This window comes from Podarcis bocagei (genome assembly GCF_964188305.1).
Source record: "Podarcis bocagei genome assembly, chromosome: 1".
Classification (NCBI taxonomy): domain Eukaryota; kingdom Metazoa; phylum Chordata; class Lepidosauria; order Squamata; family Lacertidae; genus Podarcis; species Podarcis bocagei.
In genome coordinates, this window is record NC_138125.1 from 117,474,318 (window position 1) to 117,618,496 (window position 144,179).

Below are 144,179 nucleotides of genomic sequence, written 5' to 3' on the forward strand. Positions count from 1 at the left end.
CTGTCCCTCCCATAACCCCCCACATGAGTTTGTTTTGATTGTATCTGTTGCTGTTTTAATGTTTCCACTTTAGTGACAAGCCACCTACTCCATCCACCTTTGCCATTTGTGACCTCATTCACAGGTCATTTGAGTAGCACATTTGCTTGTAGAGATGGCAACATTCCCTTTAGTGGCTTGTGGTCACCCATCCATCCATCCATCCATCCATCCATCCGGGCCTTTGCTGAGGAGGGCTGCACTGAGGAAGAATGGTGGGAGCCTCCCACTCCCCCTGATCCTGAATCTTCCCAGGAGCCAGAGGACAGTATAGATTTGGAACAGTGGTTTGCAGAGGGGCACAGTTCAGAAGGCAGAAGTTGGGAAATACTGGATGGTGAACAGCTAGGAGAAGAAACGGACACAGAGCAATGGATCCAAACTACAAGAAAGAAGATTCCACCTAAACATTAGGAAGAACTTCCTGACAGTAAGAGCTGTTCGACAGTGGAATTTGCTGCCAAGGAGTGTGGTGGAGTCTCTTTCTTTGGAGGTCTTTAAGCAGAGGCTTGACAACCATATGTCAGGAGTGCTCTGATGGTGTTTCCTGCTTGGCAGGGGGTTGGACTCGATGGCCCTTGTGGTCTCTTCCAACTCTATGATTCTATGATTCTATGAAACACTAGAAGAGAAAGAGCTAACAGATTCACAGTCTCTGGACAGCATTCACTCCCCTTCCCCAAAGACACAAACAGCTCAGAAAGTGTTAGAACAGAAAGCACAGAGGGTATAAGCTCAGGTTACAAGATGTAGGAGTGACATATATTAATAGGGACAAAGCAACGGAGTGAACCTTAACTGGGAGCACCGCCATTTCTAGGAGATGTGTCCTTTGTTCTCTTGCTGTGATTATTAAAGAGTCTAACTGGTAAGACATTCCTTCCATTTGATCTTATCATTCCTGGCCAGAGGGTAGGAAGCCAATTCCCTGAAGCCTGGCTCCTTCCTTCCCAGCCATTCCCTGGAAAGAACATTACACCGTCACATAATGGTTATTCCAAGGGTTCCAAATTTCATTTAGATAGTCTGCAGAATGTATGTGGAAGAGGGGAGATGGCATATCTATCGCTTTGAATGTTCATATTGAACATTCTTTTTTTCCTTGCGGCTGCTAAGCAAGTTGCTACCATCACTCCTGATCATGAAGAGTGTATGGTGGACAGTCCTTGTTCCAGAGGAGATGGTGGGAAGAAATCATTGCATTATAATGACAATCAAACTAGTAAGTAATCCCAACCATTTAATTTGCTGGCGGGACCACGGCTTGGATTCCGTGAGTAAATTCCATTCATATGTTGATGCCCAATTTGCTTGCTTATTCTGGGATGTTGAGCACAATGCATAAACGCATCATGTGTGGCAATTACCAGTAGACAGAACCAGAGCTTGCAAGCAAGGGCTATAATCTTATCTCCAGCTTTATGTGTTCTGGCTTAAGCCTAAAGCTGACAAGGCTACATTATTAGCAGCCAAATTTCTGTTCGTTCTAACAAGAATCTGTGCAAAACCAGTTTTCCGATTCTCATTCAGTGGGGCGCTGTTGGGCAGACCGAGCAAGACATGGGAATGTGCTCTTTCATGTTGTGCAATATGCCTCCTAAATTGTTTAAAAAACAAACAAACTGCAGCACTTGAGGATTAGATTTTTCTAAGCTACACAAATACAAATATAACTTCCTACCTCATTATTGCGGTTATTGCTTCGCTAATATCAAGGCTACATTGCATCCTAGATGTCAACAAATGGTAAATAATCCCATTCTAATAGCAAGAAGAGAAATCACGAGAAAAAGGGAAAGTTTGGAAAGTCCCCTTGTCTGGCTAAAAAAGAATGTGTGCTGTGAAATTTAGTCTCTTGAATCCATTTCATCACTAAAGGGGGAAAGCTATTAAGGTTAAGAAGTCAATATGAAATTCAGATTTTTTAAAGTACAGTGGTACCCCGCAAGACGAATGCCTCGCAAGACGGAAAACCCGCAAGACGAAAGGGTTTTCTGTTTTGGAGGCGCTTCGCAAGACGAATTTCCCTATGGGCTTGCATAGGGAAATGCTGGCGGTCGGGAGCAAAGACTTTCGCCCACAGCCGGCCTTCAGAAGAGGACCTCTTCTGAAGGCCGGCGGGGGGCAAAAGTCTTTGCTCCCCCCCCGCCTGCCTTCCCCCCGCCTGCCCCGGCGATCTTAAAATGCTGGCGGGCGGGAGCGAAGGGTTCGCTGCCGACCCCCAGCATTTTAAAATCTCCCCGTGTCCCGGGGAGATCTTAAAATGCTGGGGGTCGGGAGCGAAGCGCTGCCGACCCCCAGCATTTTAAAATCTCCCCCTGTCCCGGGGAGATTTTAAAATGCTGGGGGTCGGGAGCGTTCGCTGCCGACCCCCAGCATTTTAAAACGCTGTTCCGAAGCGGGGGCCGGGAACATCTGCCCCAGCCGCCCCACTTCGGAACGCTGTTCCGAAGGGGGGAGGGGGCGGGAACAGCTGCCCCATCCGCCCCACTTCGGAACGCTGTTCCGAAGGGGGGAGGGGGCGGGAACAGCTGCCCCATCCGCCCCACTTCGGAACGCTGTTCCGAAGGGGGAGGGGGGGCGGGAACAGCTGCCCCATCCGCCCCACTTCGGAACGCTGTTCCGAAGGGGGGAGGGGGGGCGGGAACAGCTGCCCCATCCGCCCCACTTCGGAACGCTGTTCCGAAGGGGGGAGGCGGGGCGGGAACAGCTGCCCCATCCGCCCCACTTCGGAACGCTGTTCCGAAGGGGGGAGGGGGGGCGGGAACAGCTGCCCCATCCGCCCCACTTCGGAACGCTGTTCCGAAGGGGGGAGGGGGGCGGGAACAGCTGCCCCATCCGCCCCACTTCGGAACGCTGTTCCGAAGGGGGGGGCGGGAACAGCTGCCCCATCCGCCCCACTTCGGAACGCTGTTCCGAAGTGGGGAGGGGGGGCGGGGACACCTGGCCCAGCCGCCCCACTTCGGAAAGCTGTTCCGAAGTGGGGCGGGGGGGCGGGGACACCTGCCCCAGCCGCCCCACTTCGGAAAGCTGTTCCGAAGTGGGGCGGGGGGCGGGAACACCTTCTGAAGGCGGGCAGGGGGCGAAAGTCTTTGTCCCCCCTGCCTGCCTTCCCAGGGGCTTTTAAATCGCCCCGGACAGCGGAGAAGTCCTCCGCTGTCCGGGGCGATTTTAAAATGCCGCCCGCCAGCATTTTAAGATCGCCCCGGACAGCGGAGAAGTCCTCCGCTGTCCCAGGGGTTTTTAAAATGCTGGGGGTGGGAAGAAAAGCCCTTGTCCCCCCCCCCAGCCTTCAGAAGAGGTCCGGGGACAGACTGTCCCTGGACCTGGTCTGAAGGCGGTTTCCCTAGGAACGCATTAATTGATTTTCAATGCATTCCTATGGGAAACCATGCATCGCAAGACGAAAAAACCGCAAGACGAAGAGACTTGCGGAACGAATTAATTTCGTCTTGCGAGGCACCACTGTATTATTTTGGAATAGACTCTAGATTCAAAATATTTCACTGGAATTAGTGGCATCGAGTCTGATATAATATTCTATTATATTTATTGATCTAAAAACGTGAATAAAGTTCAATAGCTGATAATGGGCCAGACACTGTGTGTTTCTCTGGATTTTGGACATGACTTCCTTCACAGAAATAACTTTAGGAAGTGTTTCCGCTGTCCCTATATCATGGCATAATGAAAACTGGATATAAATTTGACCTTTGGAAATTAAGGGCTGGGGTTCAAGTGGAGAGGGATTAGACTACAAAACTTTTTAATGTTCAGTTTTGTCTTTCAGGTCCTTTGTTTTTGTTCTGCCTTGGCAAAGAACGACCCCCCCCTTTATTGCCCCTTTTGAATTTCACTACCCCCCCCCACCTTCTCCCAAAATAGCTTTGCAGAGAAAGGATTTCTATTTAAAGCCCAAACGTGCAGAGCGTGTTCAAAGTCTTCTGCCAAAGAGCACACCGGGACAACAGCCAGAAACCTGAATCCAAAACCAGATTAGGCTGGTGGGTTTTTGCTCTTCATGTGAATGAGAGATTAGAAAGCCTGCAAAGAGACTTTGCTTAAAAGCTGAGAGAGGGGAGCGTGGGCTTCTGGTGCCAGGGAGTAATCTATATTGCAAGTTTCCTTTTAAATGTAGGATTAAAAGAACAACACAAAAGTAGATTGCTTCTAACAGCCTTCATCTTCCAAATGTGGGAACAAGATTGTTTAAAGAGCTGATCACTAAGGACGACTCCCATTATCCCTGACCACTGGCCAGGATGGCGGTGGGTGGTGGAAGTTGAAATCCAACATCCTTGGGAGGACATCCTTTTGAATACCCACAGGTGCTTGTAAGAATCCACAGATGAGCCCAGGAAAATGAAGACAGTGGGTCTAAGTGGCACGTGGTATTATTACTGCAACTGTGGTCTCAGACAAATACTTTGAGGAAAACTTGTGTCCAGCTTGTGGAGAGATAAGGGAACTGGTGTCCTAAGTAAAACCTAGGCCAGATCTGCATCAGGGTCCAGTTATGCTAAAACTGCTGGGGAAACATGAAGTGGACTTTTAAACAAACTGCGCTCATTTAGAGTCAAAGCTTTTTGTGCTGTTTTGTGGGGCTTTAATGTTTGTTCTATTATTTTATTGTGCGACACATACCCGCCAACATTTCTCTGATGAAAATAACATCTCATTTGATAATAATGATAATAATAATAATGATAATGATAATGATAATTTTATTATTTATACCCTGCCCATCTGACTGGGTTGCCCCAGCCACTCTGGGCAGCCTCGAACATATATAAAAAATATAATAATACCAGTGCTTTTTTTTCTAGAATAAGAGGTGCCAGAACTCACCATGAACACCTCCCTCATTTGCTTAGAATGGCAATGGCACCCACCTGAGAGGTGCCAGAACTCAGTTCCTGTGAGTTCCCCCTGAAAAAAGCCCTGAATAAAACATTAAACATTAAAAAACTTCCCTATACAGGTCTGCCTTCAGATGTTTGCTAAGGTTGTATAGTTATTTATCTCCTTGGCTCGAGGGTCACATAACTCCATACCCTTCAAAATTTCTCAGATGAACAAAGGGACGTCCTAAGGAAAAGTGGGACATTCAGGGATCAAATCAGAAATTGGGATGGCTTCTGTAAATCCGAGACTGTTCCTGGAAAACAGGGACACTTGGGGCGTCTGGAGTCTCAGTTTCTTACACAGATTGCCCTGAAGATATAAATTTTACAAATAACAGAAACAATTCTTGGACTTTGCATTCAGGCTTGGACTTCACATCCAATTCAGTCCTATCAACTCTGACTAGCAGTGTTTATTTTAGACAGGGACCTCCTCCAGTCCTACTTGGAAATGCTGGGGCTTTCTCCAGCAGTGGTTGATGGTGTTTCCTCAATAACATATCCCAACATCACTCTTTTTACTGCTCCCTGTATGAAATTTCTGTCTGGCAAGGAGAGGAGGAAGAAGAACAAGAAGCACTTGTAGTATTCAGAGAAGCTGGGCTGGCTGTCAGAACTGTCAGTTTGCTGACCTCCATTTTGTGTGGAAAAATGAACAAAAAAATAAATAGGGCAATGTATAGATTCTTTCCACCACGGACTTAGGACTAGACATCACATATATTAACTAGAAGCCAGGTACGAGTCTTGACATCACTTGAAGTGAGCTGCTCCAAGGATGAAATTGAAAATCTCTTACCTGAATCCTCACACATATTCCCTAAAAATTATTAATGGGAAACTATATTGGCGTTTATAGCAGAAGCCGTTTCATATTATAGTGTCAACATTTTGCAATTAAGTGCTCTGAATTATTAAAACATCTTATTACAGCGAATCACACCTCGGGTTTATGCCAGCTGCCCCTTTCTTTCTTTTTAATCAATGTGAATGAAATTAACTGCCTCTCCGTCAGTTTACATCATGGTGCTTAGCAAACCTGCACACCTCACCAAAGCCTGTTATGGCTGCCGTAAGTTGTCGAGTGTGTTGCCAGGTGCTTCAGTAGATAACTAGAAAGGGGGTATAACAGGTAGCTACCAATGGCCACTGTGTTAAGAGTGTCAGTGGGCTAATTCACAGTGAGTTGAAGTCAATGACCATCATTCAAGACGCCAGGAGACCGTCAACATCTTAAATAAAAAAATCACTCTTGGTTTAACTCAGCTGTTTAATTAATGCGTTTCTCTGGAAGGGTTCCCAGTTTAAGGCCGAGACTGACTTAAGTTTACAGTGCTCATGACAGTATATCTTTAGCAGGAACTAAGATCACCAAAAGAGTAATGTCATTTACCGGATGGCCATTTGTCCTAATCCGCAGGCCCCATTTGAATTATAAAATAATTATTGTTGTGATTAAATTATATTTGTATACTGCCCTATACCCACAGGTCTCAGGGCGGCCACAACATAAAAACACAAAATACATAAAATAAAAATGGAAACAACCCAATAAGTTAGTTATTCACCAAAAAATCAAAACAAGTACATAGTTAAAAACAAAACAGCGAAATGGTAACTCCCTCTTTCCAGACACATTTAAAAGGCTATAGGACTTGGGCATCTCCTCCTTTAACAACCAGGCCTGCCATCACATGAAAGAAATAATATCTGAATTGGAAGTCATTCACAGGGCTGCAATGCTTCCTGCAGTCGCGATCGCTCCCATAAATTTCTTCCGGGATTGGGGGAAAACTGTTGCAATCCCATCTATCAGCATGAGCAAGCACATCTGGTTCCCATAAGACCATGTACCAGCGGCTGAGTGTACAACTTGGCACATGTACTAATGAAATTTGGCTGCGGCACCAGACTTGTCCACTGGAACTAAATGCACAGATTAATTACTGAAAACGAAAAAATAGTTCCACCAGAAATTCAGTCCATTGATACCTGGTTTGAGAAAGCTGGATGCAATTCTTCAACTTTCTCATTTAGGCAGCATAAGCTGTCTTTCTCCCCTGCTCTTCTCTTATATATAGATAGGTGAATGTACGTGTGCATGCATCTGAAAAATGGTTTATATTTCTGCAATTTGAGATTGTAAGTAAAGGTTATTTCTATTGCTCTTGGTTTGCACACACACAAAAGCTAGAGTCCCTTGAGAAAGATCATGTGCGGTGATTTGTTCAGACATGAACAAATAAGATTATCTCAGGCTTTACAAATATGAAAATATCAAAGCAGGGGACAGCAGGCCTCAGTAAACAGAACTACACCCAGGAATGAAATGTTCTCTGGGGGTGTTTAGCCTTTGTCAAAGAAAAAGAAGAATATTCTTAAGCACAATTAAAAACTGTCCCAGGATTGTTGTTTCTAAGTCTTGGGGGTGGGTCGTTTTAAAGTTAGAAAATGCAATTAGTGTGAAAATAAATCTACACGCAACCACACGCACGCACACAAGATAGATATGGATGTTTCATATGGGTATTATTGCTTACCCTTATCCCCACTTTTCAGCTCTCATCTGATCGCTTTCTAATGGTTGTGGTTTTATCTAGGGCGGCAGAAGTCTCACAACTATATCTCTGAGGGATAGACTTATCTCTCTGGCTGACCAAAATGTGGTATAAAAAGAAAAATAACCTTACTTTGTAATGGGAACATATAGAAGAACATATATTCCAGCTGCAATCTTTCTGATTCATGTCAATTTTAATGAGCTTTCAAAACTTTTAAAAAATTAATAAATGTGCATCTAAACCCATATTCTGATGTAGCAGCTTATAAGAACTCAAAGCTATTGCTTATGCCTTGCTAATGTTACAAGCACCCCTCTGCATGCAAATCATCTCAGGTTCAGCCTCTGGCATCTTCATCGAGGACTCCACTCTGAACTTAGCTTAAATCAGGAATGGAGAACCTGTGACCCTCCAGATATTGTTGCTGTTGTTGTTAAATTAAATCTAATACTGATTTTCAGTTGTTACATTCAACCTAGTCATGGGCGTAGCCAAGGGGGGCAGGGAGGAGCAGCTGCTCCCCCTTAAATCAATAAAAATAAATAACAAAACATAGCTGAGGTTCTGCCCCCCTAACAAAAGTCCTGCCCCCTGCCAACAAAAATCCTGGCTACACCCATGAACCTAGTTGAAAGGAAACAATCCCAATTTTAGCATCACATCTAAAAAGCAATCATTCATTATACAGTGGTACCTCGCAAGACGAATGCCTCGCAAGACAAAAAACTCGCTAGACGAAAGGTTTTTCCGTTTTCGATTTGCCTCGCAAGACGAATTTCCCTATGGGCTTGTTTCGCAAGACGAAAACGTCTCGCGACTTTGTTTCCTTTGTCTAAAAACAAAGACATGTTTTGTTTATAAAGTTAATTTATTTTCCCTTAAATTTTTGAACTGCTCTTTACAGTATGTGCGACTTTAAAGAGCAGATAATAAACTGTTGTTGTACCAAATTTGGCTTTGTTTGGACTTTTTTTGACCATAGGAACGCATTAATTGATTTTCAATGCATTCCTATGGGATTTCGTGATTCGCAAGACGAAAAATTCGCTAGACGACAAAACTTGCGGAACGAATTAATTTCGTCTTGCAGGGCACCACTGTATGGCAAAACTGTGTGCTTAGAGTTGAATTTTCATTTTCATTTTTGCTGGGTTAATAGTCACCTAACCGTTGTTGTTGTTTGTTGTTGTTCCTCTTCTTCAGTAATTATTGTTGTTGTTTATTAAATGTGTTGTTGTTGTTTAGTCGTGTCTAACTCTTCGTGACCCCATGGACCAGAGCACATCAGGCACTCCTGTCTTCCACTGCCTCCCGCAGTTTGGTCAGACTCATGCTGGTAGCTTCAAGAACACTGTGCAACCATCTCGTCCTCTGTCGTCCTCTTCTCCTTCTGCCCTCAATCTTTCCCAACATCAGGGTCTTTTCCAGGGAGTCTTCTCTTCTCATGAGGTGGCCAAAGTACTGGAGCCTTAGCTTCAGGAGCTGTCCTTCCAGTGAGAACGCAGGGCTGATTTCCTTCAGAATGGATAGGTTTGATCTTCTTGCAGTCCATGGGACTCCCAAGAGTCTCCTCCTGCACCATAATTCAAAAGCATCAATTCTTCGGCGATCAGCCTTCTTTATGGTCCATCTCTCACTTCCATACATCACTACTGGGAAAACCATAGCTTTAACTATACGGCCCTTTGTCGGTAAGGTGATGTCTCTGCTTTTTAAGATGCTTTCTAGGTTTGTCATTGCTTTTCTCCCAAGAAGCAGGCGTCTTTTAATTTTGTGACTGTTGTCATCATCTGCAGTGATCGTGGAAGCCAAGAAAACAAAATCTCCCACTGCCTCCATTTCTTCCCCTTCTATTTGCCAGGAGGTGATGGGACCAGTGGCCATGATCTTCGTTTTTTTTAATTATTATTTTTATGTTGAGCTTCAGACCATATTTTGCGCTCTCCTCTTTCACCCTCAATAAAAGGTTCTTTAATTCCTCCTCACTTTCTGCCATCAAGGTTGTGTCATCTGCATATCTGAGGTAGTTGATATTTCTTCCGGCAGTCTTTTTTTTTTTTTAATCATATTTATTAAAATTTCCAATAATAACAGAATAGAAAGGATAAAAAAGATAAAGAAAAGAAATAAATAAAAAGACCCACTTTAAACCCTTATTTTCATAACCTTCTTTCTGGGACTCCCTCCTCCCCCTCCCGACTGTATTCCCCTTTCCCTAAGTTAGTTCCACAAGCTCTCATTCCCAATTCAAACCTAATATGTTGTACCTATTAGCCAATTTAAATTACAATATCCTTAACAAAAGAAAAAAAAAGAAAAAAATTCCCCCCCAAGATCTACCCCGTTTCCTTCCACGAATTCCCCCTTTCCCCCCAAAAAAACATGTTAAATCAAAATACCAAAGTTATATAGAAAGATAGAAGATAAAAGATAGAAGAAGATTCAAAAAGTTGGTTACATAGCCTTTGGATTCTAAAATTCCCCCTCCCTTCCCCGGTTTGGATTCCCCATGTCCATCAGTCTGTATGTTGTTGGCCTGGAGGTCTCAAGTCCACAGCCAAATTTTTCTCAGTCCATCTTGCCGGTTTTCTTTAAATTTGCTTATTTTGATGATGTTTAACTTCAAAAATCCAGTCTGGTAGAGGCCTTTAATTTTCCTTGGTCCTTGTTGCTCCTCCCATTGTTCTTTCCGTGACGTAGTTGGTCCTTTGCTCTTTTGTTTCTTACTTTCTCAGGTTTCTGTCTTGTTCAGCTGCAAAACCATTCTTATTCCGAAATCTAGTATCTCTACAGAGGTTTGTTATTCAGGAACAAAAACATACGTCCAATTCTTTCCTTGCTTCTATAGAAAAATTCTATTGTATTGTGAACACCTCTGTAGACAAAATAATATTTCAGTTTTGTTGCTTTCCCAGGAGATAAGACCTGTGCACATCCCGGAGTAGTTTTCCACATACGCCACTTGTAATGTCCCGAAACCCCTCTAGGGGGGTTGCAGCAACTTTGTGTCCTCTAATCCAAAAGTCAAGTTGTTGTTTCTTCCCCCCCCCGACATTTTGTATCCATATTTATGTCCAATTGTAACAAAATTAACCAGCAAAATACTTGTAACAAAATCCTCTTTATGTTCTCGAGATTTGACAGCTACTTTGACAGCTGTCAAATTCTCCGTCTCTCTCCGCCAGGTTCTCCGAATCGCCCTGGTTCCCAGGGGGGGGGGTTGCCTTTTCCCTCTCGCCCTCGACTTTTCTCCTCCAGCACAATTCTTATAATATCCCATCGTGGAATTGATCATTTTTGTCAGCAATAAACTTCTGAATCGATCTTGGTTTCCCAGTCCTTGTTTTAGCGTGTTTACAGTCGGGGGGGGGACTGACTTCCTTTTTAGATCCCCCCCGCTCGTGCCGAATCCGAAAAAAAATTCCTTTTTTTTCTCCTTTTATACCCGGTTACCCAATTACTCACGGGTTGTTGCTAAATGTCCGAATTTCCAATGGAAGAAGCCAGCGCTCTCCGACGAATGGCATGCGGCTGCACTCGGCAGGGGAAGCGATAGACTCACAGCACCACGCCGCTCCCCGGCACCCGATCCGTAGCCTTTAAAAAGGCTCCTTCACGAGTCGGGAGGGCGCTAACGGTACCAGCCGAGTCCCCATGTCCACGGGCTCCGTGCCCGTGGTTTTTAAGGGTCCCCGCGTCACCGGCGCGGTAGGACCCAGCCCCTGCCGAGCAGACTCCCTCCGGAGCTCGGAGGGAGTCCGCCATTCGGCGATGGCGCCAACCCGGAAGTCCTCTTCCGGCAGTCTTAATTCCGGCTTGGGATTCATCCAGCCCAGCCTTTCGCATGATGAATTCTGCATATTTGTTAAATAAGCTGGAAGACAATATACAGCCTTGTCGTACTCCTTTCCCAATTTTGAACCAATCAGTTGTTCCATATCCAGTTCTAACTGTAGCTTCTCGTCCCACATAGAGATTTCTCAGGAGACAGATGAGGTGATCAGGCACTCCCATTTCTTTAAGAACTTGTCATAGTTTGCTGTGGTTGACACAGTCAAATGCTTTTGCCTAGTCAATGAAGCAGAAGTAGATGTTTTTCTGGAACTCTCTAGCTTTCTCCAGCGCATGTTTGCAATTTGGTCTCTGGTTCCTCTGCCCCTTCGAAATCCAGCTTGCACTTCTGGGAGTTCTCGGTCCACATACTGCTTAAGCCTGCCTTGTAGAATTTAAAGCATAAATTAAATTAAATTAAATTAAATTAAATTAAATTATTAAATGTGTTAGTCACTTCATCTTGCCCAGGGCAACCCAAAGTGACTTACAAAAAACCAAAAACCTAGATACATTAAAACCAAGTAGGAAAAGAAATACATTAAAAATCATCCCACCCACAGACAGTTAAAGGCCACCACTAGTTAAAAGGTCAAAGGCCTGATTAAAGAGGGAAATTTTCCCCTGGCAACTAAAGATATGCAATGAAGGCATCAGGCAAGCATTCCACAAAAGGGGAGCCACTACAGAAAAGGCCCACTCTCGTGTTGCCACCCTCTGGACCTCTCATGGAAGAGGCACATGATGAAGGACCTCAGATGATGATTGCAGGATCTGGGTCAGTTCATATGGGAGGAGGCAACGTTTTACATGTCTAAACCAGCACTTTGAATTGGGCACTTTGAGTTGTGCCTTTAAAAATAAGATAAGAAATTTGTTGATGACACAATATGCTATAAGGAGACAAGGAACGATATGGGGAGAATTTTGCCTTTGTGTGCTTAAAATGTAATACTCTGCCTGCGTAAGCTTGAAAAGGTCAGGACTTGATTTAATAAATTCATCTTTCAAGAATATAACATTCCTTCTTTAAAGTTTAACGTTAGCACTTACTGGGGGAATGGATGCGTGGGGCATCGGTAATGAGCTCTTTAACATGCAGGTCACAAATCAGGACACACATCACAGAGCCAGAGAAGAAAGTCCTACCTCATGGCATTTGTGTGATCTCTTCTGTTTGGTGAATTGGATGGTTCTTAATGGAAAGTAACAACTATGGAGCCTAGTAATCTTTTACCCACAAACTGCAGTTCTCGGGATTCTTTAGGGAAGTCATGGCTATTAAAGTGGTATAGGAGTCCTTTGAATGTACAACCAATTTTGTGCTTTGTTGTACATTCCGCACAGTATGGAAGTTTAGTTATTTATTATTACATGTATATTTCCCCTGTCTTTCAAAGAGCTGAAGGTGATGGACACAATTCTTCCCCTTCTTGTTTTATCACCAAAACAACATTTCTCTGATGAAAATAGGGATTTCCTATTCCATTATTATAATAATTTTACTCTTTATACCCCACACATCTGACTGGGTTGCTCCAGTCACTCTGGGCGACTTCCAACATATATAAACACATAATAAAACATTAAACATCTGCCTTCAGATGTCTCCTAAATGTTGTATTGTTACTGTACTTATCTCCTTGGCTCAGGGGGTCGTATAATTCCATGCCCTCCAACGTTTCTCCAATGCAAATAGAGATGTCCTAAGGAACAGTGGAATATTCTGTAAATCTGGGACTGGAAAATAGAGACACTTGGAGGGTCTGTCAACCCTTTGAGGCAGGTTAGGCTAAATTGGGTCCTCCCTTAAAGAGGGCACGTATTGCGGTGAGACCTGGAAAACTGACACCCTGTGTTGTGGGTGGGTACGATTGGTCAGCCACAACACCCGATTGGTAGGTCCCTCGAAGCTGGGTGCAATCTGGCCAATGGGAGGCAGTCCAAACATGCATGTGACCCAGAGCTTCCTCTTTCAGCATGTGCATTCAGAACATCTGCCCACCTCTCCTTACTTTTAGGGCTTTGCACTTTACCTTGGTATGCTGTCGTGTGTCGTCTGTCATTGAGACAGAGGCACGGCAGGAATTTTCCCCATGGCTGATTGGCTGTTGCCATTTGGCTTTCGCCTGCCACGTAGCAAATCGTCACAACTTGTAAGGTTGCGGATAGGCTCTGGTTCAGGTGATAGGGATGGGAGAACGCTCTCGCCATCCCTATGTGAAGGGTATTCCGTTAAAGGAATCCAGGGACTCAATGGTTTGGTCAACCCCTGAGAGGGGGTTGTGCCCATGCCTGAGTCCAGGGGGGCATTTGGATGGCGGAGATAGCCTGTTCCCGACTTTCCGCTTATCCAGGTGTTCACCCTTGGCTGACCTATGCTGGTGCCCGGGGTCAGCGCTACCTGCATGGCAGGGAGCTAGTCAAACCAGAGCCTATGCAACCAGTCACTTTCTGTAATCAATAAAGTTGTGGCCGAAATTCTGCCAAAAACCAAACCAAAATTTGAGTCAGGTGTGAATTTATTTAGGGGGGAGGTTTCTGGGTCTGAACATGCAAAAGATAGTGACTGATCTAAGGTCAGCTTCATGCCTGATCTCCCACGTCCTAGTACAACACTAACCACTACACCCCATTGGTCTGTTAGGGTCCCAGCTATAACATGTCATGACCCCTCCCAACTTGCTCTGGTGCTCAGCTCCGACCCTGTACACTCAAGAGAAACCGACATACCTAGTGGAGGCGTTGCTAGCAATCTGTAAACGAAAAAACAGCTACACAGGCAAAAGAGGTTCCATCAGTCTGTAGTGCATGTAAGCAACTTGGCTTGTAAGGTTATCACTCTTCCCAAGGACACCGGATTAATTGGACAGAGTTGAAAAAGACAAATTAGCCAAAACAGACTTTCAGCCGGTGTGCCATCTCCAGATATATATTACACCCTGTTGTTTACTTATAACATTATTACTTTTGAAGCATCGATTCTTGGTTCCATACAGTGCCATTTTCATATCTGGGGGTCTCTTTGTTGCGCTGTTGCTTCAAGACAAGCAGCCAACTCCTGTGAGGCCCAGCCTTTTGAAAAGCTGTGGGGGAAAGGGGAATTTCTTTGCAGTTTTTAGACGCCTGTCATTTGGAGATGGTGATCTCAAAACGGTTTTGCTGAAATAAGTGTTGTCTGCATGGTTGATGATGTGTAGAAATAATAAATGTGCATCATCTGCTGTGGGGTTACCTGGAACAAGGGTCCTCTCTTAAAACAAAGGATCGCTGGCAATGCTGTAGAAATGCCTCTGACGTTTGGCTCCATATTCTTACGGCAAGGACTGTGTTACTGAGATGTGATCACTCAAAGCAGGCTGTGACTCTGCTCCTGAGTCTGCCAACATTTGTATTGCACAACAAACCTAGACTTTGTACCAATTGACATCTTCAGAAGGCTGTGAAAAATAAATGGAGTGGCTCACACAGCATGTTTTGTGGGTGGTGCCTTGTGCAGGGAATTTCTTGCCCTGCGGTTTGCTGATAAGGGAGTCATTTTAACCCATTGTTGCCAATTAGTTCCATTATCGTAGAATCATAAGATTGTTGAGTTGGAAGGGGACCCTAAAGATCTTCTAGTCCAATTCCCTGCAATACAGGAATAGGCAGCTGCCCCATGCAGGGATCAAACCTGCAACCTTGGTGTTACCCCAGCACCACTTTTTAACCAGCTGAGCTATCAGACAACAGCTACTGGTGAAATCTGCCATGCAAAGTCAATCCTTTTAGGGGCTGGGCTACTTTAAGAGCTGTCTCACAGGTAGACATATAGCAGGCAATTTTTTCTCCAGCACTCTGACTCTCCAGGTAGAGAAAAGCACCGCCTGTTTAATTTCTGCCTGTCATGCAGGTGTTCATGGTGAAGCAACCCCCGGCAGAGAAGGTGGCACCAGGGTACATCATTCTAGCCATGGCAATTCCGCAACTCACATTCTTGGCAGCCAGGGTAATCTGGCTGCAGCGAGCAGCAAAGTTGTTTGGCAAAACAATAACTCAGCTGCAGATAATGGCCAAAATCCAACGGAGCCATTTATCCTTGGACAAGGGAACGGTGTGCACAGCTGGAGCTTTCTTTGTCGCTTTTCATCATGCCGTTCCCGGCAACCTCTGCAATTGCCGACCACGTGGTTAGAATACATCTCATGGTGACATACTGTGCTAGTGATAAACTTGGGCATTGTTAGAACCATATAATCTGCCCTAACCATCCAGAAGAGTCTGTCATTGGAGTCTGCAATTTAGCCGATGTTAGGCTGCAATCCTATGGAAACTTAAGGTTCACACTGGAACATTCTTCTGAGTAAAGAGTCAGAGGGTTGTACGGTATGTAATTCAAAACAAGCAAGGTGGTATATTTTTACTCTGGAATAGCTTTTCATAGTGTACAAATGTGCAAGTTTCTGGGTTCTACAGAGCTCTGCATTGTTCTGCATTTTAAGCTATTCGACAGTGGAACGGTCTGCCTCGGGAGGTGGTGGACTCTCCTTCCTTGGAGGTTTTTAGGCAGAGGTTGGATCTCCAGAGATGGTTTTGGGAAAGTGTGACTGGTATTGCCACACTGGGCACCAACACAAGAGGGCACTGCAGGGTCCCTTACAACTCTACAATTCCATGAGATTTGTGTACTTAAGTTATGAACTTAATTCGTTCCAGAGGTCCTTTCTTAACCCGAAACCGTTCTTAACCTGAGGCGCGCTTTCGCTAATGGGGCCTTCCGCTTCTGCCACTGCGCCGCTGGCGCACAATTTCCATTCTCATCGTGAGGTAAAGTTCTTAACCGGAGGTACTACTTCCGGGTTAGCGGAGTTTGTAAACCGAAGTGTAACCCGAAGTTGAGGCACCACTGTAACTCAAAAGGTTCAGAGACTTAAAAGAGATCAGATTAGTGGTGGTGTTCTGGGGAAAAATGTTGCAGGCCAAATGATGGAAAGTGTGAATATTGGCTTTGGATCCCATTCTGCTACCACTGAGGCAATGCAATTGAATAGGCCACTGGATGGCCAGAGATGGTTTTTAAAGCAATAGAGAACATGAGTGTGCTTGCTCCCCCTTGTAAACATTTAGCCATGCAGAGAGAAGAACGAACACTCCTGAAATGCATTACTGCATGTAGTAATGTAACTGATATGATGCCTGTCAGGCACTGGAGAAATGTAAAATGTTGTTTCAGTAATGGAAAAGAGATGATGAAACAGTCCCTTTCCACTACGCACCTGCCTTTTCTGTGGATTTTGTCAATTGGGTTGTGTGAAATGTCACTACACGGCAACTGCGGGCCTCTGAAGAATTGTTTTTTTTCTGGTGAATTGTGGACCAAATTACTTCACTGATAGCACTAGAGATTTTTGTGTTTGGGCGGCATGTTGGCCTCGAGAGCCACTTACATTCTGAGATAAAAACGGGAGGAAAGAAAAAAGAAAAGAAAAGAAGAACAGCTTGTTGTAAAGAGGGCACTATTCTTCTTTTTAAGGAGCGCTAAATTCTGTAGTTTAAATTATTTCTTGCTTCAATAGAGAAGGAGAGGTGTGGGAGAAAACCTTTGCATTGCGTACTGTTTAGACAGGCTTGTTATTCTGGGTGTAGGGATCAAGCTTGATGTGTTGTGCTTCTTTAAATCAGGGCTAACCAAAGAGATGCCCTTCAGATATTGTTGGACTTCAACTGCCATCATCCCCCATCGTTCTGCCCGGACACTGAGGTCCAGCGCTGAGGGCCTTTTGGCAGTTCCCCTCACTGCAAGAAGCAAAGTTACAGGGAACCAGGCAGAGGGCCTTCTTAGTGGTGGTGCCTGCCCTGTGGAACACCCTCCCATCAGATGTCAAGGAAATAAACAACTACCTGACTTTTAGAAGACATCTGAAGGCAGCCCTGTTTAGGGAAGTTTTTAATGACTGATGTTTTAATGTATTTTTAATCTTTCTCTTTTTTTGGAAGCCGCCCAGAGTGGCTGGGGAAACCCAGTCAGATAGGCGGGGTATAAATAAATATTTCTATCGTAGAGTATGTTGTCGGTTTTTTTGGTTTTTTTAACTACTTTTAATTAGCTTATGTGTATGTCGCCTTGAGATTGTGGTTTAGAAGGCCATTAATAAATCTATTGAAGTATTAGCAGCATTAATAGTAATACTGCTTTTAATTTATTTTACTGTTTTAATATTTTAAAGGGTTAAAATGAATTGCGTACAGTCCTTTGCAGTCGTTTTGAGCCTCTTTGCATGCCTGGATTAGTCGATATGGTGGATTTTTAATAAATAAATTACCTACAAATAGACCACTCCCAAGAGGCATTGCGCTGACATGTAAATCTTTACTGAGGAATAAGGCCAGGGAGTACAAGTAGCCATAAAAGTTTAATGTCATAAAACATGATAGTGTGTCAGCACTGTGGAAAGATGCTCTGATAAAATATGTATAATGTGGGTGACAGCATATGCCTAAAGAAATGTTATGCTTTATTTGCGTTCTTTAAGGCTGGCTTGCATTTTCCAAGCCATCGGAGTGTCTAAACTGGCTGCCTTGGGTGAAAGTTAAGTTGCCACCAACAGAAAAAGTATGTATTGCCAGGAAAAGGTTGGGGTTTTTTTGCCATTCCTATCAAATCTTGAGCCCTCTGGTCCACATGGTTATGAGGAGGGAGAACTGAATGAGATTCTGATCCTGGGGGAAGGGCAGAGGTCAGAGATCTTGCTACACACTGATCAACCCTTCACTTTGCCTCTGTCATCACTACTTAGTGCTCACATTGGAAAATGGGATAAGGCCCATCATTCCTGACTATTGCTGACTGGGGGTGGTGGGAGGTGGAATCCAGCAACATCCGAAGGGTACCATATTGGCTACCCCAATATAATTGTTTCAGTTCCCTTGATTATTTTTCATTTTGAACCCTTGCTGCAGGGGTCCAGTTGCAGACATACTGTTGAGGGAGTAAGCCTAAATGGATGCAATAGGGCTTACTTTGAAGTAAAAATGCAGAAGATCGCTCCGTTAATCAGCTTCTCCATCTTTCATCCTTTTTTTTCTGCCCTACTTCGCTGAATGCCTCCTTGACCAAAGATAATAACTATCTACATGGGCATTTCATGTATTAGTGATTTCCCACAAAGGCTGAAAATGCAAGGAATGTTTCAAAAAGAAAAGAAAACCACTCTGGCCTGTTTCTCAGCTTTGAGATATAAAATTCTCAATAAAAACTCCCAAGCTACTTTAAATAATTTAAAAATAACTGGCACTATCATCATCAGGCAGCCAGAGTAGAATGTTTTTAAGCCAGCCTTCCTCGTGTGACTGAAGAAATGGCTGTGATCATTTTTAACCTTTCATCAGGATAATTGCCAAAGAATTAACAATGATAAAATGATTACAGAGTGTGAGGCGTTAGAGTGATTAGCATGAAAGTGCATGACACATTTGACTGAGATGTGACCTATATATCCTGCCTGCCGTGTGTCTGGCAAAGGCTGTGGCACTGAAGTCCAAAAGCACCTGCATGTTTTGGTGGTGCTATATTTCTTACAAATGTTTCCCATAACTCCTGACGTTCCCAACGGGTTGTTCAGCTTTTCTTCTCAAGTGTCTGTAAATCCTTTGAATATAGCACCGGGCTCATGATCCTTTCGAGCTGGGTTTATGAAGTGGTCCAGGACATTCCAGCAACAGGTAAAGGAAGGTAAACAGTAGTTAAGGAAGCTCCCTTTCCTTGCAGGGCCCAAGATGTTTTGCTGAATGAGGGAAAGGTCAAGATGAGACTTTCTTCCTCCTCCCACTTTCTACATACAGAAGTTAACTAGACTAGCAGTGAAATCTTCCTTTGGCCACGTTCTTAACATACTGCTTTGACAGACATGGCTTCCCTCAAATGATTGAGGGGACTGTGATTTTAAGGATGCTGAGAGTTGTTAGGAGATGCCCTCGTTTCCTCTCAAAGCTACAACTCCTCTGAGAAGAGGGATTGAATGCTAAATCACTCTCAAAACTCTAGCTCAGGCTTCCTCAACCTCGGCCCTCCAGATGTTTTTGGCCTACAACTCCTATGATCCCTAGCTAGCAGGACCAGTGGTCAGGGATGATGGGAATTGTAGTCTCGAAACATCTGGAGGGCCAAGGTTGAGGAAGCCTGCTCTAGCTCTTTGAGGGTGGTGCTGTAGGTTAAACCACAGAGCCTAGGACTTGCCGATCAGAAGGTCGGCGGTTTGAATCCCCGCGATGGGGTGAGCTCCCGTTGCTCGGTCCCTGCTCCTGCCAACCTAGCAGTTCGAAAGCACGTCAAAGTGCAAGTAGATAAATAGGTACCGCTCCAGTGGGAAGGTAAACGGCGTTTCTGTGCACTGCTCTGGTTCGCCAGAAGTGGCTTAGTCATGCTGGCCACATGACCCGGAAGCTGTACGCCAGCTCCCTCGGCCAATAAAGCGAGATGAGCGCCGCAACCCCAGAGTCAGCCACGACTGGACCTAATGGTCAGGGGTCCCTTTACCTTTACCAGTTCTCAGCATCTTTAACAAACTACAGTTACCAGTATTCTTTTGGAGAAGCCACAAGTGTTTAATAGTGCTTTAGAGGCATAGTGCAGCTGTGGCCCTTGACACTGGAGATGGGGCAGAGTTGTTCACTTCACCTGAGGACAGCAGGCTAGTTTATAGGCTGCAGCCAGGTCAGATTGCGTGGCACACAAAATGTTGTCCTCCATCATCTCATGTCCATCATCACCCTCCAGCCACTGCTACCTGAGTTGCCCCCTCTATGCCCAATGGCAGATGGGCTCTCTTTCTGGGACTGAGTGCAATTTTACGAGTTTGTGGATTATTAATAATAATATATAATAATAAAGGAAACTGTAGTCCTTTCATCGTGGGAATACCGAATATTTGGTTATGTGGACTGCTAATGTATCTGATGTCATATTTACTGTTGCCATATGTGCAAATAGCTTTTTCACATTCCTGGTTATTTAAGCAACTGAAAGTCATTAGTATGAGTGAATGTTTTTGGAACAGCTAATTAACAAGAACACTGTGATTCAATAGAATAAAAAACCCCCACGTATTAAAAAAAAGTGTTAGGCAAGTCATCCCTCTCCTCACAACGCCTCAGCAACGCAGATAGAAACTCCCTTAGCAAGCAAGGACATGTTACTCTTTATTATCTTTGAAAAGATGTTAATAGAACCTTAAAAAATGTCATTCATAAATAACAACTGCTAGGAAAATAATTGCATGAGGTCCCATTCCATTACTGATAAGCAGAATTTGTTTACCCTAGTTATAATGTAAGCATAATCATCAGGTTTTATTAGGTTTTCTAGCCTCTCTTTTGCATGGTCTAATTTCATTACTTCTAAGTACACGATTCAATATGTATTGAATTGAGTGGGTTTTGTTGTTTTTTACTTGAAAAATTAATGTATTAAAATAAGCTTGATAAAATCCAGATTCTAAGACAGACAAGTGTGTTCCGCACATATAATGTATTTGTCTACTTCTTGGACAAAATGTCTGTTGTTCTTTTTATATATTATTTACTTCTGGCTATATAACACCTCCCCTCAGCAAGAAAGGAAACAATTTGTTTTAAATAGCATAGAGGAGGCAAGGAAGCAAAATAAATAATAATAATGTGAAAGTTCGGCCATAATAGAAAAACTATCTGGGTGAATCTTTGAAACTCAAATTAAAATTAAGCAAAATGGAAGGCCCGGTGCTCATTTTAATCTTTTACGTGCTTAAACCACCATGATGCACCTTTCCCCTGTCATTTCCCTTGTGAAAAATGTCACGGCAACTCGCCATCCCATGATGAGATCTGGACTTACCTTATCAGAGAGCTAGAGAGAAGAAAGGATATAGGGAACCATAACTGAGTAGGTTATATATCTAAACATTTACCTTGTAAAACCAAAACAATTTGATGAGACAGAACTTCAAATATTGTACATGGCAGAATGAGAGACAGGATTATGTGTGTGAACCAAGAAAATATATGCCTCGCAAGATGAATTTCCCTATGGGCTTGTTTCGCAAGACGAAAACGTCTCGCGACTTTGTTTCCTTTGTCTAAAAACAAAGACATGTTTTGTTTATAAAGTTAATTTATTTTCCCTTCAGTTTTTGAACTGCTCTTTACAGTATGTGTGACTTTAAAGAGCAGTTAATAAACTGTTGTTGTACCAAATTTGGCTTTGTTTGGACTTTTTTTGACCATAGGAACGCATTAATTGATTTTCAATGCATTCCTATGGGATTTCGTGATTCGCAAGACGAAAAATTCACTAGGCGACAAAACTTGCGGAACGAATTAATTTCATCTTGCGGGGCACCACTGTATATATATATAGTGCATATACGGTGTGTGGGTGTGTGTGGGTGTGTAACTTAGGCAATAATTTTTACATGGTTAATCATTTAGGAAGTTCACCTGTAAGAATTATTGCAAAAATAATTTAAAAATTTTATCCCTTCAGAGTTTCCCAAGCCACTTAACATACTTCTCAATTATAATGATGAAATAATTCATTTCACAGGTAAATGAATAAAACATTTACTTCTTGGGTCCTTAACACCCCACATGTTCTGCAGGGTGAGCATTGCTCAATAGCAAAGCATCCAAAAATATACTTCTCTTTTGCCAGTCTCTTTTCTGATTAAAATAAAATGAAGCTAAACTGAGGAGCAAGGAACTTTTAAAACTGTCTGTGGCCTAATCCACAGAATGTCAAACTTTGGTTGGATCAGCTTCTGTATTAAAATAAAGGGGGGGGGGACACACGACATTTTCTTATAGAGCGACAAGCTTTGAGTTGTCACCACTAAAAATAGCTCACATTTCTCATCTTTATATTCAGTGTGTGGTCTATAGGAATGTCTGATTAGCATTAGCAAGTACCCAAAGACTTGGTCACTGCATGGAAAAATGAAAATCCAAGTCAGAAGGAAGTGATGGTTATATATAGCATATATTTAAGATCCATAACTAGATGTTCTAGAAAGTCCAGGTTTTTCTTTTAAAAAGAATGTAGCTGATTTTTTTCTGCTCAATTTTCTGCCCATGTCTTAATTATTGATTAGTATTCTGCCTTATTTTCACTCCCGTGACTGTGCGTTTTTCCCCTCCACCAGATTCCCCCCTGCTTTAATAATTTTTATATTTGTGGTTCTCCAAGTGTTTACTTAATTTAATACTAAGAACACGGACAGGCCTATTTTCTTAGTTAACTAACTGCATACTGCAGAATTTCTGTTTTATTATTAATAATGATGGTAGCACAGTATGATGTGCTGAATATCTTTTTGTTGCATACAGCGTCTCTGAATGATCGAATAACCATGGTGGTTTGTTTTCTTCTAGGGTGGCGTGCACGGGTCACATAGGCCCGTTTTTCTGCTGTGTGTGTGGTATGCAATGCTCTGGACTGGGCAAACTGGTTTGAGACTGGAGTGTAGCTGGTGGACAGGTAGGGCTCTTTCTGTTTGTTGAGCATTCATTCTGATTTGCTTGCACAAAGCTTATGCAGAGGTTTGATTATATCTGGTGTTTGCAGGAAGCTTTTGGGCATTTTCAGATGGCCAGTTTATTGAACGTTCATCCTGATTTACTTGCAGACAGATTAGACGGCATTGACTGTTTAGGGCTCATCCACACTTTGGTTTGTCCTGTGATTTCTAGGCTGAGAGATTTTTATTTTTCCCCCACTGCTCTCCCTGCGAAAACCCACTTTCCTAAAAAAAAACCCCAAAAACCCCCACACTTGTTCATATACTTATAATAGATAAGAGTAGCAAACTACCACTACTCCAGCTTTCAGTGACATGAAAACATGACAGTGAAGAGATGGCTGTATAACAGCTGAGAACGTCCTATGGGGGGGAAGGGGGGGATGAGATAATAGCCATACTTGTTTGCATAGAGAATTGCAAAAGCTCTGTTTTTCCCCTCAGGAATAAGTAATGGTTGATGCAAAAGCTGCCAATTGGTGTAAAAGCTTTATAACATCTCTAAAGCTGTTGTAGCAGTCATAATGCCTAGCTCATCATTTGGAACAGAACAGATTCTAGCCATTTTTTTTATTTGTGATTGACATAGGGACAAAGAAATGTGTTGTTCCATGCCTATTTTTTTATTATGGGACAGGGAGACAAATAATAATAATCATTCTATGTGCTAATGTGGTGAAAGGATTCACAAGAAAGGCTCCAGATACAATTCTGGCTCTAAGAAATATAAGGGAACTTTGTGTTCTGATCTGGCAGAGGGTGGGAGGGTCATATCTCTACTTAGCCATATGAGAAAGTCAATATATGTCAGTCTCAGTTTCCCATCTGTACAGTCAGTGGGAGTGATTTAAAACAAGAATGCTGTAAAGTCAAAACAAGATAAAGGGTGTTTTTTAAAAAAAATAAAATAAAATTGTACAAGCTAAAAGTGCTGTGTAAATGTTTAATAATGGACAAGATTCAAAACACCATGTAGGATCATGCAAGCTCAGTGGAATGTTGAACCATTTTCTCTTTGAACAGCTGAATCCATGCCATATCACACACTGCTGTCCTTCCTTTTAATAGTGCTCTGCTATGTCATATCAGATAGTGTATTGCTATTGAAGAAAAGCATTCAAAAACACTAGTTTCCACAATTCTTTTTGTGTGTGGCCTGAACACTCACAAACACTTTGAGAGGATAATCCTATGTACTTTATGTTTACATGAGGTTAATGGGGTTTACTCACAAGTTAATGCACACAGTATTTATTTTACTTCCTTATTGTAAGCCAGGCAACTCTTTGTTATGGAATGACATACATATGTTATAAATATATTGGACTCCCCCCTTCTCTCTGTGTATCTATCTATCTATAATTAGCATAAGTCATAGAACATGAATCATTAAATGCCTTGCCTTTTAATAAACCATAAAGAGCTTGAGTTTGATTAGAGACTCATCCATCAGATACTTGATGGTTATTTGCATCTTGAAAATGACAATAAAAGGATGAACGCTTGCTTTTTTTATTTGTGAACATATTTTAGGGTGGCTTTGATTTTATTGCAGTCATGCTCCTGTAAACATCAATCTAACCGGCGGGGAAGCTTTAAAACAGAGGAAGGTCTTACAGAATATCCTAAAGGTGATTAAACTGTGGATTAATCTAATCGCCTTTGGAAGTTAGTCCACAGAGCAATCCTTCTCAATGAGAATGATTTATCTTTGGCTCTCACAAGCTTTTTAAGCGTTCATGTCCTGAAGGTACGTAGCTCTCTTGACATATCATTGTTAAGGAGCTGGAACTGGTGCAGGTGAAAACTCAGAAGACAGGAAAGCTCATTTTAACAAAAGAAGCTACGAAGCAATGAATGTGGCGGAGGACAAGGCCTCCTCCAACTGTAGAACCAAACCCAAATCACCACAATGTTTTGAGGTCTGGGTTGCTTCACTTCAGACTTGGGGAATGTCTTGTGACAGAATGTTCATCAAGAAAACAAATTCCTGCAGATAATAAACTAGAATATGAAGAAGCTGTCTGTCTCCCTGACATGTTACATTTCTAAACATGGGACTAGATACTGTTTCGTATATGGACATGCTCAGTGCAATTCAGACACAGTTGAGAATAAGTCTACACAATGAGTAGGCTGTTAAATTATTTGCTCTAAAGGAGCACTGGGGGCACTGAGTTGAACACGAGTACGGTAACATTTTGCTGCATTGACAGGGAAGGAATATTTTCCTGACTGACTCTTTAGGGGCACTCCACATACAGTGGACGCTCGGGTTGCAAAAGTGATCCGTGAGGGATGCACGTTCGCAACCCGCAGCGGCACGTCTGTGCACGCACGGGTTGCAATTCAGCGCTTCTGCGCATGCACAAAGTGTGATTTATCGCTTCTGTGCATGTGCGACCACCGAAACCCGTTCCAGTACTTCTGGGTTTCAGCAGTTCGCAACCTGAAAAAAACGCAACCTGAAGCGTCTGTAACCCGAGGTATGACTGTATTATAAAGAAACTCCCCGCCTTGCCTGAGGCCACACCACCACGCATTGCTGTTATGTGGTGAATCAGCTGTGGTTGCCTGTTCTGTGGTGAAAAAGTCGTAAAGTTTCATAGGATGAAAACACTGGTGTGCTGCTGGGCAGAATCAGCATTACCATGTATTACTTTAACTGCTTCACTACACCTTTCTTGAAGGAGAAAATAAAAGAATAAACAGTTACCTGGTACTCAAAGGCTGTCAAAAGAAAACAGAAAGGGAACATGTAATAGGTGATAAATAAACCTGCCTAATACTACAAAGAGAGAAATTATGCCAAGAAAGAGCCTGATTCTTATGCAAAATAAGATAATCACTAAAGAGATTATTACTGAGGTAATCCACAAATGGCTGGAAACCAAATAAAATGTAAGGCTGAGCAGCCTGCACCTTCAGCCATTTACCTCACAGTGTGGTTATTGTGATAAAATGGTGGCAGAGAAGAGCCAAGTACACCACATTTGGATCTTTGGAATAGAAGAGGGATAGAAATGGCACACATGCATAAATTATTATTATTAAAATTAATTAGGCTTTTTGTCCCAAAGTGGCTAACAACAGCCAACAGTAAAACAAACCAAAATATTTCTAATTGTGCTTGAAAACAGGCTGAGAGCCAAAGAAGATTGAATAAAACTGGATTAGCATTTCAAAAATTGGGCTCTGGTCAAGTAGTCTGGCAGCAGCAGCATTTACATCAGGTGAAGTTTCTGAACACTTCCAAAGGCAGTCCAATGTAAAATGGTGTTGCAGAAATTTGGCCTGCTATGAGTCACACTAGCCACATATGCCCTTCTGAAGAAGGGACACAGCTATCTGGTCATTTATGAGCAAAGCTGGTTATTAAGGAGTACTTGCAACCTATGAACTTGATTCTTCAAGAAAAATACTACCCTGTCCAAAACATGGCACATCCTTCAATTGGCTTTCCTACTGACTAAAAGCACTTCATCAAGTTTTTGACCCTTGAACATGTGGAACCTACATTCCTCCTGCACAACTTTGTATCGGATAGCTCTTACAAACCAAGGTGCGTGACAACTTACATTTTCTGAAATAAATGCAAAAAAGGGGTCCAGAAATTCTAAACAAAAATCTAAATGAATTGCATTTGCGGCACTAACATCACTAGATTCAGCCGTTGGGATAACACATGGGTAGGCAAACTATGGTCTGGGGGCCGGATCTAGCCCATTCGCCTTCTGAATCAGTGTGTTTTTACATGAGTAGATTGTGTCCTTTTATTTAAAATGCATCTCTGGGTTATTTGTGGGGCATAGAAATTTGTTCATTTTCCCCCCTTCAGATTATAGTTTGGCCCCCCACAAGGTCTGAGGGACAGTGGACCAGCCCCCTGCTGAAAAAGTTTGCTGACCCCCGATACAGAATGCTCACGAACATTTCTGCTGCTCAAGGAACAAAGTTGCCGGAATGTTTGCAGTCTGTGAGAAAAGAGGAATTGTCAGTTTAGCAGTAACACTGGCCAGAGGGCCCAATAATAGCTTTGGAAGGGCACCTTGTATTTTAAATCTGACCTTAAAAAATATGAGGGGTCCAGGGCCCCAAAAGTTGATGGGCATTGTCAGGGCCAGATTTGTTTGATGAGGTCCTAAGCTACTGAAGGTAATGGGGCACTTTATATGTCCAGCTGTCCTTTGTCAACAACAAATTGTCACTGTTTTTTTTGTGCTGAATATATGCTACATGGTAATTTATAGACCTAATGGGTATTTTGAGCGATTTGCGCATAACAAAATATGTATTTTATCAAAGTAATTGAACTGAAATGCAATTAATTAGTTGTTTTTTATCTTATATTTGGGGAAATGTACATCCAGTTTTTTCCCCTTTAACTTTTTTGTGGGCCCCCAAGAGAGTGGAGCCCTAAGCTATAGCTTGTTTAGCTTATACAGTACGCAAATCCAGCACTGGCTGTATTGCCATTCAAACGCGGGGGGGGGGGCGCTTACCTGTCCCTCCCCAATGCCTTGTTCCAAGTTGGCACCTCTAACTTGAAATGCATCCCTGCTTTTCGTTGTAAACCGCTTTGAGCATGTTTTTTTAATTATTATTTTTTGTGCGGCAAAGCGGCATACCCAGAAAATGAACGGACGCGAAATCGCGCTTGGGAATGTGCAAATCGGTTAAAAACCAATACACGGCTGCTGGGGGGAACGAAGAGGCAGCCTCGGCCGCCCCTTTTTCAAACCCTCCGAGTGTCCCTATTTTCCAGGAACAGCTGGGGATTTACAAACGGCGATTTGATCCCTGAAGGTCCCCCTTTTCCTTAGGAGAAATGTCCCGGGAGGGTATGCCTCTCCCTTTCCCAGAGGGCTGGGTAAGTGGGTGGGGGCGGCAGCACGTTTTCTTCGCCCGTGCGAGCGAGCTTCTCCTCCGGGGAGGCTTGGCTGCTGCCTCGCTTTTCCTTCAGGGTGGGGCTTGTTATTGCGGTCTCTTGGCCGACCCTGCCTCACAGCAGCACCTCGCGAGAAGGCGGCGGCGTGTGCAAGGGAGAGAAATGCACCTCGCCGTTTTGCCTTGACCCCGCGCTTAGGTCCCTCTCCGGGAAGCGAGCGCGCGCCGCCGAGGGTAGGTGGGCGGGCTCGGCTGTCTTGGCACCAAGCAGCACCCCCACCCCTTTTGTCCGGCGGGGCAGCGCCGACAGGCCTGGGCAGAAGCAGCAGCAGTAGCGTGGCGGCGGCGGCGGCGGCCTCCTCTCTGGGCAATCCCGCCCCCTCCGCCTTTTCTCTGTTGTTTCGTCCCGCCTTTTTCCTCGCTCCAGCCCCGCGGCCGACCAGCTTTGCGCGCCCTAGCCGAGGCCCAGGTGAGTCCTTGCTCCGCCTGGCCAGGCGCTCCTCCTCGGCGGCGGCGGCGGCGAGAAGGGGCGGGGAAATTGAGCCGAGCAGGCCCGGCCTTGCGGCCTCGGCAGGCTTTTGTTTCTCCTTCCCCCCGCCTCGTGCGGGGCTGCTGCGGCTTCCCCTCCTCCCTGGAGCTGCGGAGGTAAAAGCGGTTCTTGGGGGTGGGGGGCTCGTGGGAAGGGTGGGTGGGCGGGCGAGTGCGTGGTGTGTGTGTGTGTGTGTGTCCAGGGCGTCTGTCCCCAAAATGCATGCCCCGTGGGACGGGGCGGGGGGCCGCATCCTTCCCTCGCGAGTCTTCTCCCTCCTTCCTTCCTTCCTTCTCTTTCCAAACGCCGCCTCCATTTTCCCACCCCAGGTTGACCATTTGTGCCCTGGGGTTTCTCTTTTCGTGGTGGCAGGCGAGGGTCCGCATGCAGCAGCGGCGGCGGCGGGGCTTCTTGCTTCCTTCTTCAGCCCAGCCCAGCCTCCCCCCTCCTCAATTCCCCATCTCTCATGCACGCCGCTATGAATCAAAGCCCGTGCTTGAGATCAGAGCAACAGGTTTCTTCTTGCAACTTGCATCTACATCCATGTATATTATCCGTCCTATGAAGCGCGGCGGGACAGAGTCTGCCTCCCGCCTCTCCGCTGCTTTTCCATTGCTCCCAGGTCTCTCCTTCTTCTGTATTTCCTTTCCCTTCCCTTTGTGTTGTCACTTTCCCAACCCTGCCTTGAATGCAGGCGGGTGAGTGCCGAACGGCACCAGCCGATCTCTCTCTCTCGGCATGTTCTGCTTCTAAAAAACCCCAACACATTTCCTTCTTCCCTATCCAGACTCTAAGCTGGGTTGTGAAAAGAAACGGGGGAAAAAAAGAGGGAATAGTTGGTTTTGAGAGAAAGAGCCTTGCTTCGGAGGAGAGAAGCTTGCATCGTCGGTAGCCTGGAGGTGGCTTTTTAGGAGACCTTCACTGTGACTTGCAACTGATAGTAAAAACATAACCCAGAGCACTATTCTCTGGCCATCTTGTGACTTATGGTGTAGTAGTCAGGGCTTTGTCATCCTTTTGGTTTTGCAGAAGAAATGCATGACTGGCGCGGTTGATTCAGCACAGCATTCAGTGTTGCGGTTACTACTATATCCGTTGGTTTGGGAAAGGTCCATTATTTTTTACAGTTTTGTCTTCCCACTTATCCTACCTAGTGAAAAGGTGGCCGATTTAAAGCTCTTTGAACGCATTTCCGTGTATTGTGTGGCAAATTGAAAGACAAGAAAGGTGTATGTGTGTGCATATGTGTATTTCTTTAAAGATCTGGGATAACACCAGATCTTATGACTGTAATGATTAAAGCCAGGTCTGTGCTCCATGTCAAGCAGCAAATTTGCCTGTCTCCTTACTCTAAGAACAGGTAACGGAGCTTTGCAGTCAAATGAACATGTAAAAATGGTGGCTCTGCAGATACCTCCTCATATCAGCATTTGTGTTGTAATTTAGTGAGCATTGATTTTCTTCTCCCTTTGCTTGCTCCATAATTGTTGAGGTGAAACCAGTTACAACTACCTTGTTCTTTCATTGCCATGGTGAAGTTTTAGTTTTGCACTAAATAATTGAGTTTTCTAGTTTGCAGAGGGCATACATTGTAAGATGCATTGTAATGGATACATTATAAGAGGAAGGGTGACTGCAGGTTAAAACTGAGAAGCCATTTTCAAAGGCCTAATCCTGATGTTGCATTGGAGATCATACCATGTTTTTGCACAGTCCACTCCCTACATATACATAGGTAAGGTTTGAAAGCATATAAAATTATGCAGACCATTATAAAAGTCCACATTGTGATTCCATGCCTTCAATATAACTACAGTGGTACCTTGGGTTAAGAACTTAATTCATTCTGGAGATCTGCTCTTAACCTGAAACTGTTCTTAACTTGAAGCGCCACTTTAGCTAATGGGGCCTGCTGCGCCGCTGCTGCACAATTTCTGTTCTCATCCTGAAGCAAAATTCTTAACCTGAGGTACTATTTCTGGGTTAGCGGAGTCTGTAACCTGAAGCGTCTGTAACACGAGGTACCACTGTATGCCTCTAGGCCTTGGGATCTGGTCTGCACCACAATATTGGATCACATTCTTGGATAAATTCTGTGCCCTTTTAGGTGTTGAGAAAGGTAGGAAACGCTTCGTGGAGAATTATGCTTTATTCAAACATTTAAATCAACAGAAATCTGAGCTTTTTCTTTTCCTGAAACTTTAGGTATAGATAATTCCTCATTGAATTTGTAGGCTGATATTTGCAGTGGTGCTCACTTCAGTTGCTTATTTGTAAATAGCCGGAGGCATCAGGATGACTTCAATGCTAGGTGATCAAAAGCGAATAATCTTGTACATCTCAGTTTGCTGCTTCTTGAGATATCTTTTTTCAAGCCACCAACAGAGGAATTGATCAGGAAAAGAAGAAGTTATGAGCAGGCAGGGAATAGCAAATGACATAGGGAAGAAAACAGTTGTAAGTGTCAGATATGACAGAGTTGGAGTTCTGATACAGGAGCAAAGAAGTGCCTCTGAGCAAGTTGTAGTACTTTGTACCACTTAAACCTTTCTAGGCTGCTTTTTGGTGTGGGTGGGTGTGACTTTTTGAGTGGGTGGGTGTTTCTTTGGTGAAGGCCAGTCTATTAGACTACTTTTGCATACTTCTTCAAGCTCTAAGGTTAAGGGTGCAATCAAGAATCTAAAGAACACCAGGAGAAGCAAAATTAACAGTTCCTTTATCCATTCCTATGGATCTGGGAAGCAGCATTTCTATAAGTACAAATTAGGCTTGAATCCAGGGACTAGAGCCTTCTGGGAGGAGAAACTAGAAGTATAGGTCAAACTGATGAATTTACTGAACAGAAAATTATTATCCCTTGCCATTGCATTTTTCTGTAGCGTTTAACTTTTGTTGCATTTGGTAAGCTTTGGAGGTTTATACTTTGATACAAATCAGCCTTGCATTTAAGCACTTGCCTGGTAACTACTACAGACAACAAGGAATTCCATGCAGGCAGGTCCATGGAATTGTATGCAGGAGAAGGAGTTAGCTGGTGGAGGAGGAATAGAGCACTGTGTCCATCCTTTATGCCCAACATAGATACTGTGGGCTGCAAGAGGAAGAAAGCCCCTTCCTCCACACCCTGCACAAAAATGCCGTGGACTATTTATAGCCTAGTATAGAAGGCCTATTGGAGAATTGTACCTTCTCTTTTTTTTAAAAAAAAATCAGACTCGGTTGGGGAAAAATCATTATCGAATGTTATTCATTTAGCAGACAGACTTTTTAAATGCGTTGTGCTTCATATTCTATGCTGGAGAGCGTCCTAGCTTGAAACATGTATGGAATTACTTTCTATGAAAGGAATTTTGATTCTCATTTAATGAATTATTGTTATTGCTCCTATTTTACAGCTGTCTTCAAAGCTACCATCCTTTGTTGATAACTCCCCAACTATCCTCTTTCCTTCCTCCATAGTCTTAATGGCCTGATAATAATTTAGTGTGCTGGCCCAATTTTACTTAGGTTTGTGGGCCAGGTAAACATTGGAACCCGCATGATTGGAACCTTACAGGCTGATGTGTATTTACTGTGCCCTCTGTTGAGACTGCCAAAGACACTGAGTTGTCCTTCTCTAAGATGTTAGTATTTAAACCAGGGGTCAGCAAACGTTTTCAGCAGGGGGCCGGTCTACTGTCCCTCAGACCTTATGGGGGGCTGGACTATATTTTGAAAGGGGAAAAAAATGAACGAATTCCTATGCCCCACAAATAACTCAAGAGATGCATTTTAAATAAAAGGACACATTCTACTCATGTAAAAACATGCTGATTCCCGGACTGTCCACAGGCCGGATTTAGAAGGAGATTGGGCCGTATCCGGTCCCCCGGGCCTTAGTTTGCCTACCCATCATTTAAACCCATGATTGTATTCTGTTGTAAAAGTGGACTCCTTGCAACATTAACACATAAGGAGGTGCAAATGTGGCTGTAAGCTGTTGTTGTTTAGCCGACTCTTTGTGACCCCATGGACCAGAACACGCCAGGCACTTCTGTCTTCCACTGCCTCCCGCAGTTTGGTCAAACTCAGGCTGGTAGCTTCAAGAACACTGTCCAACCATCTTGTCCTCTGTCGTCCCCTTCTCCTTGTGCCCTCCATCTTTCCCAACATCAGGGTCTTTTCCAGGGAGTCTTCTCATGAGGTGGCCAAAGTATTGGAGCCTCGGCTTCAGGATCTGTCCTTCCAGTGAGCACTCAGGGCTGATTTCCTTAAGAATGGAGAGGTTTGATCTTCTTGCAGTCCATGGGACTCTCAAGAGTCTCTTCCAGCACTAGCATCCAGTTATTTCTGTAGTAAGAATTGGCGTGGTATCTTCAAGATTGGGACTAGAAAGCCACATGTAAATTCAAGTTCTGTATCTAGCCCTTAGCCACTAGTGAGTATAACTACTCTTAAAACAGTTTTTATTGTGTAGGGAAATGTCATGAGGGAATTGTGATGCCTGTGCACCTACTAGGTTTGCTGATACAATAGCAATCCGAAACCACTGATTTAAGAACGACATTGAAAGGGGTCTTTATTTAAGGCTCTACTGCTTAAATTTAAGACGTGTTTGAATGGAGTGCCATCTGTTGATTTGCGTCCTAGTGTGAACTTGGCTTGGAGGAAGAGTTCTGAAGTATTCACTTTCACTTCTGCTGAACTGCTTACCGTATTTTTCGCCCCATAAGACGCACTTTTTCCCCTCCAAAAATGAAGGGGAAATCGGGGTGCGTCTTATGGGGCGAATGCCTGCAATCCTCGTGCGCCCGGCAGGAGGTCCCACCGGGTGCGCAAGGCTTGGGGCGGCAGCCTGTCGCCCGAAGCACGGGGAGCCCTCCGGAGGGCTCTCCCTGCTTCGGGCGAATGCCTGCAAGCCTCGCGCACCCGGCAGGAGGTCCCGCCCGGTGCGCGAGGCTTGGGGCGGCAGCCCGTCGCCCGAAGCACGGGGAGCCCTCCGGAGGGCTCTCCCTGCTTCGGGCGAATGCCTGCAAGCCTCGCGCGCCCGGCAGGAGGTCCCGCCCGGTGCGCGAGGCTTGGGGCGGCAGCCTGTCGCCCGAAGCACGGGGAGCCCTCCGGAGGGCTCTCCCTGCTTCGGGCGAGTGTCTGCAAGCCTCGCGCACCCGGCAGGAGGTCCCGCCCGGTGCGCGAGGCTTGGGGCGGCAGCCCGTCGCCCGAAGCACGGGGAGCCCTCCGGAGGGCTCTCCCTGCTTCGGGCGAGTGTCTGCAAGCCTCGCGCACCCGGCAGGAGGTCCCGCCCGGTGCGCGAGGCTTGGGGCGGCAGCCTGTCGCCCGAAGCACGGGGAGCCCTCCGGAGGGCTCTCCCTGCTTCGGGCGAGTGTCTGCAAGCCTCGCGCACCCGGCAGGAGGTCCCGCCCGGTGCGCGAGGCTTGGGGAGGCAGCCTGTCGCCCGAAGCACGGGGAGCCCTCCGGAGGGCTCTCCCTGCTTCGGGCGAGTGTCTGCAAGCCTCGCGCACCCGGCAGGAGGTCCCACCGGGTGCGCGAGGCTTAGGGCGGCAGCGGACTGCTTGCGCGCACCTAGAAGCTTGGGGCGCGCTGAGCTCAGCACGCCCCAAGCTCCTGGTGTAGCGCAGCGATCCGCTAGCCCTGGGAGAGCCCCGCGGCTATCCCAAGGATAGCGGACTGCTTGCGCGCACGCAGAAGCTTGGGGCGCGCTGAGCTCAGCACGCCCCAAGCTCCTGGTGTAGCGCAGCGATCCGCTAGCCCTGGGAGAGCCCCGCGGCTATCCCAAGGATAGCGGACTGCTTGCGCGCACGCAGAAGCTTGGGGCGCGCTGACCTCAGCTCGTCCCAAGCTTCTGGATTAGCGCAGGGGTCCGCTAGCCCTGGGAGAGGCGCCCAGCTCTCCCACGCTAGCGGAGACCTTGCCTGCACGCAGAAGCTTGGGGCGCGCTGAGCTCCGCACGCCCCAAGCTCCTGGTGTAGCGCAGCGCACCTGGGGGGGAAATAAAAATTTTTTCCTTTATTTCCCCCCAAAAAAACTAGGTGCGTCTTATGGGCCGGTGCGTCTTATGGGGCGAAAAATACGGTACCTTTTCCAAACCACGGACTGTAGTTTAACACTCACTATGGTTAGTTTCAGCAAGCCAGACTAATCGCCTGTGATTTGAAGCTGGTTTGCTTTGGCACTAACCATAAATAGTGTTAAACCATGATTCCTAGTTTAGATGTGTGCTTCCCCTTCCTTCTTCCTGCTCGAGCAAGCCCAGGTTCATTCAGGTGGCATTAAATCATGGGTTAGCATGTTCAAATGTGGCCATTGAGTGAATACTTTGGGAAATGCCTTTTTGACAGTTTTCTATCTGTTGTGCAGCTTTCTCCACCAGTTCCTATCACTTGAGAATCTGGAAGCAATGCCTGACTCTGAAGTGTAAGAAAAGTTTCCAAACAAATCTGTACATTAAACTGTGAGAAGAAAGCATGGTTGTAAAATTCCAATTTAAATCCACAGGGCTTGAAAAACTGAATCAAATCTGAAAACGATTTTGTCAAGGGACATCAATGTTTCCGGATACCACAACAGACACAGTAAGTAAAACCATTCACATTTTGAAGCCTTCTTTCGTTGTGTGGGATTGGCATGGGAGTATAGATATGTTCAAAATATCTAACTCAAATCATGCTACAGCAAGAGATGTATTTGTGTAATGTGATATCTTCTCAATTGATAACACAGACTCCCTCTCAGCTTAAAGCATTTGTTTATGCCAGCCAATGAAATTTACTAGTCTTGCATTGCCTTGTGTGTAACCCAAGTTCTTTAGTGAGAATTTTGTTGTGAACAGGTATATTAATAACTGACACCACAATTGTGTGTTTAAGAAAGTCCCATTTTGTTCAGTATGGCTTACACACTCAGTTTAGAGTGCACAGAATTGTGATGGAAAGTACTTAATGAAAATATGAGGCATTATGTAATGGATTTGGAGTGTAAAGGCACAAAGCTCATATTTGGCTTTTTTAATTCCTCAGGGGACATTTATTTTTCTTCCATCCTTCAGTATAGATGTGTTGCTTTTATTTTTAAAAGGACCCTCTGTGAAGTAGCTTAGGCTTGCAGGTAATACTAAAATGGTAGATGAAGAAAAGCCTAGGTGTAATGAATTGTGTTGCATACTCTATATTATGATTCAGGCCAGTGTTCCTTTTAAGCTGAGAAGGAGTTCCTCAATGGGAGACTCAGTACAGTGGAACCTTGGTTCTCAAACGCCTTGGTACTCGAACATTTCAGCCCCCGAATGCCAAAAACCCGGAAGTAAGTGTTCCGGTTTTCGAATATTTTTTGGAAGCCGAATATCCGATGTGATTGCTTCTGGGGCGCCTGCGCCAATTGGAAGCTGCGCCTTGGTTTTTGAATGTTTCGGAAGTCGAACCAACTTCCGGAACAGATTATGTTCATGAACCAAGGTACCACTGTAATTGTAAGCAGGCCATACTGGGAATATGGTAGAATTACAGTCGTGGTTCACATGGTGAGGCACAACAGAAAGGTCCAGGGTCTTGCTTGGCGCGTGGCTTCCCCTAGAACCTTCTATAGTATGCATGGTTTCTATGGCAGATATTCATTGGAAGATAAGTCAGTGTGAAATGTTTCCTGGCAATAGAAAATCTGAAGACCACCTATTTACATAAAACAGCAATAAGAGTTGGAAAACCAGGCTGAGTGATCTGAGGCATTTACAGAGGATAGTATTGAGTGTGCATGTTTTTAGCAGTCGTAATGCCTCAGGGATTTTAGAAGATGTCAGGTTTGGACGGACATGGGCAGATGTAGTCATGGATGCAGGAGAGCCAGTTGGCTTTGTTTACCAATGATGCGGTCCCAAGATTTCAAGCAAATAAGTGTTTGGAAGATTGCGAAATGCTGCATTGACAGATCACTGCAAAACACGAATGTTGGCTCACAGATATCTAATGCTAGTGCAGAAAAGTGTATGACAGTACAGTGGTACCTCAGGTCAAGTACTTAATTCGTTCTGGAGGTCCGTACTTAACCTGAAACTCTTCTTAACCTGAAGCACCACTAACCTGAAGCTAATGGGGCCTCCTGCTGCTGCCGCGCGATTTCTGTTCTCATCCTGAAGCAAAGGTCTTAACCCGAGGTAATATTTCTGGGTTAGCGGAGTCTGTAACCTGAAGCCTATGTAACTTGAAGCGTATGTAAGCCGAGGTACCACTGTAGAAAGAAGAGAACTAGCATTTAATTTGGACTGTGAAGTTGTCTTCTGTAAAGAGATAAATAGGGGGTATTGTCTTCTGTTTTTAGGTGAGAAGATGAGTAACTACGATTCGGAAAAACTGAAGTTTGCGATACAGTGGTACCTCAGGTTACATACGCTTCAGGTTACATACGCTTCAGGTTACAGACTCCGCTAACCCAGAAATAGTGCTTCAGGTTAAGAACTTTGCTTCAGGATGAGAACAGAAATCGTGCTCTGGCGGCGCGGTAGCAGTAGGAGGCCCCATTAGCTAAAGTGGTGCTTCAGGTTAAGAACAGTTTCAGGTTAAGTACAGACCTCCGGAACAAATTAAGTACTTAATCTGAGGTACCACTGTACTTGCTCATAAATCCAGAGAGAGAGAAATTACAGTAATTAAGCTAAAAAGAGATGAAGGTATGATAGAGTGGATTAAACATCGTTTGGAACAAATGATACCCAGATTTAAAGGGTTGTATCCCAATGGTGTGCCAATGGACTTCTGCTGATGCAACAGGGCTCCTTATTTTGGAGGGTCCCTCAACACTCTGGATCTAGGGGCTGCAGAGAAGGAGATGGGAGTTCCTTTGTGGAAGCAGAAGACTGCAGCAGAAGAGGAACAGCAGCATTGGATACACTCCAAAGAGCTTTGGGATATTACCAGGGTTAAATATGAAGCAGCCCCATACTTCTTTGGTTCATCTGGCCCACTGTTTGTTTTGACTGGCAGTGGCTCTCCCAACATCAGCAGTTGTACGAGGTACCACTGCATAAGAGAAAAACCAGCAACATACAAAACAAACAAACAAGCCTTAGAACAAAAGCAGCATCAAAAGTTTCAGAAGATAATAATAATAATAATAATAATAATAATAATAATAATAATAATAATAATAATAATAATAATAATATTTTTTATTTATACCCCGCCCTCCCCAGCCAAGGCCGGGCTCAGAGCGGCTTACAAGCAATAATAAAAACAAGTTGAATGATTACAACTTAAAAACAAAATTAAAATACAACATTAAAATATTGAAACATTAAAATATTAAAATGTAGCCTCATCGCAGGAGGAGAGGGAAAGGAAAAAAGAAAGAGGGAGGGAATCAAATTGGCTCCAAGCCAAAGGCCAGGCGGAACAACTCTGTCTTACAGGCCCCGCGAAAAGAAATCAGATCCCGCAGGGCCCTGGTCTCATGAGGCAGAGGGTTCCACCAGGCCGGAGCCAGTGTTGAAAAGGCCCTGGCTCTGGTTGAAGCCAATCTAACTTCCTTAGGGCCCGGGACCACTAGGGTGTTGCTATTTATGGACCTTGAGGCTCTCCTTAATGCCCAGAATGTCAGCAGATCTGTTGAAAGGCTTGGGGAAATAGAAAGGCACCTGGTACCAAAAAGATGTGTTTGCCGAATGAACTTGTGTACATCATCAATTGATGCTGCAACCATGAGGTGAATACAGTGGTGCTGGTTCACATGAGGTCATTGCATTGTGTTTGCTATACAGTGCATGCTCTTGATTCATCTTTGCTATGTAGGTTCAGTATGATACTTTTCCTTCTTGTGGGAGTTTGTGTGCAAGGCATGTTGAGAATAAAAGGGTCTGTTCTCATGAAAAATTAGTCCATTCGCGGTTGGTTCTTAATTATGTGCCTAGGGATATGGAAAAGATTTAGAAAGTAAGTGAAAATTATGGATATATTCAGAATGGTGTTCTGATCCCAGTTACAGCATGGACTTCATTAGGCAAGTCTTTTATCCTAAAAATAAAAATGTCCAGGGTTCAAATTAATATGCTGGAAAAGTCAGCCTTCATTATTTCATAGGATTATATAAGTTTGGCTCCTAACTTTTGGTTCTGTGAATGGAAAGAACTGCTTACAGAAGGAGGGTTGTGCTCATGAAAGAAGAGTTGCACTTGAAAAAGTCCTTCCAGGAGTGCAAATCGTCTGTGAAGAGAGCGAAAAGTTAGGATCAAAGACATCAGGTTGGCTTGAGACTTAGTTGTGCTTAGAGTAGACCCACTGAATTTAGCAGGGCTGAAGTTACTCATTTGCACCACTGATTTCAGTAGATCTGGATCCAATTATTGGCGTATACAGCAATAGAAATGTAAAGTTTTACTTTGATCTGGAAGTGGTTTGAAATTTAATAAGCAGATAGTGGAAAATAAACATTTTAAGATGTTAGTGCATCTGTTGAATGTTTTGAAGTGGACAAACTTCAGATTTCACTAGGTTGATCCGTTCATCTATAATTATTGGCATTTTGTTCTCCCTGATTACAAAGAACCGATGCACATATCATAAATTTTGCGCATGAACAGGAAGCTACCATTGAGAAAGGAGCTTTTAAAAGTACAGAAGGTCTCTCAGGGCACTAGCTGAATTGCTCTTGAATTATGTATACAAAGAAATGCAGTAATAGGTATCAAAACCCAGTGCTGTTTATACTTGCACTCGGCCTTCGTGCCAATCAGGAGAGTCAGATTTTCTTGTTTCTGATTTTATCCTCTCCCCCAAGGATCAACATTTTACATATCCCTGTTGAGACTAATGTTGGCCCGTGTCAGAAACAGACTGCTGGACTTAGAGGAAACTTCCATCTGATCCAGCGGGGGCAGTTCATATGTTCGGGATTCAGCGTATAATCATTGGCTGCAAAAACCACATTTCATATTGTTTCTGGAAACAGTTTCCTGAACCAGAGTTGTACATGATAAGGACATTCAGCTTCTACGTGGGTATGAGTGTTAAAGCAAAGGCGGAGAACTTTTTTTCAGCCCAAGGGGCTTGTGAGCAACCATCCAGGAAACCAGAGGCAAAACCGACTCAACATTTGTACAGTAGGTTGAGTAGGAGAAAACAAGAGCTTTCTATACACATGGTCCCCACCCCTTTTCACATTTCTCCATTCAGGCAAGCAAGAGTCATCATCACTGCTCAATGACTCATTCTAGCCAGGCAAAAGCACTCAAGGGTGTTGGGTAGTGTTGGTTAGGAGCATGTCCTGGGGAAGTCTTAAGGGCCAAATAAAGGCCTAGAGGTCTGCATTTGGCTCCTGGCCAGGGGTTCCCCAACCCAGTGTTAAGGGGTAAGGTAAGCATTAATTTTAGTGTGGATATTTGATCTGTATGTGGAAGAGAATATGCATATGGCTTGGATCTCGGAACAGATTGTTTGGAACAGGACAGGTTTATATGCTTCATTGTACCTGGACAATTATTAGTTTTATAGAAGTATTTCTGAAGACTGTGTTCGAAGCCAGTGCACCCATTTTCATCTGTAGCAAATATTCATTTACTGTGTTTATATGACTGTGTATCAACATATGTTTTCTGGATAGCTTATAAATGACAATAAAAAGCAATACAGTATTAAGATACAATGCAACAATAAAACAATACAGTGGTACCTCGGGTTACATACGCTTCAGGTTGCATACGCTTCAGATTACAGACTCCGCTAACCCAGAAATAGTGCTTCAGGTTAAGAACTTTGCTTCAGGATGAGAACAGAAATCGTGCTCCGGTGGCACGGCAGCAGCAGGCGGCCCCATTAGCTAAAGTGGTCTTCAGGTTAAGAATGGACCTCCAGAACGAATTAAGTACTTAACCCGAGGTACCACTGTAGAAAAATAGAGCTGGAGAAAATCTCTTCCTTTGTGGCAGCATATTCCATGTTTTTACTGTGTGGTTTGTTCGTTTTTACAAATATATATCTTTCCCATTGTAACATGATTTCTTGCTGTCAGTAACCAAACTTGTTTATATTTTTGTCTTTCTCCATCAGTCGATGTGCTTAGGCTTTTGTGCAATCTTTGCCGTTCCCCCTATTCAGTCTTGCCCTCTGTTATTTCACTAGGACTTTGTGGCCTCCCTTAATCATTTGGGTAGAAAGATGAAGGTTTAAGGTAGATCACTATGTAGGGTGATCTGTGTTATTTTATCATGGCCTTTCATTTTCCCTTTCTTTAAGTACTTTTAAAAGGCATAATGTCTTTCAAGGCCATAATGCCAGTAACACCCAATGGCTTCTTCAACAGGGTAGCAAAACAAGAACCGTCTTTGTGAAATATAGAGGATATCAGTCAACAAATATGCTTATGTAATGGGCATTTTGGCGGCTGATAGAAGAGCAAAAGCCACACAGGTATAAGGCAAGTATTATGTGTACTCAGCAGCGCTTAAAATGCCCTTAGCAAGTTCATTCTTATTGCTCAAACATGCATAAACCAGAAGGGATAAGGGAAGAGAGGACACTGTGGAAGGTAGGAGATGAAGACCGATAAAACAGCTGGGGGTTGGAATAAAATTCTTGCTCTCCAGCCTCTTTCCTGAAACACTGAAGCTCCAAATTTACACAAATAATGCGTAAAAATGAATATGATAATTATTTTGGCGTGTGCTTACTTGAATTTGGGGCAATATGGAGAAGCTAGGTAATCAAGATAGAATGGAGCACAGAACTGTCGTTTAGCAGTATAAAAAATGGAGAGAAAAATTGACTTCTTGCAAAAAAAATACTTGGAAATACTAATTGAAGAGATTGGTTGGGTATTTAAGGAAGGCACGCTATAAATGTTAACATTGTTTGTTTGTTTGTTTGTTTGTTTGTTTGTTTGTTATATAAAACATTCTGAACTTCTTGCTAGGAAGCAAGCATAAATCTCTCACAATCTGACTCGAGCAGCTTTAGTGGAGCACAGTAAATGATTTCCCTTGACTTAGACCCTCTGACACCAACTTCTTGTGTTTCAGAACTCTGAAAGTTAACTGAAGGCAAGATGGATGCTACAGTGATATTACCTATTCTGAAGAAAAAGTTAGCCTTCCTTTCAGGTACAGTTTCCTTGTTTTTTTATTCAGACTATTCTGTTTCATTGAGATGTGTTGTTGCTTGATTCCTTCCCCATCCTTCCTGATAATGTGCCACAAATATATTGTACACCTCATCCATGCTGAAGCTCAGGCTGTTAGTTATTGTGGATACTTGGAAAGTAAGTTTCTTTCTCCATCTTGGATGATTAATCGTCTGTATACAAGTTTTGCTTTGTTATTTTTCACCTTATGTATAATACTGATAAGTAATGTGAGATCAAGGATCTGCTTACACCTGGCTGGTAATTAATTCTAAAAACACAGGAGGTTCTTGACATCTTTTTCTCCAGACGCTGACCAGAATGAGATTCTCCCTCAGGCTAAATTACTTGGATGTCTTCTCTTATGATGTGCTTGACTTTTTAACTGTTTAACCTTTGAAATTATGCACTGAGAAGAGAGCTGACTTGGTAATTTGAAAAGCTGTGAATTTCTGGTTAGTACTTGATAAATTTTGTACTACTGAAATTAATGTTGGACCCTGGAGTGCTGGCTAGCTGCCTAACTATCTCGCTGGCTCCGTTGTAGAGAAGAATTGTTCCTGTAAAGCAGGTTTTTATTTGATAATTGAGACTTCGTTCATTCCTAATCATTCCTTTTGAGCACGCACAGAAAGCTTTCCTTTCTCCCTTAGAACAATATATATATATATATTATTAAACATTTTATGAAATATGATCTAGGTTAAGCATTTGTTACATTGTAGTCCTAGAAAAAAAATCCTCAAGGTTTGCATTATATCTGATTACTGGTTCATTGCTAAATCAGCACAACATGAAACTCTGTCTAAGGGAATAACTCAACTACCATTTATACTTTTGTAGTCTTTAAGGCTATGGAAATGTGTAACTGGTCCCTAAGTGCTCATTAATAGTTGTAAAACTTACTGCATATTTAGAATTACTGCATATACTAAGAACTTTCTCTTGCCTTCAAATGTCTTAGCAGATAGTTATGTAGTTGATTATTCACCATATAGGCTTAAGGATATGTTGCTGAAGTAAGAAGTTGACTGCATTAAATTCACATATATATATTTGGGGTTTTTTTGTTTGTGTGTGTGTGTGTGTGTGTGTGTGCGCGCGCGCGCATGCTTAATGGGGCCCAAGCATTGCCAGCCTCTATGAGCCGCAGGCACATTTTGAAATGTGTGGGTGCCAGTCGCAACATGGCTGCTGTAATGGGTGTAATATAACAGCTTGGCTGCTGTAAGGGGCATGAATGAATGAATGAATTCCTTGCACTCTCACAGCACACACCACAGACACACATGCACCTCTCTCACAGACCACAAATACGCAGGCCACACAGTCATACTCTTAGCTCAGTTGGTAGAGCATGAGACCCTTAATCACGTGGTGGCGAGTTTGAGCCTTGGGCAAAAGATTCCTGCGTTGCGTGGAGCCTTCATGACCTCTTGCAGCTATGCTTGTTTCTGCCCAAGTGCATTTCTCTCACTCACAGAGCATGTGCCCCACAATTTGGAAAAGTCCCTTCACAGGCAAAAGAAGTGCCTGCCATTTCTAAACAAAAATTCACAATGCTTACCAACCTAGTGCCAGATGGCACCATGATGCCCAAGTCTCCAAGGAAGGCCTTCCTGGGCACCTATGGGTGAATGGTTGGCAATCCCTGCCTTAAGAATTGTCAAGGTGTCAGGTTTGGGCAGTGGCATTGGTCTTTCCTGCTGCCCAGCCTCTTCCGTCTGCTTAGAATATTCTCTGCCCACCCCACTGAAAAAGAAGGGGCTTGAGAAGAAGTGATGGCTCACCTAGTCTACTCCTAATTACTTTAAAACCGTTAAGGGATTAAACACTTGGTTCGCACCAGCCCCAGCTTTAAAAATAAACCATTCCAGCCTCATAAGTAAATGCTTAAAATTTGAACTGCACCTCAAAGCAGGAAAATTCCATTGCCAACAACAGGGTTTATGTCGAAGAAATATGTACAGAATTGGACAAGTGGAGTTTTTGGGGGGGGCAGGGCAGAGGAGGGCATTACCAAAATACTGCTTTGATTTCTGATGAAGTGAAATTTCTTTTAGACTCAATTTTGGAATCCACATAGCAAACAAACAGAAGCTGACATGTTATAATTGAGTTATAACTCATTAATAAACGTTACAGAAAATGAGGAGCAACAATAGAGTAAAGGAAAGAATTTACCAGCAGGGCATCTCTTTCCTGGCAGAGAATTTTTACAGTAACTTTTCCTGGCAGCCATTAAATGGATGTTGGGCAATCATTTTAATTGCAACTGTGAAATATTTCACCTGTTGCAAACGCTTCACTCGACATAAGCTTTTTACTGATGTCTTCAAAAGGCTATTTTCTAATGCATATATTATTAATGTTTTGCTGGGTTGCGTTCATTGGTGGGTGTGCACTGGCAGAAAGTGCTTCGGACCATACAAGATTGGGTACCAGATCTCCACTGATCCCCTTTACTGACTGCAGCCCTCTGTGGCATGTCCCATTAAGTTCCAGGTGATCTATCAACCCTCAGGAACTGGTGGGGGGAAGGGGATCAGAGGGCAAAGGCCACCAGTGGATACAACCCATTAGTTATTATTTGGATCTAGGGATGCTTCCAGATGGGTACTGGGTCTCCTTGTGAATGCACTTTACAGTGGTACCTCTAGTTACGAACTTAATTCGTTCCGGAGGTCCGTTCTTAACCTGAAACTGTTCTTAACCAGAGGCGTGCCTTTGCTCTTGCTGCTGCTGCGCTGCCAGCACACAATTTCCATTCTCATCCTGGGGCAAAGTTCTCAACTCGAGGTAACTCTTCCATGTTAGCGGAGTTTGTATCCTGAAGCGTTTGTAACTCGAGGTACCACTGTACATTGGTACCTCGGGTTACAGACGCTTCAGGTTACAGACTCCGCTAACCCACAAATAGTACCTTGGGTTAAGAACTTTGCTTCAGGATGAGAACAGAAATCGTGCGGCGGCAGCGGGAGGCTCCATTAGCTAAAGTGGTACCTCAGGTTAAGAATGGACCTCCAGAACGAATTAAGTTCTTAACCCAAGGTACCACTGTATTTTGACTGCATCCACACAATGTTGTTTGCCTTAAAAATGCCAACGTTCATTCCCACGTCCCCAATCTAATCCAGATCTCCCATTTCTAAGAACAAACATGCTCTTGTTGGGGTGTTTCTCCTCCCCCAGCTCTGCCAGCTAAACTTCCCACCCACTGCGAATGGAGTGACAGGAGCATCACTCCATTGGTGCTGCAGCAGAACATCCAAAATGAGATCTTCCAAGGGCAGGCAGTATGAGGGACTGAGGCAATTTAGGACTCATTGAATCTCAATTCTCAAGCCAGTTTCACTGCTATCATGTGATGGATTCGGGCTCAATCATTGACCGTCTACAAGCTGACAGAGTGGTTTTCCTTTCTTCTTAGAACCATGTTTGATTTTGCTATAAGCATGCTTAAAAAAAACCACACACACAACTTTTTCCAAGCTGGATGGATGTCCTTCTAAAATAGTGTTTTTTCCCCCTATTGTTAAACTCTTGTATGAACCTTTTTTTACTTCATGTACCTCCCAGAAGCAAAACCACGTGAAGGCCGGGGGGGGGGGTGTCCCATTGTCCAAAAAGTGCATATTAAATAGGAAAACATGATTGCAAATGGTACAACAAGAGGAAGGAAAGTAACTTCTCCTTAAGAGGGCTCAGCTGCTTCAAGTTAAAGTATGAATGTGATCTTTGTATTCTCCTGAACAATGCTGAGTCATTTCCTCTTCCTTCACCTGCTTCCTTTTGTGTCCATTTATTCTTGGCTGAGTTCCTATTCTGTGGGAGAAGTACTATAATGGCAAACTGTTTGCAGTTTCTGATGCGAAGGCTTGGAAGCTTAAGTCTGGAGAAATCTCAATCACTAGCCTACTTTGTTGATTATTGATCCAGGAAGAGGGGACTGATAGTGTGAGGGAGACTTCTGCATCTCTATACTAGGTGTAGCGAAAGATAATACAGTTGTACCTTGTAAGTTGAGCAGAATCTGTTCTGGAAGTCCGTTCGACTTCCAAAATGTTCAGAAACCAAAGCGCGGCTTCTGATTGGCTGCAGGAAACTCCTGCAGCCAATCAGAAGCCCTATTGGACGTTCAGCTTCCAAAAACAGTTTGCAAACCGGAACAGTCAGTTCCGGGTTTGTGACGTTCAGGAACTAAGTGTTTGACTTCCAACGTATGACTGTAGTGGTAAGTAAAGGTAAAGGGACCTCTGACCATTAGGTCCAGTTGTGACCGACTCTGGGGTTGCGGTGCTCATCTCGCTTTATTGGCTGAGGGAGCCGGCGTACAGCTTCCGGGTCATGTGGCCAGCATGACTAAGCTGCTTCTGGCGAACCGGAGCAGCGCACAGAAACGCGGTTTACCTTCCCGTCACACCGGTACCTATTTGTCTACTTGCACTTTGACATGCTTTCGAACTGCTAGGTTGGCAGGAGCAGGGACCAAGCAACGGGAGCTCACCCCATCGCGGGGATTCGAACCGCCGACCTTCTGATCGGCAAGTCCTAGGCTCTGTGGTTTAACCCACAGCGCCAACCACGTCCCTGGCTGTAGTGGTAGGGACATGAAAAATAAAATCAAGTTTGGTGTTTACCAGTATTACTATTCATATGTGGAAGGTGGAGCCCATCTACATGTTTTGAAAAAGCATGTGCTAGGAGCAGTGGAGATTGGTCCATTAGGGCAAAAGAGGCTCAGCCCTACCCAAGTGCCCAGTAATTTATTTATCCTTCCACAATCCATTTCAAGATCCCGGATATTTTCCCTTAAATCTTGTGTTTCGTAGCCAATCCGCGTTCTCACCATGCAGCTAATCTCAGTCCAAAAAGATTGCTATGATTAGACGATTCCACCTACCTGTCTTACTATCATGTCTACCAGCTCTTTGTTCTGGCTGGGCAGTTTTACGATTACCACAGCACTGTGTTGAACTCATCCCAATGAATTTCTTTCTTCAAACGCCATAGAAATGTTTCCAGTTATGCCAAAATCAGTTGCTGCAAAGGATATAGAATGATTTTTGTTCTATATACTAGCCATTACAGATTGCTTAATGAGCCATTGAGTTCACCTACCGATGGAAGTCAGAAATGTGAGGAAATAAAGTGGTGGCAAAAATAGAATTCCTTTTCTTCTACTTCCTTATAGAACTTGAAAATGTATCCTGTGCCTTGCTAAAAAATCTACTTATACACAAAGCTGCTTTAACATAGTTTCTGGTGAAGGTTAGAAATGGAGATTATTAAATCGTCAGATTGAATAAGCTGTACTTAAATACATCTCAGAGAGACACTGGTCCTCTGCAGCCTCGGTATTGATCCATATATGGCAAGCTGTAGCCTCTTTCTCTTGCCAATTTATGATGTATCTAGTCATGGAATATACTTTGTTCTCAGCTACAAAAGGCTTGGAAACTGTCCCCCTCCTTAATTTAAAGTTTAAAATTAGTAATGGATGAACTTGTTTTAGAGAATATATATATTATTTACTGAATAATTTACTGAATTTTTATACTGCCCTGTACCTGGAGGTCTCTGGGTGGTTCACAGAATAAAATCAAAATATAAAACCACAGAATACACAATCAAAACAAAAACAACCTAATAGCCCCCCCCCCAAAAAAAACTCCCCACAAATTAAAAGGGCATAGGATATATGCATTACATCTTTAAGCAGAGCAAAGCACACCCAATGGGGGATTTTTACCATTGGGGAACTTTGTGTAGCCCCAGAGAAGCTTTATAGCCTTGGGAGAGAGGGAGCTGTGGAATCTTGAGCATATCTCACCAAGCGCTAGGAAACTTCTCCAAAAAAAATTCCCTGTAATTTTTGCAAAGGCTTCCCCCCCCCCCCTTTAATCTTTTAGGTCTATGGTAAGTCCCAAAAAACTTTCCACCTAGAAACCACAGTGTTTTAAAATGCAAATTACAGTTTCCAGACGTTTAGGAGGTTTTTCTGTTGCTGAGTGGTTGGTCATCGTCTTCTGCTAACCAAATAGCTATTTTGGGTTTACACATTTAACAAAGCTTTGCCCTTCTTATTTATTATCTATACTTTCTTTTTAAGTTACAAACCAGCGTACAGTTAAAAGCATCAAGTATGTAATGTGATCTCAATGTATGTTCTTTTTGAAGCCTATAGGGGAGAATGTGCATTTCATTATGACTGAGTTGTGCACAACATAATGTCCTAAATAGAGTGTCTTGAATTTTGATGGCGAATCTTTTGGCAATTTAGGTTATGTGCTTCAGTACACTTGTGAAGAATTAAACAGAAGTTAAGCCTGATTTGGAAACGTGATTAAGTTCGCATATAGTTTCTATTTTAGCCCAGTATCTCTTTCACTTGCATGTACTTTTGCTATAATGCATCCATAGAAAAAGGACACGTATCATATTTCATTACAATATTTTTCAAAAACTGTTCATTTTTTCTATAAAAAAAAGAAAAACGGTTTTAGTGCCAATTGGTTAATAGTGAATGTTATTTTAGTTCAAACTAACAATTATTTTATTTATTTTACAGGTGGGAAGGATCGAAGAAGTGGCCTCATTCTGACAATTCCATTATGCCTTGAACAAACAAATATGGATGAGCTGAGTGTTACTTTAGACTACCTGCTAAGCATACCAAGGTGGGCATGCCCTTTAAAGCACCAAATAGTATCATTTTGCTTCTAAACTAAATGGTTTTTTTGATAGATACCACCATATTTTCTTGAGGGGGTGTATCTCATTATGTGATATATGACTTAAATAAAAACTGTTTGCAAAGCTCTTGGAAAGAGCAATGAGTGCCTCGCTAAAGCTTAAGCAAGTAAATAGATGGTGATATATGTCGTGATAACTGAACTATGCCTTTTATGTTTTGAATGTGTGTCTTTTTTGCAGTGAAAAGTGTAAAGCTAGAGGATTTACCGTTATAGTGGATGGTAGAAAATCTCAGTGGAATGTTGTCAAGACTGTTGTGTTAATGCTACAGGTAAGATGCCTTCATGAATCTGTAGTGAAGAATTGAGTTCTGTCTGTATTATAAGACATTGTTGTGCTTACTTTCTGGGAAAGTAGACCTTGTGTGATTTTACATGTTAAAAATGTAGAGTCTGATTTTTAAAACATATCAGCAAATCATGGTACTTTGATACTTTTGAAGCTGAAGTGAGTCTTGAGCTCTTTGCATGTAAAGGGAAGAGTTGATGACCTTTTCATTTGCAGTTTGCAACAAATCAGTTTCCTATTTTGTCCAAGTGCAGGAAACCATGGTTTGTAGGAACTGTGACAAACCAAATACTGTGACAAAAATACTGCTTTGTGAACAAACCTTGAGAATAAGCTTCCCATCTCTCACACATAAGGAATTCTGTGATCCTGAGGACGTCCACAGCTTGAAGAAAGAAAAAAAACATGGCTTGTTGCTGCCTCTGAACTGAGTTGTAGTTTGGGAAATTTTTTGAAAGCGTTTTGATTCCCTGGACTCAGTTCTTAGCTTCTGTAAGGCTGCTGCAGGTATAAGTTAGTTTTTACACCATCCCTAGAAATCCTAGAATTGCCTCTAACAGTGCAACCCATAAAGGAATAGGATTGGGCTTTGACGTTTATTATCTCAACTCCATGTCATTTCTTTTTTCAATTTCTGGAATAGCATGTGCAATTTCCCTCCGGTATGGCTAGGTTTTAACAGGGACTGAACCTCATTGTGCCAGGTCCCGCCTTTTGGATCACCTGGCCGATAGCAGTCTTGCTGGAATCATCCCTGGTTCTTTTTAATATGGCCTTTGCGCAATATGGTGTGTTGTTTTTTTGTTTTACAAACCAGTTCTTATTGACATGTTATTGGTGCTTTTATTGTTGTTTTCATAGTATTATGTTTTTATGCTGTGTACCACTTTTGTTATATTTTCTATGGAAGTACATACATAAAATTGGGAAGAGGGAGCAGCAGGTGAGACTGCATTGGAGATATGACATAAGAGTTGCTCATTATTATTTATTCTACTTGAATGAACTGTCCTCTACTTGAATGTTGCTATTTCTAAATAGACCATCGTTAGAAAGCACTTGGCTTTATGAAAATCTTTAACAGATGTTGCCTTAATGAGATTTGACATTTTGACCCCAAACCATTTTTTCTCAAGTGGCAAGACATACTGCTTTCTTCCTTTTTAGTTCTGTATGAATGCACTTTTACAGGATGTGTGCTGTCAAGGTCATTGAATAATAAGCACTTTGTTCCCGCCGTCTGTCTGTTTAATAAGTTGTGTGTGTTTCCTCATAGAGAGGCAAAATTATGAAGGAACTTGACAGGCAGAGGAAACAACTGTGAATCACAAGGAATTTTTAACAGTTTTCATTTGTGAAGAAATGCTATCCTGTTACTTACTGTATTTTTCGCCCTATAAGACGCACTTTTCCCCCTCCAAAAATGAAGGGGAAATGTGGGTGCGTCTTATGGGGCGAATGCAGGCTTTCGCTGAAGCCTGGAGAGCGAGAGCGGTAGGTGCGCACAGACCCCTCTCCCTCTTCAGGCTTCGCGGACCTCTCCTCAAGCAGCGGGAACGCTCCCGCTGCTTGGGGAGAGTTGCCGGCATCCCGAAGCCTGCGCGCGCTGATCTCAGCGCGTCCAGGCTTCGCGGACCTCTTCTCAAGCAGCGGGAGCCACCGCTGGGCTCCCACGGCTTGCAGAGAGCTGCCTGTTTGGGGGCTGGGGTCGGGGGAAGCTCGGGCTGCCCCAGCCCCGTGCCTGGGGGGGAAATAATTTTTTTCCCTTTATTTCCCCCCAAAAAAACTAGGTGCGTCTTATGGGATGGTGCGTCCTATAGGGCAAAAAATACGGTAAATGGGTGGAATATAGAATCCAAACTGCATAAAGAAGACTGCCCTTACCATATACAGTCGTACCTTGGATCCCAAATGCCTTCGTACTCGGGATGTTTTGCTCCTGAATGCCGCAAACCCGGAAGTGACTGTTCCGGTTTGCAAAAGTTTTTTGGGAACCCAAACGTCTGATGGGGCTTCCACAGCTTCCGATTGGCTGCAGGAGCTTCAGCCAATCAGAAGCCGCGCTTTGGTTTCCCAATGTTTTGGAAGTCAAACGGACTTAAGGAACGGATTCCGTTCAACTTCCAAGGTACGACTGTAATCTGTCATATAGAACAAATCATCTTATAGTTGATACTTAAATGAAATTCATTAAGTTTGAAGGCCTTGGCCTCTTTCAAAAGAGACATTTATCAGACTCTGATATTGAGCGGACTTAGGCTTCACTTACCTGGGAATAAGTCCAGCTGAGCTCAATGAATCTTGCTTCTGGGACAGACATGTATAGGATTGCATTGTTAGTGTATGTCTTGGGTTGCTTAAAACTTTTCTTTAAGGTACCAACTTATTGCCAGTTACTTTCTTAGATGTGCTGAGTGGTCCATAAAGACCATCTAGCTCATTGATGTTGTCCACAGCTTCTGCTAAGTGCCAGATTTGCTATCACCACTGTTTTTGTTGCTAGAAAGTTTCCTGTACATCTAAATGCTATCTGTGCAGGTCTAGGTTACCACACAGTAACTAATGAGTTGTATTTCATTTAAGGTTTTGTATCTTTCATCTTCTTAGAACGTTGTTCCAGCTGAGGTATCACTTGTCTGTGTAGTAAAACCGGATGAATTCTGGGACAAGAAGGTTACACATTTTTGCTTTTGGAAAGAGAAAGATAGACTTGGCTTTGAGGTATGTGTGTCTGCTTCTTCATTTGTCAGATGTGAACACCAAAGTTGCACATGCAACTGAGTAAAAATTGATCGCTTATAATGCTACTAATCTACAATGCAATTACCAAATGATTCATTTGGCATCACAATAAAACTCGCTACAGTGGGTTTGCAGTACTTTGTAGTATTAGTTAGTAAGTGTAATTTGTCTGATCATTAGTTCAGACTCACCACGAGACCTTCAAAACATTTTCAATGATTATAGAACATTATCACTTGAAAGATAATACTTTACTGCCATGAATTTAACTAACTCCTGTTATTAACCTATATTATAGTTACTCAGAATATTTAAGGTGGATTTTAATTTGTCTGCATTACAGTTTATTGTAACTATTTCTCACTGAACAACTCCTTGTACCAGCACTTTGTCTTTTGATATTAAACAAGTGCAAAACAGATCAAGAACTGAAGCATGTTGACTTCAGACAGATTCAAGTCTTGTTCAAACCAGGGCAGGACTTCTCTGGCAGACTCCAAACCAAAGCAGAGATTGCCAAAGCGATTTGGGGAGATTCAAATGTGCAGACATTGTGCCTGCTAAAAGCAAAAATTTTATTTCCAGTCTTCTCTAAAAGGAAAATGCCAGGGTGGGGAAAAGATGAGGGAAAGTTCCTTTTTGACTGACAGGTCTCACATTTAATCAGAGGGAATGGGTTGTGTGTGTGTTGCTGTGTTGTTGTTTTTTACTAGAGCTGTCCAATCACAGTGCTTTGGGGAAGGGATGCTGAAATAATATATTCCTTGTTCTTGTATGTTCTGTTCTCTTTGCTAGTTTTGTTAGTGGTGCTTGCTTGGCAAATGCTGGACATTCAAGTCCTTCTGCCTCTATGCCACATACCTGCACATCTACTCTTGCCAAATCAGCTTTGAACTTTTGTTTCCTTGAGTTTCAGTGGCATTTGGGTACCATTCAAGCCTGAAGCTTATTTTTTTCATTGATCATACCCCTTAGCCCCGGCACTTAGCCTTCTGAAATTTTGCAAGCTACTTTCCTAGGGGCCCCTAGGATGCAATTTTCATAATAAAATTGGTTCCCACAAAAAAACACAGGGAGTAGAGCCCCTTTTTGTTCTCTCTTCACACTTACCCCACCCCTAAAAAATCAGTTTTGAAGATGCTAAGCACAAAACCTCATGGAACTGTTGGTGCATAACTTCATGGGCTTCTTACTTGGAGAACCTTTCTTATGTACGTTCCCTTCATACAAACAGAACAACAGGAGAGATTCAGTAAATCCTTTATAATTAACCCAGTAGGTTGCAAAGCCCTAAAGGCTATCTCTGCAGAAAAACTGGTGCAACTACCCTTTCGACATGTGACATGATTGATGCTCTTAGAAGATACTAAGAAGCTTCTGTCAGAAAAAAGATGTCGGGCTTGCTTTTTAAAGGTGCCTAGTCAAAAAACCCCGGGACCTGTATCTCTTTAAATTGGCAGGGCTTTTGCACTCGCAAGGGGCTACTATGCCTGTGAATTTCACCTAATTTCATGAAAAATAATAAGAAATACAAACATTATAATGAGGAGGGAAGTTATAGCATTTTTAAAAAATCAAGCTTCCACGTAATAGTGAATGGGGGAAGCACAAAGCTTAATTTATCTGAATCTGGATTCAGACTCAAACCTAATTAGGTTGTTTTCTGAAATGCTGAATTGGGTCTGACAACATCTGGAATGCACTGTGTTGGCTACCCTTGTCAAAGTGAAATACATACTTTGAAGTTGTTTTGTGGAGGTGTATCTAATGTCATCTGGGCCCCTTGGTTTACTTGTAATAATTATAAAAATGGCAACCTTCTGTAGTTTGAAATTTACTTCTGATAAATGTTTTCCCCTATGACTGATCTGTCTCCTACTATGTCTTGGCACTGACAATTTTCCAGACATAATTAACAGAATGCTTGAAGTAAGAATCTGGTGTACTAATGAGCCTGGGATAATATCCAGATTCTAGCACTTTTAAGAAATGTGGGCAGTTTTTATTATTTGACTTGAAGGTCTAATTCAATATCAGTCACTTAATCATAAAAATGTATTCAATTAAATTTATAATGGAGAGGCTTTTAATTGAGAATTTTCAGTGGCCATGTGGATAATTTCTGCTGCTGTAGCTGAACCTCAATTATGAAGATAAAACCTTGTAAGTTTAAATGATACAAAATTACTGCACTGAAATTTACATGTGTTGGTTTCCGTAATTGAGTTCCACTATAGTCTGTTGAAAATGCAACAGGAAACTAGGGAACTAATTGGTGTGGTCTTTGTCTTCATAAGAATGTTACAAATGGATGTGATATGTTCACAATAAGGGATTTTCATGGCTTGAGTATGAACTTGTGACTGCAGTATAAATAGAAAGAAAAATGCTTTCACTGGACCTACTTTTGTGATGTTTGTGTAGATAAGCTTGCTGAGGTAATGCATTTCATATTATTTAGTACAAAAGTGTATCCAATTGTTTTCTAGTGTAAGAAATGTCTATTCAGAATTAAGTCCCACGGGTATTGTCTTCAACAACATCCATGGCTTATCCGATGATGGCGCAGTCATTAACAAAATTGACAATTGCAATGATTTTATGAAATTTCCATTTCTTTCAAGGATAAAGAGCTTGCTTGCTATTTCAGCAGAATTTCATTAACATGAGCGGAATTGCAGCTGTCTGTTGATATGAAGCTCTTGGTAGAAAGAAGGAAAACCACTGGGGAATTGAATAGAGCAGGGTTAAGCCCTATCACCACCGTTCTTGCTAGCCATGAATAGCACCATAGGGGTGGCCATAAGAAGCCAAAAGGGAAATAAGAGCCGTCAGGCATAAATTATTGATGCTGTTTGTCTATACCACCATCTGTCCAGTTATATCTTGATTCTCAAAGAAGCTTCATCTTTTCACTATAAATTGATATTGCACCCAAATCTGTTGCCAAATAAGCCATTTGCACTCAGGTGTTTTTTCTTTTCCTTTTCACGATTCTCCCCACCCCAAAAATTAATGTAAGAAATGGAAACTGTAATATTGTATATAGCCTTCCTGTTGTTGACACTAAAGCATCTTCACATCTTGTGAAAGGAATGTATAAATTCGCATAAGGAGAAGGAAAAAGCATTTGGCGTGAATGGCTTCCCTTTGGAAAAGATAAGCTCTGGTATAATAGCAGTGGTTAATGTAATTTCTGAGGGGAGAGTAGCTTGAGATGCAGATGCAAAAGATAGATCAAACTAAAAGCTTTTAATGCCTAGGGCATTGTTAACTGAACAGTTTGGAAATTATTTTTAAAAAGCAGCATGGTGTCCAAATCAATTTTTTTACCATGAATATGTTTAAGGATATCTACATTAATTAGGGGGGAAGCATACTTTCTGATATGGGACGCGGGTGGTGCTGTGGGTTAAACCACAGAGCCTAGGACTTGCCGATCAGAAGGTCGGTGGTTCAAATCCCCGTGACGGGGTGAGCTCCCATTGCTTGGTCCCTGCTCCTGCCAACCTAGCATTTCGAAAGCAAGTCAAAGTGCAAGTAGATAAATAGGTACCGCTCCGGCGGAAAGGTAAAAGGCATTTCTGTGTGCTGCTCTGGTTCGCCAGAAGCAGCTTAGTCATGCTGGCCACATGACCCGGAAGCTGTACGCCCGCTCCCTCGGCCTATTAGAGCGAGATGAGCGCACAACCCCAGAGTCGGTCACGACTGGACCTAATGGTCAGGGGACCCTTTACCTTTTATACTTTATGATACAGTCACACCTTGGTTGTTGAACGCCTGTACACATACGTTTTGGCTCCCAAATGCCGCAAACCCAGATGTAAGTGTTCCGGTTTGCGAACATTCTTTTGAAGCCGAACATCCAACTCCGCGGCTTCTGATTGAGTGCAAGAATTGGAAGCCGTGCCTTGGTTTTCAAACTTTTTCGGAAGTCCAACAGACTTCTGGAATGGATTCTGTTCGAGAACCAAGGTATGGCTGTGTATGCAGCCTGGCCGTGAAAAAGGTGAGACCATTTGAAATATGAAACATTTTGCTGATGCAGGTTACTTGTAATTGTATTTCACAAGAAGGGTTCCACCTTGTTATGAAGAATTGCTTTCTTTGATCGGGCCAGTTGGTACATACTAGTGCTGGGTCGCGTAATAGATTTTATTTTAAGGAGGCTGCTGAAGAGACCATCTTGGCTGTCTCTTAGTGCAGACCCAGGATCATCGAGCCTGAGCTTCCACAGCTGCCGCCCACCATTAAACCGCCATTGGCAGGATTGGCAGCAACAGCAGCAGATACGTTTTGTGCTTATGATAATATTTTCTTCTCTTGTTAATTATGCTGTTTTAAATGTGTGTTTTACATTTGACTTCCTTTAGTAATGTTTTCTTTTGAAATCACACACACACAAATACAAAGAGAGAGAGACACTGGAACCTCTGTTGTCGCAGGTAATCTGTTCTGGAAGACCGTTCGACTTCCAGAAACATTCGACAACTGAGGCGCAATTGCCGGTCGTCTTCCGACTTCTGAGGCGCATTTGAAAATGGAAGCATTCACTTCCAGGTTGTCGGTTGTCTGAATTGTTGGCTTCCGAAGCGTTCGACAACCGAGGTTCCACTGTAGTTAACTTTGCTGCATTGAATGTGCATTCTGTAGCTGACTTCCTTTGTAATGCTTTATTTTGAAACCTTGTAATGTTTTATTTTGAAATTCTTAAGATAATATTTTACTTTCCTGTCAAGTATGTTACTTTGAATGTATACTTTATATTTGACTTTCTTCAGTAATGTTTTATTCTGGATTGTTTTATTTGATGGTTGAATGTATTGTAAACCGCTTTGAGATTTTTTTTCTTAAAAATATAAAGTGCCGTAGAAATGAAATTAGTAGCAATAATTACTATAGTAAGCTGCTATCCTGCTGAATTCATTGAGAGCAAGGAACCAGAGCAATACTAATGCTAGCATCTCTTACAAATGAAGCGGAATCTTTTATATCACAGAAGTATTCAAAGTGCTTTCAACAGGAAAACGCTTCATTAAATTACTTTTTGTAAATAAATAAATAAATAAAATCACATATTGTTTGGAGATGTTTAATTGCTACTTAGTGCACATAACTAGAAATTATGATAATGCAGTGGTGCCCCGCAAGACGAATGCCTCGCAAGACGGAAAACTCGCTAGACGAAAGAGTTTTCCGTTTTGGAGATGCTTCGCAAAACGAATTTCCTATGGGCTTGCTTTGCAAGACGACAATGTCTTGTGAGTTCCTGCTTGTTCCCCCCTTTTTCTAAGCCGCTAAGCTGCTTATCAGCTGATCCGATCAGCAGATAAGCCGCTAAAAGCCGCTAATAGCGCTAATCCGCTAATCCATCGCAAGACGAAAAAACCGCTAGACGAAGAGAATCACAGAACGGATTCTTTTCGTCTTGCAAGGCACCACTGTATAATTTGGGAGCGCAACATATCCACTAGCCATACACATAGCATGTACTCTCTTTATGCAGGGAAAATGCAAATCAGTTGCTACCCTCAAGACTAGCCAGCATTTTCCCAGGTGGTCCTCTCCTCCTTTGAGTCTAACAAAACTGTACTGTTGAAACTTAATGAAGATAAAAACTAGGCTAAGTGCAGATTGCTAATGAAATGTATTTTTAACCATGATCAACAAGTCATTCTGAAATGGCCAGGTGCTCAAATTGGAATATAACAGGGGGCGCCAATATGGTGCCCTCCAGATCTTGCGTATTACCATATTGGCCTGAATATAAGTCGCACCTTTAAAATTCGGGGGGGGGGGAGAAAAAAAGACAATACCCGAATATAAGCTGCTCCCCTAAAATTCTGCAGGCACTCACACCCATTCCGTTTTACCGTATGTCTGTTTCAGCAGTGATACCACAAAAGCCCATTTCTGTAAGGTCGTGAATTTAAGCCACACTTTAACTTTTCATGGTCGGAATTTGGGGGGGGGGAGTGCGGCTTATACTCAGGCCAATAGGGTACAACTTCAGTCATCTTGGACCATTGGCCATGTGAACTAGGGGTGATGGATGTTTGTTTACACAGCATCTGCAGGACATCCCCTTGGCTTTCTCTTGAATACAGTGGTGCCTCGCAAGACGAAATTAATTCGTTCCGCAATTCTCTTCGTCTTGCGGGTTTTTCGTCTTGCGATGCACGGTTTCCCATAGGAATGCATTGAAAATCAATTAATGCGTTCCTAGGGAAACCGCCTTCAGACCAGGTCCGGGGACAGTCTGTCCCCGGACCTCTTCTGAAGGCTGGGGGGGGGACAAGGGCTTTTCTTCCCACCCCCAGCATTTTTAAAAACCCTGGGACAGCGGAGGACTTCTCCGCTGTCCGGGCGATCTTAAAATGCTGGCGGGCGGCATTTTAAAATCGCCCCGGACAGCGGAGGACTTCTCCGCTGTCCGGGGCGATTTAAAAGCCCCTGGGAAGGCAGGCAGGGGGGAGCAAAGACTTTCGCCCCCTGCCCGCCTTCAGAAGGTGTTCCCACCCCCCCGCCCGGCTTCGCAGCAGCGCTACGAAGCCCGGCAGCTGGGGCAGCTGTTCCCGCCCCCCTCCCCCCTTCGGAACAGCGTTCGGAAGTGGGGCGGATGGGGCAGCTGTTCCCGCCCCACCTCCCCCCTTCGGAACATCGTTCCGAAGTGGGGCGGCTGGGGCAGCTGTTCCCGCCCCACCTCCCCCCTTCGGAACATCGTTCCGAAGTGGGGCGGATGGGGCAGATGTTCCCGCCCCCCCTCCCCCCTTCGGAACATCGTTCCGAAGTGGGGCGGCTGGGGCAGCTGTTCCCGCCCCACCTCCCCCCTTCGGAACATCGTTCCGAAGAGGGGCGGCTGGGGCAGCTGTTCCCGCCCCACCCCCACACTTCGGAACATCGTTCCGAAGTGGGGCGGATGGGGCAGCTGTTCCCGCCCCACCTCCCCCCTTCAGAACATCGTTCCGAAGTGGGGCGGCTGGGGCAGCTGTTCCCGCCCCCCTCCCCCCTTCGGAACATCGTTCCGAAGTGGGGCGGATGGGGCAGCTGTTCCCGCCCCACCTCCCCACTTCGGAACAGCGTTCCGAAGTGGGGCGGATGGTGCAGCTGTTCCCGCCCCACCTCCCCCCTTCGGAACATCGTTCCGAAGTGGGGCGGATGGGGCAGCTGTTCCCGCCCCACCTCCCCACTTCGGAACAGCGTTCCGAAGTGGGGCGGATGGGGCAGCTGTTCCCGCCCCACCTCCCCCCTTCGGAACATCGTTCCGAAGTGGGGCGGATGGGGCAGCTGTTCCCGCCCCCCCTCCCCCCTTCGGAACATCGTTCCGAAGTGGGGCGGCTGGGGCAGATGTTCCCGCCCCACCTCCCCCCTTCGGAACATCGTTCCGAAGTGGGGCGGCTGGGGCAGCTGTTCCCGCCCCCCCTCCCCCCTTCGGAACATCGTTCCGAAGTGGGGCGGCTGGGGCAGATGTTCCCGCCCCACCTCCCCACTTCGGAACATCGTTTTAAAATGCTGGGGGTCGGCAGCGAACGCTCCCGACCCCCAGCATTTTAAAACCTCCCCGGGACAGAGACTTCTCTGCTGTCCCTTGGAGATTTTAAAATGCTGGGGGTCGGCAGCGAACGCTTCGCTCCCGCCCGCCAGCATTTTAAGATCGCCCGGGGCAGGTGGGGGGAAGGCAGGCGGGGGGGAGCAAAGACTTTTGCCCCCCGCCGGCCTTCAGAAGAGGTCCTCTTCTGAAGGCCGGCTGTGGGCGAAAGTCTTTGCTCCCGACCGCCAGCATTTCCCTATGGGCTTTCGTCTTGCGATGCAAGCCCATAGGGAAATTCGTCTTGCGAAGCGCCTCCAAAACAGAAAACCCTTTCGTCTTGCGGGTTTTCCGTCTTGCGAGGCATTCGTCTTGCGGGGTACCACTGTACATGGTAGCCCTTTTCCAAGGTTAGATTATATATGTCTGCATAGCTGCTTTCATTATTTTCTTGTTTTATTAAAAAGCCACCACAGGGGAGGGTCTGAGCAGAATTGGGGCCAGGAAGAGGCACTAACCTTTTGCTCCTGTTGTGGTCCCTATTGGAATTGGGACACCCTCCGTTCCGACTGTTTGCCCATGGGATCTTTCCTTCTGTCGTGAATAGCAAGGATGGGAGGGAGACGGTTTGATTCTATTTCAGAGAGTGGTGGGAGTACCGAATTACAGATGGGCACATACACTAGTGGCCGAAATTGTGGGGAAAGTTGCATTTCTAAGGTTTGATGGCTCATAACATCAATCTTTTTTTAGACTAATACCATAAAACAATACCATACAATTATATATCATTAGACCGATAATTTAATGCAGAATACAATGCTATAAACCATATTGAATGATCTTTGTTCTATCAAACGTTATCGGCAAATAACCTATATCGTATCTAACAAGACATGGAGAGTTGACTAGTCACCTAGAAAGTGATGTAATAGCCCTGGCTTGAATCCAATAGAAAATCTGTGGAGCCGATTAAATAAACTTGTCAGTCAGAAGCAACCAAGGAATAAAGCACGTTTGATAGAAGCAATCATACAATCTTAGTTTCACATCAACACCTGGTGAACTTAAAATCCTTGGGTTCACTCCCTGGGATGCTGTTGTAGGACTTTAATTGTGGCAAAAGGTTTCCACGCCACTAACAGAAAGGGTGAGAAGTTATGAAAATACCCCTTATCATGGTTTTCTGTGTATAATTTCTGGTTATTTGGCTATAATTTTTGATAGAATAAAGGTAATTCAGCACAGTTTGTTGCAATATATTCTGCACTAAATTGTTTTTCTAATGATATATATAATTGCGGTATTCTAAAAAAGAATGATGTTATGATCCACCAAACCTCAGAAACACAACTTTTTGTAAAGGTTCCCACAGTTTGGACCACTTAGTGTCTGTTGTAGCCTTGGCTTTGTCGCAGTCCCCATCCTCGCTATTTTAATGAAAGAAACAGAAAAGCTATGCAACATCAAACTATGTGATAAATGTCATTTCTTGGTCCTCAGTGTATATATTTGACAGGAAGATTAACTTCAGTAATATTCTAATTGTTGAGTTCTTTGGTCATGCAAGACAAAGACTAGGCATATCCATCCAATTTCTTGTATAACCTACGGCTCCCTTAGACTGGAGGAATGTTCAAGTTGTCAGAGTGGTTTTTGTATGACACAACTGAGTGAGGAGAGAGAACAATTTCCATTTTTTAATAAATGAAAGTTGGGATTCTGTCAGAGTCTTGCCATTACTGGCGGTGGTTGGGGGGGTATGGGAATAGGTTTCTCTCTGTTTCAGAAACACACACACACTTTAACACTGTAAAAGCAACACATTTTTTTAATGTTTGTCTCCAACAAAACTTGTTTCACAATCCGTGTATTAACATACTGAAATACTCATACTTAAATTTGCTTATGCTTTAATTGTAAATATTAATAATGAATCATGGGCACGTAACTGAGAGCTAGCAAACTGTAGCTCATAGTTATTTAGTACAAAATGATTCTTTGTATACCGATCAGTAAATGAATTTAGGGATTGTAACATTTCAGGATGGAGAAAAGGGAAGGTATTGACCAAGGCTGGAACTAAATCAGCCCATGGGTCAGCTTATATTTTGAAACTTTGGCATATGTTTCTCTGCTGAGCTGAATGGACTGAAGGCATTTTGTAGGGGGAAAAGCAGATGATGAGCTACTTACCTCCCCCGTCCCCCCCAAGATCTCCCCACTCCCGCCCCCCATTCCCCCCCAGCCGCGTATTTTTGATAGGAAATACATGCCTAGAACAAGATGGATGTGGAAGATTCTGAGGAAAAGCAATAAAGACAAGCATCACTACCACCCATCTGCCACTTCCTCCTGCAGGTCACGACTCCTGATGCTATACTGCATGATTTGGCTGCAGAATCTGTAGTTCCTAACTAAAGTTGCAATCCTAAATGCACTTACTGTTGAAATCAGTGGGAACTCTTTCTGAGTAAACATGCTTTTTGGACCACCAATCAGTAGCCACTGAGTTGATTAAGTGAGTGACATTGTTGTTGTTGTTAATGCCCATTTTAATTTACTTATACAGGTTATTTTAGTATCTGCCAATAAGCTTACACGATACATAGAGCCATGCCAGCTGACAGAAGATTTTGGAGGGAGTCTTACCTACGATCATATGGACTGGCTGAACAAGAGGCTGGTTAGTTGCTTGGCAATTTTTTGTCTGTTCTTTTTCAGTACACTTTCTATGGGAAAGTGGTGGTTGGAAATATTAATAGCTGTGTTAGGTGTGTCCTAGCGGCATCAAAATGCTGGGGCAAAAAATGAGTCACCTGATATCACTGTGATGCAGTTCCCCACTCCTAATATACATCAATTTCAGTCTGACTTCAGTCTTGATTTTGGGGTGGCAATTGCTAGATTGCCCTAGTTGAATTGCCCTGGGAACTGGATAGGAGAATACATCTCTGTTGGTTCAGCAGTTTTCAATACCATCAGCTACAGTATCTTTCTGGATTGGCTATAAAATACGAGACATTATTTTACTATGGTTCTGGTCCATCTAGGGGAGTTACTTTCTGAAGGTGGCTGTATTCAATAAGCCCCATTGTACCTGTTTCCGGCAAGGTGTGACCAAAGCACAGCCACTAATGTTTTGCTTAAATCAGTATTCGACTCGTGTACAAAGAGAGAACTGCCTTTGAAGGGTCTTTGGGAGCTAACAGTCCAAAAAGTAGCAGCAACAGTTCTTTGAGAGCATAAGATGTCCATTTTACAACATGTTCTATGTTGTTTGTATGTGCCTTTGTAACTCACTTGTTATTAAACTGCTAGGCCTTAGAGATGATTTCCCAGTGTCAGGGTTGGCGCACTCAGACAGGCAATCCGTCTTCAAGCATGAGACTGTAAAAGTCAGTTGCAGTAATGGTAACTCTAAATATTTTACATAGGCATTTGAAAAGTTTACAAAAGAATCTACATCTTTACTGGATGAGCTTGCCTTAATCAACAGTGGAAATGATAAAGGAAACCAACAGGAGAAGGACAGGTAATTATTTTTCTTGTTTCTGTTAACAATTTATTAGTAATTAAATCCTTTGACTATAAATTATAGCTCACGGAAGGGACATAGGTGCTTTCAAAAGCAACATTGGAACGGGAATAGTTTGTGTAAAAGATCCCTGGTGTTTCTGGCTGGGATACTGAACTTTTTTAAAATACAAAAACAAAACACCTCTGTCATACAGAAATCCAAAACCCAGCATCCTAACTTATCTTTCATGTGCAGTGCCAGTCTGGAATTGTGGCTATTTATCTCTGGCTTAAAGCTAGCCAGAAAGTACGGTTGCTTTTGTCTACACTGCTAAGAAAGTGCTTCAGTGCGGCTGTTGCCGTCTCTGCATTTGTGTTCTATTTTCTGCTCTTTCTGGTGTCCCCAAAATTGAATTTCTGTTTGTATCTACAGGTAGTGTTTATCACTCCCCAGGAACCATTTGTCACTCCCCAGGAATGTATAGCTGTAGTTTCTAGTTCCTGTTATCTTCCTAGGTCTCCTTAAAATGCAGTATTTCGGTCTCTGCCAGGTTGTGAGATGTGTGGCAATGACACTTGCTTTTTCCATGGAGACTACTGGGGTTCCATTTGTGCAAAATATTATTTATTTCTCCTTGCATAATTGAACACACACACAACAGCACACCTACTGCATCTGTTTTGGCAGTCCCCCTGACCCTCCAGGGGTGGTATAGCAGGAGGAGATGTGGAGAATCTCCTTGAATTGAGCACTAATCCTTGTGCTAATGTAGAAAATGTAGTTGAGTACTGCTATCAGTTAGGTGTGTCTTACTAGTTGTTGTTTTTCAAGATTGAGAATGCCTGGGCTATTTTTATGAAAAGTAACTGAAAAGAAAAATAGCCTACGGTGTCAAGTATGCCAACATTTCTGAAACTTTGATCCCTCTTTGTCTCTTTTTCTTTTTTGGCATTGCCAAATATGGTTTTAACAAAGAAAATGATGCCAAATAAAGGAAAAAATATGAAATTTTATTAGAATGTTTTATAAAAGTCAAGAAGCTATATACTTGTGTTCAGTGCTTGAAACTTCAGTTATCAACGTTAAGTAAGTAACAGCCATTTGCCTTTCTATTTCAAGGTCTATAGACTTGAATTTCCTTCCATCTGTTGATCCTGAAACTGTTCTGCAGACAGGTATACCCACTATGGCATCATTTTTCTTTACTTCATGGGTTTTGTGAATTGTTGTGGATATGGATAGTGTATAATGCTAAAGCTTTGTTCTTGGTGTTTTAGACTTGTTCTTGGTGAAGGAGTGTTAACGAAACAGAATAATAAGTTATGAATATCTTTCTTATCTACTTAAAAGTACATTTCCCTCCCTCCCTCTGCTGTTCTGCTCTTCCATTTCTGGGAACCGCAGCTGTAGAGAAATATTCTGCTCTCCTTTTCTGTTGGAATTACTAATCAAGCTCTGAGAACGCCAAGAAGACAATTAACAATTTAAGTTATTTTATAAATAATCAAGTGGGAAGCATAATGGGGAGCATATACCTCAACATATGCTTACTTAAATTTTTTATTATGGAAAAGAAAATGTAGACTTTGGGCCTACATTAGTTTCCAGTGCAATAATTTTTTGGCTTATCCATTCCTTAGGATCCGGGTACCATTCCTCAAGGAAGTACACTTGTTTATTTAGGGATTGTTTCATTTTTGCAGCAAAAGTTAAGCATATCTGCAATTGAAGTCAGTGGGAACGTTAAACGTTAGCTCTTTATTGTTGTAACTGGTGCTCAGTATCATTTTTTTAAAAAAAATCATATAATGTATATCCCTTGCTTTTACATTAATGGCTTACAAGTTTAAGAAAAGTAAAGAATAAAAATGTTGTAACTTGGACTGCTATCTGAAATGCAGCTGTGTGAATGCCGGGGTATCCACTGGATAATGTCTTTGACATCACTGATCAGTGTATCTTCTACCCAGTGTCTCCATATTATACCCTCGCTGAGTTACCGTATTTTTCACTCTATAAGACGCACCAGACCACAAGAGGCACCTAGTTTTGGAGGAGGAAAACAAGAAAAAAAATTCTGAATCTCAGAAGCCAGAACAGCAAGAGGGATCGCTGCGCAGTGAAAGCAGCAATGCCTCTTGCTGTTCTGGCTTCTGGGATAGCTGCGCAGCCTGCATTCACTCCATAAGACGCACACACATTTCCCCTTACTTTTTAGGAGGGAAAAAGTGAGTCTTATAGAGCAAAAAATACGGTACATCTCTCCAGTGCAAGGGTTACTGCAAATTTGTGAACTGTTCCATATTTTCATATACAGAAGATTTTTTTTTATCATGCTGTTACTGTCACCCCCGAGGGAAAGTTGCATAGGATCTGAACGTGATTTATGATAACCCATAATACAAACAACCCCCCTTTCACTTTTAGCCTACCACAAGCCATCTTCCTTTTATCTCAAGTCTTTTACACCCTAGCTCCTTTTTTTAACCTGACTATGCCACATCTGAGGCACCATTTGAATGCTCAGTTTTCATTCTTCAACCATTCAAGGTCACGAGCTGTTATCTGAATTGCAACAACGCCGCTTTAATGGTTCGGACGGAGGGGTTTCGTGGTCTCCCATGGATGACGAACTCCTTGCTCAGCCCCAGGTTATGAAGCTGCTAGACTCGCTCAGAGAACAATATACACGGTACCAAGAAGTATGCAGGCAACGGAGCAAGCGCTCTCAGCTAGAGGAGATTCAACAGAAGGTAATGCAGGTAAGCTCCACTTGGTTTATATCATTTATTGTTAACTGGGCATCCAGTTGACTTGGTCTAGCAGATTATCTTACTCTTCTGCATCTTCTTCTTCATATGTATGAATACAGCCACATTATAAGTATCGGTAGAGTTTCCCCAATCTCACGCGGGTGGCGATGTGGGTTAAACCACAGAGCCTAGGACTTGCCGATCAGAAGGTCGGCGGTTTGAATCCCCACGACGGGGTGAGCTCCCGTTGCTCGGTCCCTGCTCCTGCCAACCTAGCAGTTCGAAAGCACGTCAAAATGCAAGTAGATAAATAGGTACCGCTCTGGTGGGAAGGTAAACGGCGTCTCCGTGTGCTGCTCTGGTTCGCCAGAAGCGGCTTAGTCATGCTGGCCACGTGACCCGGAAGATGTACGCCGGCTCCCTCGGCCAATAAAGCGAGATGATCGTCGCAACCCCAGAGTCGGCCATGGCTAGACCTAATGGTCAGGGGTCCCTTTACCTTTACCTAGCAGAATGCACTGAGGGCTCATGCTACTAGATGTGGTCAGTAGCTTGGAATAAAGGCCTTTATCCGTTGTGTGTGTGTGTGCGCGCTTATACTGCCCATCCGTTTCTTTATTTAGACAGTCTCCCTCATGACATGAAACCTACAGCCTTGTCGCTGTTGGTCTTCCCCACTTCCAGGTGTGACTTTGTTCTGTCATGTGAGGAAGCAGGTTACCTATAGCTCAGCATTTGGGCTGGTTTTGAAGCTTCCTTACATTGTTGGGATATTACAGAGCAGTCTTAATTGCACCCACTTAACTTGTGGTGTTGTCAAAGCAGTTAATAATGCTGATCTGTTTCTGGTAGATTTTGGGTTCAACTACCAATAGAATTGAACGGAAGCAACTACAAGCTAGCAAGGCAAAGGTCGTTGGGTGGCTCTTGCTTCTTTTAAATAATGATTTAATATAAACAAGATAATTAGTCTGTCTAGTGATTAATAGATAAATAGGGTTAGCATATCCACTGATCAAAATCCAAAAGAACAGTTGTCATACAAGGCTCTTCCTGACTAGAATGAGTAAAAACCCGTGTAATGAATTGTATGCTAGAAGGTCATGAAGGGCTGGGCTGGTGCTTTGGAAATCGGTATGTAATTGATGCTTTCAACACTTCTTCAGACAATGTCTCTGTCGAGATAATAAAGGAAATGAAATCAATTCATTTATTTCCCCAGGCCTATTATTTGAAATTGAATGTGTTTATATTTTAGGTGCTATGCGCATGAACCTTCACCCTTTTAAATACTGGAGAGGCAGGAAATCAAAATATTCCACTTCACAGTATTCTAGAATAATCATTTCTTTCACTTTTAAATCTCTTTTTAAGTGTGTTTTTTTAAAAAAAACAGACAGACATGGATATTACATAGGTATAAAAGAAACAAAATATTATTTCTGTGGTAACTTGAGCATTCGAATCATCTGAGCAAATATGGGCTGGTTGGAATGAGGTTTATAACCTAGTTTGGCAAACTGCCATCATTAATGCATTTAAATAGACTTGTTTACTGGGGCATCAACCTCAATTTGCATCATTCTGATTAGAAATTGTCATCCATTTGCTCTGCCTGTGTTACTGAAGCTGCATGGTAAATGAATTGAACTTTTGCAGGCAAAGAAATTGAGCATTCATCTATGTTTTTATTTAGAAGATATCTGCAGACGATATCTAAATGGGGAGCCAGGAGGAAGACCTTTAAAATATATATATATATTCTAAAGATCTTTGGAGCAGAAGTGATCAAAAATCATATTGTTAAGCTAGCTGCCCAGGTATATCAGAAGTATATGTCTTCTTGGTGATAAAAAGAAGAAGAAGAAGAAGAGTTTGGATTTGATATCCCACCTTTCACTCCCCTTCAGGAGTCTCAAAGCGGCTAACATTCTCCTTTCCCTTCCTCCCCCACAACAAACACTCTGTGAGGTGAGTGGGGCTGAGAGACTTCAAAGAAGTGTGACTGGCCCAAGGTCACCCAGCAGCTGCATGTGGAGGAGCGGAGACTCAAACCTGGTTCCCCAGATTATAAGACTACCACTCTTAACCACTACACCACACTGGCTCTCAGAAACTGAACTAAGAGAAATAGAAACAGCACGATGCCAAGAGAAGATTTGCAGTATCATTTGATAATTACTGCAGTAGGAGTTTTCATTCTTGTTGTTTAGTAACTGTAAAACAGATAATCACTAGCTTAGACTAACTGTCCACATATCAGGTGTATGGTTGAAGTGTCCTCACATGTATTTTTGTTGCGCAAGCAAGAAAAATGCTAGTGGTTGCCTTATTATTACTATTGCTATTGCTATTGCTATTACTATTATTTGTACCCTGCCCATCTGATTTGGTTGCCCCAGCCACTCTGAGAAGCTTCCAACATAATACACAGAAACAACATAACAGAACATCACATCACACATTAAAAGCATCTCAATACAGGGCTACCTTCAGATGTCTTCTACAGGTTATATAGTTATTCATCTCCTTGACATCTGATGGGAGGGCGTTCCACAGGGCAGGCGCCACTGCCAAGAAGGCCTTCTGCCTGGTTCCCTGTAACTTCACTTCTCACAATGAGGGAACTGCCAGAAGGTCCTCTGAGATAGACTTCTGGCTTGTATGGCAGCTTTTTGACACTTCCCCCCACCCCCGCTTTCTTATTAGTAGTTTCTCCCTAGTTCTGATTGCAAAACGTGTGGAAGTTTCAAAAGTACACAGTGCAGGATGCTGCTGTAGAAGTTGGCGAAGGTGAAAAGAATCAAAAGCTTTATGCCGTATGTTCCTACCAGTAGTGGTGGGGCAGTGGTGCTTACCTAACTTCTGATTGGTGGATGCTCCTTACCTGGAGGTAGGTGAGCAGGGGTGAGGTCGTCATGGTGCAAACACACCCGCAGGAACACCAGATTGAATCTGCCTGTGCATTTGGGCAGTCTCAGGTGAGAACAGCCACCCCACTACACTGACAGCTGCCAGTGCCAATCCTCACAAATGCGCGGAACAGCCTTTGTCATCCATTTTCCTTTCCATATTTAGGAGATACGGCCTGCATGTTATTAGTGTCCTAGTGTGTTTCCTCTTGGAACACCTTTATCTCTTGTGTGTCCATTGGTTGGAAGCTGATAGTTCTCATTTTCTGTTGCCATACATGTAGGTTAGGCCAGAAGGATCATTATGATGGCTTATGTAGTGCAAGGTAGGAGCCATCGCTCCGAAACCAATTCTGACAAATATTTATCCAGCCCCATCTGTTCTGTTTTGGCACCTGCCATTTAAGGCCTCTGTTAAGCAACTTGCAAATATCCTGTAATAAAAGAGCAGCAAATAGTGTAGCAGATACTGATATTTATCCCTAAACACACAGTCAGGTGCTGTAGTTCTGCAAGTTAGAACAATTTAGATTTCAGCAGGGGAACTAAAGAATCCACACACACACCGGCTTTCTTAAAGAAGCCAGCTTTTCATCTTACCTACTAATACAGATATGAATTGACAAAACAGTGAATGAGCCAGATATCTTCATGCTCTGTTTCTAATGTGAGACGACATATTATTAAGGTTCACAAAGAAGACATTCTTCCCCCGAAAAAGCATTGGGAAATGTTTGATCGGCCTTGCCTGGTCTGCTAGCTTATGCACCTAAAAGGAAGTAAGGACCCCCGCTGCCTTTATTTATCTTGAGGTAGCGAGCACGTTGCCATTAAAAGCGAACTTTATTTTAAGCAAAATCTGAATAACAATAATTTCTTTTAAAAATCAGTCTCGACCGTGTGGGTTTAATTATTTGCTGTGGTGAAAATGTTGCTGTTTTGATCAACAGGTAGTGAACTGGCTTGAAGGACCTGGCACAGAACAGCTTAGAACCCAGTGGGGGATAGGTGATTCAATTCGAGCCTCACAAGCTTTGCAGCAGAAACATGAAGAGATTGAAAGTCAACACAGTGTGAGTTTTCATTTTCCCGAGGAAGTTACTGCATGATTGTTCTTATATATAATTCATTATGTGCAACATTTTCCAGTGACATTTTTCTAGCGAATTTTAGACAGTGATTTATGAGCTATATCAAACTGCACCTATTCTTCTGCAACAGACTGTGTTGGTGATCTTAATCATTGTTAATTAAATTCTAATGTCATGGCAGTATACAAATTTTTATACTTTTAAAGGAGAGTGATCGTGTTTCTGATGAGATTGGAAACACAAAAAGGAAGCATTGATTTAGGAGCAATATATGTCATCTTTTCTTTCTATCTGGGAGCCACTTATTGTAATTACTTGAATGCTCAGTTTTAAGATCATACATAATCTCGGAGCATAGATTGTTTGATGACTGGCAAAGGCAGATTTTGTTTTTCCAGGAGTTCAAACACTGGACTATAGAACATATTGAGGTTAATGTGAACTGAATGGAGAATTGGGAGGGAGGAGACTACTCTGACCACTGTCTACATTCAAAAGACATCATGTTCTCTACTAGGAGGATGTAGGGAATGGCATTCATTCTCCAGTCAGTGTGTATCACCTCCATATCATTGTGAATGACAGTAGCATTGCACACACTGACCAGTAAACATGCATCATCTTGCATTGAATTATATGCATAGTGAGTGGACAGTGTGTGATATACCCTGTTAGTATCCAGGGATCTTTATATGTTCTTGTTGTTTAGTCGTTTAGTCACGTCCGACTCTTCATGACCCCATGGACCAGAGCACACCAGGCACTCCTGTCTTCCACTGCCTCCCGCAGTCTAGTCAGACTCATGTTGGCAGCTTTGAGAACACTGTCCAACCATCTCACCCTCTGTCATCCCCTTCTCCTTGTGCCCTCCATCTTTCTCAACATGGGTCTTTTCCAGGCAGTCTTCTCTTCTCATGAGGTGGCCAAAGTACTGGAGCCTCAGCTTCAGGATCTGTCTTTCCAGTGAGCACTCAGGGCTGGTTTCCTTCAGAATGGATAGGTTTGATCTTCTTGCAGTCCATGGGACTCTCAAGAGTCTCCTCCAGACCATAATTCAAAAGCATCAGTTCTTTGGCAATCAGCCTTCTTTATGGTCCAGCTCTCACTTCCATACATCACTACTGGGAAAACCATAGCTTTTACTGTACGGACCTTTGTTGGCAAGCTGATGTCTCTGCTTCATATATCCCACATCATTTCACTGAGCAATACAAAAAATGCCCTACTGGTTCTGTTCATCCACATTCTCCACAACATCCAGATCACGTGCTGGTGGTCAGTTCTACCATTTTATTTCCTGTCTTTTGGGGGGAAAGCTTAAAATTTAATATTGTTAAAGGTTGGTATAAAATGTAAGCTTGTTATTCATTTACTGAAATGAATAAAAAAAATTGCAATGTAGTTAATTGCTGACCATAGCACCTCACAGTAGCTGAAGCCTTGTGGTCTGTGGCACCAGTTTCACAGTGACTAGAAAACGTTTTGCAATCCACAGCAAGTTAGGTGGTTCATTCTTATTTAGTCACCTGGCTCCTAACTTGCCTGTGAAGGTGTTGGATGAAAAGGAGGTTCATGGCCACAGATTGCAATGAAGCATTGTGAATAGGAGCTTTTGTTACTCCTGATATACTATCCCAAGTGTCTCCCATTTTTCAGCCTGTATGGCCAGCACTATTTTTTTCTATCTTGTGCCTCATTTACTCTTCTCTGAAATGAAGTGATCAGACCAGTTCCTGAAATCACAGAGCCAGTTTCTTCTTGGTACTTTGCCATAACAAAGAGAGATTCAAAGGTACCCTTGACCTTTTGAAGTAATAACATTTCATAAAGCCCAATAAATTGCTGGTAGTTTTCTTAGCCAATAATATTCCTTCTGGGCAGAGTTTCTCCCTCTCTGCTTGTTCAGCAGCAGCCAGAGTTGCTAACCTTTTTTGACACAAGGCTTACATTCACTTTTGGCCACTTACTAGCATGTGTGGTCAAGACACACAGCCCCACCACCTCAGCTGATCGTACAGATCAGATCAGGAGGGTTAGCGCATCCACCCCACTCAACAAATAATCAGTATGACTGGGTTGGGGTAGTTTCATCCTAATCAGAGTGCTCAGCTGAGTCTCCTACTCCTTTTTTCCCTTTGCTATTCCCAATATTAGTGAGGTCTTAAGAGGTAAAATAAAAAAATTGGGGTGGGGCTGATCCAGTCCTCATGCCAAGACTTTTTAATTACTTGCTTATTTATTAAATTGGAGTTGTTTCCAACTAACTCATTCCATGAGTGCAAGGATTTGCCATCCAAACCTGTTCTGGGTTTTCCCCCAGCCACATGGAGCAGATTTGGTGAGGGAAGGGGGAGTTCTGTTATATTTCTGCTGACAGAACAAATTGATTGGATATTGCCCCTTATTTCCCGCCCCTCCTCCCAAAGGGGTTATCCTCTCAACCAATCAGAGTCTGATTTGGACTACATAGTAGATCCAGTTCATTACTTAAAATACTCAAGATGGGTTGAGTGAGGATTAATGTAGACTCCTTTGTTAGCTTGGTCAATAAATTATATTGTTTCTTTAGAAGTTGTGTTGCATCCAGTATCTTGTGTTTTTGTACTTCAATCGACATTAACTGCATTGATTTTTGTAAAGTGAGTTCTTAAGATACTGTCAAGTTCTGACATTGCATTTTAGCATGGCCATTAGTAGACACAATACTTATGTCACAATACTTATGTCATCAGGGACTCATCCTGCTGGGGCTGGGCTTCCAAGTTTGATTCTGCTGCTAATCTCTTAGTGTCAACACACTCATGGTCAATGATAGCAGTGCACAATGCTCTGCCCTCTTCTTTTTGTACTTTTTCGGAAAAGGTTATCATGGCTACCAAACTTCACAATAAGCAGGGGGGCTTCTTGTTGCGGGCCTACACGAATTAGTGAGAGGAGAGTCCCATGGACTGCAAGAAGATCAAACCTATCCATTCTGAAGGAAATCAGCCCTGAGTGCTCCCTGGAAGGACAGATCCTGAAGCTGAGGCTCCAGTAGTTTTGCCACCTCATGAGAAGAGAAGACTCCCTGGAAAAGACCCTGATGTTGGGAAAGATGGAGGGCACAAGGAGAAGGGGACGGCAGAGGACGAGATGGTTGGATAGTGTTCTTGAAGCTACTAACATGAGTTTGACCAAACTGCGGGAGGCAATGGAAGACAGGAGTGCCTGGCGTGTTCTAGTCCATGGGATCATGAAGAGTCGGACTAAACAACAACACTGAGGAGGACAATACTTCATAAAATCATTTGAAATACAAAACACTAAAAGAAATCACTTTCACACACAAGCATAAAAATGCAGCAGATTAAAAGCTGAGTCTTTTCACCTTCTCTTAATTCTTTTTCTTTGCGATGTCAGCAAACACCAAATCTTCTGCAGCCAGGAGATGTCCTAATGGAGGGGAACATTTTTCTTTTTTGAAAAATCTACTTCCAAAAGTAGTGCACACAGTGTCCAGAGATCATGTCAGTTGTGTCCAAATAATTTTGTGGTGGCCCCAGCAACCTTGATTTATCTCCATCCAGTTATTATAGCAGCCTATTCCTGTCATCCTTGGGACGTGGGTGGCGCTGTGGCTTAAACTACAGAGCCTAGGGCTTGCCGATCAGAAGGTCGGCGGTTCGAATCCCCGCGACGGGGTGAGCTCCCGTTGCTTGGTCCCAGCTCCTGCCAACCTAGCAGTTCGAAAGCACATCAAAGTGCAAGTAGATAAATAGGTACCGCTCTGGTGGGAAGGTAAACAGCGTTTCCGTGTGCTGCTCTGGTTTCACCAGAAGCGGCTTAGTCCTGCTGGCCACATGACCCGGAAGCTGCACGCCGGCTCCCTCGGCCAGTAAAGCGAGATGAGCGCCGCAACCCCAGAGTCGGTCACGACTGGACCTAATGGTCAGGGGTCCCTTTACCTTTATTCCTGTCATACCTGCAACAAAGTCCCCCAGAAATCCTGGGAAACTATCTAGATCTGGAAGTCTTCGAGGAGGACCATCGTAACAGGTCCCCTATACCTACAGAGACCTTTACGCAGCATATATACTGAAAGTGACAAAAGTTAAAGTTACACATTAGGTCCATCCATTACCTTCTCCATTATGGATTTATAATGGCGTTAGAGGACCACCAGTGGAAGTCTTTGGAACCTCATGAATTTCTAATTGTTTCAAAAGATTCCTTAGTAAATAAAGCATTATGGCAGCATCAGTCAATCTGTCTTTTGCTGCCAGATTTTAGAAATTGACACCAAGGCTACGCAAGGCAGCAATTAGAAGTTACTGCCTTTATATACATAAAAGCTTTTTAAATAACTCAAGTGTTTCTTTAATCTGCTGTCTCATTGATTTACTAGCTAATTACTTTTTGACTGTGTTTACTAAAAAGGATTCTGACTTTATTGCAGGCAATAGTCTTACTACAGATGCCATTTATTCCACTGGCACTGCAAAATAGTTTAAATATTCATTTAACACTGAGTCATTGCCTTCCCTTCCACCTTTTAAAGGCCTGAGTCATAGTCCGTTTCGAAAAGTGACATTATTGCTGTTTACTGCCTAGCAATTTTCAGACAGTGATTAAGTTCAAACCATGATAATGAGTGCATATATAAGACAGACTTTCCCCAAAAAAGATTTGTCACTAGAATATGTGACTAGACAAAACAAAGTAGAAAAGTGATTAAGAACGCACACAGAAGTGGTGAAATTATACCACTCTAGCTGGAAAGGGAAGTCAAGGCACAACAGCCTCTTTGTTTGTTTGTTTTTGTTTGTTTTCTTGATAATACTGCATTTCCATTAAATTATTGGGGCAGGTAACAAAACAACAACAACATGAAATTATAAAAATATACAATAAAACCTAAGCCTGCCTGAAATAAAATAGTTTTTAGGTTGCTCATTTAAATGCAGGATAGAGAGCTTTGGTAGGCTATTGCAGGGACAGAGCCAGCTCACACATGAGGTCAGGTCAGAAGACCGCCTCAGGCGGCAGGATCCACAGGGGCCACAGATCTCAGTATAGATCTTTATCCCTCCCTTGTTCCTGATGTAGACCTTGACTCACTCCTTCTTCCCTGGCAGGGGTGGGGCACCATTTGGTGGTTCGCTTCAGGTGCTGAGATGTCTTGGGCCAGCCCTGTGCAGGGAGGCGGGTGCCCATCAACCAACTTTTCATGATCAGACCTCTGAGGAACGTCCTAAGCTGGCGGGTTCATATGGGAAGGGGTGGCTCTCAAGGTAATCATGTTCATCCATAGACAGGCTTTCAAGTTAAATTCCTAAATTGGGTGCTAGCAGCATAGCTGCATGTAGTAAAAAGTGCAACGGGTGTGTGAATGGGAGCCTGTATGGCCTAATGGTTTGAGGATATCAACCTAGAAATTCCACCTTGGGTAGAGGCTGTTGGAAGAAGAGGAGCTTTAGAATAAGGCAACACCCAGAAGAGGGTGTTCTTTTGTGTTTATTGCATGTTCACAGATCTCACGCAGGGTAGAAGTTCAAAAGTTGTATGCGCCGTACATTCGCACTGGCGCGCAAGGGTTATTAGAGCAGAAGTGTGGAGGCGCTTGCCCATCTGCTTGTCTGCTTTTGTCCTGTGTATCCTGTTGCTTCTCTGGGCCCTTGGTTGCATCAGCAAGTTATCCGTGAGCTAAATGTGATCAGTGGTGCACAGTGTGCTGAACTATAGAAATGCTGTATAAATAATAAACTAGCAAGATAACTGATGTGCGCTCCTGATAATACTGAAGGAAAAGAGGCTGCTGAAACTCTATGAAGCTGCAGAGGCGATGGAAAGGAAAGTTGCAGCAAGGAGGGGAGGGAAGAGGGATGTGATCAAGGGAACAAGAGAAGACGATCAGTTGAATACATGTTGCTGTGTGCTAAAAATTTTGATTTTTTTTTAAAAATTATTATTTTCACATAACAAATTATTTCAACAATTATATGTGTGCTAAATAGATACAAACTTGTTTTTAAAAAGCCTACTGGGCTAAAGAACAGGATATTGCAGAAGGGGACAAATTAAAGAGACCGGATAAGGGCATAAGCTTACAAAATGAATGAGAGGCTAGATTTTGGCAAGGCGGCAGGGGAACACCCAGAAATCCTAAGATGATGAGAAAAAGAGGACTTGCTGAAAATGGTTCCAAGGGTCCATGACTGATTTTCTAAATGACAGAATTGCTCAGTTGAAAAAGACATGACATTTTTGACTTGATATGGATGGAGACTTGAGCAGGTCTGTGTGCTGCTGGTTTTAATGCATTACTGTTAGACAGAATCATATGTCAACCTGTGTAGTAAGTTGGTTGAATGTGTGTGTGTGTGTGCGCGCGCGCGCGCACTGTCTTAAAAAGAACATTAAAAAGCATTGCAGTTCTGATATACTTTCTGCTTTTCTGTTTTTGCAGGAGTGGTTTGCAGTGTATGTGGAACTTAATCAACAGATTGCAGCTTTGTTAAATGCCGGGGATGAAGAAGACCTTGTGGAACTGAAAGGATTACAGCAGCAGTTAAGTGATGTTTGTTACCGGCAAGCCAGTCAGCTGGAGTTCAGGCAGAATCTGTTGCAGGCAGCACTTGATTTCCATGGTGTTGCCCAAGAAGTAAGTCAGTATGCATTCTTACTCACTGTACAGTCTTGCTGTGTGATGATTACTACAGATGGCCAACAGGTTTTTAGGAATGAACAAATTCCAAATTAACTTTCAGTAGCTAAAGCCTTCTGTTTTATGAGGATTTTTTTTTTTTGAATGAATGAATGAATGAATATTTGCATCAGCCATTGGCTATAGCAATAAAAGAACAATATGATATGCAAAGAATAGAAATACAGTGGTACCTCTGGTTACGTACTTAATTCGTTCCGGAGGTCCGTTCTTAACCTGAAACTGTTCTTAACCTGAAGCACCACTTTAGCTAATGGGGCCTCCTGCTGCTGCCGCGCTGCCGGAGCACAATTTCTGTTCTCATCCTGAAGCGAAGTTCTTAACCCAAGGTACTATTTCTGGGTTAGCAGAGTCTGTAACCTGAAGCGTATGTAACCTGAAGCGTCTGTAACCCGAGGTACCACTGTAAAAAAGTCAGTTATATAGGGTTTTGAATCAGTAGTCAAATAGTGGATCTTACTCTGATTGCCCCAACTAAAATTTATTGCAATGCTGTAGAAAGATTCTGATGTGTCTATTACTTATGCAAAATTGAATTTATAGTCATTGAGGGGGACTTATTTTTATTGCTCTTGAGAGAAGACATTGGGCATTGACTACTGTAGAATGTTGTGACCACGGTGCTTAGCGTCTGTGCTTATCTGACAGTTTAAAGCACATCCTGCTTCTCCTCCGTTTTGTATAAGCTCCTGTTTTGTAATGCCCAGAAGTGATGACTTTTCTTCATCTAAAACTATTGGCCCTCTTCCACTCTGTACCTGGGGCCCTTATCAATGTCTGCACACACACAAAAAGAGGCATATCAGGTCTTGTTGGGAGTCCACATCTTGATCATTGGAGATTGGTAGAAAGTGTGGCAGCAGCATTCTTGGATGAAGGGTGTTTGGTGAGGAGTGTCTGCTGTTCAGGTCATCTGCCTGTGAGCTTCCCTATCCCCTAGGTTTATCTCCCTTTACAGCTCGTGTGTGTGTGTGTGTGTCAGTGTCACAGCACACCCGGCCATTGCAGCATATCCTTGGTGGAAACGTGAGAAACACAGGTTTTTGAAGTAATATGATACCTGGGGTTTTTCTTGCTGTCTTTTTCAGTTGTCTCAGCAACTAGACGGCCTACTAGGGATGTTGTGTGTCGATGTTGCACCAGCAGACGGGACGTCAATTCAGCAAACTCTAAAGCTACTGGAAGAGAAACTGAAAAGTGTTGGTAAGCCCAAACATTGTAGAAACCTCAAAATCTATAAAACAGTGAACAATTGGGAAAAAATAAATTTTAAAGTATGCATTGATGTTTCTCTCACGTTCGTAACTAAGTATAGAGGGCCACAAGTCAGCAATTCATGCAGAAGAGATTGGGTGAGCATGGCAGGCCTTTTCTCAGATGCGCCCCCCCCCTCCCATCCCTTTCGTTCTCTGGGGGATAATTACAATTCCCTTTCTTTTAAAAAACAACAACAGTGCAATGGGGGAGGCACAAGCCTAATTGAATAATTGGATTTGCTTTACAGTTGTTTGGATTTTGGATGCAAACTCTTGGCTTCCTTTTGCAGTTGGCTGAAATACTGTTGGGACATAAAAGTCTTAACAGTACATTTAAATTCCTTTGTATTGCAGCAAGGAAACATCATAAACAGTGTACGTGAATCCCTGAAAAGCCACCTGCTTCCAAGGCTGAAAACTTACGAAGCTGCTTTCGTGTATTAAATTGCATGTAGAGGGAGTCCATGTGTTGAGACTGGACATTGCAGATGGGCAGCCTCTATGCATAGACCTCTTTACATTTTGGACCTCCATGCAGTTGGGGTTCCAGCTCTCTTGGAAGTTGTGCATGTAAAGGTCTGTGCATTTAGGCTTCCCTCTTTCAGACACAAGTGTTCAGTGTTTGAACATTACATTGAGGGTGGAAAAAAACACACCGCATGTCTTCAGCCTGCTGCCCCTTGTGATCATATGGATCCCTTTAGCTTAATTAACAGTTATCATGTGGAGGACGCTTATGATTAAGCTGCATAATATGTCCAGACTTGGAAGATTTGTGCCAGTATTTACAAAGCTTTAAGAAGAAAACTAGGGATGTGGATGGCGCTGTGGTCTAAACCACTGAGCCTCTTGGGCTTGCTGATCAGAAAGTTGGTGGTTCGAATCCCCACGACAAGGTGAGCTCCCGTTGCTCGGTCCCAGCTCCTGACAACCTAGCAGTTCAAAAGCATGCCATTGCAAGTAGATAAACAGGTACTGCTGCGGCTGGAAGGTAAACGGCGTTTCCGTGCGCTGCTCTGGTTTCGGTGTTCTGTTGTGCCAGAAGTGGCTTAGTTATGCTGGCCTCATGACCCGGAAAAATTGTCTGCGGACAAACGCCGGCTCCCTTGGCCTGTAAAGCGAGATGAGTGCTGCAGCCCCAGAGTCGTCTGCGACTGGACTAAACTGTCAGGGGTCCTTTACCTTTACCTTTTAAGAAGAAAACCAATCTCTTTCATTTTGAAAAACACCTGTTAAATGTAAACTGAGATAATGCATACAATAGTCAAATTAAGAAAGAGGGGAAACTTCAAAATCCCTGCTATGTGATAGCAGTTATAAGACTGGAAGGGACACAAATAATTAACATATAAAGCTGCCTTATACTGCGTCAGACAATTGGTCACTGTCTTCCACTGTGTTTCAGTCTTTCTTAGCCCTTAGTATTTCTTTCTTAACTGGTGACACCAGGGTTTCAACCTGGGTCATTCAGCATGCAAGTTGTACGTTTTGCTAGTAAGCTGTGACCTCTCCCCATAATAAATACTAACTTTGTGACTGTAAGAAATTATACTTAAAAAAAAAAATGCAATAGGAAACTTAAACACTAGCTATCTATATGTTTGCACAGTTAGGGTTGACTGGCAGCTTTTGATTGCCAAACTTGCTCATTTTGAAGTCTAGTAAGTTACGTGACATATCATTTATTGAGTGAAATCACTGCAACTAAACTTGCACATGGATGAAGAGAGAATTGGACAGAAATTAATGAGTAGAGGGAATATGTCATTTGTTCACATTTGCACCTGTTTGAGGGTGGGAAATGTACTAGTTCTATGAAACAAAGAATTTGGGTTTTTTGTACCTTAGACTTAGGTCTGCAAGGTTTGCGTGAAAAAGGTCAAAGTCTTCTTGATCAAATATCTAACCAGGCATCTTGGGCTTATGGAAAAGATGTAACCACGGAAAACAAAGAGAATGTTGATCACATCCAGGGAGTGATGGAAGACATGCAGCTCAGGAAGCAAAGGTAATAATTATGCTGCCTAGCAGCCCTGAAAAGTTCCCTCTAGCTGAGAAGTTCTCTTAACTGTGCCATTTTGTGTGAAAATTCTGTATGACTTTAAAATTGCTTTAGTTCACTTGATGCCTTTTGATAACTCAGCAACTGCAGTTGTGGTATTCTTTTTAAAGAGAACATTAAGATGTCATAATGTGCCATATAGTACTGCGCAAAAGACCAAAGGATCAGTCTGAAAACGAATAGAGTTAATCATGAAAGAGAATAACTTAATAATGAACAAAACCCTGATCTGCTTATATCTGAAAAATGAAAAAATGTATTCTTTACAAGTTATGACAAAGAAAATGAACTGAAACCAGTCTTGAAAGTCCTTAGGATTTATCTATCAGATGATTATCTTGTAGTGTTTAAATATTAAATCTTTCTCCCCTGATATTAAGACTCAGAGGCTGCCAATCTCAGTCTCCATTTCCTGCTTCTCTATGAGCAAAACAGGCTCTGCTGCTGCTACTTTGTCTAAACCCCAAGAAATGTCCACTGCAAAAGCCACACAGAGATGGAGGTTGGCTCCCAGCAGAAAATTAAAAGCACAAGAAAATGTCAAACATTAAAAACTTCCCTAAACTGGGCTGCCTTCAGATAGTTGTTTATTTCCTTGACATCTGATGGGAGGGAGTTCCACAGGGAGGGCGCCACCACTGAGAAGGCCCTCTGCCTGGTTCCCTGTAGCTTTGCTTCTCGCAATGAGGGAACCGCCAGAAGGCCCTCGGCGCTGGACCTCAGCGTCCGGGCAGAATGATGGGGGTGGAGACGCTCCTTCAGGTATACTGGGCCGAGGCCGTTTAGGGCTTTAAAGGTCAGCACCAACACTTTGAATTGTGCTCGGAAACGTACTGGGAGCCAATGTAGCTTTTTCAGTACTCATATGTTATATGAGAATAGCAATAGCTAAAAGAAATTATATCCCTTCACAAGGCAATGGTTTAGGGCTTTCCCTCCACCTGCCCTGGATTGTGTGCTATTAATTCATGATAAGTATTTAAGTGACCAAAACTGGATATGGACAATTTTTAAAAGGTCAGTTTTTTGGCGAGAAATGCAGTGTTTTTGTTGGGCCAGAAACCTCAGTTAAACTAGCAGTACTAAATACAATACGATAACAGTACTTACATAGGTATATCAGGTGATACCTAATATTAGTCATACTAAGAATAGACCCATTGAAACCAGTGGACTTATTCAACTACTGTATATTGTAACCCCAGACTATTGCCTATCATGTATGAAGTTGGAGAACTATGTTGGGCAAGAAATAATAGTGCTTATCAAAATTTTGCTGATTTTTCAAACAATTCTTTTCATATATTTATATATTTTCATGGTATGTTGTAGTAATGTTTTTACCCAACCTTAGGGTTGCCATATGTCCAGAATTTCCCAGACATAGCCAAGATTTTTGGCCACTGGAAAAATTGTCTGGGTGGAAAAATCGCTAGATGTGCAGGAAAATCTGGATGAATGGCATGTTGGGAGTGTAGTTTTTGGCAAATTTCCTTAAAAATAACTCAACAACAAGTTTGCCCAAAAAAGCTCAACTTTTTCACTTTTTGAAATATGGCAACCCTACCCAATCTTTAGTGGCACATGAAAGAAAGAAAGAAACAAAGAAACAAAGAGGAATTGTTCATGTGTTGCATCTACGATGGGAGTGATGGGTTGAGTTCTAGGCAATAGTGTTTAGCTTTCTGATCTGATGTGGTTGCTTATTATTCCGGCTTTCACAGATGTGAAGACATGGTAGATGTCAGACGATTGAAGATGCTTCAAATGGTTCAGCTCTTTAAATGTGAAGAGGATGCTGCGCAGGTGAGATTGAGCTGCATATGTATTGTGGCCAGTGTTGTTCATATAAACTTGCTGCAAAGGGAGAGAAAGCGCGTGCCTAGTCAAACAAGTTTTGGAAATTTAATCGTTTTGGGTGTTTGGGCACCCCTGTAAAATACACTGCAGACTTCTTATTACTTATTGAGCACATCTGTGACAGATGGATTGTGTTAGTTTAAATGTTTTCTGTTTTACAGTCTGTTTCTACTCTTCCCTCTAGGCAGTAGAATGGTTAAGTGAATTACTCGATGCTCTACTGAAGACCCATACCCGCCTGGGGGACGATGCTCAAGAAACCAAAATTTTGTTGGAAAAGCATCGGAAATTTGTTGATGTAGCACAGGTATATGAAGGGTTTCTTTCACTGTGTAAGCAGGCTAGGTGGGTCACTAGAAAGCTGCCTCTAAGCCTTCTCATTGATATTTAAAATTAGCATTTTCATTTAGACTATTTGCTGAGCTTGTTTTCTGAGTACAGTTCTGATTGCCAGAAACCTTGGCTAGATCTGACAAGATTATTCTATTGGAACATCCCCTTGGGGACAACCACAGTCCCCCCCCCCCCTCTTAAAGTGTTTTCATGCGTCATAAAATGTACAAGATTGGTTTTGAAATGCTTGAATTCACTTCATATCTGACAAATATGGAGTGGTTACTCCATGTACCCTGGGCAATCCTCTGCATTATTGTTTTTTTAGAAGTTACTTCCCTGATCAGCTATTTGATTTGATAAAGGAACTAGTGTGTCCAGACAAGTAAATGATAAACAATAGGACTACTGTGTCCAAAAGCAAGGGACCAAAGGTTTTGGCATGGTTTTACTAAGCAGATGTTAATTGCTGTGCAGATCCAGAGAAGGGTGTTCCTCTGTTGTTAACTCAGGCCTTTTCAGGGGGGGCACTCTCAGCACCTTAATGACCTTCTGGAAAGGCCCAGCAGGAAGGGGGGGGGGGAGACAGCCATGTTGTTGTTGTTCTTTAGTCGTTTAGTCGTGTCCGACTCTTCGTGACCCCATGGACCAGAGCGCGCCAGGCATTCCTGTCTTCCACTGCCTCCCGCAGTTTGGTCAGACTCATGTTTGTAGCTTCGAGAACACTGTCCAGCCAGCCATAGGGTCCCCTTTTCATGAAAAACAGAACGGGGACAGGAAGTGAAGATGTTTACCCTGTCACTGTGCTCCTTGACTCCTTTGTAGTTCACAGAGAACACAAAGGTGGCAGAATATGGGATCTTTGTGCTGAATATTTGAGACCTAGTCAGGGGTGCAGGCCAGAGAGTCTGGTACTTGCTGTTGTTGTGCAGGCGAGTGGATTTTTTAAAAAAACATGGTGGGCTTAGGGGAGAACGTTCTCTGTTCTCAAAGCACCTGTATGGGTTTGTGCAGCAGGCTCCATCCATAAAAGTGTGTACATCCCCTACCTCCCAAGTCAGTTGTTCAGACCAAGCAAACAAACCCCCAAAGGGTTAGCTTTCTGTTTCCCTCGCCTTTCATCGTTCAGTTGGATTTCCCAAGCAAGGCCATTGCAGTTCGTTCCTGCGTTTGGAAAAGTAGGCCGATGTGTTAATAGTCAAATGAAGTGCAAGAACGCCTTGTGACTTACATTTGAGGTATTTTGTTTCTTGCCGCTGTGTCGCTCTTCTGTAGTTAGATCTGTCCAAGGATTTGAGATTGAAATTTTGCATCTTTCTTCTTTTTCCTTTTTATAGAGTACTTACGATTATGGAAGGCAGTTACTACAGGCTACCGTCGTTTTGTGTCAGTCTCTGCGATGCACTTCTAGGTCCTCAGGAGACACACTTCCAAAGCTGAACAGAGTCTGGAAACAATTCACCATCACTTCCGAAGAGCGAGTAACAAGGCTGGAGATGGCTGTCGCTTTCCATTCAAATGCTGAAAAGGTTAGTTGCTACCAGCTACCAACATACGGATGTTGCTCTGTTGTTTTAAGTGAACTCTGGAAGCAATTTTCTTTTTCTTAATACCACTTTGTTACAGGTTTTGCAAGAATGCCCAGACCAGCCTGAATCTATAAATGACCAGGAACAATTTGATGAGATTGAAGCTGTTGGAAAATCACTTCTGGATAGATTAACAGTACCTGTTGTTTATCCTGATGGGTATGTAGCTTATCCTTAGAATATGATTATTCTAAAATGTTTGAGTTTGCAATACAAGTCAAACAGATTTTACATGAGGGAGACATACAAATACTGTAGCTGAAATATTCAGTTTGGAAAAAGAACAAGTAGTCAGATGCTATAGCAAAAAGTTAAATATTTTTTAAAAATTTATTTCTTTACAATGTTATCAAAAGGTATCTTTAACCGAGATGCACGCTCCTCAATTGCTTCACAGAGTAGAATTAAATGAACAAATGGAATGTTTATTGCTCATAAATTGAAGCTGCTCCAAACAAATCACATTAATTTGAATATGTACTATCAAAGTTTTGAGTCTGGTGTAAAAATAATGGTGGCATAACATCCATATTCATCAGTCAGGTCTGGGACCTCATCCTAAGGCAATTCAGTACTGTACTAGCCAGGTGTAGTGTAAAGTAATTGTGCATGTGTTTTTTAATCAAATTGGTATCCTCTGAGAACAAATCCCATGTGCCTTGCTTGTTTTTTCTTTGTTTTAGTACTGAACAGTACTTTGGGAGCCCCAGTGATATGGCTTCTACAGCTGAACACATTAGAGAGAAGATAAAGCTGGTTTGTTTGAAAAAACAGCAGCTGAGACAACCAGAAGTCTGTACAACAGAGAGCTAATAGTGTCCATTTGCCAGTTCATAAGATGTCTCTACGTTACCCAGCATGTCATCTGCATTCTGCGCCTGCCATAATACTTTAAAACACATTTCTACAGCTGTTATGAAAGAATCCCGTCCTTCTTGAAGTAAAAACTTACTCTACATCTTAACAGTGTATTTCTACCAAGCCATAATTATTTAACATGCTATGAAACCATAGACTTTAAATATTATCAAAAGGAACTGAAAATATTGCACTGAATTCTTCTTTCTCTGAAGCTTTCCCCCCAACCAGTCGGGTGCTTCTTTGCCTAAGCAGCTGATACAAGCTTTGAATGGTGCTAATAAGTACAAGTTCCGCACAGAATAGTAATTCTCTTTATTCTTCAGATGATGTAGTATTTTTAGGCTGTAGGCAAGCTATCTGTTGTTTAGACAGTGGTGACCCTATAGTTATAATTTGTATTACTTTTCAAATGGTCCCTTTTATTGTGCCAATCTACATCCTGCCCATCAAATCTTTGAAATTCATTATAGTTGGTTTCCCCCCCCCCACCCCCTTCCAGTTTGTATGGATAATGTATTGAAAGCTGTTTTGTGCTTAATAAAACCCATCTTTTTAAAATCTTACCATCTTTTATGCAAGCCTGTGTTTCCTAATGTGTAGCAGACCTCCATCTGTAGCGGTGGGAAGGGCAGCCCCCTTCCTTTGCCTTCCAACTTGGGAACAAACATTCCTCCAGTCTGCTTCTCTCTTACAACGTGAAATGAATGTATAGTCTGGATCAGGGGTGGAAAAAAAACATATTAATAGATGAGTCCAGAAGGAAGTAAGCCTCACATTTCTTCTGTTGACTAAATTCAAAAGTTCTGAGCCAAGCAGAAAAGAGAAGGGAGGCGCTTATCACCAATATTGGTGCTCAATTTCCTCCTGCCTTCGTGAGAGGTGTGGCAGAGAATGTACATCTTTCCTATGTACAGCTCTCTGCAGAAAGGGCAGAAGGAGATTTGAATGTTCTAAAAAGAAAAGCTCGAGATATAAGGAAGCAAGTGAAACAATTCAGATAATGAATGATGAGAGGGTTTGTTGGGGTGAGTTTCCCCTCCAACATGTCATTCTCCCCCCCCCCCCCCAGTGTACTAGTGAACATTGCAAGTACGTTCTTTTAGTTAACGTGCTCTTTCCTGAATAAGCTCGTGTTAAATAGGTAGTTGATATGCAGTTTCCCAAATCGATAAATGCTACATATTGTAATAAAAATTTATTACACATAAGGCATAAGATTAAAGCTGATTATGTGTATTTGCTCTTTCAATCTGCAAAAGCCAAATAAAAAAAAAAATTATATTTATGCAGTGTGGGATTTTCAGTGTTTTTTAAAACTCGTAGAAAGGCAAGATTATAGCAGGATGCAGTTTTACATGCCACTGTGTTTTTTTTTAGCTACCATGTGTATAAGATGCTCAAAGTGCTCTATCACCTTGGCTCTTAAAAGGAGCAAAGTTTTATACTAATGCTGCTGCTTTGAAAAGCAGGCTTCAATTTGGGCATTAGGAATGTAGCTCGCATACGACTCCCTTCCTCTCATGTAGTCAAAGTCTGTAGGGGCTACCAAACTGGCTTGGACATGGGAATAGTATTTAGAGGCTCCTTTCCGAAGACACATGGCCTGATAAGATGGGTAGCAATCTGCTCTGAGTGATTTTACACATACATATTATAGGTGGGGGGGGGGCGAGGAGAGTGGGCAGTTCCACACGTAAACATGAATTATTGCACTGATGAAACTAGTTACTTAAAGCTGCACTGGATGCAACCCTTGGTTAAACAATCTCTGTTTAGTCCAAAGTGTGCTGAATTGTACCACTGGCATTATGGAAATTCACTGGTAGTTTCTTGCTTTCCATATTTTCTTTTTCAAGAAAATGGGGAGGGCGCAGATATATGTTGGAAGGTCGCAATCCTTCCCCTTAACAGCTCACGCACAAACACAGACACACCACATCCCTCACCTTACACAGATGCCATTGGAGACGTCACAAGAAATTGGTCAGGAGAGCTTGCAAATGTGAATTTTCCCGCTTGTCTTGATCCTTTGTGGGAAATCAGAAACATCCCCGATGGTAGCCTGCTGAGAGAAGGGAGCTCAGGGTTATGCCTGTCAAAGCTGCCACATCCTCATCCTCCTGTTGCCTCGGGAAACTTTCCTAGGGCTGCAGGGGCAAAAGACATTCTGCACCCCCAGCCTACAGGCTGTCTCATTGGTGGGAGAAAATGCTTTGTACTCCAAGAATGCTGGGCAGAAGGTTCCTGGGGGGCCTTCACAGCTTCAATATCATTTGGAGAGTCTTCTCTCATCGGGGATGTGTAGCCTCACCTGCTCCCTGGTGAGAGAGGAGTTGTGACAGAAGGATGCTAAAAGGGGTTCCTTTTGAGTGTTGCTAGGGCACAGAGCATATCTCCTTGGAGACTGGGCTACAGGAGTAAGCTCCAGCCTGTTCTGCAAAAACAGATGTTCTACTTTCTCCTTGCCCTAGGTATGCCTTTGTAGAGGAGGGTTATCGAGTAGGGAGAGAAGGCAGAGTTGAGCATCATTCATACGTTCAGAGTGAATGCACGGAAAGGTCGCAATCCATTGTGAGTAATAGCTTTGGCCACTTGTGAAGGATCTCACCCTTTCATGGCAAAGAGTGAGAAGCTCATGCATCCCTAAATGTCATTAGACATTTCCCACATACTTCCAGTGAAGCTGTTACCATCATAGGTGCTAGAAATAGTCTTTTTTTAAAAAAAAAAGTCATATGGCATAATAGATCTGGAGCCCTGTGTTTAATTGCTTGCATTGGTTGGAAAGCAGAACAGGTTAATGGTCTCCTGATTTTTTGTTTTCTAGAAAACCTTCATGCATATGTCCATAATCTGTAAGTGATTTCTTCTCTCTCTCTCTCTCTCTCTCTCTCTCTCTCTCTCTCTCTCTTTCTCTCTTTCTCTTTGCTGTACTCAACTAAGCTGCTTACGCATAATTGAAATTGTCAAATCTGTAATGATTCTAGTACAGTCATTGCAGACATAATCTCTCAATGCTCTTTGGCAAGAAAACTATAATTACATTTAATAAATGTAATAAACCGCTACATTTCACTTACTTTTACAGTACATTTATGTAATTGAAAATAAGGTTTACAGTACATTGCAATGGATTGATCTTCTTTCTCTGCTCCCTGTAGAAATTTGTAGAAACTCTACAAATTTGAAGTAGAGTTTAGAAGTTAAAGTTCTTCTTTTAACTCCTTTGGATCAGATTATTGTACTCAAAAGGAAGAATGGTTTTGAGCATGCGGTAACAAGAAACGGCAGCTGCTTTGCCACCTAGCAGGGCTCAGCCGCAAGCAACAGAGGACAAAAACATGACTTTGAAGGCTAATGAATGCACTAAGTTCAAGCTACACAGTTCACTGGGGGTTAGGCACAGAAGCGTGGCAAGGCACTATCTGCTGAGTTTGCCCAGTGCGCACATCTCTGACCTAGCCTAGTTTCATCTCTCTTGAAAGAGAGTAACATTTGCACCACTGTGGTAAGACATTTCAGGGGCAATTATTAGTCTTCTGTAACAAGAACAAAGACATCTATTATAAGTTGCTTTGGGTTACCTTAGTAAATGAAGACCAATGCATTTTTAAAGTCCTGTGGCATTTGTCTTTGAGTGTGAGGCACGGAGTGGAATCTCCCCCCCCCCCCATTTGTGGGAGGGAATATATATTTGAGTCATCTGTGCCTGCAATCCTCCTACCAGTAGCTCAGATGTAAAAGGATGTTGTGAGTGGTGTCTAGCTCTTCTATGTGGAGGAAGCTTATGGCTTCATCTTGAACATGTATTTAGGGGTTTAGCCTGTCCGGCCTACTTTAAAAGAGACGCCAAATCAAAACACTTCGAAGACTGGTGGGGTGAGCACACACAGAAATACTGAAGGCAAACATCATTTAATGACATTTGAAGCCCAGGAGGACTTTTGCTCTTGCCAAATGCCATTTCCATTTCAAGCGCTAGAATAGAAAACATTTGGGAGGCACTTACGTCTAACTTCCAGGGGGTGGTACTGCTCTGGAAGGAAGAAGGCAGAAGCAGCGTTGGGTCACTTTTGTCCTTGGTCCTTATTGGCTTATTTAGCTATGACTGCCTTCTGCAAAACAAGAAAACTTCAATAGTATTTATCCGATTGCTAGCCTTTCCTTACATCAACAATTAAGTATATGGATGTGACGGTCCTGTAGCAGTGCTTACTTGTAAATTTATAAGCGACAGGTACCAGAGACTTATTTCCAGATGTTAAACAACCATTTACTCCATCACAACTAGAGAAGCCATGTAGAGGCAAGTTGCTGCTATCATTCGCAAAACCGTAGTGCTGCAGCCCAGAGTGTGTGGAATAATAATAAAATTTTTTATTTATATCCCGCCCTCCCCAGCCGAAGCTGGGCTCAGGGCGGCTAACAACAATCAAAATAATCCAACATTCTAAAAAATTCATTATAAAATTAAAATCAAATTGATGGCAACCATTAAGCAAAATTCTGTGCAGATTGCCAGAGGAGGGGGTCAGGCTGCGCCTTGGCCAAAGGCCTGGTGGAACAGCTCTGTCTTGCAGGCCCTGCGGAAAGATGTCAGGTCCCGCAGGGCCCTAGTCTTTTGTGACAGAACGTTCCACCAGATTGGAGCCGCGGCCGAGAAAGCCCTGGCTCTAGTTGAGGCCAGCCTAACCTCTCTGTGGCCTGGGATCTTCAGGATGTTTTTATTTGCAGACCGTAAATTTCTCTGTGGGACATACCAGGAGAGGCGGTCCCGTAGGTACGAGGGTCCTAGGCCGTATAGGGCTTTAAAGGTTAAAACCAGCACCTTAAACCTGATCCTGTACTCCACCGGGAGCCAGTGCAGCTGGTATAGTACCGGATGAATATGATCTCGCAGCGAAGACCTCATAAGGAGTCTCGCCACGGCATTCTGCACCCGCTGGAGTTTCTGGGTCAGTCTCAAGGGCAGCCCCACGTAGAGCGAGTTACAATAATCCAGTCTGGAGGTGACCGTCACGTGGATCACAGTGGCTAGGTCAGGGCGAGAGAGAAAAGGAGCCAACTGCTTAGCTTGGCGGAGATGAAAAAATGCCGCCTTTGTTATAGCTGTAATCTGCGCCTCCATACAGAGGGAGGTATCGAAGATTACACCCAAACTCTTAACGGACGATGCTGGAACTAATTGCACCCCCACAAGAGATGGGAGTTGCCCCCTCAATCCCATATCGCCCCGTCCCAGCCAGAGGACCTCTGTCTTCAAAGGATTTAACTTCAACTGGCTCCCACGTAACCATCCAGCCACAGCTTCCAGACATCTGGTCAGTGTGTCTGGGGCCGAGTCAGGATGGCCATCCATCAACAGATAGAGTTGGGTGTCATTGGCATACTGATGGCAACCCAGCCCAAAACTCCGGACAAGCTGGGCGAGGGGGCGCATAAAGATGTTAAAAAGCATCGGGGAGAGAATCGCACCCTGAGGCACTCCACACACCAAGGAGTGGCGCGATGACAATTCCCCCCCAAGCGCCACCCTCTGTCCCCGACCAGAGAGAAACGAGCGCAGCCATTGAAGGACTGTGCCCTGGATCCCCACGTCGGCAAGGCGGTGGTCCAGGAGTTCGTGATCGACCATGTTGAAGGCTGCTGACAGGTCTAGAAGAATCAGCAGCCCCGACCCGCCTCGATCCAGCTGCCTGCGGAGATCATCTGTTAGGGTGACCAGAGCCATCTCGGTCCCATGACCAGCGCGGAAGCCGGACTGGAATGGATCCAGAGCCGATGTTTCATCCAGAAACCTACCAAGCTGTTCAGCAACCGCTCTCTCAATCACCTTACCCAGGAATGGAAGATTCAAAACCGGGCGGTAATTGGATAGATCTAAGGGATCTAATGATGTTTTCTTTAAGAGCGGATGCACCACTGCCTCCTTCAGTTCCCCTGGGAATATCCCGGTGCCAAGGGACAAATTGATGATATCACCCAGGGGGACCCGCACCTCGTCTGGGCACGCTCTAATCAGCCAAGACGGACACGGGTCAAGAGGACAGGTGGTGGGCTTTCCAGCTCGGATGAGTCTGTCCACATCGGCTGGGGATATCCTGTCAAAGTGGTCCAATACTGGACCCGAGGACAGTCGAGGGGCCTCCAGTTCCTTTATTGTATCCAAATTGGCAGGGAGGTCATGGCGGAGCAACAGGACCTTCTCCGCAAAAAAGTTCGCAAATGCCTCACAGCTGTGTGTCAAATTGTTATTTAAATTTGGCTGTCCTTCAAGGGACGTTAAAGACCTAATTATACTAAATAATTGCACCGGGCGAGAGCTAGCAGAGGCAATGGAGGCCGAGAGTAGGACTTCTTAGCGGCCTTCACTGCCATCTCGTAGGTTTTCATAAAAACCCTATAAGATGTTCTTGAGGCTCCGTCACGGGCACCCCGCCATACTCGCTCTAGCCGTCTGAGGTCCCGCTTCATTTTCCGAAGCTCCTCGGTAAACCAGGGAGCCCGGTTTCTGCGGGGTCGCAGAGGGCGCCTAGGTGCGATCTCATCGATGGCTGCTAGGAGCTGGATATTCCAGCCCTCAACAAGCTCAGTCAATGAGTCGCCAGGGGGAGCAAGGTCCCGCAAGGCCTGACGGAATCTATCAGGGTCCATCAGCCTCTGCGGGCGAGCCCAAATTGGCATGATCACATCTATACCGGCCCCAAAGATCAAATCCAGCGTGTGGCCTGCTTGATGTGTGGGGCCTGAAACAAACTGGGAGAGCCCTATTGTTGCCATGGAAGACACCAGGTCCAGAGCCTGTGAGGAGGGAATGGCATCAGCATGGAAGTCCCCCAATACCAATAGGTTAGGGAACTCCAAGGCCCAGCCGGCCACCGCCTCCAGCAGGCCTGACAGGGTGGCTGCTGGTGCGCTAGGTGGCCGGTACACCAGCCAGACAGCCAAGCTCTCCTCGGAGCCCCACACTAGGCCAACACATTCAATGCCGGGGATCGATGGCGATGGTAGAGCCCTGAAAGAACAATCTTCCCGGATTAATAATGTCCGTGACTGGTGGAGGACGGAGAAACCCGGGGGCGCCATCTCTCGTAAGGTAACAGTTTCCCCTTTGCGCACCCAGGTCTCTGTCACACAAGCCAGGTCGACCCCCTGCGAGATGATGAAATCTCGCAGGGTGGTGGTTTTGTTGCCTATAGACCTGACATTGCACAACACCAGTGACGGAGGTGAGTAATCCTTGCTCACCCTACCCTCGTCTCTCGGGATGGGGCGCAGATTGGAAGGGGTACGAGCATATCCGTATCTCGATCCCCTTCGCCTATGACATCTGCCCCCACCGCCATACCTCCCTCACCCCACTACAGTAGCAATCCCAAGCCTCAAACCAACCTCCATTTACAAAATAGAAAAACAAATCAAACCAAAAACAATTGTACCAAACAAAACAAATCCCCACCCCACTCACTATCCAACCCCAAACCAACGTAAAATAGAACAAAATAAAAATACATCAATACAAACCACCGTTCACGGTGGTACAACAAAGTAAAAAGTAAAAAGCAATGGAGGAATAGTGTCTCTCCTTTGATCTCTCTTTTAAATGTTATATTTTATTTTGCGTATGTGCCTAGAAGGACACATTTCTAAACATCTTAATACACAAGTCAATCTTTTAAAAAAAGAGCACTTAAGTGTCGTCCCCCCCTTAAATCTAGCCACAGGGCCAGTACTTTTTTCCTGGGGTTATGCTAAACATTTTGTGAATCTTGGTACTTTTGTCCATTTACTGTATTTATTTCCCCCAATGTGAACTATAAAATGGGTGATTTTCTTGAATCAAAATGAGAGTACCCCTAAACATTTTTTTTAGAAAGCACTGCATATGACTAATATATCAAAGTTTCCAGTCCAGCCATCCTTTAAGATAATAGAATCATATAGCTGGAGGCATCCTGAGAATGATCTAGTCAACCCCGCTGCAACCTTGACATTATCAGCAACGCGCTCTAACCAACCGAGTTATCATGCTTTATTGTCCAGTGCTTTATTAAAAATTAAAAACCATATAAACACTGGCATAACAACCCATTATAGAATCACAGAATTATAGAGTTGGAAGGGACCACAAGGGTCATCTAGTCCAACCCCCTGCAATGCAGGAATCTCTTGCCCAATGTGGGGCTCACACCCATGACCCTGAGATTAAGAGTCTTATGCTCTACCAATTGACCTTTTCCAGGTCTAGTATGGACCACAGTACTGGAGTGTGTGTGTGTAGGGTTGGCCATACAGTTATTTTACAGATTAGACTGTGCTTGATCTTTCTTTTTATGGCCACAGACATGCGATTTCCCAATTTCAATGCCTTGCCCATTATTTGAATATTACACCCCAACAATGCTTTTTGCTACAGTCAGTTAATAGCCTGTTTCGTCTTCCTTGAAATGTTCTAAATTGGGGGTTGGCTACTTGGCTATCCACACGTTGACTCGGCCATCTGGTCCCCACGCCACCGACCCTCCTGTTTCAAGCTTCCTTAAAACACCTTGGAGGGAGGGATGGAAGGCTGTGCAAATGATGAGCGGGTAAATTATCCTCCCATTGCTATGTGCTGGTCTTTTTCTTCATGCCTAGGATGCAGTCAACCAGCACTCTCCATGTCCCACCTTCTATAGCAGCATGCCCACGTACACCCACCTGGACGGTCCTAAAAAAGATTGTTAAGCATCTAAGCTTATCACCCAGAACTACAGCATCCGGGTCCACCTCACCATTCAGAAAGGCAGTTTCGTGCATTAAAATTTTGTAGCTAAGAACGGATGTCTGAACAAGAGAAAACACAGAAATGCAGTTCACTTATGGAAATTATGTATATAAATTGCGGGTTTTGCCAGCCAGAACAAATTACGATTAATGTATGTCCAAATGACAAGTGATTGTGGTGTCTGCACACGGCCCCGAACCCAGAAGTGACCCAGAAATGTCATGAAATACGTCACAAAAATGGTGGAATAGGAGTAGGGCAGAATGGGGTGCTCGTACACACACCACCGATGCACATGGGTTGGGAAGGGAATCCCTGTGCAAAATGGTCATTGACTGTATATAAACACAAGGGACATCCATCTTTTCATGTTTACTGTTCCTGTATACAGTTTTGTAGGCAAACATATAAATATAAAGATATAAAACATATGTGAAGAATCCTTCAGCAGTTGAATGCACAGCATTCTAGATCCCAAGGTGCATAGTGAAAATATATAGACCCTCAACAGATAGACAACACTTGTCGGTCTGAATTTATTTTCCATGGTCCTCTGGTGGTGAAAATACCAAATGTCATGAGCTTGTGGGGATTAGCGTCTTGCAGTGGAGACTTACAGTCTCCGGAAATGTGTGTAAAAATAAGTAATGTACAAAAATAAAAGCAAGGAGCCTTAATCCCTTCTTTCCCTATTTCTGGCCTTGCTGGGAGTTTGGGTTCTATGTTGCCGACTTGACATTCTGTCTTGGACGCAATCTTTTGCAGGTAAGAAACCTTTCATTTTGTGCTACCTCCCACTGTCCCAGTGATTTAATGTATTCCAAAACGTGAACACTGCAAGTATGTTCACTCAGCAGTAAATCTCAGGGAGTGCAATTGGGCTTGCTCTCAGGTAAGTGGCTATAGCATTGCAACCTTAAACCAATTTATGTGGCTGAAAAATGCATTTATTTTTGTGCAATTCAAGCATGTTTATGTGCAAAATATATATTCTACATTACCAAGAGATAAAGTTGTGGAAACTGCCAAAATGCAACCACAACAATTTAACCATAGTGGAAAATTCAGACTTTTACAAATGGAAGTTATGCCCCATAAACTTTTACTGAGAGACTTCTTAGCAGTCTGGGGAGAATTTGGTATTGAGAGTTATTTTCAGTGTAAGTCAGAAGAAAGCAGTAAAAAAGCAGCCCTTCCAGCGTGCTGAAAGCAAAAATCACCAGAATTTGTGTGCTTTTAATGCCACGCTTTCCTTTATTCATATTCCCTCTGCTACAGCACTCCTAAAAATATATTTGGGGGGGAAACCACAAAAACGTATGATGTGAAATTCAGGGATTTTTAAAACACCAATTTCTTGCTGTATGCAGCCTAAGCACTTAAGTTTGTTGATTTCACATTCTCTCTGTCTTGGCAAGGGTTATAAATACTGGATCTGTGACAACATATCCCGAGTATCGCTACTGACTTTCCAAGCATGCACGGATTGCAGTTGATCCTCATTCCTAACTGGACAGAGCTGGGCAGTATGGAAAATCCTTGCATTTGTCATTCATGTTTCATAACAAATGCAGAGAGGAATTAATCCACAGAATGCAAGTTTCATTTCTGCCCACTCATTCTATTTGTGGCAATTAAGGGTAACGAGTGGGTGGGTGGGCTCAGGATCCTGCTGCCTCCAGAGACGGGTTGAGTCAGCAGCAGTGGCCAACACAAGCAGCCGCTCCTGACATTTTTGTTTTGTTTCCCTCAGAATGCCTAACCACACAGTAAGTCCAGGCACCTGAATGGAAACGACAGCTGCTGGACACAAAAAAACTTAGTCACTACCGGGGGGGGGGGGGGAGGAGAAGTTTTTGAAAGGAGAAAAATAGACCAGAAGAAGAAAAAACATAAGCAACCAAAATACCTATAGTATACCCACCAAAATACCCATAGTCATAAAAAAGCAAAACATACATAAATATGTAAATACATAAAAATGTCAAAATATTTTTTTTAGTCAGACCCAGGGCCGGATTTAGGTTTGATGAGGCCATAAGCTACTGAAGGTAATGGGGCCCTTTATATATCCAGCTGTCCTTTGTCAACAACAAATTGTCGCTGTTTTTTGTGCTGAATATATGCTATATGGTCATTTATGGACCTAATAGGTATCTAAAGCCATTTGCACATGCAGAATGTAGGCACCCTATATATAGAAATGAGTAAACCAGTGATAGTTTAGGGAGCAGGCTAGCATGACTTACATCACAGGAGCCTGCACAATACAAAACACACTTGCTGTATGTAGGTTTTATTTTATTTGTTTTTTTATCTTATATTTTGGAAATGTACATCCAGTTTTTCCCCCCTTTAAATTTTTTTGGGGGCCCTAAGCTATAGCTTGTTTAGCTTATACGTAAATCCGGCACTGGTCAGACCAGTGGTCCACTGGGCTCAATACTGCCAACACTGACTTAGCAGCAAATCACCTGGATAATAACCTAAAATGGGCCTGCTGGATCCGACCAAAGGCCCATCTTAGTCCAGCATCTTGTTCTTGCAGTGGTCGACTAGATGCCTCTGGGAAGCCTGCAGCACACAGGATTTGAGGGGGGAAAACTGAGGGGAAGCGTTGGGCTCGCCTCAATTTATTCCTCATGGGGTGCGGGAAACGCTCCTGGGGGATCCCTGGAACCAGGCCTGCCTGCCAAAGGCCAATCTGCAGGCAGGCCTGCAGACCTCGCCAACCTGCTGCTGCAATGCCACCTGACCGTTTAAGGTAAGCGCACTTGAGCAGCATTTTCTGTCCACCTGAGATTCCCAGCAACAGGTATCCAGAGGTCTTTCCCAGTCCTAGCTGGAGTGGCTCATGTTCTCCTGTGCTGTCCCCTTTATAAAGATCTGAGGAATGAGATCATCACCACACTCTTACTTACCATCCCAGGCCGCCCATCTGCGGCCACATTGTTCTTCCTTTTATCAGACCAAAATGATCAGACAACAGCAAAGGTTTCTAGGTTTATCGAGGGTGCAATGAGATGAAGGGCCACTATGTGAATGATAATCTTGGTCATTTGAATGCCCTTTTTACCCATTGTTGTCTTTTTAATTGTATATATTGCTTGTTTCATGTTGCTATGTTGGCTAATGCGAATAAAGTTTATCTATCTACCCTAGCTGGAGCTGCTGGGATGGAATCTGGGATGCTTCTGCATACTAAGCAGAAGTTGTACCCCTGAGCTACAGCCCTTGCCCTACTCGGATCAGGCGAAAAGGCCCGTCTACTCCTGCCTCCTGTTCTTGCAGCAGCCAGTCAGGTGCCTGGGGGGAGCTAACAAGGAGGTGCTGAAGGCAAATGTCACCCCTTTCCCGCACAGGGTAGTCGCTGCAGCCCCTCGAACATTTCATTTGCTCTTTTCCGAACCATCTCCGGCTCTAAAATACGCCTTTCTGAGCTGAGGCGCCCAGCACACCACACAATATGGCAGTCCCGGTTGCACCATGGATTTGTATAACGATATTGGCAGTTTTATTTTGAATTCTTAATGGTGCTTAATATGGAATTCGCCTTTTTCACAGCTGCTGCACGTATTTAAGTAGGGCCCCAAGCTGGGGGGAGGGGGGAGTGCACACCCTTATTGCTTGCTAGAAATCCTTTGCAAAATATTGCTTATCTTTTAAGAGAAGGAGGTAGGGAGAGTGGGAGGGGGAAACCCTGCTCATACACTTGTAGTCAACTTCACACACTGAAGATTTTTAAAATAAAAAAAATCCTTCCAGTAGCACCTTAAAGACCAACTAAGTTAGTTCTTGGTATGAGCTTTCGTGTGCATGCACACTTCTTCAGATACACTGAAACAGAAGTTGCCAGATCCTTCTATATAGTGAGAAGGTGGGGAGGGTATTACTCAGAAGGGTGGTGGGAATGGGAGATTGGCAGATAGCTGAGATGAGCCTGTTGATGACTCTTAACGACTGTAATAGGTCTTACAGGAAAAGGCAAGGGGTGAGAAGGTGAGAAATGGCAAGTCATGTATAATGAGATAAGAATCCAATGTCTTTGTTCAGACCAGGTCTCTCCATGGTCTCATCCAAAGACATTGGATCTCCAATATCTGAAGAAGTGTGCATGCACACGAAAGCTCATACCAAGGACTAACTTAGTTGGTCTTTAAGGTGCTACTGGAAGGAATTTTTTTTATTTTGACTATGGCAGACCAACACGGCTACCTATCTGTAACTGAAGTTTTTTAGTTCTGTTTGATGTCCTCACATTTTTGGCGTGCCGCAAATCCCTACTTGCCTTTATCCTCTGCTCCATAGGAAGCTGCCTTATCAAACCATTGGCCGATATAGCTCAGCAGAAGCTACATGGTCTAGTGGCAGCAGCTGTCCAGAGTTTTGGGCAGGGGTTTTTCTTACTCTTATATCTGGAGATGTTGGGGACTGAACCTGGGCCACGTCCACATTACAGCAAAAGGAAAAAGAGGAAACGCCTCTCCAAAAAGAGAGAGAGTACAATAAGGCAGCAAAAGGAAGAGAAATTTCACAAGGATTTTGGGATGGGTTTCTGGAACCGTGTGCAGAATAATTTATGAGCCCCAAAGCTGCAGGAGACACATCACATAGAATGGAATTCTTATTTTTTCCTCTTTCTTTCCCCCTCTCATTTGCTTTATCATATTGGGATCTGTTTAAGTATTTATAATTGGGGAAGGGTAGTATCTTTAGCTGGGCAGAGCGAGAGAGATTTGTACAGCACATTTTCTTTCTTTCTTTCTTTCTTTCTTTCTTTCTTTCTTTCTTTCTTTCTTTCTTTCTTTCCTTCCTTCCTTCCTTCCTTCCTTCCTTCCTTCCTTCCTTCCTTCCTTCCTTCCTTCCTTCCTTCCTTCCTTCCCAATCCATTAGAACCCAATTATATTAATTTAAAGACTACCAGCTTTTAGTACAGTTCCATGCGGCAGGTTCAATACATGTGCACAGCAACAGATAATCACTATCATATATGAAGAACAAAAGTTTAGGCAGTTAAAGGGAAAGGGTTCTGCAGAAGCAGAAAGCAGGCGATAAAACTAAGATGACCTAGGTAATGTATTAAGTCTGAGTTCCCCAAAGCTTGTTTCAACAAAATGGTTTAGGTTAGGGGAAAACACTATGGAAAACACTTGTTGAGAATTCAGGCTGGAAAGTACAGCACTTTCTTCATATACAGAATAGGGTGGTCCTGCATCCTATGTTACAGTGGGCATTCCCCTTTTGAAAGCATCCTCTGTTTGAAGGGCTATCTGGTCCAGAGATAAAACCACCAGCATCCCCTCTCAACTCACAGATAGAGGGTCAGAAGCCAGAGTTTAAAGTTTAGTATAATGTGACCGAGAAATACGAGCTGCAGGCTGTAAAGGCAGAGAGGCAAAGCACAATGCTTGGTTTCTGCTTGAATCCAAGGCTGCAGCTATGCAAGACCCTTTTGGGGTGTCAGTGCTGTGACACACACACACACACACACACACACACACACACACACACATCCCGGTCATAGTCTCAGGTGTATATATGTGTAAATAAACCATATATCCTAAAGACGCTGCAGTCTCAACTGTGCAACATCATTTATTTCTACAGGGCAGCAAGGAGATATTCCTACACCAGGGGTGGAGAACCTCAGGTATGGGGGGGGAGCATAGGTGGCCCTCCAACTCTTTGTATCTGGCCCTAGGTCACAGCTCCTCACCTAGCCACATCCCTGGCTGTCCCTGTACTGTGCTTCTGACTGCCTTGCATGTGTTCTAGAACTGCAATGCTGCCTCTTGTTTATGTGGATGGAGAGGTCTGAGTGTGTTGAAACCACAGACGTTTGCATAGCATAGCCTATGTACAAATTTAATAATCCCACTCACATACAAATGTAAGAATTACTTCTGGGCCTGTCAACCACTGGGTATACTGTAATGAGGGAATGTGGCCACAGGGCAGAAAAAGAGCCTGAGACTCTTAATCTCAAGGTCATGGGTTCAAGTCCCACCCTGGGTGAAAGATTCCTGCATTGGGGGGGTTGGACTAGATGATCCTTGTGGTCCCTTCCAACGCTACAGTTCTATGATTCGACTTCTGTTCTAGAAGTACCAACTAAAAATGTGGCTTAGCATTTGAGTCTCTGACTTGGAATATGCTATGAGCATAAAGACCTGAAGCTTTTTTTAATATATTAGCTTGCCACTGCCAGAAAGCTTGGATGTGTTTACCCAATCCTTTAAAAATCCTCCATCTTGAAGCATTATAATGTGATATAGTCCCTCACCCACCAAATCTCCATTCTGTGTCATTGGCCAACTTTATTATTTGCCTTCTAGGCGTGCGATCACCCAAAGAAAGTCCAAAATGGATGGAATCCGAAATAAGAGTAGCTAGAATAATTAGCAAGCTCGAGTGGCTTGAATTTTGAGCAAGGAAACAAAATAGTTCTGGTCTGACTCAGAAGCTAATATATAGCCTGGAGTGGAGAGATAAGGAAGCAAATATTTCAAGGGTGTAAACACTCAATATGGAGAGGAACCGTACAACATGGTACAATAAGGAATCGTAAGTTTTTGAAAAATGTGTGGAGTCCATTTCTAAGGAAAGGAATGCAAATTGTTTGCTTGAAAAATATATGATTCCACTTGTGTGGGGAGAGGTATCAAATCTGAAAAGATATCATAGGAATCAATTATTTACTGGCAAAATAACAGCAGGGAATGGGGATTAACCCTACTCAGATTTTCAAAAGTCATACACTTGACAAAGGTTCATAGCACAGAAGGAGGAGTTGGGGTAAATAACTTGCATTAATTGGACTGAAATCAAATACTCCAGTGAAGGGTGTTATTCAACCTTTTAGCAACCCAAACAATTAAAGGGTTGGAACAACTCCCCTGTGAGGAAAGGTGACAACATTTTTTCATTTGGAGGAAAGGCAAGTTATTTTGTACATTCTAGAGATGTATAAAATTATCTGTGGTGTGAAGAGAGTGGATGGGAGAAGTCTTTCCACCCCATACTACAAGAACTCGGTGGCATCTCATGAAGCTGAACTTTAGAAGATTCCTGACAGACAAAAGAAAGTACTTTCGCACAGCACTTAGCTAAACTATGAAATTTGCTCCCAGAAGATGTGGCGATGGCTACTGAGTTGGATATCTTTAAAAGGGGGCGAGTTCATGGACAGCATCAGTGGCTACTAGCCTGAGGAGCCAGTGTGGTGTAGTGGTTAAGAGCGGTAGACTCGTAATCTGGTGAACCGGGTTCGCGTCTCCGCTTCTCCACCTGCAGCTGCTGGGTGACCTTGGGCTGGTCACACTTCTCTGAAGTCTCTCAGCCCCACTCACCTCACAGTGTGTTTGTTGCGGGGGAGGAAGGGAAAGGAGATTGTTAGCCGCTTTGAGACTCCTTCGGGTAGTGATAAAGCGGGATATCAAATCCAAACTCCTCCTCCTCCTCCTTCTCCTCCTCCTCCTCTTCTTCTTCTAATTCTTCTTCCAAAGAGCATTGAGGGGGCCCGATGCAATGTCTTGATGTCACTCTGTGCCCAGTTCTGCATTGGGCCTCAACAATCGGGGGGGGGGGGTCTCAGAAAAGAAAAAAAGATTGCGGGGGCCCTAAAGTGCCTCAGCCTCCTGGAACTAGCACCTATGCTACTAGCCATAACAGCCTTCACCATTGGAGGAAGTGTGTGTGTGAATTACAAGTTGGTAGGAATTACAAGAGGGACACGGGTGGCGCTGTGGGTTAAACCACAAAGCCTAGGACTTGCCGATCAGAAGGTCAGCGGTTTAATTCCCCACGACGGGGTGAGCTCCGTTGCTCGGTCCCTGCTCCTGCCAACCTAGTTTGAAAGCGTGTCAAAGTGCAAGTAGATAAATAGGTACCGCTCTGGCGGGAAGGTAAACGGTGTTTCCGTGCGCTGCTCTGGTTCGCCAGAAGCGGCTTAGTCATGCTGGCCACATGACCCGGAAGCTGTACGCCGGTGCTCCCTCGGCCAATAAAGCGAAATGAGCACCGCAACTCCAGAGTCAGTCACGACTGGACCTAATGGTCAGGGGTCCCTTTACCTTTACCTTTTAGGAATTACAAGTGCGCAGAATGCTGCCACATGCATATCCTGCATTTCGCCTTCTGGCGGACCTCTGGTTGGTCAATGTGAGAACAGGATGCTGCCCTGGACGGACCATTGGCTTGATCCAGCAGGGCTCTCCCTGTGCTATTAGACACATTTGTCCCTGGGTTGCGAATGATAACGGCATTTTTTTTTAAATGAGCAGCCACCAGCGTATTCTATGATACTTAAGCCCCATGCATTTTATTTGGTTAAAAGACCAGAAGGCGTCAAAACCTGCAATAGCTATAACAATCTTGGCTGAACAACTCGTGCACCTTTAAAAATAATAAAATAATAAAAATCTGAATGATTATAACTAGCCTGTTCAGAATAATGAAAGTATCACAGCACGGTAGGCTTCAAGAGAATTTGTACTGTCTATTGATGCAAATTGTTAAGAAAAAGCACAAAGTGGTAAGATTTAATATGTGCTTAATGATCCTTGTTAGCTTGATCAAAACAGAATAGTCTAGGGAGAGTTTTCAAAACCTAACTGCAGATTTACAAAAAAAACACAATCGTGCTGGCTTTTAACGTAGGATATTAGTATTACAAATGATTTTCTCTTGCATAGGATTTCTGGGCCAGGGAGCCACAGTCTAGAACTGAATACATTGCTACGCATTAAAAAACCCTCATAGAAAATTGCTGCCAGTTGTGGCACTGGCTGTAACCCGAATTTCGGTATAAAATTTGGATTTCAGTGGGGCAGCTTGGACAAGCTGTGCTCATGGTGGGCTCCCATCTTCCAGTGGGCTGGCCTTCATCCTTGCTGCCAGTGCCATTGTTAGGGAGAGAGATGGTGAAGAAGCAAGGGACAGCAGCTGTTGCCATTATCCTTGTGATTGTGTGGCTCATAGTTTCATCCCTTCAGGGCCAAAAAGGGTTGGGGAAATACAGTGGTACCTCAGGTTACATATGCTTCAGGTTACATACGTTTCAGGTTACAGACTCTGTTAACCCAGTAATAGTGCTTCAGGTTAAGAACTTTGCTTCAGGATGAGAACAGAAATCGTGCTTCGGCGGTGTGGCGGCAGCAGGAGGCCCCATTAGGTAAAGTGGTGCTTCAGGTTAAGAACAGTTTCAGGTTAAGAACGGACCTCCGGAATAAATTATGTACTTAACCCAAGGTACCACTGTAAAGAGGCTGAAACAGGAGGAGCAATAGAATCAGCAGTCTCTCAGCTATGGGCCCCCTTCCTCAGCAGGTAAGCAATGGTGCCAATGCTCAGTGCCTGCCTAGCGTTTCAGTGTGAATCTCAGCTTTTGTGATTTTAAAAAATTGCACATTATGACATGAACTGGTAGGACTACGGGGAGGAGGAAGAGGATCCTGGTGAGGGGTGTAGCCGGGATGCTAGGGCTGCCAATTGTCCTGTATAATACAGGATTGTGTCCCGTATTTCAATGCAAAACGCCATGTCCTGTATTGACACAGTTTTGTCCTGGGTTTCATAGAATCATATACAGTGGTATCTCAGGTTACATATGCTTCAGGTTACATACACTTCAGGTTACATACACTTCAGGTTACATACACTTCAGGTTACAGACTCCGCTAACCCAGAAATAGTGCTTCAGGTTAAGAATTTTGCTTCAGGATGAGAACAGAAATTGTGCTCCAGCAGCGTGGCAGCAGCAGGAGGCCCCATTAGCTAAAGTGGTGCTTCAGGTTAAGAACACTTTCAGGTTAAGAACGGACCTCCAGAACGAATTAAGTACTTAACCCGAGGTACCACTGTAATTGTAGAGTTGGAAAGGACACCAAGGGTCATCTAGTCCAACCCCCTGCAATGCAGGGCCCCCCCTCCCCCGTGCTAAGTTAGGGATCCTCTTTGAATGGATGTGTTTGAAAAGGTATGTGAAAGTTCATGCATTTAAGCTCTGGGTAGCCAAGCACAGACAAATTCACAAATTCATATTTATGTGTGCATGCACGAACATTTGTGACAAATGACAGAGGGGGCCGTCCTGTTAGGCTGCAGTAGACTGGAATGATTGTTTTGAAGTCACTTAAGCACCAGATGGGGGATGCCCCCCCCCAACTGCTCCATCCCACCCTGTCCTTTATTTTGCTAGAACAAAGATGGCAGGCCTAACTGGGACAAGCTGGGGATGAGGAAGGAGAGGTTGGTGTAGGAAGTACTCACTAGATGATGAAGGATGACGTGAGGATGGGGGTCAATTCACAGGAACCAGAGCAGCAGGACCCATCACCAGAGCCGGAGGAGTCCCTGTCTCCACGAACACGGTGGGCTCTGAGGCGTAGGGAGAAGCAGGCAGGGTACTCCAGGAGGCTGAGGCAGACAAAGGCCCACAGCCCAGCTCCCTAGCTGGCCAGGTGGGACTTGCTAGCTCTGGAAGGAGGAGTGTGATTCCTCCCTTGGAGCAGGTGAGAGTCATCTGCCTCATCAGGCCCAGGTGCTGCAATCAGCCTGCAAAGTCCAACAGGGAAGCAAAGCTGAGATGCTCGTCTCCTCAACTGCCCATGTTGATTGACCTCAGCTTGGATGCTCCAGGATCTCTGCGGGACTGTGGTTCAGTTTGAACTTTGAATGCTGGACTTCGGACCCATAGATTGACGCTGGACAGGGGACTTGACATACTGACTTGCTGCCAGGTAGGCTAGGGGTTCAAGACATATAAACAAAGAGAAAACTGCACTGAATTAAAAACAACAACCCAAAAACCCAGAATAGAGCAAACCAACTTGTAGAAGGGCGATAACGCGACAGTAACACATTATTTGGGGCTCTCTATGAACCTGTATTGAGTTATTTTGCACCACTTTAAAATACGTTTAGTTGTTGTTACAGCATGTTTGCAAATTGCAGCGAGGCTCATTTGGCAGCTGACTCATAAATTAATAAAATTAAAGAGTAGCCCGCTCCTATATAAAAAAGCATCGGTGATAAAGTTGGATGAATATATGCATGAAGTGAAGTGGATCGAAACTGAGAGTGAAGCGAATTACATATGCTTGAAGCACCAGTAACGTATTTATATTGAGGAGGGGCATGTTCTTTCACTTCCAGAATCTCAGAAAATTCAAAGATACCAAGTGTGTGGTAAGAGGCTTTGGATTCTATTCACCAGAGGGTTTAGCTGCACATAGTTGGCAGGTTAGTTCATACATAATTGTGGCTTCTACCCACATTTTGGCCATTCCTTATCTTCAAAGCCCTCCATGGCATCTCCAGAGGCAGTGTGTGGTGACTCTGGCTGCGCTCAGTACTGGCATGCAGCTTCTGAGGTGTTGGAGAGAGAGAGTGGAGGTTAGCTCTGTATAAGGTAAATTCAAAACCTTTTAGCTGCCTGCTGTTTGGTGATAGCTAAGCAGCCAACTTTGAAAAGTCGACTGGCCTACATGTGGCATCGAGCCTTTGCCAGGAATTCACAGCCTTGCATTTGTTTTTTCAGTAAATGTTACATTGACAGGATTCGTTCAAAAGCCAACCATAGGCATTTTGTTGCCTGAGGTCCCCCCCCCCCACCTTCATAATACACTCACAGAAGCTGACTGGACTAGATAGCACACCCTACAACATTTCTCTGATGTAAATAGGGTTAGATTAATATTTTTATTTTATTTTATTTTATTCATACCCCACCCATTTGACTGGTGGTTGCCCCAGCCGCTCTGGGCAGCTTCCAACATATATAAAAGCATAATAAGACATGGAAAATCTTCCCTATACAGGGCTGCTTTCAGATATCTTCTCAAGGTTGCGTAATTACTTATATCCTTGGCTCGGGTGTGTGTGTGTGTCGCATAACTCCATACCCTCCAACACTTACCTGATGAAAACAGGGATGTCCGAAGGAAAAGCAGGGCATTCTGGGATCAAATCAGGGTTTTGGATTTAAAAAGAAAGAAACCAGGATGGCTTCTGTAAATCCAGGACAGTCCCTGGAAAATAGGGACACTTGGAGGGTCTGGGATAGTAGTCAGTGGTGATGGGATAGCCTCCTTCATCACACATTAAACAGCGTGTCAGATTAGGGAACCCAGGACATGTGGCAACTGGAAGGGGGGACTCAGGGGAATGGACAGCTGCTGCTGCCACCCCCCAGCATCTGCCACCTAAGGAAGTTGCCTCTCTTTGCCCAATGGTAGGACTTGGTTTGGCTGGATTTAAAGCTTCTCTTCCTTTTAAAAGGTAAAGGGACCCCTGACCATTAGGTCCAGTTGAGGCCGAGTCTGGGGTTGCGGCGCTCATCTCGCTTTATTGGCCGAGGGAGCCAGCATACAGCTTCCAGGTCATGTGGCCAGCACGACTAAGCCGCTTTTGGTGAACCAGAGCAGCGCACGGAAAAGCCGTTTACCTTCCTGCTGGAGCGGTACCTATTTATCTACTTGCATTTCAACGTGCTTTTGAACTGCTAGGTTGGCAGGAGCAGGGACCGAGCAACGGGAGCACACCCCGTTGCGGGGATTTGAACCTCCAACCTTCTGATCAGCAAGTCCTAGGCTCTGTGGTTTAACCCACAGCGCCACCCACGTCCCTTCTCTTCCTTTTACAGAAGTAATAATAATAATAATAATAATAATAATAATAATAATAATAATAATAATAATAATAAAATGTGGATTTTTGGGAGGTGGCTATTGGGTTGCTGTTTTTATTTTAATTATATATTTTGTTGTTTTATACTTTGATTTTGTTCTGTGAATCGCCCTGAGACCTCCAGGTATAGGGCTGTATATAAATACAATAAATAATAATAATAATAAGTATTATTATTATGGATAGCTAGCTACATGCCAGTCTGTCTGTTGGTACAACAGCTTGGCTAAGAAAGCTGGTCAGAAAGCTGGGGGTCATTGTACTATGAAGAGCAGAGAAGGAATTACTTTGATAAGTAAAATAATACCCTGCTATTGTTATGTGGATTTCAATCTCGTTACATTATGCTGGGCAATTTAACAGTGGAGAGAGGGAGGGGGTCAGTGGGGCACACTTGGTAGATGCTTCCGGCAAGAGATTGGGGAAATGCCTCACGTGTATATCCTAGCTCGCTAAATGGACAAACCGAAAAAACTCCCAAAAATGTTACACACTTGCTATTAGCAGAAGCCCTTCTCCTTGGCACAAACTTTGAATAAGCTGCGCAGAGCAACACAGAGCTAGCTTTGTTTTAAACATGATCTTACTCTGTCCGTATATCATCTCTCCCCCCCCCCCACTGTAAAGTAAGAGTTAATTATAAATCCAGAAAATACCCTGCTGGTATTTAAAGTTTTTTTTTTTATGTATTCAACATTCCTCGTACTCTGGCAATTAATTTCATGTGTGAAATTAATGTTTGTAGAGTAACATCCTGTAAAGATTGCTGTAGTGGAGTCTGTATGTCTCCTCTCATCACCCCCCCCCCAAAAAAATAGGATTCTAAAATCTGATTCCACAGAGACAGCTTTCCATCCATTAAGGAATGTGGCTTTCTTGTTTTGCTTAGTGTGCCTAATTTTTTGCTTAGTGTGCTTTTGTGTTTAAGTGCACAATCCACATTGGCTGGCAAGGCATATATGTCTGCACATTAAATGATTATTTAATAGCTTGTTTTTTGCTGCAAAAAAAACAACAACTCTGCCTACAGAATTATTTATCCAGGTATAAATACCTTGACCCTTTCGAAGTTAATGAAACAAAATCACCATGTAAGAGGTATGTGATTTGCTGTATTGCTTTTCTTTTTAATTAAAGGAATGATATTATACAGTATTATTTCTTTCATCCTTTGCTGACTTATCGCTTTGCCCAAAGTGAAACAGAGATCATATTTAATTATAGCACTGTCCTAAGGACCCTGCTTAAAAAGAACAGCGCTATAGCTGCAAATAGGTCATGGGAAGTAACCTTCCGTACCCAGCTCAGCCTCCTCTCAGATCTGGGTGCTCAGGTTATCATTTCTGACCCTCCTAATCTTGAAGAGATTGAAGGAGAAGAGAAGTTTTGTCTGCCATGTCATGCATGCTCAATCTTTGACATAAAGATGTCTGGAGATCTGGATTTATGTGAGAGGGCAGTTTCTCAGTGTGTTAGGTGTGTGTGTGTGTGTGTGTGTGTGTGTGTGTGTGTGTGTGTGTGTGTGTGTGTTTAGCATCAGACCGGTCAAAACAAGTTTACCATGGAGAGAGCAAAGCCCAGGTGCAATGCAAAACACCAACACTACTTCTCCAATCTTAAGGAGTGTTGTGGCTGGGTTTCCGACACAATGATTTCTGCTGCTGCTGTTGCTCTGCAGAGGCTGCAAGTGAAAAATGGCCGCGTGGTCTTAGGTGGCCCACGCATGTGGACTGCACTTTCTATTTTCTCTCTCTTCTTCGGTTAAGGAAACCTCTCCTTGTTTACTCCCCACCACAACACTATGCCTGCTAGTAAACGCTACAGGGACCCAGAGGATGTAGCTCTCTCGCCGGTTCCCAAACAATCTAAAATAGAGGACTTTTTAAACAAACCTGCTTTTATAGTTCCAACAAAAAAATGGTTTTCTCCCCTTAAAGATGATGGTGAATATGAGGAGAATACTCAAGGTGAGAGCATAGAACTGGATCCAACAATGGGGCCCGTTGATCCTGTGCCTCTAAGAGAGGAAGGAATAACAAGTAGGGAGAGCACCCAATTAATTGCAAGAACGGTTGAGCATATCTTCCAACACATTAGAGGTATTGCCTCTCAAATAACCCAATTATCCCAAAAGGTCCACAGTTTATCAGTTAATAACAAGCAGGCACTAACAGAACACCCAAGTGAAATGGCGACAACAAGAGCAGACCCCTAAGCTCAACATAGAATGCATGTGGAATGGATTGCACCACTTCCAGAAGTACTGTTCCTGAACGTCCCTTCATGTAAACCATCTTGCAAGTGGAAAACTAGCACATCAAAGGAGAAAGGGAACTAGCTTAACCCGTTCACTGTTGTTCCAGTTTTCCATTCACAGGGAGTTTTTAATGTAGGGAAGCAATCTTAAGCGTGAACCTCGCTTGAAGTCTAAAGTGGTACAGTCCCCCTCATTTTGCTGCCCATGTGTGGCGTGCTGGTGTATCATAATGGGGCTGCATTCCATTTTCATCACCAGCAATGCAATCATTTTAAGCCTGGGCAGTCTCAGGGTTGTGAGTTCAAGATTCCTGAACTGCAAGGGTTGGGCTAGGATGATCGTCATAGTCCCTTCCAACTCTACAATTCTATGATTCTGTTATTCACCCTAAGCCCCCAGGGTGGGTTGCAACTATTAAAACCTACAGAAATGAAGTGGGTCCTAAAAGTTTTCGATTAATGGGAGTTCCCTTGGAAGAGGGACTGATTGTTAAACCACCCTGAGAACTGTAGATCTTTGAGGGGAATAAGCGGCTCCTACAAACTCTCAGCACTCTTAACAAACAACAGTTCCCAAGATTCTTCATGGGACACCAAGACTGTTTAAAGTGGTATGATACTGCTTTATATGTACAGAGCCTCCAAGTGTCCCTATTTTGCAGGGACATCCCTGATTTAGAGAAGCCGCCCCGGTTTCTGATTTGATCCCAGAATTTCTTTAGGACATCCCTATTTTCATTGGAGAAATGTTGGAGGGTATGGAATTATCTGACCCCTCGAACCATCTGTATAGGGAAGTTTTTTTAAAAAAGTGCTTAATGTTTTATTATGTTTTTTATATTCAGTGGTACCTCGGGTTACAGATGCTTCAGGTTACAGATTTCACTAACCCAGAAATAGTATCTCTGGTTAAGAACTTTGCTTCAGGATGAGAACAGAAATCACATGGCGGCGGCAGCAGGAGGCCCCATTAGCTAAAGTGGTGCTTCAGGTTAAGAACAGTTTCAGGTTAAGAACGGACCTCCAGAACGAATTAAGTTCTTAACCTGAGGAGGTACCACTGTATGTTGGAAGCTGCCCAGAGTGGCTGGGGCAACCCAGTAAGATGTGTGGGATATAAATACCGTACTTTACCGTATAAGATGAGGTTTTTTAATTAAGCAATTGTTAAGAATTGAGGGTCGTCTTATACATGGATAGTGCATAGGGCGGATGTGTGATCGGTTGCTGCCACAAGCCGGAGATTGTCAGTGGCTATTTGGCGTGTTATTGGTGGCTGCGGCAAGGGCTGGTGTTGATTTACTGTTGCTGTGGCAACTGGGAGGGCGATTGGCAGCTTCTGCCAGCGAGGGGACAGACGATAGGTGGCCTTTGTGATGTGTGTGAGTGGCATCGTAGCAGTGGCGTAGCGTGGGTTGTCAGCACCCGGGGCAAGGCAAGTAATTTGCGCCCCCTAACCCGTGGATTTTGCGCCCCCCTAACCCGTGGAGCGCGCCCCCCAGATGTTGCGCCAGGTGCGGCCGCCCCCCCGTGCACCCCCACGCTACGCCACTGAGTGCCACGCTTAGCCTTTGTGGCCAGGAGCCATCGTGAGCATATTTTAAAGAGGTCTAGAAAGGGAGAACCCCCCTCTCTTTTCCCAGCCCCCACCCTCGAAGATGATGGTGGCGGTGAATTAAATTTGTATACCGCCCTTCATCCATATATCTCAGGGCGCTTCACAGCATAAACATGGCCGTTCACATCCTGCACCGGGTCTTTCCGCGCTCCCCACGATGCCCGTCGGCTACCGAGGAGAGACCCCAGACCCGGGCTTTGCGCAGGGGGGTGTCTATTCCCTCTGTGCGCCAGGTGCCTCCAGTGAGGCTGAAGGGCAGAGGGATGGGTGCTCCTGACAGATTTGGATTTTTATGACTTTTTTGTATTAGGCTTCTGCATTCTGGCCATCTTTTAGCGCAGTGTTTCTCAACTGGGGGCCATATGGCTCCCTGGGCCCTCCCCCCAGGATATTCCAAGGGGGCCACAGATGAAAATCGTGTAAATGGGGCGGGTACGGCACGAGACTGGGGGGGGGGCAGAGAGAGAAGTGATAAGTGAAGAAAACAGAAGTGACCTAGAGAAATAAACAAGAAAAAGACGTTGCTGTTTCTTTGCAAGAAGTGCTGCTAGAGCTGCAGAACGAAGTAGCAGCCAGAGTAACTTTCAGTCAAGAAAAACACCGTTTTTGGATAAAGTGTACAATATCTTTAAAGTTTCCACAGCTTTGGGATAAAGCAAAATTGTTTTAGTGGCATTTCCTACGTCTTACTTAGTAGAAGGAGGTTTCTACCTGGCCTGAGCAGTCTGAAGGGCGGGGGGGGGGGCAGCAGAGCGTAGAGGAGAGGGTCCCTGCCTAACCCCTTTCCCACCAGCCATTATCCAACTCAATATTATTCCAGGCTGAGCCTGCTTCTCTCAGCCCCGGGAAGCCATGAGTCAAGAGAGAGCCGGAGAGCCAGCGCTGAGAGGCGGAGGCGGAGCCAGCGGCGCCCCCTTCTGCCGGGAGACCGTCGCCCGCCCGCCAGCTTCCTCTCGGAGGGTTTAGGCGCAGCGAGGCCCCTTGGAGCTCTCCTCCCTCCCAGTCGGCAGAAGCAGCTGCCGCCTGTGGCTGGGCCGAGGGGATGGCGTCGGCGTCGGGGTGCGGAGGCTGCCCGTGCCCGGCCAGGCGTCGGTGGCAGCGTCGGCGCTGCTGCAGCGGCTGCTCCTCCTGCGAGCAGTGAGTGGAGCGCAGCTGCAGCGGCGGCGGGGGGCGCGCGCGCGCTAGGGGCGCAAGGCTGGCGGTGGCGGCGGGGAGCCCGGTGGAGGAAGGAACTTGTCCCTTCCCTCTGGACTCGCGCCCCCCCCCCAGATGTTGCGCCCGGTGCGGCCGGCACCCGTGGCACCCCCCACGCTACGCCACTGCATCGTAGGTCAGGCGGGTGAGCGATTTTCTGCAAGCCCCCCATAAAAGCTCAACAACTCTGCCCCCCCAAAAAACTCAACAACTATGGGCAATCTCCCCCCATTTTCTTAATTTGGAGTCCCCAAAAATAGGGGGTGTCTTATACATGAGGGCATGTTATACATGGAAAAATATGGCAGTAAGATTATCATTATGGAATGGGGCATCCCTATATTCATTGGAGAAATGTTGGAGAGTACATGTATGTATGGTCCAGATGAGGCCTAAATGTGAGGTGTTGGCATTCTCTTCCCAGTTTGATCTACTTTGGCTTTTTGGCACTGCTTCTGTGCATAGCTGCATTCAGCAGTAGCTCATTTGTTGTCTCTGTGGCTCTTTCATGGGGCAGCCGCTACATCAATAATTGGAAAATGCAACTGTTAAAACCAATAAACTCCACAGTGAGGCTCAACATTGGCACAGCTACTGAAATCCCCTTTAGCTCTCCCCCCCCCCAATGCCCAAATAGCTGTCAAATGTCTCATGTTCCCTTCAGTAATTTTGCTATCACATTTTCCAGAAGTCTGAGCAATTCCTACAGCGCCTGCCTTCTTCAAAGCAGATGTGTTTGATTCTGCCACATTTTAGCAATTCAATCATCCATTAGGCCACATACTATTTATGATAAGTTTGTCTTTAAAAAAGAAAAAGGAAAAAAAAAAACTTCTGTGTGTTCTGTGTTTCCTTTTATATCTCGGTTCAAAATATTTCACCAAGCTCCATGGTGATAGATGGAACATTTTAAACAATCCTTTCACAGAATTATAAGAGAATGTTTACCTCAAAAAAAAGAGGAGAAGAATAAAACTCGGCACCACAAACTTGTGATTGGATTTGAAAAGAACTCCAAGGCTGCAATCCTGTGCACACCTTCCTGACAGTAAGTTCCATTGTGTTCAGTGGGAGTTACTCCTAGGTCAACATGCATAGGATTCAGCAGAATAAGTAAGGGCCCCTGACCATTAGGTCCAGTCGTGACCGACTCTGGGGTTGCAGCGCTCATCTCGCTTTATTGGCCGAGATTGGTACAGCTTTCGGGTCATGTGGCCAGCATGACTAAGCCGCTTCTGGCAAACCTGAGGAGCGCACGGAAACGCCATTTACCTTCCTGCTGGAGTGGTACCTATTTATTTACTTGCACTTTGAGGTTCTTTTGAACTGCTAGGTTGGCAGGAGCAGGGACCGAGCAACGGGAGCTCACCCCGTCACAGGGATTCGAACCGCCGACCTTCTGATCGGCAAGTCCTAGGCTCTGTGGTTTAACCCACAGTGCCACCTGCGTAAGTATCACATTGTTAATTATACAGTAATATTTAATTACAGGTAACTTGCAATTTACACGCATATAACTTGCATGTAACTTCAGCTTTGCATGATTGTCAAAAAATAAAAATTAATAATAAAAGGGGCAGGAAAGGGCTGGGTGTCCAGGAAAAAGGACTTTGGCAATCCCTCCCACCATCGAACCCAATGTGTTTTGCCTATACACGATTTTGACTTTAGGCACTATCCCCGAAACATTGAGAATTGCCTGTATTTTGGACTGTGGTTAGCTCAAAGAATGGAACAGTGTAGTTTTAGTGCTCTAAATGGGCAATTAACAAGGTTTCTACAGTTCTTCTTGCTGACATTGCCCCCTCCCAACGTTTTGCAATTTTTCTATTCCCTCTAATAGCATGTAAGCTTACACATTACAACCTGGATGAGGTTTGAATGTAGAGATGAGGGATTCGGCTGGAATTTAAGCATTGAAATTAAATTCAGTGCACAGTAAAAATGAGACTACCTTATTTTCACTTTCTGAAACATTACACAAACAGCCATCCTTTGAATTCACATTTCTCTGAATTTTTCAGTGCATTTCTCTAGCCGGGCAATGTTTACGAAATGCATATGCACAAGGGTAAAACTATGTATTAAAATGCAAAGAATCATGAAAATGAAGTTCAGAATGCATTATTTTAAGAGTAAGAGTGCTGTTATCTCATTGACTTGAACTAGCCCCATTCCTGAACTTGAGATGGCTGGGTAACAGTGTGACCTGCAGAGCAGCAGAAATGTCAATCAGATTGTCCACAGAACACAGGAAGTTACCCTATACTGAGCCAGGTCATTTGTCATTAGCTCAGTATTGTCCAGAGATGCTGGGGATTGAACCGGGAACATTCTGCATGGAAAGAAGGGGTTATACCAATTATAGCATTATATAGTTATATAGAATGTCCTGAGGGAATCAACTCTGTGTTTTGGATGTACAATACTAGGGTGTTAGTACAGGCTCCCAAATGGATTGCACTGTGGAAGTTTTATTACTCTCTTATCCAATGCTTCCTTATTACTGTACTTTTTTTGCTATAACCATTATTTCCCCCTTTACATGAGTCCCTTTATGGATTGTTTATCTTACTGCACACAACTTTCTTGAGGGGAGGCTTTGATGCCAGTCAAATGTTTGGCTTCCTTGTTGGTTCTCTGAGTCATGCTGTTCAAGAGAGGCTGCCTTGTATTTGGATTAAGTCTTGCATATTTCTTTAACTACATTTTCCCAAGATCGGTTCATGGTTATTTACTGAAAGGCTGAAATGTTTGGTCCAGAGTTCCTTCAATATAGAACCTGATCAGATTCTCTTTTTGCTTTCACATCCGTTTTTAGGTCATAATTTCATGCCTGGGTTATTTTTTGGGAGTACGCTACTTATCAGATGAACTTGCATTGACCACCATGTCCAACCTCTGTTGCTTCTCCATAAGCACTATAGGGAATCCTATGTCATAAACAGTGGTCTTTAGAAGATTTAGAGCAATGATCATGGCCCAGGGCGGATGTGCTATGAAACTAATGAAGCCTAAGCTTCAGGGACCCTAATCTTGGAGGGGCCCTAGAAGTGACTTTAATGCACATTGCTTAAAAATTTGGGGTCCAGTAAACCCAATTTGAGATGCACAAGTCAAAAACTATAAGGCCTGGGATGTTTTTATTCACACCAGTGACTTTGACATGGGAGATAATCCAGTTTTAACCAAAATCTGAGATGTAATAATAATAATTAATAAATTTTTATTTATACCCAGCCCTCCCCGGCCAAGACAACCAATAATAACAACAAGTTGATTAAAATACAATTTTAAAAAGAGTAAAATACAACATTAAAACAATAGGATGCAGCCTCTTCACAGGAGGAGAAAGGAAAAAGAAAAAGGGGGAGGGAATCAAACCGATTCTAAGCCAAAGGCCAGGTGGAACAACTCTGTCTTACAGGCCCTGCAGAAAGAAATCAGATCCCGCAGGGCCCTGGTCTCATGAGACAGAGCGTTCCACCAGGTCGGAGCCAGTGTTGAAAAGGCCCTGGCTCTGGTTGAGGCTAATCGAACTTCCTTTAGGGCCTGGAACCTCTACATGAACTTTAAGGTCCTCCGTGGGGCATACCAGGAGAGGTGGTCCCGTAGGTACGAGTCATTATTTTTATGATGATTATTATTAAATGTGGTGATCTGTTGCAGAACAACCCCATTGAAGACGTTAACAGTGGTTACACAGACCTCATTGCTGGTTGTGAAGGGACCCCATAACAGTCCAAGCTTCAGGGCCCCCAAAATGTAGGTCCACCACTGGCGATGATACCCAGCTCTGTTTTTCTGCAGCAGTCAAATCAGGAGAGGCTGTGCAAGCTTTGAACAGATGCCTGGACTATGTGGTGGACTAAATACCTACACATAAACACATACAAGGCTATCTTATTTGCATTAGAAAAATGCATGGCTTGTTCCCGTGCTTCCTAGGCATGGGTCCAACTGTTTTTGTCCTTTCCTTGCCCCATTCTGTGGGAAAACCTGCTCTTTAGTATTAAACCAGAGCAAAGGCCAATCCAGAGAAAACTCAACAGTTGTTTGCTCTGATTCAGTAGTAAAGTTTGGGTTTCCCCAGGGGAAAGTGGTGGGGCAAGGGCAAGTCTGGTTGAGCCCCCTTACAGTCCACAGAGGCTTTTCAGGAGCTGCAGAACAGAATAGGAAAAGAAGAATCGGTTGCTTAAACCGCCTTCCATTAGCACAACCATTGGAAACAACCCAGTGGTGATATCATGCTTTTAAGCACTTCTCAGCACCAGCTCTTTTCCAGTTCAATACGTACTAGAGCTAGAACAATTGTGGTATCTAACATCACTTTTCCCTGCAATAAATTAGACGTTATAGATGCCAATGCCTTTAAAACAGGGGCTCTCTAAATTATGTTAACTTCAACTCTCATCAGCACCAGCCAATGTGACCAATGGTCAAGCATGACAGCACAGCACATCTAGAGGACCACAGATTCCCCATCCCTTCTTTAAAGGAAGGGCTGGCTCACACATGCACAACCTGCTCTTGCAAAACCATCAGATCACAGATAAATAGACAGAAATTTAATTTTGCTTTTCGTCTTCTCGTTTCATGGCAGCGAGTTCGTACCCTCAGCTGCTAGTCACAAATGGATGATTCACACATGCGCTTGTTTGATTTCTCTGCACTTAGTTTATTCTTGTGCCCTTGATAACTGCTAACTGGCTATGCGGACTCGCTCCATCGAAAAGCCTTGCATTTAAGGAGATTATGACAAGTCCTGACTGTGATGGCAAATCTGTGTTGACATTGACCTGAAGTTGTGGACGTTGAGCGATAACCATGCATGTCAGAACCAGTCCCAATGCACAGCAGCCACATGCAGAGAAATCAAGTGACGGACATGCATGTGTAAACATGAGCTGGGAAACTATTACGATGTTTGGCTTTGCAAAATACAGAGGGATTCTTTTTCTTGTGCTTTAGTTGTTGTTTTTAAAAAAACCCTGGAATATATTTGTATGAAGGAAAACACACAACTATTAAATAATAAACAGAAGTATTAGCAGATGAGTTGCAGATTCCAATCCCATTCAGTGTCTGCAGGGTCAGGATGTCTAACATAAATTTTCTTATAAGTCACCAAAATGCGTGATTGATCTATGTACATATACATGTCCCTGATGGGGCATGGGGCTTCTTTGATGTGCACGCTGTCATCTGACAAGCGACCTGCGGCCTTAAACGCCAGTCTCACTTTCTCAGCTGTCCTGGAGCTGGGAATCAAGACAGCTGTTGCCTCATACCGCAGGCTGTTTCTGGCATGCTCTGTGTTTCTAGCAATAGATTTAATGTACTGACCCCGTGGCATGGTTAAAACACTGTCTGTGATTTCCCCCTGCGCTGAATAAATGTTCTTCCTTGCATCGTGTTTCATTCCAATGAGCCGGGCACCATGCCCCTTTGAAACGCCTTGATAAAGAGACATCACATAAATTCAGTCGTGCTGTGTCACACACGGGAGTATTTGTGTGTTCTGAACACAGGCTTTAACCATTCATTATTACTATTTTTTTAAAAAAGTTATGTACTTGAATCGCTGCAGTTGCAAATTTAAAAAAAGTAAATGAAGAATAAAAGACCCATCGAAATTGAAGGGTCAGCCCTGAGCAGGTACACAACTCGTAATAATAATTATAATAATAATTTATTATTTATACCCCGCCCATCTGGCTGGGTTTCCCCAGCCACTCTGGGCGGCTTCCAACAAAACACTAAAATACAATAACCTATGAAACATTAAAAGCTTCCCTAAACAGGGCTGCCTTCAGATGTCTTCTAAAAGTGTGGTAGTTATTTTTCTCTTTGACATCTGATGGGAGGGCGTTCCACAGGGCGGGTGCCACTACTGAGAAGGCCCTCTGCCTGGTTCCCTGTAACTCAGGAAATGATTGCCAAGGTTAGTAATACTCAGAGAAGACCCATTGATTTCAGTGGGTCTACTCTGAGCATGACTTAGTTGGATTTCACCTGGTGTCTCCACCCCCATCGTTCAGCCCAGACACTGAGGTCCAGCTCTGTGGGCCTTCTGGCAGTTCCCTCACTGTGGGAAGTGAAGCTACAGCGAACCAGGCAGAGGGCCTTCTGGGTAGTGGCGCCCACCCTGTGAAACGCCTTCCCATCAGATATCAAGGAAATAAACAACTATCTGCTCTGTTTAGGGAAGTTTTAAAGATTTGATGCTTAATCACATTATTATTATTATTATTATTATTATTATTATTATTATTATTATTATTATGTTGGGAGCTGCTCAGATGGGCAGGGTATAAATAATAAATTACTATTTTATGATTATTTCAGGAAATACAGGAGTTACATGCTAGGAAGTGAAGTGCTGAGTGAGTGTCAACAATTGACAACAAATGGTTATTTATTTAAAACATGCATACTCAGCCTCGTATGAAAGCATCTTGAGGCAATTTATAAACCCTATACAATAAAATTTAGGGTCACCATTTTCAGCAGGTGGGGGGAGATGGTTGTGTTTGCACACATGGGGAGAGTCACCACAACTTTCTGAGGTGTGATGGAGGATATATTCAGAATTAAACTCTTAAGAACAAAGAAGCAGTGCCTTTTAAGAGTATTTGTTGTGGGTGGTTTTTTTTTTTTTTGTAATGCTCATAATAAACAGAGATATAGGTAACGCTGATAAATAATCGTTCATGGTCTGAAGCTGGGCTAAGGGAACTATAGCTATCTCCTCTCTTCCCCATCCTTGATAAAATGCCACTAAATGTCTTAATCTCAGGGTTGTGGATTTGAGCCCCACGTTTGGCAAAAGATTCCTGCATTGCAGGGGATTGGACTAGATGACCCCCGCGGTCCTTTCCAACTCTATGATTTAGAGTGTCTCTTTTGGATCCAAACTCTTTGTACTCAAATGTATATCTGCCTTAGGGCATCTATGTTGCTCCCATTTTTTAAAAAAATTATTATTATTCTTACTATTATTGCAGGACAGGGTGATGTTTTATTATTTATGTAGCTATTTAATCTATTTCTTGCCTGTTCTGCATTACTAAGAGTAATACCAGTGCAGTTTATATCAGAGCGATAAAACAGATAACCTTTTTCCAAAGCAAGAAAATAAATAAAACACAGCACAGCATGCAGTTAAGCACACACACACACACACACACACACACACACACACACACACACACACACACAACACATGCTTAATAGATTTATGCTTATATATGGACATTGTTTGAAGATTTTATCACACTTGGATGATTGTTTGGTCTGAGGCATAAGGCCTGAGGCACAGTAGTTATTAATTACTTGGAGAAAGCTATTTTTTCTTTCTTTTATTGAGTGTGTAGCACTTCATTACTAGCAAACAGAGGATGTCAGAGTCTTACAAGGCATTTTATAAGACTGATATTTATAGGGGCCAGACAGCAACAGCAGTTTAAAGCTACGAAACTAGGGGTGTGTCACCTCTCCTCTCCCCCCTCCCGCCCCGGCCTCTCTCAAGAAAGATAAACTCAATGGGGGCGTCTATTTTTAACCTCGTGTTCTTTCCTTTTGGCAGAGCAATCGGTGTTAGCTGAGCTCTTTTGCGGAATGAAGCCAAGTACCCCTGTTCGTTGCCTTTCGGAATGACCAGCCGATTCACACAGCTCCAGAGACGGAACCTTTTTGCATGAAGCCCGGTTCTGCTACTACTACTACAACAACATCATGTCAAGCAATGACAGTTCTGACGGCCCGCCTTCCACGACAACCGTTAGTTCGGTTCTGGTTCAGGCTGGAGACTGCAAAATCATCATAGCTATATTGAAGGTAAGCTTAAGGGCTCTAAACACTTGAGCTTATAGCTCAGTACCATTGACTAGCTCAGAGTCTGATCATTTCAGCTTTGATTTCTGCACAAAGTGGTTGACACGGGGTGTGTGTGTGTGTGTGTGTGTGTGTGTGTGTGTGTGTGTGCTGCACACACAATCCCAGTCAAGAAGCATTATTTTTCATTACAAAGGATGGGAGAGGGGAGGTTTCTACTTTTTTGTGCGTAAAGTAAGCATCACTGAAATAGTCTTGGAGTAAGTGTATAATTTTCATTTGAAGAAAACAGAACTTTAAATTAAAACGAATTCAACAAACAGCCTGGTAACATAACAAGGACAATTGTCATTGATTTGTAACTGTATTGATTTGAAATACGGGACTCTGGTTTTGTTTTCTTGTATTATTTAAAGATTACATCCAGAATATACAAAGTGCATTTGATCTGACTTGGGAATTCTTTGAAGGAATTGTTCTGATGTTAATGCATGGACAAATAATTAATGCCCCTATGTTGCACATGTCAATCTCCACTTCAGAAATTGAAAAGTCGTATTGAAAATCTTTACTTGAACAATTTAGCTTCACACTGAAGCACTGCGCCATTTTCAACACAAGTAATACAACAATATAGGAATACAGGAAGCAGTTGTACACCGAGTCAGACCATTGGCCCATCTAGTTCAGTGTTGTCTACACCAGCCTTTCTCAAACTTGGGTCCCCAGATGTTGTTGGACTACAACTCCCATCATTCCTAGCTAGCTGGACTAGTGTTCAGGGATGATGGGAGTTATAGTCCAACAACATCTGGGGACCAAAGATTGAAAAAGGCTGATCTGCACAGCCTCTCCAGGTTTTCAGACTGGGGACATTCCCAGTGCTACCTGGAGATGTCAGGGATTGAACCTTCTGCATGCACAGCTGATGCTGGACCACTGAGCTATGGCCTTGCCCTATAGATCTGAGAGGCAGAGGGGATGTTGCATGCTTCCTTTCCTAAAACTTGGTTGATTAGAGCTTACAAGCCATTTCATGGATTAAATCAAAAGACTAGACTTTACTAAGTGCTTGACCGTTAGTTTTTGAGTTGGATCATGCACACACACACACACACACATCATACAAATATCTGGAGAAATTGTACTTAGGACAATGTTTCTGTTTGCGTTTTTAGTGTGGGGATTGGGTGCAGCTCCAGCTGGCTGAGTCAGTACCAAATTTGTTAGAAATCGGCAGCAATCAAGAAGAGACCAAAAAATTACTACAAGATCATGAACTTCTCCTGGCGAAGCTTAAGGTAAGACATGCGACGTGAACTTTCTGGATTATTACAGGTCGCGTTGTAGCCTTGTTCTGAAAGTTGTAAACGACTGTTGAGTGCCCGTCTTCAGACCGCTTAATGCTTTGTAGGAACGTTTCATCACAAACAATCCATGTGGGGGAGTTCCTAAGGGTTGCTAAAAGAGGCCTCACAAAGCAAGCAAGAAATGACTCCATCCTTGTTGTGTGTAATAAGACACCCAGTTATAATGACAGCCACGAGTTGCTCTTGGCTTGCCCATGGCTTGCTTCCCACATGCCTTTGCTACGACATGCAGGATTTAACCACATGCAGGATTTAACCTTCAGTGTGTCGTGGCAAATGTTAATGAAAGTTGTTCTTGTGGTGGCATGCCAAAGCTTAATCTGGCAACTAGCAGCTACTACCGCCAGGCATAGAATTGACTGCAAGCGTGGAGCAGGTGAGCTGAGGATTGTCAAGAGTGTTCCTTGTAGCTACTAACTGTAATGGCTGCCGTAAGACAACATGACTATGAATGAACCAGAGCTTACTCTTAAGCACAGTGTTCCCTAGTGGGCTGGTGGTAAGGAGCCCACCCCCACCAATCAGTGCAGGTGAGGAAGGTAACATAAGTCCAATGATCCACTGCTGGAAACAGGAAAAGGATGAAAGGAGGTCTATCTTCTATCACATGGATGTCTGGAAGGTGTGTGTGTGGGTGGAAGAGTGTTTTGAATCCCAAATGTGGGTCATTATCTGTCTATCTATCCACAATTGCCAGCATCTTTGTGGAAAAGGAAAGGAAATAAGTCATTAATGGCTCTACAGTAAACAAAGGCATTTATATAGCTCCTGTTTTCTAGGCAGCACCATTAATCAGATAAGCCGTCACAGAGCCGCATGGGTATTCTGAGGGAAGAGACATTTGTTTTTTTGTGCAGATTACTTTTTAATGCACTAGAGGCTCAAACAGTATATTTTAAATTTTGTACATATACAAGTCATGGCCATTTATTTATTATTTTTGTACCGTGTTAAGTTGTGCTGATATTTAAAATAAAATAAATGGTCACCACAGCCTACATATAGTGTTGGTGGAAAAAATGTTTAACACTTTTTTGGGGGGGGTACTAAAAAGTTTTAAATAATCATTTATTTGTGCTTAAATGTCATAAACTGATGTGAATAGGGTTTTAAAATAAGGATCAGTTAAAGAAGATTTGTAAGTTGTGTAGCTGAAAGTACCAGGGAGGAATAAAGAACATTCTTGGAGTCAGAATATTATTGAAGGACATTCTCAAGAAACGCATACCCTCTGAGACATATGCTTTCATTTCAGTGCAATGCATATGAGAAATCTGATTTCAGTGCCACTCATGACGAGAAATCACGTTTTGAAGTAATCTTGAAACACACTTGCATGGGAAATAAAATCAGAATTGGGCTCTGCGTTTACAAGGAGGGAATCATGAGGTAAAACTTTGAACCACTTCAGAATGGAAGTGGGAAATTACACTCTTTCGGACAAGTCAATGGGAATGAAGAGGTAGCAAAGACCACCATTAGGGGTGTAAGGATTTAATCTATTCTTTATAAGCTCCTGACTGAAAATTGGGTGAGTGAATAAGGGTGGCAGGGAATGAATTGGACTGTCCACCTCTTGAAATCATCCATATCATATTTCTGCATACCATACCAATCTCTGAGCAGTGCAAGATTCTAGGGGTTCCTTCAGAGTGAGGGACAGTGGGGACTGTGGTATCTTAATGTTATACGGTTTATTTACACATATATACAACCTGAACCTATGTTGGAAGGGTTCACAGCATTAACACCCCAAGAGGGTCTTGCTACGCTCCCAGCCACATCCTTGGATTCCAAAAGAAATCGGGCATGGTTCTGTCTCCCAGCTGCCCAGCCTGCAGCGTTCTGGCTTCTTGTTTCTAGCTCACGCATGCAACTCTCCACTCTGCCCTTCGTCTTTCTAACTACCAGTGAGTTGAGGGAGCGGGGCCCACCTGCTTACTATCTGGCACAGAGCCACACCCTCTGTTACCATAATAGCCCAAACCTAGAGGGCCATTACCAATAAACTTACTTGGCTCTTTCAACAATTTGAATCCCTGTTTAGATTTTGACATTTTCTGGATCCAGGAATTAGAAGGGACTCAGGCATACAGCCTATCCCTTACAAACTCATAACAATATATATTCTGCATAGTGAAAACGAGATGCCCGCTGAAAAGTTGAAGCTTAGCAACAAAGGTTTTTTATGTAACCTGCTTTGTGCGAGCTATGCCTTAAAAGCCACCCCCCCCCTGGCCTCACAAATCAATTAATGAATACATAAACCAATTACATCATTCAGCTTGTCCACTGAAGTACATAGGAATGAACCACACCAATAACAGTTCCAAAGGCATTTAGGCAACTAAAGCACACTTGAGACTAAGGATGAGGAAATGTGTGGTCTGCCAGACTACAACTCCCATTACCCTATGCTGGCTGGGGCTGATGGGAGTTGAGAGTCCAAGCACAGCTTAAAGGGCCACCAGCTGCCCATCCCTGCTTAAGCCTGTTTCAAACAGTAAGTGGCCAGACCTCCAGGTTCAAGAGTGAGGACTGGCTAACGAAGATAACGCCTCTTGCTTTAGTCTGCATGCCCCACAGACCTCATATCACAAGTACCTGGCATCTGCTTCCTTCTTCAAAGTACGATTTTGTTTTGCAATTATGCAGTCTTTTTATAATCACTTGGGTATCTTTGCTTCAACAACCTTTCTACTTGAATACTAAGTAACAACTGTAGGTAATAATACTGATGATGGGTAACAATACAGTGGTACCTCGGAAGTCGAATGGAATCCGTTCCGGAAGTCGGAATGTTCGTAAACCAAGGAGCAGCTTCCGATTGGCTGCAGGAAGCTCCTGCAGCCAATCAGAAGCCGCAGAAGTCGTGTTGGACATTCAGGTTCCAAAGAACATTCACAAACCAGAACACTCACTTCCGGGTTTGCAGCGTTTGGGAGCCAAAACGTTTGACTCACAAGGCATTCGGGATCTAAGGTACGACTGTACTGTAATTGAAGATAACATTGATGATTGTAAGTGAAGATAGTGGAATGAATATTAGCTTGATGACAGTTAACATCTATTGACAACAGGAGATCTGAGGTGCTGTCAGTATTCTGAGGACGGTCGTTTTTATTTCTCCTTTTCAACAGAGCTAGGTGAAGTGAAGGCCTTTAACAGATGGGTTTAACAGAGAATAGGCAATAGTTAACTAGGTTTTATTCAGAGTGGACCTACTGCAATTGATGAACATTACTAACTTATTATTATTTTCAATGGGCCTACTATGAGTCAAACTTAGGTGAATGCATTCAATCTGATTTGTTTGCAGGAAGATTAGGCAATACTGGCTATTTAGTAAGTATTTGTTCTGATTTGTTTGTGGAGAGGTTATACACAGTGCCATTTTTCTAGAAAAAGAGGTGCCAGAGCTCATCATGAATTTCTCCCTTGTTCTCCTAGAGTGACAATGGTGCCCACCTGAGAGGTGCTGAGCTCCAGTGAGCTCCGGCTGGAAGAAAAAAAAGCCCTGGTTATACAACATAGAGTTAATCAATTGTTATGCCACACTTTCCAGCACACTTTCTTGTCATCTTCCTTCCCGCAGTGAAAGTCTTTAATGAAAGTCTGACCTTTCGGAGAAGTGGGTTTGTTGCACAAGTCCTCCAAGTCAAAGAGAATTGTGCAACCTGAATTTGCTGGTCTGCGATTGAATTCTGCCCAAAAACAGTCAGGAAGCACCCAGTGATAGATTGAGTGGGGACGAACAAACGGAAGCTCAGCTCAGAAAAAATGAAGATGTTGCTGGTGGGTGGCCTGATTAATTTAGGGTTTTGTGGTTCACCATATCTCTGTAGGGTTGTACTTCAGGGTTTGGAGATGTTCTTGCACTTGGTCTTGCTGCTGGGATTCCATGTAGCACCATGGTCAGGGCACATTTCACCAACTTATGATGGTGTACCAGGCTGCTGTCCTCCTGTTGAGGAGTGACTTGACCTTGGTGACCCCCCAGGAAGAACTACTGTAACGTGTTCTATGTTGAGCTGCTTTTGAAGCCTGCCTGAAAATTGCAATTCATTCAGAACCCAGCAACCCACTTTTAGAAGAATACCAATGGAACCATACAACATTGGCTCTGAGAGAATTTTGTTCCCAAGTTTGTTTCCAGGCACCATTCAAAGTGCTGCTTGTGACATTTAATGCCCTAAATGACCAGAGGAACATATACAGTGGTGCCTCGCAAGACGAACGCCTCGCAAAACGAAAAACTCGCAAGACGAAAGAGTTTTCTGTTTTTGAGTCGTTCCGCAAGACGAATTTCCCTATGGGCTTGCTTCGCAAGAAGAAAGCCCATAGGGAAATCTCCGGGGACCTCTTTTAAAATGCTGGCGGTCGGGAGCAAAGACTTTCGCCCACCGCTGGCCTTCAGAAGAGGTCCTGGACCTCTTCTGAAGGCCGGCGGGGGGCAAAAGTCTTTGCTCCCCCCCCCCCGCCTGCCTTCCCGGGACAGCAGAGACTTCTCCGCTGTCCCGGGCGATCTTAAAATGCTGCCGGGCGGCAGCGAAGCCTTCGCTGCCGACCCCCAGCATTTTAAAAGCCCCCGGGGCAGCGGAGACTTCTCCGCTGTCCCGGGAGATCTTAAAATGCTGGGGGGCGGCAGCGAAGCCTTCGCTGCCGCCCGCCAGCATTTTAAAATCGCCCCGGGACAGAGGAGGCTTCGCTGCCGCCCGCAGCATTTTAAAATCGCCCTGGGACAGCGGGGGCTTTTAAAATGCTGGCGGTCGGCAGCAAAGTGCTCCTGTCCCCGGAGCTTGCGGGACGGGAGGTGGGGAGAAGGGCTTTTCTTCCCACCGCCAGCCTTCAGAACAGCCTTCTGAAGGCTGGCGGTGGGAAGAAAAGCCCTTGTCCCCCCCCCCCCCAGCCTTCAGAAGAGGTTGGGGGACAGACTGTCCCCGGACCTGGTCTAAAGGCGGTTTCCATAGGAACGCATTGATTGATTTTCAATGCATTCCTATGGGAAACCGTGCTTCGCAAGACGAAAAACTCGCAAGAAGAAAAAACTTGCGGAACGAATTAATTTCGTCTTGCGAGGCACCACTGTACCTTAGTTACGCTGAAATCGGATTACTGAAATGAATTCTACATGTACTCTTCAGAAGCTGCAGTTTGCCCAGAATATGGAAGCAAGTGGGTATATGCCCATAGGACCATATCAGACCTGGCCTGCAGGCCTGCACTGGTTGCCAATTTGTTTCTGGGCACAATTCAAAGTGTTGATGATTTTTAAGCCTTAACTGGCTTGGGCTTTAGGTGTCTGAAGGGCCGCCTCCTCCCATACCAACCTGCCCATGCCTAAATTCAGAAGGAGGGACCTTCCTCTGTGTCAAAGCTAAGGGAAGCTCTGGAGAGAAACCAGAGTATCTTCTGTGTCAAAGCTAGGGTGGAAGCATGGTTGGTAGTAATAGGAGAGAGGGCCTTTTCAGTGGCTGCACCAATATTGTGGAAAAGCTTGCCCACTCTGTGGATGTCTTCTACCAGTTTAAAGAAAGTCTTTTTATGTTGGACAGGCTTTTGCCTTGCCAAGTAGACAATGATTTTGAAGATTATGGTTTGTCTGCTGTGCCTATCTTTGTGGTATTTGTGTGAGCAGTCTAGCTGTATATCAGTATGATTTTAATCATAGAAAGGTACTCTGCATAAAAGCACCAGAAGCATAAAAGCATAAAAATTGTTATATTTTAAAAAATGCCCCAAGTTCTGATTACCTTAGGAAACATCTTCTCTATGGATAAGCAAATCTGCCAATTTTGGTTTTTCTCAGTTTCCCATTTTTCCAATCTTAGCGTCATATCTCCACATTCCCACATCAGTTTGAGATTGTAGTCCTTGTGAAAATTCATCACCATTTTAGGGCAGGTTTCTCTAAACACACACATTGTTTTTGTATGAGATTCCCCCCCCCCCATACACACATTTTTACAAAGCAATTTCCTCATATAAATATAATTATTAATTAATTAAATGTCTATACCATCTTTCATCCTAGGAGTTTTTAAAACAAGGAATTTTAATATATAACAACACAATACTATACAGTGGTACCTCGGTTTATGAACTTAATCCGTTCCGGAAGTCCATTCTTAAACTAAAACCGTTCTTAAACCGAGGTGTGCTTTCCCTAATGAGGCCTCCGCTGCCGGTGCCCTTCCACCATTCGGATTCCGTTCTTAGACCAAGGTAAAGTTCGCAAACCGGGACACTACTTCTGGTTTTACGGAGTTTGTAAACCAAATCGTTTTTAAACAGGACTGTTCTTAAACCAAGGTACCACTGTAGTATATTGCACTTTTTTCACTTCTATGTGGATTTATATGCACACTTCAATATATACATTTTTTTCACAGATTGCTTTGCTGGAGAAGTAGCATTGCAAAATTTGGCAAAGTCTAAGATTTCAAATGGACAGCTGTGTTTTGATTCACATACTGCTTTTTCAAAGTGCAAATTAGGTAAATTCATCTTTAAATGTGAACCACATTGATTTCTTCCCCCATCTCTAAGCTTCTCCTATATGAACTTCCATGGAGCACTGAGATCCTCTGTGAAGACCTAGCTCTAAATCCCTTCTTTCCCTATAACTAGATTAGAAGAGATGGGAGGATTTCCTACATACCCCTCAACTGTCCTGCTTTAAGCGGGACATTCCAGCTTCTGATTGGATCCCAGATGTCCTGTTTTGGCTCCCACGAGAACATGGCCCCCAAAGGTCATGCTATTGTGCAAGTCACCTGGCTCACATACGAGCCTGGGCACCAAAACAGCCATGTCCCGATTTTCCTTTGTAGCATGTGGGAAGGTATGTGGCTATGTTAAGGAGTTCCACTCCTTGATGGGATTTGTATGGCTGACTCTATGCATTTTGGAGAGAGAGAATCACAAAGAAAATTCTATTTGGGCAGTCCTTCTGGAGCTTGTGATAAATGTTTTAAAACTGCTTCATTGGTTGCCACTTGTTTTATGCTCAGTCGTTTCATGCTATCCTATTTTTGTTTGATTCATTTTAGTGTTTTTAGATATTTCTTTAGTAAGGCACACTGGACAGATAGTTAAACAAACAAATACTGCGGTAGCCATAGCACAGATGCTGCAGTAATAACCACTACAGTGGCCCAGCTAAAGTGAAACACTTGTGCAGAACAAACCTGTGCACCTTTACTCAGAAGTAAGTCCCTCTGTGGCTAATGAGTCTTACACCCACGTTTCCAGTCCAAGTTCTCTTAATTGAATGATTTTCACAGATGCACTGAAATCTGTCTGAATTTCATCGAATTTATCATATTTCAGTGAATGAATTAAGGGGCTTCAAGGTGCTTAATTTTGTCTGGGTAGTACATCACATTTTCTGTAGATAAGGTAAGGTAAAGGGACCCCTGACCATTAGGTCCAGTCGTGACCGACTCTGGGGTTGCAGCACTCATCTCGCTTTATTGGCCGAGGGAGCCGGAGTACAGCTTCCCAGTCATGTGGCCAGCATGACTAAGCCGCTTCTGGCGAACCAGAGCAGCACACAGAAATGCCGTTTACCTTCCCGCTGGAGCGGCACCTATTTATCTACTTGCACTTTGACGTGCTTTAGAACTGCTAGGTTGGCAAGAGCAGGGAGCGAGAAACGGGAGCTCACCCCGTTGCGGGAATTCGAACCGCCGACTTTCTGATCAGCAAGTCCTAGGCTCTGTGGTTTAACTCACAGCGCCACCCATGTCCCTTATAGATAAAGTAAGAAGAATTTAATACAAAAAAGTCCTAGTTTGTAACTTGCCCACCTTAGATTCATATTCTTGAACTGGGCTGTGACGGGAGAGGAAGACATTTGGCTCCAGAGAGAGTTGTGCTTTCGTCCCTTTGAAATCAATGGCTTTTAAGTTAGCGGTTGCTATCTTCTCCCAATGAGCTCCATCATTCTTAAGAATAACTTAAAGCTGCAACGTTATAGACACTTACCTGGGAGTAAGTCCCATTGGACTTGTTGGGGCTTACTTCTTTGAACCGACATGCATAGGATTATGCTGTAACTTTCTCTGTGTTTTCTCTTTCATTTAACAATGATTTTGTGTCGTAACAGACTCAGGCATTTCTGAGAAATAAAAACTGATGATCTTATCCTCTGTTAGAATAATTTACAGGTGCATTATGAAACATGTACATTTAATACTAGAACCATGCCAGTCATCGCTAAGGTGTTCTTTGAAAGCTGTTTGTTGTACTTCCTGCTCTGTGATTAATCTGGATCAAGCTCTGGAGGATCCATGTGGACGCAACCGTACATTCTTGATCGCTTGCCAAAGTCCTGTTCTTTGTCATAATAAAGGTCACAGTGAAATGTACTGGAGAACCTGGAACTATGCAGGGCTAACTTTTCTAGAAAGAAAGAAAGAAAGAAAGAAAGAAAGACATAAAATTTGGTATTCATCTTTGAGATGCATGTTGATAGCTCTTAATTACTTTATTTGCTCCATTTGTTGAAACGAAATTGCAAAACGGTAATTTATATGCAAATATTCAAGGGGGAAACAAAACAGGAAAATATTTCTCTTCGGCATTTCTAATTTTGAATTGTTGCCTTTTGAAAAAAGAAATATTTGGCCTCTCAGTAGCTCTAACCTTTGAGTTGTCACCTTTATTTCTTTTAAATGAATTTTTTGGCTCTTGGTATATTATCTGTTAATCTTGGTGCTAAAGGTTATTTCCATATATTAATTATAGAGGTGCTTCTCTTTGCCACTAAAGCTGAAAGTCTGGGTCCCCCCCCCCCCCGTTATGGGATGTTTTTGTCAGCAGGATAAAGGGCTGTTATAAGAATGACTTTTATTGTGAGGTTATGTAAGAACGTTTCATTTCACAAAGAGATTGCTATAAAGGAAATCCTCGCTCCTGACTTTGTTTCTGTTGTTAACTTCGTAAGAATATAAGCGGAACCTGCTGGACCAGGCCAGTATCCTATCTGGTACACCATCCTGTTATCACAATGGTTGGGCAGATGTCTGTGGGATGCCTTCAGACAACAACATTCTACCGTCCTGTAGTTTCTGGTACTCAGAGCCATGATGCAACAGACAGTGGACCATCTCTCTTACCCAGAAATGACCAAGACAAGCAGAACAATCTTATCTCTCAATCCATGCTGCCAGAGGAGTGGGGAGAACAGGTTAGGCTGTGGTGGAGGCTTCCTTCCACCCTTCCGTGTTGGGCTTTGATGCCATAGCTGTTGCCAGGCAACCACCAATGGTAGTCAGTGTAAGACCCCGCAATGGGGTGAAACAGGGCCAGAGCTGAGCCAGTCATGCATCCATCCCACTGGATCCTAAGCTGGTCACCATCCAGAAAGGGCCCAATATGGGCCCTTTTTAATGTGTTGTGTGTGTGGGGGGGAAATTATTGGGTTTTTTTCTTTCTTATTTTTACTATGCATTTTGCGTTTTTATATTGCGCTTTTATGTCGCGAGCCACCCTGAGATCTGCGGATGAAGTGCAGTGTACAAATGTAATAAATAATAATAAAATAATGTTTCAGGGTTTCATGCACAATGCACCCCAAAGCCTAGGGCTGCCATACATCCAGGATTTCCCAGACATGTCCGGGATTTGTCTGTTGGAAATAGTGTCCAGACTCAACAATGTTTTGTGTCCGGAATTTCGAGCTTTGAAATAGGACAACCTTACCCAAGCCAGACTTGCCGGAAGTGCATCTTGTTTCTGCTTCCAGAATGAAATGCAGGCATTATATACTTCTGCGGCAGGAGCAGATTCCTATTAAAATAAATGCAATGCTTATAGCTCAACCGTATTGCATGTCTTCTCAGAAGTAAGTCCTGCTGAGTCCAGTGGGGACTGACTCCCAGGGAAAGTCTGTGGAGGGTGTATAGGTAGACTTAAACTGCTCTGGGCTCAGTTAGGAGAGGAATTTAGCAGAGGGATGACACGAGAGAGCACTCTGCCGAGCATGTGTGCAAATGGATAGTGTGAATGATGCAATAAGCTTGATGTGGCATACAGATATTGGCCCCACATCTCAGCCACTAGATATCTTATCCCTTATTTAAAACAGATGTACCAGCATGAGAAGCTACGGACTCCGAATTAGATTCGGGAAAGCAACAAGAGACATGCTTAATTTTCACTGCTGCAAGCACCCTTTCTGCACAGAAACGTTAATTACGCAGCATCTGTTCCCTATGTCTCTCATATAGTGGTATTTCAGTATATTATTTCAGTATGCAGAATCAGTGATCGCCATAAGGAAGCGTTTCTCAGAGTTCAGCTTGCAACTCAATAAAACTTCCTTTACTAACCTTTTTAGGGAGGATTTACACAATAAAATAAAAATAATGGGTTTTGTTTTAGTATCTTTAGTACTCTGTAGCTGTAGTAGCAGTTCAGGAAACGTTAATAACAACATAATGCCACTCTTCTGGAAAGTAGCCCAAAGCAGAAAGGAGAATTAAGTGCAGTTAAGGTTCAGTTGTTTCAAAGAATCTTGGCAAATGCAAGAAAAGCAAATGATTATATGGTTATATGATTATATGGTTTGAAGCAATATCAGACAATATTGTAATGTAGCATATACTATTGTGGGGTTTTTTGCATGGAAAGAGAACTGTCTGTAGCAGAGGTTCTCAGCTCAGTGTCTGTGGACCTCTGTTAATCCTTTCAGGTGGGCTGTGGAAAGAACAGTTGAAAATATCTATACTGGGCCCCACAGTTGATTTTTTTTTTCTGACAAGGAAGATTAAGCCATTTTGACCAGCCTAGCAAAACACTGGCCTAGGGCCTATAATATTCATAATATAAGGCTAATACATTTAATCATTCTCTTCCTTCTCCCACACACCTTTTTAACCAGTGGCCTTTCTTGGCAGCCAGGCTTAAGGCCCATGATTTTTATAATACGGCACAGGTTTTGACCATGAGGCTAGTATTAAAGGAGGGGGAAGATTATTAGGTGGTCCAGCAAGACTACCTATAGTTTTCAAGTGGTCACTGGGGGGGAAAAGTTTCTGCTGGTCAAAAGGCATGTAACACGGAGACTATATATTACATACACATTTAACAGAGAAGGGGCCATAGTTCACACATACCCTGCATTGCAGGGGGTTGGACTAGATGACCCTCAGGGTCCCTTCCAACTCCACAATTCTGTGATTCTATATCAAGGTACAGTCCCTAGCATTTCCAGGCTGGGGTGTTCATCTTCCACTTTATTCATTGTGTTGTGACAGAATTGACAGAACGCTGTCTCCCCACCCCACCCCCATTACAGAAGTGAAAGTGTCCATTAGGTTAAGATAAGATTATTTTATTCCCTCACGTCCATATAGGTCTCAAATATATTCTGGGGAGTCTGAGTAATTTTTACTTAGTGATGGTGTTTGGCTGTAAACCTCTAGCTCAGCGGTTGCCAAACGTTTTGGGCTCTTGGGCACATGCCACAAAATGGCTGCCGCGGGGCACTGGCGTAACACCTGCCGCATCTGAAAGGGCAGAAAAAAGAGAGAGGACCACAAAATGGTGAAGGCATGCTTCTCCCCTCCTGCTCTTTGCACCTCTCCTCCGTTCAGGACAAGAGAGAGAGCGGACATTGAATTGTGGGACCCAGTGGGCACGTTGAAGGGGTCACGTCCAATACTGAAGAGGCTGAGCTGATTGTAAACAAGAACAAAGGAAGCAAACAGTCTCTTGTGAAAGGTGTATTTTTGAGGGGATATTTACTGAGGTATTTCACAGGTGCCATAACAGGTACTCGTGGGCACCCTGGCAGTCATAGGCACTGCTCTATCCAATAATAATAATAATAATAATAATAATAATAATAATAATAATAATAATAATTTATACCCTGCCCACCTGGCTGGGTTTCCCCAGCCACTCTGGGTGGCTCCCAATATTAAAAACACGATAAAACATCAAATATGCTGGATGGTGAAAAGTGCAGACTTTTAATCTGCATATACTTTACTGTGCAGCAGCCCTCAAACATAGTAGATAGCTGTCCGTTATAGCATGAAATGTACTCTCTGTGACAGTGCAACTATCTACTGTGGTTAGGTGTGCCAAATGTAAGGATACCAAAACCAGCCTATTTCAGATCCATGCCACTTTCACATTGGTTCATTCACAGGGCCATTCCACTCCATTTCCAGATCTAAATGGTATTTAAACATGCATTCTGAACATATTTGCTCTTGAGTTATGTATTTCTAGCAGAAGTGGCTTACCAGGTGGGCTGGAGCCGCTATGCTTACTTCCCACCAGGTGGGTTGCTGTTTTTTTTCTGGGAGGGAAAGGGAGACGGAGAGGCAGCAAGGAGGTTGGTGTTGTGTCATATGCAATTTTGGCCTAAATTTGGACTCGCATGAAATAAATAGGCTTAAGGAATCCTAACCGTGTGCCAGACTGTGCTGTGCTCACACTACAATATTGCATACTAAGTTGGCTTGCCCAGGATAATGAGTTTTCACACAGCTTGCAAACTAAATTCTTGTGGTACAAGCCATTACAAAATGGCTTGCACCATCAGACAGTGAACCTGGAAAATGATCTCTTAGGATAACTTCCAAATGACCTTGTGATGGAGCTTATGTTATCGCTGTGCAATGTGACCCCTGATGGCCTTCTGTTCCGTAAAGATATTTTAAGCAATTGCAGTCCAGGCCCTATCAGTGGTCACTGGCACATGTATGCTAGAGAAATGTTTTCCAGGGTTGAGTGTGTGGAAAACCTAATGGGGGAGGAGGTGTCGTGATGGGGAAGGAAGAGTCTGAAGGAAAGAGATAGAAAGCAGGGACAGTACAGAGGCCCTCCACAGAATATTTTTATTTGAAAGCCAGTCCACCCCCCAGTCCTTTTTGAGATGTTTTTGTTCTCACAGGTAGAACTGAGGGGCCATTCATAACAATTTTCCTTACAAAAATATAATATAAAGAGATTAGGCCTCATGGCAGTCACAGAGACCACAGGATAGATTTTCCTTTAAAACAATAACACAAGCAGACATATGTACAAAGTTCTGCGCAGTCTTCCAGAAAGAAACGGCAGCCAATATATTTTTGTGATGTCTTTCTCGGGAGTGATATACACATCGCATAATACCTCCATTCTCAAAACAAATTGCTCATACCCCCTTTAAGGAATAATAAGCACAATGCAGTGAAAAATAACTGACTGTTCAAAGCTTGCATGAATTCTCATGATTTCTAGAGACTTTGTACTTTGCGCATATATCATACCCTCCAACATTTCTCCAATTAAAACAGGAGCGTCCTATTCCATAATATTAAAATTCTATTATTTATACCTCGCCCATCTGACTGGGGACTCAGCTACACTGGCAAAGGACAAAACACTTTATATGCATTGTTTAGGCATTCTAACACTGTGACACCAGATGGCGCTGTGGAGTTACGTTTTTTGCTAACCCGATTTCTCACACAAAGTTTGCAACACCTTTAACTGAAACACTCCTTTGATGTGTCCAGAATCCAGCCTGGGTTGCCCCAGCCACTCTGAGCAGCCTCCAACATATATAAAAACATAATAAAACATTAAACATTTTTTAAAAACTTCCTTCAGATGTCGTCTAAAGTTGCCATATGACCTCTTTTTCCAGGACATACCCTCTTTGCTGAGTTGCTGAATTGCAACTCATTACCAAACTTAAAACCATGGAGAGACCTGGTCTGAACAGAGACATTGGATTCTTATCTCATTATACATGACTAAGCCATTTCTCACCTTCTCACCCCTTGCCTTTTCCTGTAAGACCTATTACAGTCGTTAAGAGTCGTCAACAGGCTCATCTCAGCTATCTGCCAATCTCCCATTCCCACCACCCTTCTGAGTAATACCCCTCCCCACCCTCTCACTATATAGAAGGATCTGGCAACTTCTGTTTCAGTGTATCTGAAGAAGTGTGCATGCACACGAAAGCTCATACCAAGAACTAACTTAGTTGGTCTATAAGGTGCTACTGGAAGGAATTTTTTTATTTTGACTATGGCAGACCAACACGGCTACCTATCTGTAACTGGAACCTCTTTTTCATGGGTAGAGTTGTCATAGCAATCCATACTTAAAAGTAGCACATGACAAATGTGTCTTCTTTTCTCTCTCTTCAAAATATGGCAACCCTGTTAACCCTCCAACATTTTTCTGATGGAAATCAGGACATCCTAAGGAAAAGCGGGACCTTCTGGGATTAAATCAGAAACCAGGACGGCTTCTGTAAATCCAAGACTAAGCCTGGAAAATATGGACACTTGGAGGGTCTACACCAGGGGTCAGCAACCTTTTTCAGCCATGGGCCGGTCCACCGTCCCTCAGACCAGGTGGGGGGGCCGGACTATATTTTGAAAAAAAACAAATGAACAAATTCCAATGCCCCACAAATAACCCAGAGATGCTTTTTAATTAAAGCACACATTCTACTCATGTAAAAACATGCTGATTCCCGGACCATTCGCGGGCCGGATTGAGAAGGCGATTGGGCTGCATCCGGCCCCCGGGCCTTAGGTAGCCTAATCCTGGTCTACACATATACAGGGATTCGCCAATACATTCACAGGACATGCCCCTGGATGAAATATACTACAGTGGTACCTCGGGTTAAGAACTTAATTTGTTCCGGAGGTCTGTTCTTAACCTGAAACTGTTCTTAATCTGAAGCACGACTTTAGCTAATGGGACCTCCTACTTCTGCCGCGCCGCCGGAGCACAATTTCTGTTCTCATCCCGAAGCAAGGTTCTTAACCCAAAGTACTATTTCTGGGTTAGCGGAGTCTGTAACCTGAAGCGTCTGTAACCCGAGGTACCACTGTATTTGTATGAATTGAAGCAACAGGATCATGGGCAATATCTTGGGAACTTACTGATTCAATAAAATGTTCTGTCTTGCTCTCTCTTTCTCACAACTGGTTTTTCCTTCCCCCTTTCACTGGCACTCTTAACAGACCTGCTTGTTGCACTGGAGAGCAAATTGCGGAGACATGGAATATCGAGCAACAGCCTGTAAAAGTATTTACAGCGCCCTTTCCATTTGTACTAGTCTGAAATGTGTCTAGAGGCTGCCCTTGATCGAATATACACGGTAACAAATGCTTCCATCTCTTACGGAGAATGGCCTTTAAAATCCTCTTGTGGACAAGCTAGCTATGGCTCCAAGATCCTTTTTTTTCTGGGTGAATCAATACCTAGGTCCTGTTTCAAAACCACATAAATGTCAGCGATAGACTTTGCTCTGTGCGCGAAACGTAATGAATGGTAAGAGGAACAGCTGGCATTGGAAACGAATTGGCTGACTTGAAATATATTTATTGAATTCATAGGCTGTTCTGCCCAACAAGAGGAGAGCATAATGGCCAAGTGCGCCCATTTACCTATTGGCAAATAGCTTCCAATTAAAAAACAAATTGCTCATTGAGATTCAGCATGCCAGAAGCTTAGAAACAAATTTATTAGCATAATTAGCAGCATCAGAAAGAAATAGCACATTGGGAGCTTAAACGCTGATTTTACCAGCATAATATAACAACCATTGTCAATGCGGAATGGATAGCCTAAACTACTTTTTATTATGGTGAATCTGTATTTTTTATTGTTTGATGAGGAATGCCTAAAACCGAAATAATCACACGCCACTTTCATAACGTGGCTGGAGTCTAATGGTACTCAGTAGTCAGACAAGACTTCATTGGTCCACTTAGGACCAAGCTTCATGGGTGCTTTTTAAAGGGGGCCTTCTATCTGGTGATTGATGGATATGTAACCCATGCACGGTATTTGTTTTTCTGCCATCCTTTGCTGGCAATCTATACCAAGTTTTCTATGACTTTCTGGTATACCTGGCCAAGTATTTATAAATAATTGCCTCAACAGATGCCACAATTAAATGTGAAATTCACTGCTACAAACATGTTTCTGGGTAGTTGCTTGGATGGTCTTAAATAAACAACGATTGCACAAGATCATAGAAGTTATGTTTGTCAATGCCTACTAACTATGATAGCTAAATGCAACTTAGCATATATACTCGAGTATAAGCTGACTTTTTCAGCACATTTTTTATGCTGAAAAAGCCCCACTTGGCTTATACTTGAGTGAGGGTCCTTTTGGGCTGCTCCTCCCTCCTCCTCTGCCTTTGCCGCTGTCAGCGGCAGCGGAGGAACGAGCAGCCCGAAAGCAGCCCTTTTGGGCTGCTTGTTCTTCCTCCGCCGCTGCCGCCACCACCAAGTTTGAGGTGTGGTGAACTGGCTTATACTTGAGTCAATAAGTTTTCCCAGTTTTTTGTGCTAAAATTAGGTGCCTCGGCTTATATTCGGGTCGCCTTATACTCGAGTATATATGGTACATATACAGAAGCAGTATATCTCTTAATATCAGGCACTGGGGACAAACAACAGAGAAAGGCCATCACCTTTGTGGCCTGCAAAGGTCTCCCCCATGAGAGGTCTGGAGGGTGGCAACATGAGAACGGGTCTTCTCTGTGGTGGCTCCCCATCTGTGGAAAGCTCTTCCCAAGGAGCCTCACCGGGCACCTTCATTACATATTTTTAGGCACCAGGCAAAAACGTTTCTCTTCAACCAGGCGTTGGGCTGATTAACATTTTATGGCCTTTGAAATGTATCTGTGGGAAGGAGTTTCTTGTTTTGTTTTACTTTCGTTTTCTTTATTATTTATATTGTGTTTTTATTTTGCATTCTTATGTCTCTGGCTTTTCAAAGTTAGAAACAGAATGCTGAACAAAATGGACTTTGATCTGCTCCAGTAAGGACCAGACCAAGAAGTACTGGAGTACAAATGTTCAGTGTTTTTAACAGAAATATTAAGCCTTCAGTCCCACTTACCTGGGAGAGTAAGTTCCTTTGAACTTGCTGGAGCTTACTTCTGAATCCACAGGACTCTGTTTTTGATTAGGCATTCTGTATCATTCAGCAGCCTTTTCATTCTATGGAAATGTACTTTTTGGAGGACAACCATTTTCGAACCAATGTGTTATCTACCACACATTATGGCCCTTCTCTACTTGACGCAAGCAAGCAAATTCATTCATTCACTGGAGCTACCTGTGAAGGTTCTGTAATAATAAGTACATTCTTTTCTAATTCCTCAACTAGGAAATGATAACAGAGATACAAAGGCCCTTGTAATGGGAACTCCCTCTCTTTTAACATATCTCTGATAATAAAGTCATCAGTCCTTCTGGCAGTGTGAGAAGATAGTTCTCTTTATGGATAGTAGAAATAAATATTAAGATATACAATATTAATTAAATAAAATTTAAAATGACAAATGACATTAGATAAATATTAAGAAATAAAAATATCCCACTGGGGAGAAATATAGCAACTGATATAGAACATTTAGGAGTCTCTGGTCCTGGGTTGCCGAACAAGACAGGAAGCAGCCTGCTATTATAGGTCAAATAGAAGGACCCTTCTTTTCCCTGGCATGTTCCTGATCCCATCTCTCCCTCCCCTAATCTGGTTCGTAGAAAATCTTGGCAGCACCTGAATTTTAAATAAAATAACTACATGAAAGGGGACGCGGGTGGTGCTGTGGGTTAAACCACAGAGCCTAGGACTTGCCGATCAGAAGGTCAGTGGTTCTAATCCCCGCGACGGGGTGAGCTCCCGTTGTTCGGTCCCTGCTCCTGCCAAGCTAGCAGTTCGAAAGCACGTCAAAGTGCAAGTAGATAAATAGGTACCGCTCCGGTGGGAAGGTAAACGGCGTTTCCGTGCGCTGCTCTGGTTCGCCAGAAGCGGCTTAGTCATGCTGGCCACATGACCCGGAAGCTGTACGCCGGCTCCCTCGGCCAATAAAGCGAGATGAGCGCCGCAACCCCAGAGTCGGCCACGACTGGACCTAATGGTCAGGGGTCCCTTTACCTTTACTAACTACATGATTGAATCACAGCTCATTCTGTTAGGCAATACAATACATCCAGTTCTCCCTGAGTGACTTCACTCTATGAATGATTCTAAAAGTTGGCACTGCCTGGAAGTCTGCGAACCCATAGGCAAATCCCTTCAGCAAGCTGGAATCAGCTGGGAACACTCTTCCCCTCCTTCCTCCTGACTTTCTTTGGTTCCTCGTGGCCAGGCTGCCTCAAACTCGGCCCTCCAGATGTTTTTGGCCTACAACTCCTATGATCCCTAGCTAGCAAGACCAGTGGGCAGGGATGCTTGGAATTGTAGTATCAAAACATCTGGAGGGCTGAGTTTGAGGAAAGCCTGCTCTTGACAGCCGCCATTCCATGGCCAATGCATATGCTCAGTCCTTAGTGGAATATTTTTGTTTCCCTTTATTTTTCCGCAATATATTTGCTGAATACAGAAAGCTTCACAGCTTGTCTTTCATCGTACAAAGTCTGGTACCTCGCTTCATTTCAAGATTTTCAGAGACTTTGAGACTAAAGATTTCATTTTGGACTTGTTATGGTTTGAAGGAATTCTATAAAAGATTGTCTATTGCGTATGTACATGGTCTTTGTGTTGCCTAGACATTGCTGAAGAAATCAGTTCTGGCACCTCTCAGGTGGGCGCCATTGCCATTATAAGAGAACGAGGGAGGCATTCGTGGCGAGTTTGGCACCTCTTTTTCTAGAAAAATAGCACTGGGGATTGTGGTCACTAGTGCTCATGTAAATTTTCAATAACTTCATCCCACCACCACTCATCCCCAAGATCTGATGGGGAGGCAAGGCTTAGCCCTCATCATGAGATCCAAAGGACAAGTGAAGCACCCATGAAACAGATGCTTCTATTATCCAAAAAAAGTTACCAGGGAAACCCCTAACGCTTGTTGTTTAGTTGTGTCTGACTCTTCGTGACCCCATGGACCAGAGCATGCCAGGCACTCCTTCCATCCACTGCCTCCTGCAGTTTGGTCACACTAGCGCTAAGAACATGTGTTTTGTTTCCAGTACATTTTAATGCCCCACAGATAACAATATTCAGAGGAAATCTTTGTAGCAGCTTCACAGAACTCTGTATTTACTTGTTTTTGTTTATGCATGATTCCTATTTCAAATGCTAATTATTAATTAGTGACCCTTTCTTCATTCCCCCCCTGACAACTATTAATCTCTCTTTTTAATTAAGGAATAATAGTTCCATTATTTTCTGAAATGTGTTTCTCAAAAGCTTTTCTTTGAAGAAGGGCAGATTAACAGCCTATTCAGATGCAACCCATCACTGACACAGAGGATAACGTTGGGTGGTGTCTTGGGAGAAACCGGGAGATTATGATTCTGAGTTTAGCGCAATGATGAATTAGTGTTCTATTATTTCCTATTCTCAGCTCAGCCTCTATCAGGAGAATTTCAGATTTTCCTATCTTCTGTTCTGATTACAGTCTGTATCAGGAGAATGAGTTATCCCGGACTTTAATTTGCCTATTACAGGTTCCTCATTTCATTATACATTCTTACTGATAGCAGCACCAAATGTAACAGCAGAAATTGGCACTCCATTCATCCATTGTCACGATAAAGACTCCAGATGAAAATAGCCAAACATAAATCAGGTCTCTGGAAGACACTCTGAAGATTTTAAAATGAAAAGAACATGCAGCATTTGTTACTCTTTATAGCAAAGACAGTAAAAGAACAGTAAGTGAAAGGACTCGTTCAGAGGCAAACTTACAGACTACTTTAATTTGAACAATGAATAAATTAGAGGGTGTTCCCTAACACCTTTCACTGTTGCAGGTATTATTGTAAGTAAATGGAAAAGACCCTGATGTTGGGAAAGATGGAGGGCACAAGGAGAAGGGGACGACAGAGGATGAGATGGTTGGACAGTGTTCTCGAAGCTACTATAACATGAGTCTGACCAAACTGCGGGAGGCAGTGGAAGACAGCAGTGCCTGGCGTGCTCTGGTCCATGGAGTCACCAAGAGTCAGACACAACTAAACGACTAAAAAACAACAACAACAGCAAATGCAAAGGAGAACAGAGCTTCTGTATATTTAACCATTCTGAGCATATGATGCAGATTTTAGATGTAGATGTTCTTCAGTGTAAGTCACTTGGAGACCTACTTGTGACAAAGACAAGAGACTGTTTGTTGTTTAGTCGTTTAGTCGTGTCCGACTCTTCATGAGCCAGAATCTTACAAAATGTAATTATAACCAAGTCCCATTGAAAGCACTGAAATGAAACATGTCCATGATTAACAAGTCCAATCTCTCTATTACATTTCATTTAATTGTTTCCCAGGTAAAGAAAACAACTCTATTGAGATCTAAAGCAGGCTTCCTCAACCTCGACCCTCCAGGTGTTTTTGAGACTACAATTCCCAGCATCCCTGACCACTAGTCCTGCTAGCTAGGGATCATGGGAGATGTAGGCCAAAAACATCTGGAGGGCCAAGGTTGAGGAAGCCTGATATAGAGGGTATATCAAGGGCCACTTGTTCCTCACCTACTGAGGTTTGGTGAGTGGAAAGAGCACATCAGGCCTCCTATTGCTACCCCAGGTCTGGGCGCCTAAGCCCTCCTCCCAGGAGCTTTCAGCACCAGGTGTAAACAGGTTTACATTCTTGGAAAAACCTAACCAACAAATAAAATTTACTGGTGCAATTTTGGGCTCTGTTGACAACAAGACTTGCACATATAATGAGGCGGGGTGCCATCCATGGTGTTTTAAGAATTTAATTTCTGATGGGTTCATGTTCTCTGTTCTTCCCTTCTCAGCCTTTGGAAGAACAAGTCTGGGACCTATTACGCGAAGCGGACAAGACTGCAGCTGAAGCCAAAGATAAAAGCCAGGTGTATGATGCTATGGCAGAAACCATGGGAGATGCATGGGATTCTCTTGTTATTGTCCTGGAGAAGCGCAAGGCGCTTTTGGAGCTGACTTCTGATTTTTTTGAAAATGCGCTGGAGGTTCGTATGTAGAAAAAAATAATTGTAAAATTATATTTTTTAAAGTAACATATAAAACAGTATATTTCAGTTTGTTTGGTTAAAAAAGCAACAACAAAACACCATTCCAACTAACCCACAAAACACTGGGCTGGTATGTTAGACCTTGAAGCCCTTTGGTCAGATTCAGCAGAGCTCTTCTTACTTGCCCTGAGGGAGAATCACCACTGCTTGAACTTAAATAAAATCCCGAAGCACGATGAAATCCATGACTGTTTCGTGGTTTGTTTGTATTTATGGTGAGCTTGAAAGTGGGTCATTCTCTGTAACACTTAACTCTAAAGAAAAATCTTTTGCGGGCAGAATTCAAGCATGTGCCAGTAATTTAGGTTTACACCGCTTAAAGTGGATTAAATTGCATCCTGTCGCCCTGGCAAGATAAATTCACTTTTTTTGTTTGTTTTAGAAAACAGTCTTTTTGCCATTAGGAAGTTGCCGAGGAACTTCACTGAGAAGTGTAGGATAGATGAATGATTGACAGAAAGACACCCCACAAGCAAGTTACAATGAACGTTCAGTGTTGTGTACTTGCCCAACAAATCAGAACGAATGCCAAAGATCAGACATAGTCAAATCTCTCCGTAAGCTTTGTGGAAGCAAATCAGGATGAATGCTGAATAAACAGGTCATACCTTGTTTACAACATTTCATTACAATAGAAAGAAATGTATGATAAAATCAGGCGTGCTTCCGCTTCAGCTGAAAAGGGAATGATCAGGACAAAATCTGGAGTGAAAATATCTGGGGAAAGTATTGTGGTATCTTACCTAAGGATAATCTAAACATATAGATGTTGTAAAATTAGATGGCTGCAAAGGTTATTGATGTGTTGGGAGTCACCTTGAGGAATATCAGAGCCAGTGGCGTAGCGTGGGGGGTGCAGGGGGGGCCGGCCGCACCAGGCGCAACATCTGGGGGTTAGGGTTAGGGGGCGCAAATCCACGGGTTAGGGGGCGCAAATTACTTGCCTTGCCCCGGGTGCTAACAACCCACGCTACGCCACTGATCAGAGCCTCCAAATTCAGCTTGAGATGCTGCATCATCTGAAAGTCTGTGACAATTTAGGGACGGGTGGTTCCTTGCTTTAAAAATACTCACTCAGCTTATTGAAATTACCCTAGATTCCTGGGTATTATTTAGGAGCCATTTCTGATTCCTTCTGTATTCCTTATATGTTTCACCTGTTTAGGAGTCTTCAAATTTGCCTTGATAATGCTAAATACTAGTTTTATTTATTTTTATAGCGACATCCCTGTGTATGGTTCTTTACAAATAATATTGTAAGGGGCTTACGATCTACAAAACAGATTTGAAGACATAAGAGGTGGTATTGGGACTGGCACCGGACCTCAGGCCCCCTGGGCATGGTTCTAACAATGTGTCAGTAATGGATTTGGGGCAGTGCTTTTGAAAGGGAGCTAAACTTGGCTCCAATCCATGGTGGCCATCTGCCGTCTTACGTTACCCAAAATCCAGTGCCCTGACCCATAGATCTATGCAAGCCATAGTCCTACTGAAACTACAGACGTATTAATACATTTCATAGATCAGTGGACCAGGGCATTACATTGCGGGTAACTTAAAATGGCAGGTGGCCACTGCAGATGGGAGCTAAGCTGTTCAAAAGTGAACCTGTCTACTGAGAAGTGCCTCTAGTTTGGACACCGTGCTAAGCCAGGGATTGTGGTCTGCTGCTTCTGCTTGTGCTGGGGAAGGAGCAGTCCTGGCAAAGTAACAGAAGAAGGGAGAAAGCAATCTGAACTGAACAAGAAAAGCATTTTTATCCCCTCCAGCATAATGCCATTTCCCTGTAACCAGGCTGTGGGGAGGTTGGACACTGCATGAAAGGAAATGGGGCAGAAGAATGATTAAGCACTCCTCATGCTTTGCTGGTTTTCCCGGTAGTGATGTATGGCAGTGAGAGCTGGACCATAAAGAAGGCTGGTCGCCAAAGAATTGATGCTTTTGAATTATGGTGCTGGAGGAGACTCTTGAGAGTCCCATGGACTGCAAGAAGATCAAACCTCTCCATTCTGAAGGAAATCAGCCCTGAGTGCTCGCTGGAAGGACAGATCCTGAAGCTGAGGCTCCAATACTTTGGCCACCTCATGAGAAGAGAAGACTCCCTGGAAAAGACCCTGATGTTGGGAAAAGATGGAGGGCACAAGGAGAAGGGGACGACAGAGGATGAGATGGTTGGACAGTGTTCTTGAAGCTACCAACATGAGTTTGACCAAACTGGCAGTTGAAGGCAGTGGAAGACAAGAGTCCCTGGCATGCTCTGAATTTCCCCCCTCTCCCTTAGTTATGCACACCAGCCCTTCCCTTCCCTTTCCAATGGCCCATTAAGTTCATTTCAAAAGAAATTATTTCACTCCCAGAGCCTTCTGGTGGTTCCCTCACTGCGGGGAAGTGAGGTTACAAGGAACCTGGCTGAGGGCCTTCTCGGTAGTGGTGCCCACCCTTTGGAATGCCCTCCCATCAGATGTCAAGAAAATAAGCAACTTTCTGAAGGCAGCCCTGTATAGGGAAGTTTTTAATGTTTTATTATGTTTTTATATATGTTGGCAGCCGCCCAGAGTGGCTGGGGCAACCCAGTCAGATGGGCGGGGTACTATTATTATTATTATTGTTATTATTATTTGCCTCTTCTCTAGCTTGGGGAGCAGAGCAAGTTCTCATCTCCACCTTTCTGTTATACTATACCAGCTTTGAATCATGACCCAGTGTAGGAAAAGCAGCAATATGTAAATTCCCAGATGATATTTATGGCACCCGCCATTGCAATTCTGGATTGAAGCAAATATCTCTAAGAAGAACACAAAAAAGTGACTAGCAGACAGTTTGTTAGAACATTGGGTTTTTTGCTCTCAGAGTACTGTGAGGCAGCAGGAGTGGGACCAAGGATCAGGCCTCGTGTCCTGAAACATCCAAGCAGAGGGGCGAATGGGAAATGTCATATTGACTTAAAATGGAAATACTGGAAAATTCTCACTGAAATGTTTTGCTTTAAATGACAGAATGTGATTATGTGTAATCTTTGTTTTATTATGATAAAGTGCAAGCCTCATCTCTAGGATATTCTTTAATGAAAATCAGAAGTCAAATCCCAAACGTTGAAGGATAATGGATTTGTTTTATATCGTAAAGAGCATAAAAAAAACCCCAGGATGGAACATGTGAGGAAAAGCAGGCAGAGCAGAAGGCTTATTTCTCATCATCTTTCTTAATTTCATCTGAAGTTTCTGCACCCCCAACTTCTGAGATTTGCCTGATTATTTATTTATTTCACTCCGACAGTTTCAGCCCACAGGATATTTGCCCTACTTAAAATGCAGCGTGAGATTTAGAAAGAAGCAAAAATGATGCCAAGGTTGCATGTTGCTTAAATACAAACTTCTAATGTTCACTAAACAAAAAACAAAAACCGTTTCCTTTTGCCCCTGCCATATTTGGCGGGCTGGACTCTGTGTGTGTGTGTGTGTGTGTGTGTGTGTGTGTGTGTGTGCGCGCCCCCCAGCGTGCCCCCAGCCCCACCCCCAAACAATAGGAGGCAATGCTATTATAGCAAAATGACTAGGAAAATCTAGTGAGGTGCCTGTCAGTCATGCATGCATGCATTGCCAATTTCCATCTTAGATGTATACTCTATGTGGGACTACCCTTGAAGGCCATTCGGAAACAGCCTTTAACCCAGAACGTCAAGGTTATAGGCTAGTACTCACTGCCTGGAGCAATACAGGTCCTTAGGCCACTTTATTGGTTCACAATTAGTTAACAATTGTTGCAGTTCTGAGTACTTGTTTTGATATTTACAGTCCTAAGAAGTTTGGACCCAGGGCACTTAAAGGACAGCA

The 144,179-nt window shown here is 43.5% G+C and overlaps 2 protein-coding genes and 3 long non-coding RNA genes across 10 annotated transcripts in view; 3 read left to right on the top strand and 2 right to left on the bottom strand.

The window, feature by feature from the left end:
* The first annotated feature begins 3,435 nt into the window (after nucleotides 1–3,435).
* On the top strand, nucleotides 3,436–86,344 carry LOC308582217. The gene is made up of 2 exons (XR_014005559.1): nucleotides 3,436–3,506; nucleotides 84,598–86,344. It is a non-coding gene; the product is annotated as an uncharacterized lncRNA (long non-coding RNA).
* SESTD1 (SEC14 and spectrin domain containing 1) lies at nucleotides 28,032–84,191 on the top strand. 3 transcript variants are annotated; one of them, XM_081168117.1, is made up of 19 exons: nucleotides 28,032–28,219; nucleotides 34,772–34,848; nucleotides 41,274–41,354; nucleotides 47,946–48,054; nucleotides 48,311–48,401; nucleotides 51,026–51,139; nucleotides 61,261–61,374; nucleotides 62,126–62,223; nucleotides 63,328–63,383; nucleotides 64,759–64,961; nucleotides 68,824–68,946; nucleotides 75,410–75,604; nucleotides 76,756–76,870; nucleotides 78,772–78,931; nucleotides 80,710–80,791; nucleotides 81,030–81,152; nucleotides 82,516–82,707; nucleotides 82,805–82,926; nucleotides 83,451–84,191. In XM_081168117.1, exons 3-19 carry the CDS (start codon nucleotides 41,300–41,302, stop codon nucleotides 83,578–83,580), a joined length of 2,082 nt encoding a protein of 693 aa, XP_081024243.1. In that variant the 5' UTR covers nucleotides 28,032–28,219; nucleotides 34,772–34,848; nucleotides 41,274–41,299; the 3' UTR covers nucleotides 83,581–84,191. The 3 variants fall into 3 exon arrangements, with proteins under 3 accessions (XP_081024243.1, XP_081024241.1, XP_081024242.1); XM_081168115.1 differs by having other exon boundaries at nucleotides 28,034–28,219; nucleotides 64,759–64,970; XM_081168116.1 differs by lacking the exon at nucleotides 28,032–28,219 and adding an exon at nucleotides 28,251–28,395 and having other exon boundaries at nucleotides 64,759–64,970.
* On the bottom strand, nucleotides 85,575–95,643 carry LOC308582214. The gene is made up of 3 exons (XR_014005558.1): nucleotides 95,317–95,643; nucleotides 87,638–87,743; nucleotides 85,575–85,693 (listed from the first exon to the last, which is right to left on the bottom strand). It is a non-coding gene; the product is annotated as an uncharacterized lncRNA (long non-coding RNA).
* A 22,095-nt stretch (nucleotides 95,644–117,738) lies between these two features.
* Nucleotides 117,739–144,179, top strand: part of CCDC141 (coiled-coil domain containing 141) — a 97,871-nt gene continuing 71,430 nt past the window's right edge. For all 4 annotated transcript variants that reach the window (XM_081193871.1, XM_081193873.1, XM_081193874.1 and 1 more), the window contains exons 1-3: nucleotides 117,739–117,989; nucleotides 119,165–119,287; nucleotides 140,092–140,283. In XM_081193871.1, coding sequence (XP_081049997.1) covers nucleotides 117,888–117,989; nucleotides 119,165–119,287; nucleotides 140,092–140,283 — 417 coding nt within the window. In that variant the 5' untranslated portion in view covers nucleotides 117,739–117,887. The remainder of the gene's footprint in view (nucleotides 117,990–119,164; nucleotides 119,288–140,091; nucleotides 140,284–144,179) is intronic.
* Nucleotides 121,739–128,599, bottom strand: LOC308581945. Its single transcript, XR_014005393.1, has 3 exons — nucleotides 128,479–128,599; nucleotides 127,346–127,762; nucleotides 121,739–122,855 (listed from the first exon to the last, which is right to left on the bottom strand). It is a non-coding gene; the product is annotated as an uncharacterized lncRNA (long non-coding RNA).

Bases quoted from the DNA above. Each gene is read 5' to 3' on its own strand.
- SESTD1 (XM_081168115.1), top strand. From the start codon at position 41,300: ATGGATGCTACAGTGATATTACCTATTCTGAAGAAAAAGTTAGCCTTC. The intron at 61,375-62,125 runs GTTAGTTGCTTG...TATTTTACATAG, and splicing joins ACTGGCTGAACAAGAGGCTG to GCATTTGAAAAGTTTACAAA. The intron at 68,947-75,409 runs GTGAGTTTTCAT...CTGTTTTTGCAG, and splicing joins AGATTGAAAGTCAACACAGT to GAGTGGTTTGCAGTGTATGT.